Source organism: Serinus canaria, chromosome 3, assembly GCF_022539315.1.
Source record: "Serinus canaria isolate serCan28SL12 chromosome 3, serCan2020, whole genome shotgun sequence".
NCBI classification, from domain to species: Eukaryota; Metazoa; Chordata; class Aves; order Passeriformes; family Fringillidae; genus Serinus; species Serinus canaria.
This window is the reverse complement of record NC_066316.1, coordinates 58236537-58380246: the sequence shown is the minus strand read 5'-3', so window position 1 is coordinate 58380246 and position 143710 is coordinate 58236537. Positions and strand designations below refer to the sequence as shown.

The 143710-nt window shown below is 40.5% G+C and overlaps 5 protein-coding genes and 3 non-coding genes across 14 annotated transcripts; 4 read left to right on the top strand and 4 right to left on the bottom strand.

Annotated features, from left to right (window-relative positions):
- Window positions 1-9722: 9722 nt before the first annotated feature.
- Window positions 9723-10788, bottom strand: TAAR1 (trace amine associated receptor 1). Its single transcript, XM_050972615.1, has one exon. It carries the CDS (start codon window positions 10722-10724, stop codon window positions 9723-9725), a length of 1002 nt encoding a protein of 333 aa, XP_050828572.1. The 5' UTR covers window positions 10725-10788.
- Window positions 10789-23265: 12477 nt separating this feature from the next.
- On the bottom strand, window positions 23266-34242 carry LOC103820609 (pantetheinase-like). 3 transcript variants are annotated; one of them, XM_050972435.1, is made up of 9 exons: window positions 32257-34242; window positions 31918-32135; window positions 29803-30057; window positions 29569-29699; window positions 28347-28539; window positions 27453-27744; window positions 26169-26542; window positions 25839-26009; window positions 23266-24597 (listed from the first exon to the last, which is right to left on the bottom strand). In XM_050972435.1, exons 3-9 carry the CDS (start codon window positions 30013-30015, stop codon window positions 24478-24480), a joined length of 1494 nt encoding a protein of 497 aa, XP_050828392.1. In that variant the 5' UTR covers window positions 30016-30057; window positions 31918-32135; window positions 32257-34242; the 3' UTR covers window positions 23266-24477. The 3 variants fall into 3 exon arrangements, with proteins under 3 accessions (XP_050828392.1, XP_030091862.2, XP_030091863.2); XM_030236002.2 differs by having other exon boundaries at window positions 31918-34242; XM_030236003.2 differs by having other exon boundaries at window positions 26169-26461; window positions 31918-34242.
- Window positions 34243-39219: 4977 nt separating this feature from the next.
- Window positions 39220-50204, bottom strand: LOC103820544 (pantetheinase-like). Of its 3 annotated transcripts, none has more exons than XM_018919896.3 (8): window positions 49721-50204; window positions 47772-48012; window positions 47538-47668; window positions 45596-45788; window positions 43864-44155; window positions 42343-42716; window positions 40064-40234; window positions 39220-39691 (listed from the first exon to the last, which is right to left on the bottom strand). In XM_018919896.3, the coding sequence occupies exons 2-8, from the start codon at window positions 47982-47984 to the stop codon at window positions 39512-39514; spliced, it is 1554 nt and encodes a 517-aa protein (XP_018775441.3). In that variant the 5' UTR covers window positions 47985-48012; window positions 49721-50204; the 3' UTR covers window positions 39220-39511. The 3 variants fall into 3 exon arrangements, with proteins under 3 accessions (XP_018775441.3, XP_030091860.2, XP_050828391.1); XM_030236000.2 differs by having other exon boundaries at window positions 49733-50204; XM_050972434.1 differs by lacking the exon at window positions 49721-50204 and having other exon boundaries at window positions 47772-48098.
- A 2865-nt stretch (window positions 50205-53069) lies between these two features.
- On the bottom strand, window positions 53070-69824 carry SLC18B1 (solute carrier family 18 member B1). The gene is made up of 14 exons (XM_018919901.3): window positions 69715-69824; window positions 69180-69319; window positions 68040-68135; window positions 66302-66375; window positions 65395-65542; window positions 62460-62616; window positions 60842-60978; window positions 59248-59349; window positions 58260-58351; window positions 57017-57112; window positions 56354-56428; window positions 54823-54916; window positions 54678-54724; window positions 53070-53873 (listed from the first exon to the last, which is right to left on the bottom strand). Exons 1-14 carry the CDS (start codon window positions 69749-69751, stop codon window positions 53801-53803), a joined length of 1368 nt encoding a protein of 455 aa, XP_018775446.3. The 5' UTR covers window positions 69752-69824; the 3' UTR covers window positions 53070-53800.
- A 6073-nt stretch (window positions 69825-75897) lies between these two features.
- RPS12 (ribosomal protein S12) lies at window positions 75898-79947 on the top strand. 3 transcript variants are annotated; one of them, XM_009095229.4, is made up of 6 exons: window positions 75898-76009; window positions 76149-76200; window positions 76619-76735; window positions 78443-78545; window positions 79016-79117; window positions 79858-79947. In XM_009095229.4, exons 2-6 carry the CDS (start codon window positions 76187-76189, stop codon window positions 79918-79920), a joined length of 399 nt encoding a protein of 132 aa, XP_009093477.1. In that variant the 5' UTR covers window positions 75898-76009; window positions 76149-76186; the 3' UTR covers window positions 79921-79947. The 3 variants fall into 3 exon arrangements, with proteins under 3 accessions (XP_009093477.1, XP_050828173.1, XP_050828174.1); XM_050972216.1 differs by having other exon boundaries at window positions 79841-79947; XM_050972217.1 differs by lacking the exon at window positions 76149-76200 and having other exon boundaries at window positions 75986-76009; window positions 79841-79947.
- On the top strand, window positions 77459-77533 carry LOC115485021 (small nucleolar RNA SNORD101). Its single transcript, XR_003945766.1, has one exon. It is a non-coding gene; the product is annotated as a small nucleolar RNA SNORD101 (small nucleolar RNA).
- LOC115485030 (small nucleolar RNA SNORD100) lies at window positions 78863-78949 on the top strand. Its single transcript, XR_003945775.1, has one exon. It is a non-coding gene; the product is annotated as a small nucleolar RNA SNORD100 (small nucleolar RNA).
- LOC115485029 (small nucleolar RNA SNORA33) lies at window positions 79397-79531 on the top strand. Its single transcript, XR_003945774.2, has one exon. It is a non-coding gene; the product is annotated as a small nucleolar RNA SNORA33 (small nucleolar RNA).
- Window positions 79948-143710: the final 63763 nt, after the last annotated feature.

Genomic DNA, 143710 nt, shown 5'->3' with positions numbered 1-143710 from the left:
AATGAATGCCTGTAAACCAAAAATTTTAATTTAAATCCTGAAGAATTAGTTCTGAAACTTAATGCTAAAAGAGCAACACAGAGCTTGCCAAAATGAAACCAATCTATTTCTCAAAGTTTTTAGATGGTGTTTTTGCTACTCAAGGATTTAGCTTTTTTTTTTTACCCCTGCCTTCATATAATGTGTTGCTGACGCTTTTTTTTAAAGCTGTTTTTGCCTGTGGACTCCACAAGAGGGTAGGAAATCCTTCCTCAATGTTTAGACTATGACAGAAAAGATTAAAAGAATAAAATAGAGTTTAACTATTCTAACCACAAGCAGGCACTGCAGAAATACCTGCAAGTTCCTGATCTGCAAATCATTTGAGGGTAAAAATATAGCACTTTTCTGAATAAAAATCACTGTCTTTGAAGAGAACTCAGAATGTTGCTGTTTGAGGCATTGCAACAGGGAGGCTGAGTGCAGATTTCCTGGGCAGGATACTTTTAACTACAACTAGCTGTCCTGTATGATCAAACTTGGATATACCAAAAAGAAAAAGACCATGGAAGTGCTCCTAGACTGAGGCCCTCACCTGGATGCCGAAGATTGAGCTTCCTCCTGAAACCAGAATTGTCCTTCCTCTGAGGGCAACATCAACTCTTGATGGAATCAAGACATCCTAACCATTCTGGCTGACTCCCTGAGGAATAAGAACACTGTCTGTATTTGATATAGACCAGAATTCTTGCTAAAACAGTCCACTGTGGTGTAGTGTGGAAAAATAGATTAATGTATGATAATGTTTCTCAGGGGAAAAAAAACCCCAATCCCGCCAAAAAAACCACCAAAACACACCAAAACAAAACAAAAAAAAAATTGACATAGACACTTTTGTTCCCCTGTGTACCAGCATGTCTGCAGGAAAAAAAAAAAAAACAAAACAAACTTTTATTCTGATGTGCTAGGTTTTGTGGCAAGCACTGGAGTATTTTTTAGCAGCTACTTTAGCACCAGCTAAACATTAAGCTTAACAGCAGAGAGAACATGGCATGCCACAAAAGTCACTCAAGAGCCAAATTACACCATCTGACAGATCTGTAAGAGCCCTTGGCCAGAAGAAGTACTAAAGACCTACTGACAGGTTGCAAGTTGTTTAGCAAAGCTAGCTAAGTAGATACTTATTTAACATCCAAAGGCATACACTGAACACACAGAAGACATGACATACTGTAACCTCACAGACAGGTCAATATTATTCCCTGAAGATGGGTTGTCTAGGACAAAAGCTGTCACTGTAGGAAATGTAATGTACAGGGCTGACCCTAAATTATTTATGCTGTATGTTAATGAAGTAATTTTATCATTATTTAAATGTCTCCAATTGCATTGTGTGTCACCAGCTTGACATTTAATACTTACAAGAGCTTTCAGAAATACATAAATATTTCTTTAGAGACTTAGCTAACATTTATGTAGCACATGCAACTAACAGAAGGGATTTAAACTCTGCAAAATAGTTGAGTACTGTGAAAAATACTGCTGGCAGCAAACATTGTGAAGACACTTTAAGAAGATCTGTAGTTGTCTCTGAGACTGGGGTTATAATTTTTTCTGCTTCATCATTTGACTCATGGTCTCACTGCTGGGAGGATATCAGAGACTATGTATAATTTGTAACCTTGCAATAAAAACCTATCACAGACTAGTTTCAACACAAAGACAAATCTGGCATGCAAATTTCTCTGAAGAAGCCAGCCTGAGCTACATTCTGGCAGACAATTCTGGCACAGCTGGCAGCAACACCATCTCTGTTGCAGAGAGTTCACCTCTCCCTGCCATTGCTGACACACTACAGGCCCTATGTATCACCCCCAAACACTGTGTATCTCACATGGCTCAGCCCCAACAGGAGAACTAGAAAGTTCCTGGTGACATCTCAGATGTCACCCTGGCCTCTAAGGTGTTGTGTTAAGGGTGTTGTATGCAAGGTTGCCCTCTGCTTCCCCAGAGAGCTGGCCCCCAGGAATGCACTACAGGAGCAAAAACAGATTAAAATGAGTTTAGAAACACCTGAGGCAACAGCACAGGCTCTGAAAGTCAGGGCTGGGCTGTGTTGGAGATCCATCTTCCAGAACTGAGTCCCTGGCTGCAATCAACCTGCTGCTCAGTCTTCTTGCTCTCCCCAAGCAGCGCTCTGGCTGCCCTTGGGTTTAATCCAGGGTTCTCCCTGGCATGCATGGAGCAATGGTATGGGACAACGCATTATCCACCTCACAGATGCCTGAAGACTTCATTGCATCCATTTATTACTCTGTTCCCTGGTCTGGCTGTTCAGGTAGTGACAACAGTGCACAAAGAAAGAACTTGTGTCAAATTTAAGACCTTGGGATTTATGTTTCTATTGGGAAAGGTGAGAGCCTTAACAACACTTCAGACAAGTCTGTGATCCTTGCTGTCTTAAGTGTTTTAGGGTTGCCATGAAATTTGAATTCTCCAGATCCAAAATAGCGCATGTTCACATTATCACAGTTCCATTAAAAAGTTTTCAGCAAACTAAACAAGCAGCCATCACTGGCATGGCATGCTAGTGCAGATGTGATAAGCCAGCAAGTGGATAAATGTGGATGGTTTTTTAGTCACTCTTTAATAAGGGTAGAGCATACACCATAGGTGTAGTGCAAAAGGTAAGTCAGGGGTACAATTCACAATAAAAACACTGCAGTGACTGCATTCAGTAAAGGCAACTTAATTAAGCTTATTTTAAACAATTAACTGATGTGAATGCTGACAGTGCCTCTTTCTGATTTCAGAGGGAGGTCAGTATGGCAAAGACTCAAGTTAGAGGTTCCAGTTCAGTGTGAAGGTGCGGTGAGCTGTCAGCTAGCATATTTTATAGCATCTGGAGCCTGACATCTAAACAATGACCAGATAAGCACAGAGCTGAGTGGGAACCATGTTCTGGTTCCTGAGTACTCCTTCCCAAGTACAAAGCACGCAGAAAATAAGGGAGAAGTCCTGATTCTATTCTTTTCAGGGGTAAAGACTGACTTCAAGAAAAAATTACACTCCCATTCTATTTGCTTGGGAATAGCAGGAGACTACACATCTGCTAATGCCACCTTCAAAAATTGAGCCTGGGATATGTTCAGTTTAGGGTTATGAAGAGTGAACCCTAAGAAAGACTAGCTGCAGAAATACACAACTAGGTGAAATACTGAGTTTATGGGCTGTATGTAAATAATTTCTGAAATTAAAAAGAATTCTACAGGACTGACTCATAAAATTCCTATTGCACTCATACTGAAAAATGAATATTCAGCAATTGATTGTTTCTTCTTCATTTCTAGACATAGTCTCACTTGTAGAATCTATTACTGTGACTGATCTTCAGACAAAATTTTTATCATATGAAAATGTGGATTAAGTATTTTGCCTTTTAAGATAAATTTAAATGTTTTCTGAAACTACGGATAGTCCCACCAGCGGGTTTAATTTTCACAAGTTTCCAAAATATTGCAAATCCTAACATAAGAATACAAGGTAAAGTAAGTCAAGAGCATGAACTCCATAACTAAAATGCAAATTCAGAGGCAAATTTTCTCTTGTTTTAAATAGGGACCAACTACAACAAATTATTCTTCTGAAATAGCACATGAGATTTAGTAACTGGAAGCTATTTTAAAATTAATTGCAAATAATATGTAAAACAAAGCAGTTGAAAGTTGAAAGACTTAAATTGAAAACTTAATTACCTCTTAAATTAAATAAATTATTCGATAATAGACATTTTATTTTGTGTCTGGAGCATTTTGTAAATTATGGTCCTTGTATTTTATATATATCATAATAATAGTAAATTTAAAGTAGATAGAAGAAAAACAGGCATAGACAAAGAAACCTCTCAAGTCACTTCAGTCCATGCACATTATATAGGATTTGTATGTCTCTTAGAATAACAATATTTTTTCTATGGCAGAAATGTTATGTGAGCTGGTATACCTCAGCTTTCTTGAAGGTTTCAGTTAATGAGCTACTCACCCAGATGCTCATCTTAAAAGTCACAAACCAGTTGCCGAACACCCACTTACCAAATTATTTATGCTGCTAAACTCACCTGCTGTGCATCACAAAGTACCAGCAATGAACGCATCTGATGGAAATTGGTCATAAAATTGTTGTGATAAGCAATATTCTTTCCTTTCCTTACATATGCACCTTTTTTCTATCATTATAATCTCACTGACTAAAAGGGTGTGGAGACAGGTTGAGGTTTATCTCCTATAACAGGCTGTGGTCCAGCCACAGTAGTTATAAATGAATATACTAGTGAAGAGTTTCAAGGGGCAAAAAATTCGTTTCAATTTTCTGGGAAGAACCGGACCCATTCCTTCTACCTCTTTTCCTGATCATTTGTTTTGGACAAAGAGCAGATTTAGAAACAGAAACAGAAAGAGATACTCTTCTCCACAGCAGTTTAACCCACTTAAAATGAACCTGAAAAGCAGCTCAGACCATTGATATTTTTTTCCAATAGGTATCATCCAGGAATGAAGGAAATACAGAAATTTTGTATAAAAAGGTTAAAAACAAGTACGGGCAGCCAGTTTCATAGGCTAATCCTCTGTGCATCTCTTAATAATACCATAAATAAATTCTCTTATTAGGCATTTTTCGGTTTTGCTGTTGTCCTGCAAAACTGCAATGTGGGTAACAGATAGATCCCTTCTGTAACCTGACTCAGATTAATGAAAGATGGGGATTTATTTTTCTTTTATGACACTCATTCCCAATAGACTTTCTGCTAAATATATGTATTCAGTTTAGGGATTTACACCAACAGGAGATAAAGAAAGCCAAGTGTCTGTACTCCCAACACCATTATTTTAGTTTGCTGTATTAATTCCTTTACCCTCATGTTTAGGGGAGCTCTTTTGGTGACTTAAGGTAGACACAAGTCATGTTGTGCCTCATTATTTCCATGTTGGGCTTAAATACTGATGGAAGAGAACTATTTGATTATTTGTTACTAACTGCTTTTATTCCTCTGCGCTAACTTCACTAAAGCAAAAACAGCAAAAGACAAGCTCAAGTTTTCTCGAAGAATTGTTTTCTCTTGTTGGTAACTGAGGAAGTCCAAAGGATATGGGATGCACTCTCTTTTCAGTGTTCCCCAGATAGCTTTTAGTCTGCATGCTAGGTCACCCAGTGTTTAAGGAAATAGACTTTTCCTATACCTATGGGAAATAAGAAGTCAAGACATCTAGGAGCAGACTGTAGAATTTTCCACTGTCTAAGTTGCCTGTGGATTCAGTCTCCTGAGAAATTAATTTGTTTTACAAAGGCTGTTGTGTAATCATTTCACAGAAACACTTTCAATTACCCATGCAGCTAGTTTGATTTGAAGTGGCAGCATGCAAGGGAAAAGATCTTATTAAAAAACCTACAAAGTAGGAAATTAAATGTACCTGGTTATGCAAAACCATGTAACATTGTGCAAGACTCAGTAAATATTATGGGAATTGTATTTCATAGAATCACAGAATTGTTGATGTTGAAAGAGTACATTCTGCCCCATCATCCAGATCATTAATGAAGAAGTTGAACAGGATTGGACCTAGCCTAACCCTTAGGGTAGATCACTAGTTGCTGGCCTTCAACTAGACTTCATGCCAATGATCAGCACCCTCTGGGCCTGGCCACTTTCCAATCTGCTTCACTGTCTTCTCATCCAGCCCATAATTTGTTATTTTCTTTGTGAAAATCTTATGAGAGACAGTGTTGAATGCCCTCCTGAAGTCTAGGCAGATAATAACAACAGCTCTTCCTTTGACCAGGCCAGTCATTTCATCATGGAAGTTAATAGACTTCACTCTTTGTCTAATGAAAACAAAGTAGTCAAAAAGTGCTTACAGGCAGACATGGTCTTTTTCTGAATTAAGTTTTCAAGTGCAATGTGTGGAAGTAGCATAATAGATAATGAAGATGATCAGAAAATCTGCAGAAATAGAATTTTATAGAATATTGTGCCTAATGTTTGACTGCATCCAGTATTTTCTCCCTGGCTGAATTGGTATGAATGCATTGTGGAGGACAGAGAGTGCACAGTGTGCACTGCCTAGATGAGTTAATGATTTAAGAAAAGCCATACATTTTGCAATATTTACACATTTTGACAGCTCATTTTTTCTGTTTGAAGACTACACTAACATATTTTTTATCTAGGAGTTTAAAATACTCCATTTTGAAGTGACTCTTTCCTTTCTGACATTTCTGGAAGGGTCCTTCTTGGACAATTGGTACTTCTCTTTTTCCACCCTCCTTTCCCATCCTCCTGCCTCTGGTATCTGAGGGACCATGAGATTTTGACACAGGAGGCACCACCATGCATGAGGTGCTACATCAAAACATGAGGTGCTAAGGCAGGATACAGGCAGCAGTTCAGGACTCTGAAAGTTGCTGTCAGTTTTGTACAAAGCATGGCATTGCAAATGGTCCTCACTGCTGACAAAAGGAACAGATGTAAGTTTACTGGTGAAACAGAGCCTTTCTGGAATGATTGCTTTGCACAAGTTTTTGCAGAAGTTAAAATATTTGCAATTACCCACAGGGGAATAATTTGTTTTGCAAAAGGTAGCCATCTGGAAAGTGAATAACAAGATAACTAATAAAGGTGTTGATAGGGAATTTGACAATACCCTTTGCACTTCATTTGCACTATGATTCTTTGAGACTGCAGTAAGGTATATTCTGCTCCACCAGACCTAAGCCATAATCTGATTTGGGCAACAGCATCAGGTATTTTTCTTATGCTTTCCTAATTTATTCATGTCTTGGGTTCAAATAGAGTCCCTGTGGCCTCATTAACACATATAATTTGCACATCACCCTCACACTGGGAAACAGCCTTATGCAGTCTGTGACTAGAGCTCATGACAGAAAGTAACCTGGGACTTCATTACAGTCACTGTGCCAGACAAGGCTCTCTGTAAATAGAAGGCAAGGAGGATGTTTGGGAAAGTGCCACCTTTAGGTAATAGGACACCAGAGGAAAAAGGTATTTCTGAAACTTTCTGAGTTGGGCCAGGCACAAAGCTGGCTTATATTTTAGTTTATTAAGAACAAAGAAGACAGCCTTCTTGGGGTAGGTGAAGCACATCAGCAATCTGTATGTGGAAATAACTTCTTCTGCAGAGAATAAATGTTGGTGACACCTTGGCTAGACTGGCTTGCCCAGAGAGTTTTTCATCTGTAGACTGAAAATTTCTTTTACTATTTCCCCTTATATTAAATAGATTACGGTGATCTTATGCAGCCACAATGTTTGGTTGCCCTCTCTACTGGTTTTGGCTGGGAAAGGATAAATTTTCTTCTTAGTAGTTTGTGTGGTGCTGTGGTTTGGATTTGTCATGAAAGCAGTGTTGATAACACACACATAATCCCCATTTCAGCTAAGACTGAGCAGTGCTTACACAATATTAAGGCTTTCTCTTTGAGTAGCCTGGGGGTGCAAAACAGTTTGGGAGGGGACATCTGAACCCAGCTGACCAGAGAGATAGTCCACACCATATGATGTGTTCAGCAATAAAAACGTGGGGGAAGAAGGAGGAACTGGGGTGTTGGGAGTTACAGTGGTTTTTTTTTCCCAAATAACCATTACATGAGGTGGAGCCCTGCTTTCCTCGAAATGGCTGAAGATCTGCTTTGTGGGTGGGAAGTAGTGATAAATTCCTTCATTTGCTTTACTTGCATGCATGGCTTTTGCTCTACCTATTAGACTGTCTTTATCAGCAATTTTTCTCCCTTCAGGAATGTGGCTTTGGTTTCTATGGGTTTACAAGAATTAGCTTTGCAGTAGGGTCCAGGCACTCTCTGCAGGGACATGCTCTATTTGAACTACAGTCTGTCCTGCAAACAAGTTGGGATCCTGCTCATTCATAAACTCCTCCTGCAACCAGAAAACAATGTCTGAGAGATACCACAACAAGTTATGAAAAGAAAATTAACAACTGTGAACTCTGGTATAGCTGGAATTGCCTGGAAACACAGTAATATTTCCAGATTTTCAGGGAGATAGGGTTATAAGGAAGAAAGGGAAAGAAACAGCTTAGTTAACTTCCTGAAGGGACTACATTAACTTGTGCTGATCTTACTAAATACACTTTAAAATGCCTTATATTGCATTTGTCATAGAGGATCTATTTTTCCTTCAACCTAAATTATGACCAGACAAAAGGAGGTATCACCTGGCAGCACTTCTGAAATTGTTACTTCAAGAGAGATCTAAGTGTCCAAGTGAACACACATTTTATTTCAGAAAGTAACACTGTGAGGGTGAGAATGTTAACTACAGCAGGGCCAGACTCACTGGAGATGAAGGAAGAAAATAATTGCCCAGTATTTCTCAGAAAGAGATTTTCAAAAATTTTATCTTGCTTTATTTTTGTGAGATTAAGTATTCAAGTAGTCATACGGTCATTAACAAGGATCCATAGTAGAAGTGCTGATGTGGTGTATATTTCATTGTTCTTTTTTATGTCATTTTTAAGAGGGCAAACTTTACAAGATGGCAATGAAACTGTAATATACACAATTTCAGATCCTTATAATTTGCCCTGCTGAAATGTATCATCGTTCAACTTTTAATCTTTTCAGCATAGAGTGCTTCAGCACTCCATAAAGTACACAAAACAAAGACAAGATGCAGATATGATGCACTTTTACAAGGAACACGAATGGAGGACATACTGCTGAGTACAGCCCTTACTTTGGTACAGAGTCATCAATTTCTCTCCATAGTCTTTTCTCAGCTACTGATCATTTCCTGTCCACTCCCAGTGCTGTTCCTTCATGATTCAGCTGAGTTCAACCACAGGATTTCTTCACAATTCTCTATATGCTTTCTTCGAAAGCTCTTACAGCATTGTCATGAGACAAAATAACAACGTCCAAGATAAAAAAAAGTTCTGTAAGATGCAACTTAGCAAATAATGTTTTACATCTAAACATTCATTAGATAGACATCATTTTCTGGCATTCTTGGGTGCAAAAAAAAAAAAGCAATTTTTTTGCAATTGTTTTTCACTTCAAACTTCCTATTTTTTCTTGTCTTTGATCATGTTAAACATGCTTTGAACTCATTAAGCAGGAAAGCCTTTAAGTGGCAAACTCATAAGTGACAAGTACTAGTTGAAATGGAAACAGAAAGAGCAGCGCAACCTTTCTCTGTCTCACCTTCCCTCCATGGAGTGTGCGGGTAAGGCTGGTATTGGTCTGTTTTGAGCTCTGCACACGTATGGAAGTGGAAGGACAAAACTTGGGTAGCTTTGGGTTATTAGCCAAAGATGCCAAGAAATCCAGAGGAAAAGGTTTCTCTGCTCTTTCAAGAGAAGAACACAAATATTGTAATATAAATATACCTTGTTCAAGAAATTCTTCTGTTGTGTCAGAATATTTTTTTAATTATGAAGATCAGGGATATAAACTGCTAAAAGTTTTTTAAATGGAGCTCTTGGTCTTCTGTGCATTGCAAATAAATAGATATAATCAAAACACCACATACAAAACCCAATCTGTAATAAAAGAATACGTAAAGCACAATGGTTGCTTATCTGCTTGAACTACATTTGGTAAATAGGTAAACAAATTTTGGCAGGAATTTCCTTCCTTCACAGCTCTTACATCTGGGAGTTTCAACCTCCAGGCAAAAGTTCAAAGCCATGAACCCAACCATTTAAAGCGTGTTAGTCTGAGAACAAATGAGTCCTGGAAGAGTCCTGTTGAAAAACTTTCCCTAACAGAATAATCTTCAATGCTCTGCGAAACCACATGTAAAAAAATGCATAAACAATTGGGTTAAGTGTAGAATTTAAATAGCCGAACCAAACCAAAGCATCAATGAGAACAGGAGGTATCACATAATTCAAAAATGGATTGGTAGCTGTAAAGAAGAAGAATGGAGACCAGCAGATGAGAAACACTCCCATTATGAGGCCTAAAGTCTTAGCAGCTTTCCTTTCTCTGCAGAAAAAAATGTGATGCTTCATTTCAAATTGCATTTTTTTTCTGCTAATTGCATTGATGGATCTTGCCTGCTTCTTGGCTACAGAGTATATTTTCCTATAGATGCATAGCATAACAAATCCAGGGATGTAAAAAGACACTATGGAGGCCACAATACCTGAAGTTTCACTAAAAATGAGAAAGCATCCTCCTGCACAGTGGACATGATTATAAATCTTTTCTGCCCCTCTCAAGTTTAGGTCTAGAAAGATCATCCCAAAAGCAAAAGCAGCAGGGACCATCCAGCTTACACATACCATGACCACGACGACAAAAGTATTTATCTTTGATTTGTATCTTAAAGGGTCACACACAGCATAGTAACGGTCGATGGATATGAAGGAAAGATGGAAGATAGAAGCTGTGCTCAGCATAATGTCCATGCTCGAGTGGATCTTGCAGAAGAAGTCCCCAAAATACCAGCAGTGCTCAACAGAGCGCACCATGCTGCAAGGCATGACAAAGAATCCCAGCAGGAAGTCTACCGTAGCCATTGAAAGTATCAGGAAATTTGTAGGCGTGTGGAGCTGCTTGAAATGTGATATTGAGATGATAACTGTCAGATTTCCAACCACTGTGGCCAGAATAATGCAAACCATGAAGATGTACATGGAAATACGGATGCTGTTTGACCAGCTGCTCCTTATGCAAGAGACATTTACGGATTCACAGCACAATTGCATCCTTACTGGGGTCTCAAATCCATGTAGCTATGTAGCACAGGTACTGTTTTTCCCAATTCTATGGTACGTTTACAATTGATTTTCCACTTTCTAGAGGGGAAGAGCTGCAGAGAAGGGAAAAAAAAGGGCATTGTAAACAACTTCATTTGGTTGAATGTGTAGGAAATTCACATTTCATTACTTTTGAAGGATAAAAATATTTTGTAATTACATTTAGCAGAACAACACTTTTATCATCTGACTTCCCTGGAAATGGGAATCTCCTTTGATTAAATAAACTGCATAATGACTTGTCCTCACAGCAGGGCAGCAGTGACTCTGAGAGGCCTGCGCTGGGCAATGCCTTGTCCACTGGGCAGATGAGAAGCCCTTTTCAATATTTCCTGTTTCTGATTTCAGTCCTAGTCTTCTTCATCAATATTAGCTGGAGTACTGTATCTCCACTTTGCTCAGTAATTTTAAATTATGGAGCTCCCTCAACATATTTTTGGATACAGAAGTCTAAAACCTACAAGTCTAAAACAGATGGCTAAAGCTGAGGAAACCATGCATGACCTCTCCTCCAGCCTTGCCCTGATAGTGATGACTGGACAGATCAAGTTTTACTGGAAAATCCTTGCAGGCTCTAGCTGTAAATAGAGATGCAAGGAAAAGATCTAAGAGAAGAAGAAACTTTTCTGCCCTTTTGCTGACAAAATAAAATGGAAGAATCTGACTTATCTAAAACATTATCTGCTGTACAAGCAAATGGTTTTTTTTTCTGTTGAGCTCTAGTTTTTTTCAGTGCTAGGAGTTTAGCATTACTATGAATATTTATTATATTAATCTATTTTTTAGCTAAGGCACAAACATGGATAGAAGCATTTTCAGAACACAGGTATAGTTTGCATCTAAGGACACAAATATCGCTGTCCTCTTCTGTAAGTAGTAGCATGCCCCTTTTGCAAGTTGCTCTTTGTATGGAAACTTTTAATGAAAGTACTTCAGCACTTGACAAGCAATATTTATTTTTGAAAAATCTGTCTTTCTTTTAAATAACAGAAAGATAGTGTTATCGTGAAAAGATAGAGATCATTAGCATGTGTTGTTCAGTGGCACTATTATTATGGTATAAAATGGTTGTCAGAAAAATACTGACGTGGCAATTCAGCCAGTACTGATTTAACCCACTTGCTTTGGGATTTAGTTGCCTCTGCTTATTCTGGATAGAACACAATTTAAAAAATAATTTCTTTCCCATACTAAACCAAATGATATTACAAGCACACCATGGCACTGGAAACTGAATGAACATAGACAAAAAACTATAGCTAGCAAAACCTTGACAGCTACAGCTAGCAAACAGCCTGTGTTATATAGAGGGATTTTGCAAGTAGGGCCAGGAAAGGGTGCCCAAGTGCCAGGGACAAGGTTCAGCCAAAGTCACTCTCAGGAGTGGGGAACATATGGAGTGTGAGTATATTTATGTACTGTTTGGGGTGCTTTTTACTTCCTCTTTTTTATGCTTACTAATATTTAACACCATCTCTGCTCTTTTTCGCCTCATTTTAATTATCACTTCATATACCTTTTCCTTCTATTTTTGTCAGTCTCGTCATGTTTCTTTTCCTGCCTGTTTTCCTTCTTTCAGCACATTTACAGCTGAGGCCAGATGAATATTTATTGACACAAATTTTCAATTTTCACAGTAGAAAGAATTAAACTCCAATTTAACTGTATCTACTGGGCATCATTATAAAGGTTTTAAGCCAAATAAGATTGTAAATGTGTCACATAGATTTTGAACTTTGTTTGTTCTATATAAAAGTATAAATTAAATTAAATGACTGCTGTAAAACACTCTATGAAGCCAGCAAAAATTATTAACATGCTTTCTCTAGTTTTCCTTTAAGATTTACAAGATTGATAACTTCTCTGTGTTTTCTGATAGATAAACATTTTAGCCTAAAGAAATACGATCTGCCCTGAAAACAGGCTTTCTTAAACAAAACAAAAAAAACAGGGATTTTTTTTTTTAATTTCTTTTTTTAATAAAAGAAAGTAGAAACTCCAGCCAAAGGATGAAGAAAACTGAGATCAAGTGTGTGGCTTTGCATTACTTGGAAACTAAAAAAAATTAAAACACATGTGGCAAACTGTTCAAGTGAGCTGAACTCTGAAGAAGTTTTCAAGAAGAAAGCAGAATGCTTTCCTTTCATATATATCACAAAGGTTAAAATGGAATAAAATGGAAATATGAAGAAGTATGGTCTTAGAAACCTCTCCTCTTACCTTTGTCACTTCGTGCTGGGTAGAAGTCTGCTTTGACACTCATTTGTTTTCTGCTGGTTGAGTGGCACTTCTTCCTTTTAAAGACCATCTCAGAAGGCACCTGATCCTCTTCAGCACTATTACAGTTCTGGGTAACACAAATTTGAGAGAACAGGCTTTTAATCCACAGCTGGAGGAGCCTCCAGAAACCCCTGTGTGTTACTGGGGCATGCTGGTGTGATGAGCAGCATTCTGGGCCGTTTGACTCAGTAGCAGCTGTTGATGTAAATAGTAGCTCAAACTGTTTATTTTGTCACCCACATAGAGAACAAAATCATGGCTGTATTTGTTTAATGGGCCTTATTTATAGGTAAATTGAATTGATTTGAAGTTCATTTACTTGTTTGATTAAATGTTACAGTCATATTGTGAGTGGCCCAGTATTATCTTAGCAAAGAACAAAAGACACCATGCAGTCTACCTCCTGTAAGCTTTTAAAATATAACAAAATACATAAGTATATGTTGGTTACAGCAGCGTGTAAGATTTCCTTGAAAAGGTACAAAGTAGACAGTGACATATTGTGTATGTACCAGCCTAGTTATGATTACTGAGCAAACAGGTTTAATCTGTCAGCTCACCAGCTAACAGCTATTTGCAAGATACAACTATTGAAAACGTGTTTTAAGTAAACACCTTCTATTGGCTGTACTAGAGTCACGGATGAGGAGAATAATTTTTTCTCTACAAAGGACCATGCAGCCTTTTAAAACAGTGATACTGCTGAATGTAAAAAAGGGTTATTGTGATGACCATCAGCCAAAGCCCAGCTAAGCTGGGTGCCTTGAGGGCATATGCAACAAGGTGGGTTAAGATACTACTTCTTGCAAATTCTTTTTGATGACCTGGTTTAGCTGCTTTATTATGTTATGTCCACAAAAATCAAAATGGGTGCATACAACTCAGTTTCTTTCTTTCTTTCTTTTTTTTTTTTTTTTTTTTTTTTTTTGAGGCTGATCTCATATACAGACTGAGGTTTTGCACTACACTACAAGGTTCTCTTTGCTATAAAAAGAGAGTTTGACAACTAAAAAAGTGCAGAAACAATGATCAGGCAGAGAGAGAAATCACTGGAGACTGTTGAGAGGATTTGTTGAGGAGAAGAGTCAGGTCCAATTCTTCAGAGCTGGGGAAAAGTGAAAAAGACATATTAGGTCCCAAATACTGGTCTGTGAGAGAGGCTTTCACCCTGCTGGGATGCTGTGTGCTGCTGTGTGTGGAGCCAGGAACTTCTCTTTGAGGACTGAAGGTTTAGGCCCTGGTAACTCCTGTCTTGACACATACGCATTTTATAGGAGGGTAAAATTTAGGGGAACAAACCCATGTTACATGACTCTGTACAACTTGCTGTTATAAAGAAGTCTGGCAGCCAGCTCATTACGGGCACTCACTCCAAGGCCATCCAGGCGTGCACACAGGGCTCTCCCACCACGCTCCACGCTCTCTCCCTTGAGTAACACAGGGCCAAAACTCAAGGGCACTTTCTGGAATGGCAGCTCAGCTTCAAGTGTTTGTTCCAGAGGGACCTTTGGGGGACCCTTGGGGCTGGGGAGCCTTCCCCTGCCCTGAGCAGGCGTGCCCTGCTGCAGAGGGGTAGGCAGCAGCCAGCCGTGGAGGGTGGGTTTTGCTTTGCCTCCTCCTGTGCCCAGTCTGTGTTTCTGGTCAGGGAGCCCTTCCCTCCATCTCCTGGCTTGCAATAAAATTGCACTGCAAGACCCACAGACGTCGGAAAGGAGTGAGCCACAGATCCAGGGGGAGCTGTGAGCATGGGAACGGTGATATTTAACGGTGAGTTGGTTGAAATGAACGTAAAGCAGGAGGTTATGATATATCAAGATAATTAAATAACTAAGCAGGTGAAATTGTCAACTAATTTAGAGTGAGGAGGAACACTGTAGTAACAAGCTTTCACTCTGTTGGTGCAGACGCTTCAAACAGGCATTTTCTTGTGCCTCAATGCTGATGTGAAAAAAATATTCCAAATATTTATGTCAAGAAAATATTCTCAGACTCGCTCCTTAAAATATCAAAGATAAACATGCCATGTTTTTTGTGAATACTCAAAGCACTTACAAATTGCCAGGTTTTAGGAGTATAGTAAAAGAAGTTACATGTGAAAATTCAAAGTAAAACCTCTTCTACAAAATTGTTGCTGTGGCTTTTTTTTTCCTAAAGAAAAGTCATATTTCTGCAATAAGGAGCTTTCAGAATTCTGGAAAACCAAGAAAGAGAGATGTCACAATATATAGAATACTGTGGGTCATCTACTCTCCTTGTTTGTCTTTAAAACATAAAGTAATTAAAATGGAAAACAGCACAGAAGGGAATAGAAATAGCATTTTTTTCAGTCACTAAAACTATTTGAAAAATGTGTTGAAAAGTTATCTTGTCCTTCTTACACAAAACTGTGGAAGGGACACTGGAAGTGAGAAAGAAGAGAAAAGGACTTGGGAATGAGAACTGCTAGTGTGAAAAAAATGTCAGGACAGCACTGGTTTCAGTGCTTGCATTCATTCAGCTTGCATTTCTCTGGGTACTGTTAGGTTAATCAACAGAAAGTTTCTCATTTTCACACTGTTCTGTTCTAAAAACTGTTTCTCTGTTAGGGGAACCATGGAGGCTGCAAGATGACCCTATGTCGAAGAGGAGTTTTGAAAGTGTATAACTCCAGTCATCTTGTATGCATTTCTCAGGGAAAAAAAAAAAAAAACATAGGAGCATAATATTAAAAAAAAAAATCTTCCAAAGTTTCCATTTATATGCTTGAAATCTAGGGGGAAATGCTCAAATTCCCAATAAGCTAGCAGTAAAAAATAATTATTTCTTTATAGGGGTTAGACAAGAAGATCTTGCAACTACTAATCTGCATGCTTCTGAAAACCTGGTGCAGTTCCACTGAAGAGAGTCTGAAATAAGCCCAGATTTGTACCAGAGGAATTTGGACAATAGATGAGATGATTGAGCTGTAAACATTTTCCCATGGTTCCTATTCCTAGTTTTCAGTAGAAAACATCATTTTTCCTTGCCAAGTAAAGCCAGCTGTTTACACAGAGCAATGCAATGTTTGTGCTCTTTCTGCAAGTATAGTGCTTAGGCTAAGGACTATAAATCCAAACTCCAACATAAATGTAAATCTCTGAAATACACAGAGAAGTAAGAGATTTCAGGAAAATAATATTTTAATAGCAAAGCAAAACACATCCATCCAAAGCCAAGAAACTATCTCTGCACAGGTTGAGGGATTCTACATATCTGGTAGTCTCAGTAAGTAATGCCATAACGCAGTCCATTGCCTTCACTTTGCAGCAAAAGCTTCTCTCAGGGCTCTTGAGGGCAGGAGCAGCCCCTTGCCTCTCACTCCAGCAGGGCAAGTGAATCCTTGCAGCTGCTGCACAGAGCTGAAGCCCAGTGGGGCAGGTCCCTTGTGCCTTGCCAGTGCTTCTCTGCACCCATCAATCCAACAGGACTGTAACTGCTTTGCTGGTATTTGCTGGCCTCTGAACACCACCTCCAAGAACAAGGCAAACACAGAGGAGGTAGGCACTGAACAGTGAAAAGGTACAATCCCGTTCTGCATCCTTACAGCCCTCTAATAACTTCACAGAAAGGAAAAAGCCTTACTCTGAATTCATAGCTGTTTGTGAAATGAGCTTTGCCCCCAGCTATGTTTTTCTGTCAGCCATTGGAATGAACGGCTCTTTAAACCATACCTTAAATAATACTTTCTGCTGTTGGTGCTATTGCTGTTCACTAGAGAAAGAACTATGCAGAATAACAACCATTATCTTCAGTGCTAATCGTAGGAGATTCATCTTTGAAAGAAAATTACATCCCGGACTAGCAAATCAGCAGCTCACCGCATTCCGGACTGCATTCCTCGGAGATGATATGGCAGGAATCACTTCCTCATCACCAACCAGCGAGGGCTGCAGATACAGCATGGAACTGACTCATCCCATGCCAATTCTCCCAGCTAACTGGCTGTATGCTTGGTCTGACTGGTCCACAGCCTGCTGGGAAAATCTCATCAACAGGATGACGTAAATCTTAAATATCCAGAAAAGATAAGCATGTAATAGTGGCTTGTGCCACAAGCATATGCAAAGATGAATCAATTTGAAGCTAAAGCCAGGCTTCTTTCATGAAAAGAAGCATGCAAAGTGAAGGAAATGTTTATTGTGGTCAAGGAACAGATGGAGCTAATAGCACTGAATGGTTTTTAAGATTGCCCAATATTTCATTTACTCCTTTCAGTTTCGTGTAATGTTGACAACCTTTAACAATTTCAGTTATCTTTAAAAATTTGATTTACCTACCCCAGAGTGGATATTTCCTGAAAGCTCTAAGCACAATACTTGACAGTGTCTGACAACAAGACTGATTAAAAGATACTGTTTCTTTCTAATGAAAAATTTTGCTAGCTGTTTATTTATGATGCTCAGGTGTTTATATGATATGCTTTGTAGCAGGGACTTAAGAGCTGTTGCTTTCCTATTCATATACTTTTACCATACCAGAATACTATATCTGCAGCTCAGTGACAACATCCCTCATCCTCAAACAGTAGTTTTAGTATTGCTGTGGGACCCAAGAAGGAGCATCCTTCCAGGAAAAAAAGTAACCCCACAGAAAAGAACTGACCCACTTTGGGTCAGTTTGTGTGTGTCAGCTGGTGGGCTGGATTGGTGGAGAGCCAGGCCATTCAGTTCCTGCTCCCCAGAGGATTCTCTGTGCCTGTAGCAGGACCTGTGGGGCTCAGGCTGCAACTTCTCCCCTGGATATTTGGGGTTGGAATAAGCTTGGGACTTAGGGAAGTATGTACTGGCAAGGGGGCACAAAGGACGTAAGGCTGAACAAGGACAACTGATGGTGAAATGAAAGTCTTGAAATGTCACATTCTGGTCTGGAAGTGTGACTACTTTACTGGAAGCCACTGAGAACTAAAATTGCTAACAAAGACTTATATGTCAATAAATGATTGCCTTCTCATGGACTCTTCTCTGTTCCTTTCACAGATGCCGGATTTGACTGCAGTAGACACATGTTATTTTCCCAGAAATATTGCATCTGACTGTTTCTAGTAGTCCAACTCTTTCTTTCCAGTCCAACAGGCTGCAGGTGCCAGTGTTAATGCACTGTGGGCCATTTTTAAGAGGGCCACCTTGTCGCCGACATAGTTTATGAAAAATCCTTTACTTAGGATTTTTCCTCTCCTGAGAACTGAGAGGCCTCGGAACAAACTGTAAACAATTCTTATTTGCTGCTGTGGAATGCAATGGGGAGAAATCTGTGATTGGCCCCATCAGACTGTTTGCAATTAAGAGCCTATCACAATTCACCTGTTCGGCCCGTCTCGGGCTGAGAAGACTTCAGTTTACACATTCTTTTCTATTCTTAGCATAGCCTTGTAGTGAAATCCTTCTCTTTATTCTTTTAGTATAGTTTTTATATCTTATACATCATATCATAATAAATCAAGCCTTCTGATGCATGGAGTCAACTGTCTCATCTCTTCCCTCATCCTGGGACCCCAGAAAACCATGTAACACCACCTTTCCCTTCTGCAGCCATTTCTTGCTGCAGGAAGCAGTGATGCTGTGCATGAACATCAGCGGCATCATGGCACTGCAGAAACAGCAACACAACTAGCTCAGAAATTACCAGTGCCAGAGGCTGTACCCTTTCTTGCCGAACCTTTGCTCAGGAACACATGCCTGGGCAGCCCATTTTTTTCACCAGAAAAGCTTTATTTATCTTGTGCTTTATTTACAGTAGGTACTGTATATCAGTTGAATACCAGGACACTGAAGAAGAGGTAAGGGTGTACTGAAGTCAATTTGAAATTGATTTATGAGTTGTTATTGAGTTCTTACTGACTAGCTAGCTCCTGCCAATACACAAGACACTTCGAGGGAACAGATGGCAACAGGAGGTTCAGCTGTTTAAATGTTCCTCCACCATCTTGCGTACATTTTTTGTTCATGCAAGTGAGGACTGGTGAAGAGAAAGCATCTCTCTCTCTCTTCTCCTCCTCCCTTTTTTACCCTCGGTAGTCCATTTTGTTCTTATCTGCAATTCTTCCCTCTACTTGCAAATGTTTGTAAGTCATGAAGATCTAATGATGAGTCTTGGTAAATCAAGGAAGAATACAAGTCACATCCTTGGCGACAGAAGGGACAATGATCTATAAGAAAAGGCTCAGCATAAAACAACTGGCATTGTAAGACTCCCTTGGCAAAATACAGGAGTGGTTACATTAAGTGTTACACAACCCCAAAGTGCAAGAGGTTTCTGGTTTTGCTTAGTCTAATACTGAGCTTGGACGAATTCCTGCAAACAGAGGTTAATGTTAACATGAATAAACAACTAAAAGGCCTAGTGTAACACTAAAGATAGTCTCATAAACTCTTCAACAAAATAAATGTTTAAGTCTGTTTCTAGGTAATGATGACTGATTAAACTTAAGCTTTCATATATACACAATCCTCATGCATACAGCCATCTGATACTCTTCAGGTCCAGCAAATTTACACTAGTTACGAAAAGACCACACATATTTTTTTACTCACATCTGCCAAAAGATTTGTCTTTCAGCCTAGCTACCAGGAAGTACCTCATTATTTATTAACGGCCATGTTTTTACAGTTTGCTCTTCCCTCCTGTAAATCAGAGTCAGATATATTTGATCTCTTCCTAGACAAGAATAATTCTTTTTTAAAAAAATTTTCCTGTGAATGAATTACAATGGGTTTTCACCATTTGTTTACGCTATTGCAGCCAACTTGGCATAAGAACATTATTGCAGCCAACTTGGCATAAGAACATCTCTGAGAAAATTGGAGAAGACAATGACTTAACAAGATGGGGATGGGAAGAAAATAAAGGTTTGTACTTTTTCTGATCAATTTTTGTACACTTTGTAAGCTGGGAGATAAACTAAGGTACTGGGAATGTCACGGGATCATTGCACCTAACTTTTGTCAGAATGGGCGCTATATCAGTCACTATCTCTGAACTCTTTGGGGCAGAGTTGATGACTTCCAACCACAACTAAAGTCAGCCAAGTTGTGTGAGACCCTCCATGCAGAAGGAACTGAAAAAAACCAGATAATGACTGTTTGAGTTCAAAGCTAAATGTAGAACTGCAGATGCACAATCAGTAGATACAAACTGAATATAACCACCACTGATTTTAGTGGTAGTATAGCAAACTCACTGCCCCCATTTTACTTTATTGGACCTCAATGAAAAGAGCATTAAGTCAAGATTTCTGGCTCCTAGTGGAGACAAAATGAAAGAAGAGCTTTAGTTGTTATATAGCAGCACTTAGCCAGCACAGGAATAAATGCTATATGGAAAACTTAGAAAGGTCTCCAAAAAGCATGGGAGAGTGTATCCTAAAGAGTCTGTAAGTAACATGGCAATGGCATTGGCCTAGACTTCAGTGTTTCTTTGCTCAGCTTAATGGAAACTGTCTGGTAGTACTATATTTTGTCTAAGAATTTCATAAATGTTGCAGAATAAAGGTTAGATTTTTCCAAACTCATCCATAGGTTTGACAAGAAAGTCTTTCCTGAACTGCCCCTCTCTCCCTCCCGCAATGAATTTTCCTTAGAAAGCCCTAAAACTAGAACTGAATAGACATTTTTCAGTTTAAAAAAATCAACCTCAGATGGCTGGAAAACACATCAATGTGAATTGCAAAATAGAAAAATAACCATCTTAGAAAAAACTGACCTTAATGTTTCCATGTATTTGACTTTGGTAAGTTCAAGTGTGTCTAATACGCCTATGTTCATTTAGAAGTAAATTTTCAAAATTGCTGTTACAAAAGTAATTGCTTGATCTTGACTATCTCAAAGGTATTCAAATTATTTCTTTTAGTTTTATGTTATTATGTTTTGCAGTACATAAGCTAGCTGACCAACTGTATGCAAATATTCATTCTCCCATTTTTCTGAAAGGGGATTTCCTAAAGATTGATTATATGTTAAACATTAAAATCTATCCCTGCTTTGTATACTCTTTCTTAATCTTGCATCCTGACACCATTGCACTTCCCAGACTATGAGGTTATCAATTAACTTTAACATTAGAACTAGCAAATGAAGATGGATAGACAAAATTAAAATCATGCAGTTACAATGCATTTCCTATATTGTACATATTTGTAGTAGAAATTCCCTGCTGCCATGAGACTATCAACAGAAAATGGATTATTTCCCTTAAAGCTTTATAGTACTGAGTGGCTACAATAAATATTTTAATACTTTCATAGCTACTAATTTTTTTTTCCAGACTGAAAGAGAAAATAACACAGTGTGGTCAGTATGCAAAGTTTCTTTCACCAATCAGCTGGGTCTGATTCACAGATAGATAACACTTGGAAATGTTGTTATGCTCATCTGTGGCTTCAGTAGGAGCTGGTGTTTGTCTACAGTGTTAAAGGATTAATTTTTGGAAGGTGTTCTATAATTACTTCTCTGTTGGGTCTCCATGACATTTCATGGTCCATCATAAGCCACAGAGAAGCATTCCTGTATTAGCTGTGGTAAACCTTTTAATAACTGCTGCTCTCTTTACTGACCTATGCAAATTATTTCTCTTTTCAAACTTTGTTGTCCTGATAGTGAACATTGGCACTGCAAATACCATCTGGACAAAGTGGAGTTATAATTCAATTGCTGGTAAACTAGAAATTCTGCAGTTCAAATTCAGGTCATTGTCATTCTGTCTGTCACTCACTGTAACTACACTGATTCAATGTACCCAGGAATGGTGTCCTATACTGTCAGTAACTCACCCATGATAATATAAGTTGTTCATAAATGTTTAGCTTTGAATTACTTGGTCTAAAAGTCACACGACCTCTGATTGTACCTCAGTGTACCACATTATTTAATGCATAACTTGAGGTCATCCTGTCTTAAATATATGCGTAAGGACATGGCTGAAGAGTCCCTCTCTCTTTAAAACTCCAGATTATGCAGATTTTGTTTCTCTGTTTTTTCCCAAGGTGTCCTTACTTTAATTCAATATGTAAAATAAAGTACATTAGACTTTACTCAAAGTCTCCCCAAAATTGTTACTAGTTTTACATAAGGTAGCTGTAAGGTTTGGATCATATTTGTTTAAATGGAGTATTTTTCTAACTTCATCTGAAGCCTTGCATCAATAAAATCTATTATGAACTTGTTTTTCTTTCTGTGTGATTAGAAACACTGTGGACAGTTGGGTCTTGTTTGCTTTCGCCAGCGTCAAGGTGTAAGGAAGAAATATTGATATATGATGAGCACGCTTTTCCAGCTCAGAGAGGGATGGGTCTCATTTAGATACTATCTGTAGCAGCTTTTGGGGTCATTGATGTGAATTACTTACACATTAATTTGACTTTTCTACTCTGGCAGATCTGTCCCACAGTCAGCAAATACTGCTGCTGTTAAAGATTAATGTCATTTGTTGCATCGGACATTTATTTCGTCTCTGTTTCTCTGTTCTGAATTTTTCTGTAATTTGCATAATTTGAAATTTCCTTTTATTACAAAACCTCATATTTTGTTAATTGAACTTTGTCAAAGTTCACAAGAACAAAGTTCTTTGTGAACTTTGTCACTTGTGACCACCAGTCACTGAGGTGAAGATCTGGTTGGTTTTTGCAATCCCTTCAGGGAATCCTCCCCCAAAAGCAGGGTTCGTGGTTCTTGTGAATTGAAATGATGGAGGTATTCTGAGGCTGCTGCAACAGTCCATGCAACTTCATCCTCTGCTTGTCCAAATTCTTGCTTTGTCATCAGAAATCAGAAAGAGTTTAATAAACTCCTCAGCAGTTCATTGTATGGTATCCTTGGAACCCTCTCAGGGAGAGAAAAGTTGTGCAGTACACCTGAAAAACTGCATATGAGCCATATTTCAAATTTGCTTTTAGTATAATTTTAAAGGAATCCTGGAATTCTGCACTGCTAATGGATGAGATATGAGAGTCCTTTCCTGATATCCTGTATTTAACTGGCAATATTTACTGTATCCTACCTGTGTCAAGCTCTGACAACCCAAGACAGTCAGCTCTGCATGTACCTGGGAAGTACCCAGAACTTCAGAAATGCCAGCAAGTAATATGTGAGAGATTTTTGTGTTCATTTGTGAGGTGCTGAACAAGGAACCAGCAAGCACAACTTAGAATCCCTGTCCGTTTTGAGTAACTGCTACCAAGTAGTACATTAATCCCATTGAGTCAAGTGTTCAAGTGTTTTATTTCCAGGATTAAAATACTCCTAGAAAAAGCCCCTAAAGTTGCACACTGAGAAGCTGCAGCATGGGGCAAAACAGAAATCATGTAATTTTAACAACTTCTGGATAACATACATAGGTGTGAGTGAGGTGGGAAGTCACAGAGTGTTTCTTACATGCCACCTTTAGCACAGCTCAGTGCTAACCTTGGTGCAGGCTCTAAGAACGGCAGTAGATGTAAAATGCTATGGGATAAGTGTGGAGGCAGAGACAACTCCAAGCATACTGGATGCAAACAAAGCTCATTGGCTCCATAACATGATAGGCAGAAATGAGGCCCAGGGCTGCCAAGTTTGATATCTCATTGCTAGAAATCCAAAATAAGGCCCATTTCTCATGCTACAGGGTGAAATATGTTTCAGGTGCTAAAAGATTGCCTGTTTCATATATCTTAACAGTTTTGAAGAAATTATCCATATACCCAGGAGAAGGTGTTGGAGTACTGTGTTGTACATGGTAAGTTGGATGTGAAGTGCCCTGGACCCAACACCCATCTCCCACGTACAAAGAGGTGCAAGATCAGAGGCACTGCAGAATTGGATGTGCTTTATCTTGTCTTAGCCAGACCCAACACCTGGATGGGTTGCGGAGGACCACTTTCTCTCTTTAAGATTGCACCCAAGAAAATTTCAAATCTGGCATTCTCTTTATTGTACAGTACCTTGGTCAGAAAGGGGCCAGGGCTCATTGAGTGTTAGGAAGGCTATGGTGTTTCGGCTGTAAGGCTGAAAAATGCAGAAACTTAATGATCATACGGTCTGAAAAACAGGAAGGGGCAAAAGGGACAGAGAGGCTTTACTGGAGAGAATTTATTCTCCAACAAAATGGCAAACCACATTTCATAGGTTTTGGTATCAGTCTTCTTTCTACTGTAATCCTAGCAATCTATATGATATTTTGGGGGAAAAAGAATTCTGATGAAAAGGTTCATGTGAAGATCATGCATACTAAAAAATAATTGCACTGGCTCAAGCCCTATTAAAAAGGCATGCACAGCAGGGTGAACACAACACTTTCTCCCAAATAAGCCCAACTGCCACAGCTGCTGAGCAGAAGTGCAATATTGCAGAAAAAGAATCATACAAGATAACTGCTATGGCTCAGGAGGAAACTCCCCTCCTGTCTCTGGTGAGTGTGTAACTCCTAAGGAGACACTTTACAGGGAAATTCGCAGAGGATGTGGCTGGTCCTTCTCATAAAGCCTTCCAAAAAGTGTCGCTGTTATGAGCGGTTTCGACATGCCATTCTTGCTTTTCAAACGCCCGTCACGGAGCACCTGGCAGAAAAGGGAAAGAATGGCACTAATAGTCACCTAACAGAGTAGCAATACTGCATAGTACAGAAAGAATAGACCTTAGATGCTGAATATTTTGATGCAACATTTTAAAAACCGTCTTGAGAGGGAAAGAAAACAAAATTCTCTCTGGGTCTGCCACAGCTTCCCCATTACAGCCGTCCCACACTTCCTTGGACCCAGAAATCCTTAAACCTTCCTCCGTCTTTGGAAATAAAGACCATTTTCTCCACCTCATAAGAAGGTGAGAGTGAGAACAACTAATTTGTTAGATTCTCTTTAGTTACTCATACAAGGCAACAAAGGTTATATGCACATCTAGGACACACTTGAAACATTTTTTGATTTGTAGACTCCATAACAATTTTCAGATGGAAATAGAGAATTTCAGGCTACTGGCTATATGTAGCTTTTCTTAGTTCCTTTTTACATATCAACTTGAAATCACTGTTCACCAACTGTGAACACCTGTAACAACATTTTTTTGCCCCTGTGACAAGAGGTAAGCATGTATTTGTTAAGAAAATACAGTCTATTGTTTTAAAATTAGACCACTATCATATTTTTAGCATACCAATAAATTCTTTGATGTGCCTATTTTTACAGAAGTCTCATTCAAAAACCAGTATGAAAGGTGAACAATGCTTTTCAATTTCCTGCTTTGTAAAAAAATCACCCTTGTTTCCCTTAAAATTTTTCAGGTCTTTCTCACTGTCTTAATTGTCTCTTGTAAGCTGTTAAATACTTCTTCCAAATCAATTATGATTTCATCTAGCCTATTGCATAAAACTAATCTAAGGTTAATGAATGAAAACATCTCTTGGCAAAAATAAAATATGAACTGCCAAATAAAAAAATAAACCCCACAAACCCCTCAAAATCACTTTTAACATTTTTAACTGCAGAGAATCTCTGCTCTTACACATGATCCTTCTAAGTAATTTTTCTTGTTTGGACAATTTCTCAGAGTATATATTTTTTTTCTCCTAAAAGAAACCTGTAGAAAATAGCTCATTGAAAGCTGTGGTTTCTTCATTTATGATCTGAAGTGGGAAGGCAGATTTGCTGGATTGATTCAATCCCCTTATTTAAATTGATCCCCTTGGGTTCCTGTCAGCAGAACTAAAGAAAGCAGTTCTTGGATGGGACTTTGCTGCCAGATCAATTTTCAGCCCCACAGCATGAGAAACCTTGGAACAAACAGCTCCAGGGTGTCCCATTACCTCGAACTCCCCGGGGGCCAGCTGCACCCCACTGTACAGCACTTCTGGGAAGACGTAGCTGGTGCCAAACGTGCCACTGAGGGAGAACATCTCAAACTTGGTCTGAGCCGTCTCCACGGGCTGCCCACATGTGCTCAGGCTTGTGCTGGGGCACTTGAGCAGAGTGCAGATCTGTGGGGAGGAGGAGACAGAAAGGCAAAACGCCACTAAGATTTCAGCAACCACGAGCTGGATTTGGTAGCAAGAAAAGTTCCCAGGATGCAGTAATGGACAAATGTTTTTACGTGGTTGGCATGTGGCTGCACTCACCTCTAATAAACATGCAATTACCTGCCAATGGTATTTTATGAGAGAACCGTGAAGCCCATCAAATGCACCCAGGACATAAATTTCATCTCTCGTCTTGTTTGACATCTGGTAGACCAGATGACAGCAAAGGTCTCCTTGGCAAACAGTGTAATTTCCATCCTTGTGCCTGAGTTCTCTGAAAGTGAATATATCCTTCCGGACAGTTCCTGAGAAAGTGTCGTTTTCTCCAGGAAATTTCTTGATGCTTGTGGCATACAAACTCCAGTTGATGGCAGGGGGGTAGGTGGGGGAAAGACGGGGGTGTGCACTCAATTCTGCAAGCAGGAGACGTCCCTCCTCAGTGTCACTGTCGTAGTGGTAGGCAGCAGGTCCTTCTGGTGTGAACAGCCCACTGCCTGCCAGGGACACCACCAGCCCTCCGTTAGCCAGCACCACACAGCACGGCTTGGCAGGGGCGCCAGTCACCCCCCACACCACACTGGCATGGCTTTTCAGTGATACTGTTTTCATTCAATCTGTTATGGAGAGGCTTTGGAATAATTTTAAAGCAGTGAAAAGCTGAAATACCCATCCTAGTGTTAAAACTTCGGTTCATTTAGAAATAAATCATAGCTCTCAGAGTGGCATATTTGACAAAAGAGGCAATGATAGGGGTAGTCATGTTTCACTGAAGGACACACAGGGCTGTGGCCTAAACTCAGTCTATTTAGGGCAGGCAAAAATGTTCCTTTGTAGTTTTCACTTTGATTCAGGGAAGAGTAACGATGCAGCTACATCCTTTTCTCAGTTAACAGAAAAAAAAATAGTAAATATATTTTCAGAGCAAAGCAAAACATAATATCTGTAAGCCTTCAGCAGCCAAAAGAAAAAAGAGAATGTTTTATTCAGTATACGAGTGGAATTCTCCTTTTGTTTTTACATTACTAGGATCTAATTAAAATATTTTTTCTCCATTTAACTGTTGATTGAATTTTAAACAGAAAATGCTGCCTCTAGATGAGAGACTGAATATTTAAGTGAAATTTTGTGCTATTTTCTGAAATAAAATTTTACTTTTAAGTTATCAAAACTTAATGTCTATTTTTCTATTTTTAGAATTGTCTAATGTCTTAATTTCTATTTTTTTCTATTTTTACCTTTTTCAGAACATTCAACATTCTTTTACCTGAAGTTGCTTGTTGCATTCAGTACCAAATCATAAAGACCTTTAGTCCAATTAAAACACTGTTTTTCAGAGACTTCACTACGTCTAAAACATTTCTGCCTGCTTCTGAATCTGGGAACGATTTCCTGAATGCAACTCACCTGTCATTGCCTTGGTGGTGTTGTGAGTATTTGCTAAAAGTAAATTAACACGCATGCCCATAGCCCAGGCAGAGTGAAACTCAATTGCAGTCAGAAAGGGCAGGACATTCATCCAAGCTGTTGGGAAGAGCACGGTGTCCACCTGCATCTTGCTCACCAGGACCACGGCAGGCTCATAGAAAAGGATGTCAAAGCAAGTGAAGATGCCAAATTTCCCAAAAGGAGTCTCAAAGGTGACAGCTTCTGGCTCTTTTGGATAATCAAACTGAGTTTCACTTCTAAAGAGATTGTACTGCAGGTGAAGAAAATGGCATATTAGAAACTGAAAATAAGGCAAGATTATGAACAAATTTTCCATCTGAGACAGGCTTTAATGCAGAAGTGGGAGTGGAGGTACCTCAGCTGCCTGGCACAGCTGGTTGGTATCCATCCAGCTGACCCTCCCCCCCCAAAATGGGGTGGCTGTGCCCCATCTACCTCCTGACAGCAATGCCCATCCAGTGTTAGCTGCTTAACTCCAAGACCAAGGGCCAAGATACCCCCTGTGAAAGAACTGTCTAGGTTAGCTACAAATGTATCAAGGAAAAGCTAATGTTTACCGAGTATGGAAATTTCTGTCACTGTTTTCTTACCATTTACTGTCATAAATGTAGCTCTCAAGTGTTTGGCAGCTGGCATGAACTCTGCAGCTGCAGTGCTCCTGGGAATAATTTGCCTGACTTGTCAAGCAATTACTTTGTTTTCCTTCTGGTCACAGGATCATCAAATCATCCTGGATTGGTTGTCACTTTATAATAAGGTAAAATTATTGTATAAACCATCTGAAATTGGTGCCAGAGAGCTGAAAAATTCATTGATAATAAATTAGAGGTTGATGCTGAAGCATTTCCTTACCTTATGGTACCGAGCCACCAGTTTCCCCTGTGTGTCAAAGACGACGTCCGTATTGTACTGGTACCGTCCATCCCTGGGGCAGCTGGGATCGCTGGAGTCACACGGCTTCTTGTCCCCGATATTTGCAACCACATAGATGGAGTTATTTCTGGCCATGCAGCTGAGCCGTTCCTGCACTGGTCTTGGACCAAATCTGTTGCATTTTTAGTGGAGGAAAAAAAAAGTCTATTAGAATTTTAAGGGCCCCATGTAAAAGCAATCCATTCAGAATTACTACTCCATTAACTGCACATCCCCAGATGCTGAAAAGCAATAGATCAAATAATAGGTTTTGTTCATTTTTTTCTCTGTTCACAGCATCATTTTAAATTGCCAGTCTCTTTTATCTTTAAAAAATGGCCTCCCTGTGTTCTCCTTTCCTGTATCCTTTACAATGTTATTTTCTGTGTGGATAGAATTTCCAGCATACAAAGATGTGAAGAGCTTCAGAAATCAAAGACAAGAATAAATCAGTATAGAGACATAAATTTTAAATAGCTTAAAAGCAAATTATCAAGCAGCTGCAAGCCCTGAGTCAGAAGAAAATTTTAACCTTTTTTAATAATTGTTGTCCATATGCCTTTAGTAAAAAGCGGATACAGCATTTACAGAGCTGAGGACTCCTGAAATATAGCTTCATAAGGCCTCAGAAGAGAACATAGAAGCTTAGCTTAGACATGAACTCAGTCTTTGTCCCCAGCTGACACACATTGGGACCACCTCTATGTGTAACACAGCAGATATGCAAGTGGCTGGATTTCCAAAAGATATTTCTTTCAGATCTAGATTAATATTTTGTGCAATTTGGTTTAGAAATCACTCAGCCACCTGAGGACTGAATCAGTTTGTCTAATCTAAGCAGTTCCATGATTATAAAATAGTTTCTACTTACAAAAGGTTTTCACAAGTGATCTGAATCAATAAAGTTGTGCATGTTTTTAAAATAATTATTTTGCCTAAAACATCCTCATTTTTGTCCTTTTCCAAGTAAAACTGTCTCAATGCTTTTACCTGACATATTCCCATTACCATTTAATTAAGAACTCTTTTTGATGCATCCAACTTCTACAGTACTTGTGAATTTTTAGAAAGAATTAGAAGTTCTTAGTAATTTAGTGTGAGCTGCTCAAGACTCCATGAGATAAAAGGCTGCAATCACCTAAACCATTGCAGAAGAAATCACCTTGAGGGGTCAGTGCAGGGAATCCAATTCACCACGGGATCAGGGATATCCTCCAGGTAGGGGTAGATGGATTCTCTTGTGAATTGCCAGCCATAGATGCCGTCTTCAGGAGTCACAATGATGTGGGCACCCTGTCACAACAGGCTCCGTGTAAAGGGCACCATCAACAGACAAGCAGGAGGCTCAGCAGGAGCAGAAAACACTGAGGCACAACCCTCACGGTAGCCCTCCTACCTGCTGGGCAGCTTCCTTGATGGCCCCTTCCAAGACATCCATGTTTTTGTTCATCAGGGCCAAAGCATCTCTGGGAGGAACGGGCTCCTGGGTGGCAGGTGGCAGGATGACGGCGTGCTCGTAGACGGCTGCCAGGAAGGTGTCGGAGGCAAGGGCCCGAAGGGCTGTGAGTGCAAACACCACAGCGGGCAGGAGAGCCTGGGAAGGGAGCATGGTGCAGCCTCCCAGCTCCTGGGTCAGAGTGGGGAATATAAACTAGAGAGAAAGAGGAGGAGTAAAGACCAATAGGTTTGCTTTGGCAATAATCTTCTGTTGAGTAATCTGAAAGATTTCTGCAAAAAAGACAAAGAATCTTTTCTGGGAATTTGATTTTGCTTCCAATATAGGAAGGTTGTAAATAAAAGTAGAACAAAAGGCTAAGAGAACTTTCAGAAGCCATGTTACTCTACAAGGGGTTCATCGGAAGGAGCACTTGCACATTTCATTTGCACATCCCTGTCCATGCTTTTGAACCCATCTTGGGGTAATCCTGGACTCCCTTGGTAAGGATACACTACTCCATATCACCTTACTGCACATGGCTGCCATCAGTGAAAACTTCTGCCACGGCTGAAGACAGACCACCTGTGTGGGGTGCAGCCCTCCAGAGGGCAGACAATTCAGTGATGTTTGTGAGACATAGTCTCGCCATACCTCCTGCTTTTGTCCAATGGCTTATTAGAGTTCAAGTGGGTGCCTTGAGAATGGCCTCCCCACCAATGGCCTCCCCACCAAGCTCACACTGCAGTATAAACCCTCCCTTGAATTGTGCTGACCTCTCTGCCTAGAGCTAACAGACTTGCTTGTTTTGTGAGAAAGAATTTGACAATACAATTTTTTCTTTAGTATGGTCTTTTCAAAAGGAAGTTTTTGTACAGTAAGGGACTTGAAATTACTTATGGAAAGCAGCATTTTTTCTCATGGAAATAAATTTCTAGCATAGTATTTTGTAAATAGAATATTGCTACTAGAGTTTTAGATGATCCCTAGAAAAACCTTAGTTAAGACCTGTGGTACTTTAGTGAGGGTAAAGGAGCATAACCTGATTTGTCATTTACCACTTAGAAGAAATGAAAAAAAAATCCTTCTTCTTCCTTGAAAAATCTTTCTCTTCACTTTGTAGTGTCACCCAAAAGAATGATTCTTCTCCATCAGCACCAAGGCCTCCTCAGGAGAAGCCAACACTTCATCAAGTCTATGATTATAAAATGTCATTGTGCTCACAGATGGCTGCAACATCTGTGTTCAGGGTACAGGCCTCCAGAGCAGATAGCACCAAAAGCACAACAGAGGCACAAGTTTTAGGAAGCCCCATGTCTGGAGCCTGGAAGTCACCCAAGAGGATGTGGCAGGCAGGCAAAGGCAGTGGGCTTTATAAAGAGGAAGTCTTGCACAAAAGCTGGGAATTGCCAAGGGTAGCTAAAAGATGACACCCATGTAATCACCCTGCCCGGAAAGACTCAGCATCAAAGGCTAGAGAGCTGCCAGCATTGAGAAATTCTGCCTCACAGCAACGCAATGAAGCCACTGAGAAGTCCCCACCTGTGCTGCAGCTGAAAAAACATGTTACTTACCAGATATACCAAAAAATCAGGCATAGTATTGCTGTAGTAACACAGTTCAAGGCAAGCCTGGGTCCCTGAAGGAAAATAACTTTGGGAAATCTCAGCAGAGACCAGCATGGACACATTCCTGCCCAAACTCAAGGGCATGAGGTACTGGGAGAGGTAGGTCCCAGCACGGGTAATACCTGTGCCACCCCAGCTCAGCACAGCACAGCACAGGTCAGAGTAGCAGGGACTTTGGGGGCTGCCACATATCCTAGGGGGGAGCTGTGGGGAAGGCTGGTTGTCTGAGCAGAACCATCAGCACACCCACTACTCAATAACCAAACCCCAAAGATCTCTGGTGCCCAAAGGTCTCTGTAGGAAGACCGCCGTGAACTGGACACACAATTTCTAGATTTTGCCTACTGCAATGTGCTTTCTTATATCCACAGATCACTCCGGCAGAAATCTTGAAGCTAAAGCTGCATGTGCACAAAAATCACTTGTATCTGGCACCCAAGTTTCTTACCTTCTGTGGTTCTGACTCAGCAGTCAGGTAACGAAAGGGTTTTTTCTGCACTACCCTCAAAGAAGTGTTTATTGTTATTGGTGGTTACACGCAGCCTTGTTTTTATACAGAGTGAGTTGGTATGTGGGTGACGGGTGGACTTCCACAGGATTACTTTCTGTATGCTTGACTCACTTCTCACAATAACACATTTCACAATGATAAGTGTTATGCAATCTCTGTAGCAAAAAAAGAATTCAGTGTCATTATGGCTTCTGCCAGCCTTCTGAACGAAAATACTCAACATACCTTAACCAAACCACAATGGCTTGAACAAAATCCTGGATTCAAGATACTCACCACATTCAGGACTGGGATCCTACACCACCTGCACACACATTCCATTATCCAGAGGACTGGCATCAGCAGTGAACAAACCTGAAGAAGCCACCTCTCAGCTTTGAGACTGCCACACACTCCTGCTGAATCCTTTCTGCAAGGTGAGATCTTCCCAGGTGCCACAACTTCCCTTAAATCCAAATCCTTTCTTTGGGAGAGAGTTGTGATATCACCCACCAGGTTCCCTGGGGACAAGTACAGCGTCTGCACTGAGTTTGTACCCATGGGAAGAGGACCACACTGGATAAACCTTTGCTGGACTGAGATCGGTCTGTGGTCACACAGTAACTGACTCAAACAGTGAACAATGTTTTAAGACAGTGTGGCTTTAGCAGCAATAATGTTTAGCTTCCATGAATCAGAGCACATTGTCTGGGGCTTTTGATAAACATGTCATTATGTGAGACATGTCACTGCTGTGTCACATGCATCTATTTACATTTGGAAACAAAAATGGTCATACAGCGTACAGCAGCAGTAATCAGTGCTGGAGTCTGGAGAATATTTGTACTCCCAGTGTCTCACCAGCTCCAGAACATGGGATTGAGGACCTTGAGAGCATCGTGGTTAAAATCTTGGATGAGTAAAAAAATGACTAGATGACACTAAGTTGGGTGGAAGTATTGATCTGTGTGAGGGTAGGAAGGGTCTACAGAGAGAGCTGGACAGACTGGACCAATGGACTAAGGACAATTGCAGGAGGTTCAAGAAGGGGAGGTGCCAGGTCCTACCCTCGGGTCACAGCAACCCCAGGCAGTGCTACAGGCTGGGGGAGGAGTGGCTCAAGAGCTGTTTGACAGAAATGGACTTGAGAGTGCTGGCTGACAGCTGGCTCAGTATGAGCCAGCAGTGTGCCCAGGTGGCCAAGAAGGTCAATGGCATCTGGGCCTGTATCAAGAACAGTGTGGCCAGCAGGACAAGGGAAGTGCTCATCCACTGTACTTAGCACTGGTGAGGCTGCACTTTGAGTCCTGTGTTTCGTTCTGGAACTCTCGCATTAACAAGGGCATTGATGTGCTGGAGCCTGTCCAGAGAAGAGCAACAAGGCTCCTGAAAGGTCTAGAAAACATGTATTATGGAACAGCTGAGGGAGCTGGAATTGTTTAGCCTGCAGAAGAGGAAGCTCACAGGAGACCTCATCACTCTCTACCTCTCCCTGAAAGGAGTTTGCAGTGAGGTGAGGGCCAGTTTCTCCTGCTGTGCCTGCAATGAAAGCACCAGAGGTAATGGCCTTAAACTGGAACAGAGGAGATTCAGTTTAGATATTAGAAAAAAAAATCACTGTACAGGTGGTCAGGCATTGGAATAGGTTGTGCAGGGAGGTGGTTGAGCCCCAGACTTTTTTAAGAGGGGTCTGGATATGGCACTGCATGATGGTTTAGTGGTTTAGGGGTTACCCTGGCAATGCCAAGTTTACAGCCAGAATGGATGATCTCAAAGGTCTCTTCCAACCCTGAAGATTCTATGATTCTACAGTGAGACCAGCAATGGTAGCAATGTGGGGAAAAGGAAGGAGAAATTACATAAGCAGAGGTCTCTGACCACTGTTAAGGACACAGCTATGGAACATGCACATCTTTATACCCTGATGTGCTGAAAGAAGGTCACTAAGGTCCAGCAGCATCAATAAAACACAGATCACTGGGGAGAAGAGAAAACAAAAATGTGAACAGTGCCATCTCACCAGGACTAGCTGGTCTGAAACAGAATAAATCCCCAAATAAAAATCCCCAAATTCCTACAGAAAATTCATCTGCAGGGCAGCACCACCCAGCATAAACAAGAAGGAGCAAAGGGAAAAGCTTATTTCACATACATTGGTGTTACATGATGTCGTGGTTTGAGAGGAAGTGAGTTTTTTGGGATGCTGTGGTCAAACCAATAGGCGCTCAGATTTGAATATTGGCACCTGGTGTGGCCACTGAGGACATGGATACACCTCTGAGAACACAGGGGGGTTAAAAGGTGAGAACGCGTGAAGGAGAGATCAGCCTCCGCTGGCCGGCTCCGAGCTGGGTGGGGAAGGGGAGGCCACGGGCCTGACTGAGGTAGGCCGGGCCTGGGACAGAGAAGGGAGGTGAGGGCCCCTGCAAGATGGAAGGGTGGAGGAACCCTGAGAGGCTTCGGGCGAGAGAGAGAGACAGAGAGAGAGAGAGAGAGAGAGAGAGAGAGAGAGAGACAGAGCTGGTGTCTGTGCCTGTGCCACCTTGAAATTTGATAGCACGGCCGGTGTGAAGGAAAGGAGGGGGATTGTGGTGAGGTGCCCAGCTGGGCAGCCGTGGGAGTTCTGGACAGGCAGAGCCTGAGATTTTTAACCCTTTTCTTGGATGCTGGAAACCTTGCAAATGCTGATTCCTCCTGGAGTTGAATGAGAAGAGAGACAGAGATGAGATAAGAGAGATGGGCCACGAGAGAAGCTGAAAAGAATCTTAGGTGGGAGGAGGTGATGGAGTGGCATTTGGCTGGACTTGTATGGCCATGGACAGAACCATTTTTTCCCCGTGACACAGAGACTGCATTCTAGGGGGAGGCAATGGCTTGGAGCCAAGAGAGTGCAGTGATGGGATGTGAAGGAGTGCGTGAACAGAGACGATGGGTGAGGAGGGTGGTGGTGGTGCCCTCTCTCTTCAGGAAAGAAAAAGAGGAAGATCATCTCTGTTCTTGAGACCCCTCGGCCCCAGGGGGTGAAATCTCGAGGGGACAGGTGTCCCAAAAGTGAGAGACTGTGCTCTTTTTGGGACTGAGCAAAGCACCCTTTAAAAAGGAAAACCCTAGAAGTAGCTCTGGTCCACGTGCAGTGGTGAGAGCACTGGGCATGGAAGGAAGATGTCACGATGGCAAAATGATCTCCAGGCGGTGCCACGTGTGACATGGAAACACAGGAGGTTTCAGCTGTGTATCCGAGGGAGGCCTGTGGTACAAGAGGGACTCCTCTCTTCTTGAAGAACTGAGAATTCATTATCTGAAGGGTGGTGCTGGACTGAGAATGGGTGATCTGAGGGGTGAATGGATTGGAAATTTGGTGGGGGCAGGAGGAATGTTTTTGGAAGGTTTTCATCCGGAGTTCTGTGTGTTTCTTTTACAGTTGTAGGTTAATAAAGTTTTTCTCTTTTATTCCTAAGCTGGAGCCTGCTTTGCTCTATTTCTGATCACATCTCACAGCAGACACCAGGGAGGAAGGATTTTCATGGGGGCACTGGCATTGCGCCAGGCTCAAACCATGACACATGACCAGAAAGAAATAAAGAAGATGGAAGAAGGAGCTGCTATGAGATACTAGGTCACTCAGTAACTTGCTTACTGGTTGCAGTAAAAATTCTGTCACTGAATAGCATCCAGTGCAGTCAGGAGGTGTCATCAAGCTGTTTTTCAGAACTGACAACCAGAATAATTTGAAGTTTCAATTCCAAGTTTTATTTCAACAGAGGTTTCATATGAATAATGATTCAAATCATGTTCTGACAAAAAGTTGTGGCACATTTTGTTTCAGGAGGAACTCCTTGACTGCAGTCCTCATTCAGCTTCCATGATGCACTCTGTTGCCATTTCCTAAATGACAGGCACCAATGGCATAAAGGATATAAAATGAAAGCAACACAAATAGGGGAAAAAAAATGTCTAATTGTGGTAAAAGAACAGACTGGCATAAGTCAGCACAAGCCATATTCCAGAGACAAAGATATATTGAGCATGCGTATAGGCCTGCCACAAATCACATCTTTCATAGCTTTATTTACTGGTCCCATAATTGCAATGAAAAAATATGCAATGCTGTTTTAATAAGAATGTATAGTCTGGACTACAGTTCAGGCTTTCTGAGGATTAGAAAAACAAAAATCCAACAAACAGAGAAAAACAACTGCTGTTTTGAACTAATAATATATTAGTAATCTTAAGACAGATTCTTCTCAATAAATGGTAGAAATAACACAATATTTCCATGTTATTGCTAAACAAAACACATTGATGACATTTTGCAGCTGGAAATGAGAAACATAACTGGGATGGTTGTTGTAGATGATGCTGTATCCCATTTGGACATAACAGTGTAGAGCTTCAGTTATGGAAGTATCATTGGGAGCATGTTGGTGGTGGGTCTTGTTTCAGATGATCCTTTTCATACAACCATCCAAAAAGCATCACAGTAATGACTGATTTAGTTGGTTTTTTTCTTATTTATCATGCAGCAAGTTTTTTTCTTATTTATCCATCATTCAGGACATGATTGAAAAATGTGAAACAAGGAGTTCATTAGAGGAGTGTTATGGGTGACACTTTCACCCATACAAACACACTAACAGCTCAGAAAAATGTGACAAAACAGGAAGAAGGTACATTACACCATATCTCTCACTGAAACTAATGATTTCATTAAAATGTGTTTAATAGGTCTGATTAATCACTATGAGCAGGTTCACTGTGGCTGCATTGATACAGTTTATTCCATTCCTGTCCTGCAGAGGACTTAGCAGGACACAGCTCCAGGCTGTCTTAAAAACTTCGCTATTCAAGTATCTTCATATTCCTCAATTCCTATGCTATGTCTCCATATGTGCAGCTTGCTTCTGAGTTTCTCTAGACCACAGAAATTGCATTAGCATCTTACTGGACTTAGATGTCATGCACCCAACAGGCCAGCAACAGAACTGTCCCTTGAGTTTATCCCAGGGTGTCTCCCAGTCATTTCTGTTTAGCTGAGCATCACTTTCCAACAGCCTCCCACCAGAAAATATTAATCTGGATAGAATTTCTCATCGGAAATAAGGCATGTAAGTAACTCATTGCCTGTCTGTCACTAGCCTGAAGCAAAAGAGCAGGCTACTTCAGCAGGTGCAGTAGCATGCCTGCTCCTCTGCACATCTTCCTCTGCACAGAAACCTGCTGTGCATTGAGAGGCCTTCACTTTTAATCATCAACCCACTTCAAATCCATTTGTTCCATTGACATTTTCCATTTTTTGACTTTCTAATATTTGCAGTATTCTCATTTGAAAAAGGCTTATATGAGCAGTGAGAATCAGAACAGGCGGTCTAATTTCAGCTACAGCAGACTGTCACTGTAGAGCTGGTTCAGAAAATACAGACAGGCTGATGAATGCAGATACCACAGAGTTATCTCACTGAGGGTTTCAATCATTAGGAACTTTGATATTCATCTGGTGATGTCCATCTCTAAGTACTTCTCTACACACATTCCTATATCCAGCAAGCTCATTCAGGAGCCTGAAATACAAGCCTTTGAAAGGCTCCAGTAGAGATCTCGGTGATACTTCAACTAATGGAGCTTGGAAGTCTCCCTCCCTCTCTGCCTCACTTTTTTACCAAACTAAATATAGGCTGAGTCACATTAAGCACGATCAGACATCAGGGTGAAAGAGGAAGCAGCAAATGCTCCCTTGTTTAGCAACAGCGAGGACATCAGCCAGAAAGGTGACTGCCCTGCCAGGGCTGAGCAGAAATATTTACAAGCGCGGTGCTAGGGGAATGCCCCGCAGAATTGCAGTCCCACTGCCGGCACAAGGTGCAGCGGAGTTACCCCTGTTTGCCTCGGTAGCAGCAGGCACCGCTCCCTATTTCCTGCGGGGCTGGGAGCTCGCCCAGGAGCAAGGAACTGACACCAGGTAAACAAACAAATGCACCCAAGAAACTGAAGAACACTACAGCGATCCGGGCTCTCCGTGGCTCTGCACAATGTAAGGGCAAACTTACCGAGATCTCCGCCTACTTTCCACACCTCTCTCCTCCCAATCCACCCTTGCCACCCCTGCACTGCGCCCGTCCCCATCGCTGCCACCGCCCGATGGTGGGGGCTACCTGAGAATTTACTTTGTGAAGCAGGATGTAATTTGGCTCTAAATCAGCTTAGCTGTAGAGGGACTCTGTCGTCAGACTGTGCTCCGGCTTCTTTTCTTGAGCTTAGCGAGAGGAGAGCGTGAGGAAGACAGCGGCGCATTCCAAGGGTTAACCTTGCCTGGAGGAGGCTGTGCGAAAGGTGACTCGGGCAGCCACGCAATCACTGCCGAGCACTGAGTACACGTGAGCAGGAGTCGGGAAGTCAGAAGGCGCTCACTTCTGCCAACAGCACCAAATTATGTTACTTGTGCCGTAACAGGACAGCTTTGCATAGGGCGCGGGTAGAAATTTAAAGCTACAGTGCTTTTCCTCCCCGAACAGGAGAATGTTTCCCATTACTTCCACTACATGAATTGTAGAGGGTTTTCGTTTGACACTTTCACAGAATACAATCTAATTTTTAAAACATTCCCTTGTTAAAAAACACCAATGTATTTTGCCTCCTACAAGACTCTATTTTTTAAATTATGTTGGTTATATTAAGTGTAAACACTGTTTGGACTTAAAAGCAAACCTGCAGAACCAGCAACAGAACTAGGCACACATAGAAATCCTAGCTGGGAAACACAAAGTAATCCAGTCCACTTGCCTAAGAAACACAGTCTGCAGGGTCCACTAGCATCCTCACACGTGCCAGCATGTCCCACCCGCTCCAGCTGTTTCCTCCCCTTTCCCAACACCTGCCAGCACAGTCCCTGCTCTCCCTTGCACTGGTAGAAGCAACCATTCCATGGGAACACAGACATGCTCCTGAGAAATGGCTTGTTCTGAGCATTTGTGACACTTATCAACAGTTCTGTGCTGGGGAGATTTTCCACATCCAAAAAATGTGGCCAGAAAGATTAAAGCAGACTCCTCTCTCATGAAGTACATATCATGGTGTGATAACACACTGCCGTATGCTGAGCTGAATAAATGTTTTTTGAAGCTACACGGTTTTGAGGCTTTTTTTCCTTTTTAAAGGAAGTTAGAATCTTCAAAGGTTCTGGTAATCACTTGTTTACAAAAGTAGCTGTTCAGAAATGGAGCGGGAACAATGTTGTGGAAATGGCTGCTAATACTCCAACAAACATTTAAAATCATTAAAAACTCTTTTTTATTGAAGCACAACTCACTTAATCCTACACCAGTAAAGTCAGAGGAATTTATTTTCTGTTGTTCCCAATGTTAAGAACAAGCTGATGCCAACCAAATCTATCATATAAATACTCATACACACTGGTCCAGCAGTGTGTTGATTTTTGCTGCAGAATCAAGTCAATAAATCAATGTGTAGTAATTGTGCCATTTGATAAGGCAACTAGAAAAATAGAATGCTATTTTAATTATTATTATTACTATTAATTACCATTATTTGTGAATTATTAGCAGTACAGAAACAAGCAGATCAAAGCTAGAAGAACCTGCAGTGAAATCATGCTGAAGCTTGATATGGAGGGTCCTTTTGATGAAGGGTCCTTTTCATACCACCTCCCAAAGAGTGTTACAGTCAAAACTGGCTCTGATGTAGTATTCCAATTTATCAGACGTCCATCAGCCAGCACCTGGGTATGAAAAAGCAAAATAAGCAGGAGCATCATCAAAGCAGTACTCTTGTATGGCAAACACAAAATCATATATTCAGTAATGTTAATCTAGTCAACAGAGCTCCCCCACTCAATTGCAACTAGCAGAAAGGCTGAGAAAAACTACATTTCTGTCTTTAGGGATATCTGGTTCTAGAGGATTTGGGGGAACAGGGCAGAGGAGAATTGGCAAGGTGGACTTACTGTTTGAATACAACCTGGAATATCAGGCAGAAATAAAGCTGCCTTGAACTCAAGGCCAAGGAGAGAGGACTCTGGTAACAACCAAGTTGCTCTTGTAGTGGCTTTTTGACCACTGCAGTCTGACAAATCACAAAGCTGTCCAGTTACCTCGAACTCCCCGGGGGCCAGCTGCACCCCGCTGTACAGCACTTCTGGGAAGACGTAGCTGGTGCCAAACGTGCCGCTGAGGGAGAACATCTCAAACTTGGTCTGAGCCATCTCCACGGGCTGCCCACATGTGCTCAGGTTTGTGCTGGGGCACTTGAGCAGAGTGCAGATCTGTGGGGAGGAGGAGACAATAATGTACTTCGCAAGACAGTAACACTGGGTGGGAAGCCTTGTGTCATCAAAGCTAATGTGTGCCAGAGCAGGTGATAGTCAGAGGATCTCCTTCATAATTTTTGGGTGACTCCTTTTCAGTTGAAGCTTACATTTTTTATCCCTTCATCTCATAGGGTGTATTCCAGACCTGAATTACCTTAGTCTTATAATTTTATAAATAAATTGTCTTCGACATAAGTGCAGCCAAAGAACCTTGCTTAAACTCTGAAGCCTCAATGTCCCTTGCACAATTCTTTCAATCACCAATTGTGTTAGCTGAAGGTTTCCTTCCCACATGCCTTAGTAAGATGAGTTTGTGAATGGAAATTTTAGGCAATCGAAACAAAGTCTTCCACATAGGTACACTGTACAAGTGCCTATCCAGGTCCTCTTACTGCTAATTGTACATGTTGCTAATGGTACTTAGATGGCCTGGTAGTCCATGGGAAGTCTGAATTTGATGTTCCCTGTCCAAATCCTAGTTGATATAGGCCAAGGAGATAAAGTTAGCATCTTTTGTTACAGTTTTGTTAGTAGTTGCTGCACAGAGAAGGATGTTCTCTGGTTTTGCTGATAGGTGATGAAGTTTTTCTACATGTCCGGTATTGGGGTTAGAAGCATATTTGCAAAAAATCAGAATATGGTTTTGTGTTGAAATGCCAGTAAGCAGAGAAATAAGGAATATGTTCTGAGGAAATGAAAAAAAATATTGAGGGAAAAAGGAAGAGTAGAAATTCCTGTATTCGCCAGAATTTTCAATTCTGGCAGAGACTATCTGGCAACTTCCACAACCACTGAAATAAATTTTACAACCAAGCTCACCAAGAACTGAATTCTTTCAAGTTACCTTCCTAGTATTAAATGAGCTGTTTCCTGGATAACACCTCCCCTCATATCCTGGAATCTGTACCAGCAGGTACAAAATGGTGATGCTGACAGACAGAAGTAACTAAAAAAACTATCATCTGTTGGCACAATAACTTAATCATGAAGGCAAAGGATGTTTTCAAATATGGCATTAAGCAAATTCAAACAGGACGTAACTCACTGTCTTTACAAATATCTGATTAAAAGAGAGGATATTTCCACTAAAAGTCATAGCCATTTAACTGAGCTTTGTTGCTACGATTTGGATAATGACAAAAATTAATATTTCTGTGACCCTAACTTATCAGAGCAGCTCATAAAGATAGCTATGATCAAGTGATTTTTAACAGCAACTCTTTGATGCAAATGCAGTGAGACCACATCCGGAGTACTGTGCCCAGGCTCCTCTTTTTTTCCAGCACAAGAAAGAAAAGGAGCTACTGGAGAGTGTCCAGCTGAGGCCACAAAGACGATTAGGAATGAGAAGCTTCTCTCTGCTGATGAGTGACGGTGAGAGCTGGGCCTGTTTAGTCTAGAGAAGACTGAGAGGTGTCTCATCAATACATACAATATCTCAAAGGTGTGTGCCAAGAAGATGGTGCCAAGCTTTTTCAGTGGTGCCCAGCAGCAGGATGAGGAGCAATGGCCATAAAAACAGAAGAAGTATCACCTCAACATGAGGAAGAACTTTTTTACATTTAGGGTGGCAGAGCATCAGGGCAGGCTGCCCAGGGAGGTCTAGGATGCTCCCCCTCTGGAAACACTCAAAAGCCACCCAGATATGTTTCTGTGTAACCTGCCCTAGGTGACCTTGCCTTGGCAGGGGGATTGGACTAGGTGATCTTCAGATGTCCCTTTCAATACCAACTATTTGTGATTCTGTGGCAAAAAGAAGATTCAGAACACTTACTGCTGATATTCACAGAAGAGAACATAAATTTAGCCAATATTACACACCCCCAAAATGTCAGTGCACTCTGGGCATTTAGAAGAGGTTTAGAGACCTCTCTACTGCATTTGTTGGATTTGAAGGCCAACAGGCTTGGAAGTTTTAGCAGCTTCTTTCCATTACTAACAAAAGGTGCACTAGGACTCCAGCATAGAAGAGAGTCATTGTCTTCTCCTTCTCCACCACAGAGCTGAAGGTTTCTCCCTGTAAAGAAGCTTCCTAAAGTAAATAAACCCCTCCAAAGAATTACCTGCAGATAGTACTGTCCTTCAAAAACATGAAGGCCATCAAAAGCACCCAGCACATAAACTTCATCCTCTCTTTTCTCCGCCATCTTGTAGCTCAAGTGACAGCAGAGCTCTTTTTGGCAGACAGTGAGATTCCCCCCAGGCTTAGTGAGCTCTGTGAAAGTAAAGAGGTCTTCAAAGATGATTCCTGTGAATTCATGGTCATTCTGTGAGAATCTTTCAACACTCAAAGCATACGAGTTCCAGCTGACAGCAGGTGGGGAGGCAGGAGAAAGACGAGGGTGTGCATCTAGTTCAGCAATGAGGAGGTGACCATCTTCAGTTTTCATGTTGTAGGAGTATGTTCTGGCTCCAGCTGGTGCATAAATGCCGCTCCCTGAGGAGAGCACAACAGTCAGTCCAACAAGAATTTAAAACCCACGTTGTCCATTTAATTGTCTCTACTGATAGCTTATCCACTATTCCACACACATTACAGTAATTTTAGTCTTATCAAAGGTGACCATTAGCAACTCAGAACACAGAGCTCATACTTTGGCAAAGAATATATTTATTCCCTTAGATAAGGTCTGCTCAGTGTAGGCAAAGGCAAAGGATATTTGTTTTTTTATCTTATGTTATGATTATATTTATGGCCTCCTCAGTTCTCTTTTCTTCTGTATGCAATAGAGCTGATAATTCCTTTTTTCTCAGCTGCTTGATGTGAAAGGACCAGCTACTGATTGAGACAATCCAAAACACAATACAGGCAAGTATCACAGGCCTGTCCATGAACAGAAGGAGACAGCAACTGTCCAGCCCCCTTTACACTGGCTGTGAACTCCTCTCCACATGAGTGATTCACATCTGACCAGCACCAAGCAACAGAGGGAAATCAAAGGTCTGTCATACCCATCACTGCAGAAGCCTTGCAGGCATTTCTAATGAAAAGCCTCAAAACAATACCATGGTTGCACAGCTCAGTGAAGATACTGGTCTAATTGAAATATACTATTCCAGAAGCTGAGTTCTAAAAAAAATCAATGCTACATTCGAAAATGAAGATGTGGACGTCTTAGCAGTGTTACTACAACAGGCCTGAACATGTGGTTTTTAACACTTTTCTGTAACAGTGTTAAATACAGCTATAGAAATAAATATCTCATTTGGCAGAATAAATGTAGCCACATATATGGTTTACAAGTATAATTACAGTTTGGCATTCAATCATAGTCTTATAAGTGGAGAGGAAAAGAGCCTTAAAAACCACAAAAATTTCTGTTGGGGCTTAAGGGCAGTTTTCTACTACTTATTTAGAGCCATTAAAAGATAATCCTAGGAAGCCGGGGACAAAGGAAACACTACATGTTTTGGTGTGTCTTTATGAAACCAATAGGAACAGGATCCATCAGCTTTAAAATTTGGTGACTCTTCACCTTCCAGAGAAATATGTTATATTCCTCTGCAAAACCACTTTGTGGAACGGGGAATAAGAGATTCATAGAGGTTATAAAGATCCTCGCATAGAGTGAAAATTAAGTTACCTGTCATTTCCATGCTAGTGTTGTGAGTATTGGCAGCTAAGACATTGACACGCATGCCCATAGCCCAGGCAGAGTGAAACTCAATTGCAGTCAGAAAGGGCAGGACATTCATCCAAGCTGTTGGGAAGAGCACGGTGTCCACCTGCATCTTGCTCACCAGGACCACGGCAGGCTCATAGAAAAGGATGTCAAAGCAAGTGAAAATGCCAAACTTCCCAAAAGGAGTCTCAAAGGTGACAGCTTCTGGCTCTTTTGGATAATTAAACTGAGTTTCTCCTAGAAAGAGATTATACTGTATGGGAAGGAAAACAGAGAAACCAGTTAGAGGCACTTAGTAACCATGTGTCTTTTGAGTCATTCCCTGAAAGCCTTCAGAATGACTAGACAAAATTTTTGACCTGTGTTGGAAACCCTCACAGGTAGTAGGAAATCAGGCTAAATGATCACTGTACCCAAAATATGGAACACCTATTACATACTGCCCTGGGATCTAGCTGAGAAAGCAGCCCAGCTGCCTTCAGGTCTGTTGGTGTCATCTGCATAGGAATAATCTCTCCACTTCCTCCACCTAGTTTATATTTCTGGCAACCCAAATGCAACCAGAAGAGAAACTGTAATGTAAGGGAAGCATGGGGGATCTGGTGCCAAGAGACAAAACTGGTGACTTTTGTGTGGAGATGCCCAGAAATACTGGAAGTACACAGGACCAGCATGAAGCACAGGACAGGATTTGGGACACTGCAGAGTAGGAAAAAAAGGCTGTGCTGCTGGGGGAAAGACAGATTATCTCAGTCAACAGAAAAACTGAAGTTTGAGACATTCTCAGCTTTCAAACATTTTCCTTCTTCCTTCATATACATATTTTTTAAGAGTCCTTTATAAATGTCCAGGTGGTCTTAAAGTAAATATGAATGCCATGCCAGAAAAGAAATTCAAGTTTACTTAACTTGCAATTCAGCATGTGGGCCATGGCAGGCTGGGAGACAGATTTGCTTTATCAGTGTTTCACTCACCCAGTTTGCTTCACAAATAGATATCTTGGCATTGTCTCTACACAATCAGATGAAATACTGGGCCCAAAGTGCATTAAATGAACTCACTTCACTCTACCCACACTGGCATGATATCTGGCACACAATTCATAAACAGCTTAGATGGAACTTGCAGGTAGGCACATAAAACTGAAAGAGGACCTTCCATTTGGTACAAATGACCCAAAATCCTTTTTTCTTTTTATACCCCTTGTGCATTTTCACTTGCTTTGCTATGTCCAAATCATTCCCATTGTGCAAAACCTCTGCAAAAACAGCATCAGAAAAAAAGGTCCTGCCTCTCTGAAGCCACACGGCTCATCTACAATGAAATGGACGTGAACATTGAAATCCTGGAACATAAAGTGGTAGTCTGGTGAAAAGCTGGCACTGAAAACTGAGGCTGCTCAAGCAGCAGAATTTACAGTAGTACTGAGTTAATGAACTAAGGAAGTCAACTAAAACCATATGCCACTAAATTGCACCAGAACAATCATTTTTCATTCCAGTCTTTTTTGAGAAACGTGACAGCAAATGCAAATTTGGCATGGATGCTTCATAGCAAGAGAGATATTCTTTAAAATTATAAAGAAAACCAAAACTCTGCCAGTGGACACTGACTGGCATCTAATTCTCTTCCCAAACCTAGACATTTTGGAAGAAGGGGAAAAGTAATTTCTGTCTCTGCAAGGCCACTTTACCTTATGGTACCGAGCCACCAGTTTCCCCTGTGCGTCAAAGACGACGTCCGTATTGTACTGGTACCGACCGTCCCTGGGGCAGCTGGGATCGCTGGAGTCACACGGCTTCTTGTCCCCGATATTTGCAACCACATAGATGGAGTTATTTCTGGCCATGCAGCTGAGCCGTTCCTGCACTGGGGCTGGACCAAATCTAATGTATTTTTGGGAAGAAGAAAAACAAAATTAACAAAACCTGTGCCGTCAGTGGTGTCCATTTCCACAGTACTTGAAGTCACACCAGCAGCATCTCCAACCCTGCAGCCATGGCAGGGTAGGCAGATACACAGAGATGCTGGAGCGCTTCCTCTGATTGCTTCCTGCACCTCGGGGTAGGCCCTGGAGACCTCCCATTGGCCTCTGCAGGGACATGCCTGCCAGTCTCCTTCAGCACCTGGAACATGCTCTGCAGTAAACAGATAATCCTTGGGCTGGGAAAGAGTAAGAGAGCAATCTCTGGGCAGAGGAAGACACTAGCTTGGTGTCACACAAGCAAATATTTCAGCATCAGGCCTACTGACATCTGAGGGCTGCCAGCTCTGGGTCCTTAGCACACTAAGCAAGGTTGAGGTTGGGATAATGCAGATGACATGGTCAAGACAATTCAGCATTCATTTCCTCCCACAGACAGGAGCACACAGGTCCTGTAACCATGGCATGAAGAGCAGTGGGCTATTAATTTTGAGATATGACATTGTCCATGTGGCAGAAACTGGCAGCACCTCTGAAGCATCCATACCAGGCCATAAAGAGAGCAGCCACTCATTCCCCTTTGCAATGGGGCAATGCCTACAGCTTTACAAGGTGTGTGTGGGCCACACAAGGAGGACCTCCGTGCAAGATACACATACAGCACCAGAAATAAGCCATGCCAGACACTGATGGCAAGTGCTATATTCCCAAAAGCTGCTAGTGAAACCCCTGATTTGGAACAGTGAGGCGGCACTCAGATCACCTCTGCTAAACCTGTGTGATGCACTAGAACAAAGCCCTGCTTAGACACACCGCCACCCCACACTGCACCTTCAATGAAAGACTGTATACTTGAGCTACCTATGTCTCAGCAAAAAGTTGCACATCCTCTGCAACTGTGACTCTTCTTCTTGGAAGTACTCAATTATTATGTCCCCACAGATATGATAACCTGCTCCTCATCAAGGAAGTGCAGAAAACCATGGTGAAAGGGCAGGCCATGGCTGTAATTCCATAGCTGAACACGTATTACATGCTGCAAGAGTCTAAAGTCCAGTCCTCAGCTATAGCTTAGTTTCTCACTGCTGAAACATGCTGCTAGAATGACAGATAATGTTCTACAGCAGAGAAACTCTAGAAATTCAGACTTTATCTTATCTTAACTGTGGAAAACCAAGATAAAATATTCCTGGGATTTTATCATTTAGAAGTTTGGACTTCAATTATTGACTTCATCACCTCTTGTGATCTGCTCAGAGATTACTTCTTGGCTGTCCACAAAAATGGTTTGTGTGCTTTTGTTTCAACATGTCATTTGCAGAAACCAAAAATATCAAAGAAATTCTACTATTAATAATCTATAGACAGTTATATTCAATATACTGTGGAAAAATTAAAGGCAGAACAAGAAGCTGAATATTTTGGCATCAAAAACTGAGATTTCCTTAACTTTCAGTAACCCAAATTCTGTATGTTGTTTGAATTTCTCTCTAAATTGTCTAATTAAAAAAAAAATACCAACTTAATGTTGCCCTCATCAGTTAGTCATGGACATAGTATGTATTTCACCATTTAACTACCATCATACTAAATTTTAATTAAAACTTATATTTGTTAAGTTGTTAGCAGTTCTTAGTAATTTAGTGTGAGCTGCTCAAGACTCCATGAGATAAAAGGCTGCAATCACCTAAACCATTGCAGAAGGAATCACCTTGAGGGGTCAGTGCAGGGAATCCAATTCACCACGGGATCAGGGATATCCTCCAGGTAGGGGTAGATGGATTCTCTTGTGAATCGCCAGCCATAGATGCCGTCTTCAGGAGTCACAATGATGTGGGCACCCTGTCACAACAGGCTCCGTGTAAAGGGCACCATCAACAGACAAGCAGGAGGCTCAGCAGGAGCAGAAAACACTGAGGCACAACCCTCACGGTAGCCCTCCTACCTGCTGGGCAGCTTCCTTGATGGCCCCTTCCAAGACATCCATGTTTTTGTTCATCAGGGCCAAAGCATCTCTGGGAGGAACGGGCTCCTGGGTGGCAGGTGGCAGGATGACGGCGTGCTCGTAGACGGCTGCCAGGAAGGTGTCGGAGGCAAGGGCCCGAAGGGCTGTGAGTGCAAACACCACAGCGGGCAGGAGAGCCTGGGAAGGGAGCATGGTGCAGCCTCCCAGATCCCAGAGTGCTCTAGACAAACAGTGCAAAAGGAAAATGAACAGAAAAGAGTAGGGAGATAAAGTTTACTTTGAAAGAGGGAGGAATGAACTGCAGGTCTGTTAAGGATTACCTTGGAATCATGTGTGAGATAAAAGGAAGTATTGCAGTCGACAGTAAGGATGTCACAACTGAGCAAACAAAAAATGCTGGGCAATGCCAAGATTAATCGGTGCCAGTAAAAAAATAAATCATGAAAATCATGTCTTAAAAGAACAGGCCAATTTCTGTTGTTATACTCTAACACTGATACACTTTTTCCTTGTGGGCTCAGCTGATACCCAGGTGGATATTGCCACCAGGGAAGCTAGTCTTCTGTGAATTTTGAGTGGCAAAACCCAGGACAATAAAAACTTCTTTATTCCAGTATTTTCGTATTTCTCAATTCCTATTGTATGTCTCAGGATGTGCAGCTTGCTTCTGAGTTTCTCTAGACCACAGAAATTGCATTAGCATCTTACTGGACTTAGATGTCATGCACCCAACAGGCCAGCAACAGAACTGTCCCTTGAGTTTATCCCAGTGTGTCTCCCAGTCACTTCTGTTTAGCTGAGCAGCCCTTTCCAACAACTTCCCACCAGAAAATATTAATCTGGATAGAATTTCTCATCGGAAATAAGGCATGTAAGTAACTCATTGCCTGTCTCTCACTAGCCTGAAGCGAAAGAACTGGCTACTTCAGCAGGTGCAGTAGCATGCCTGCTCCTCTGCACATCTTCCTCTGCACAGAAACCTGTTGTGCATTGAGAGGCCTTCACTTTTAATCTTCAACCCACTTAAAATCCATTTGTTCCATTGACATTTTCCATTTTTTGACTTTCTAGTATTTGCGCTATTCACATTTGAAAAAGGCTTATCTGAGCAGTGGGAATCAGAACAGGCGGTCTAATTTCAGCTACAGCAGACTGTCACTGTAGAGCTGGTTCAGAAAATACAGACAGGCTGATGAATGCAGATACCACAGAGTTCTCTCACAGAGTGGGCTGATTGAGGGTTTCAATCATTAGGAACTTTGATATTTATCTGGTGATGCCCATTCCTAAGTACTTCTCCACACACATTCATAGATCCAGCATGCTCATTCAGGAGCCTGAAATACAAGCCTTTGAAAGGCTGCAGTAGAGATCTCGGTGATACTTCAACTAATGGAGCTTGGAAGTCTCCCTCCCTCTCTGCCTCACTTTTTTACCAAACTAAATATAGGCTGAGTCACATTAAGCACGATCAGACATCAGGGTGAAAGAGGAAGCAGCAAATGCTCCCTTGTTTAGCAACAGCGAGGACATCAGCCAGAAAGGTGACTGCCCTGCCAGGGCTCAGCAGAAATATTTACAAGCGCGGTGCTAGGGGAATGCCCCGCAGAATTGCAGTCCCACTGCCGGCACAAGGTGCAGCGGAGTTACCCCTGTTTGCCTCGGTAGCAGCAGGCACCGCTCCCTATTTCCTGCGGGGCTGGGAGCTCGCCCAGGAGCAAGGAACTGACACCAGGTAAACAAACAAATGCACCCAAGAAACTGAAGAACACTACAGCGATCCGGACTCTCCGTGGCTGTGCACAATGTAAGGGCAAACTTACCGAGATCTCCGCCTACTTTCCACACCTCTCTCCTCCCAATCCACCCTTGCCACCCCTGCACTGCGCCCGTCCCCATCGCTGCCACCGCCCGATGGTGGGGGCTACCTGAGAATTTACTTTGTGAAGCAGGATGTAATTTGGCTCTAAATCAGCTTAGCTGTAGAGGGACTCTGTCGTCAGACTGTGCTCCGGCTTCTTTTCTTGAGCTTAGCGAGAGGAGAGCGTGAGGAAGACAGCGGCGCATTCCAAGGGTTAACCTTGCCTGGAGGAGGCTGTGCGAAAGGTGACTCGGGCAGCCACGCAATCACTGCCGAGCACTGAGTACACGCGAGCAGGAGTCGGGAAGTCAGAAGGCGCTCACTTCTGCCAACAGCACCAAGTTATGTTACTTGTGCCGTAACAGGACAGCTTTGCATAGGGCGCGGATAGAAATTTAAAGCTACAGTGCTTTTCCTCCCCGAACAGGAGAATGTTTCCCATTACTTCCACTACATGAATTGTAGAGGGTTTTCGTTTGACACTTTCACAGAATACAATCTAATTTTTAAAACATTCCCTTGTTAAAAAACACCAATGTATTTTGCCTCCTACAAGACTCTATTTTTAAATTATGTTGGTTATATTAAGTGTAAACACTGTTTGGACTTAAAAGCAAACCTGCAGAACCAGCAACAGAACTAGGCACACATAGAAATCCTAGCTGGGAAACACAAAGTAATCCAGTCCACTTGCCTAAGAAACACAGTCTGCAGGGCCCACTAGCATCCTCACACGTGCCAGCATGTCCCACCCGCTCCAGCTGTTTCCTCCCCTTTCCCAACACCTGCCAGCACAGTCCCTGCTCTCCCTTGCACTGGTAGGAGCAACCATTCCATGGGAACACAGACATGCTCCTGAGAAATTGCTTGTTCTGAGCATTTGTGACACTTATCAACAGTTCTGTGCTGGGGAGATTTTCCGCATCCAAAAAATGTGGCCAGAAAGATTAAAGCAGACTCCTCTCTCATGAAGTACATATCATGGTGTGATAACACACTGCCGTATGCTGAGCTGAATAACTGTTTTTTGAAGGTACACAGTTTTGAGGCTTTTTTTCCTTTTTAAAGGAAGTTAGAATCTTCAAAGGTTCTGGTAATCTCTTGTTTACAAAAGTGGCTGTTCAGAAATGAAGTGGGAACAATGTTGTGGAAATGGCTGCTAATACTCCAACAAAAATGTAAAACAATTAAAAACTTTTTTATTGGGGCACAACCCACTGAATCCTACACCAGCAGAGTCAGAGGAATTTATTTTCTGTTGTTCCCTATGTTGAGACCAAACCTGTGCCAACCAAATCTATAATTTAAAAATACATACACACTGGTCCAGCAGTGTATTGATTTTTGCTGCAGAATCAAGTCAATAAATCAATGTGCAGTAACTGCGTTGTTAGATAAGGGAAGCTGCTATAATAGAATGCTATTTTAATTATTATTATTGCTATTAATTACCATTATTTGTGATTAATTACTAGTACAGAAATGAGCAGATGAAAGCTTGAAGGACCTGCAGTGAAATCATACTGAAGCTTGATATGTGGATGGAGGGTCCTTTTCATACCACCTCCCAAAGAGTGTTACAGTCAAAACTGGCTTTGATGTAGTAATCCGATTTATCAGACGTCCATCAGCCAGCACCTGGGTATGAAAAAGCAAAATAAGCAGGAGCCTCATCAAAGCAGTACTCTTGTATGGCAAACACAAAATCATATATCCAGTAATGTTGATCTAGTCAAAAGAGCTCCCATCTCAATTGGAGCTAGCAGGACAGCTGAAAAAACTACATTTCTGTCTTGAGGCAGATCTGGTTCTAGAGGATTTGGGGGAACAGAGCAGAGGAGAATTGGCAAGGTGGACTTACTGACTGAATACAACCTGGAATATCAGGCAAAAATAAAGCTGCCTTGAACTCAAGGCTGAGGAGAGAGGACTCTGGTAACAACTAAGTTGCTCTTGTAGTGGCTTTTTGTCCACTGATGTCTGACAAATCACGAGTGTCCCGTTCCATCGAACTCTCAATTCTGCAAATACATGTACACAAAATTGGTGCTTGAGTTCTAGCATCTGCTCAGCAAAAATATGCAGTGAAAGCCAACAAAGAAAATGTGACACTCAAAGTCTCCAACCCAGAACTATTTGCAGAACTCACAAGAACTTTTACCAGAGTTAGGGTTCCATCTAGCGGAGAAAATGAAGTTTGGGTCTTTTACATGGCAAAAATATAAAACACCAGAGCAGAAGATGAATAACACTCATAAACTCCCAGGACTGATTATTTAACAAAGACTAAAGGTGCTGTATCAACTTAAGAATTTCCAAGATCTTACATGGCACATTTTTATTTCCTTTATATCAAGAACTTTACACGTTCTCATGTCCTAGACCTGTTGACATGAGTATGCATCCTTAAAGCTTATGGGAATTTCTGCCCAGGTCAGCTGCACTACACAGATACAGTTGTTGCCCATGAGAATGAGGATCAATTAGAGCACTGTCACATCACCTGTCACATCAAAATGGAGTTGAGTGTATTTGCTGAAAGGAAGTGGACCCCCATTCCCAAGGCTCACACTGAGTGAAACTGGACAGCTGACGTCAGTGGAAGGGTGTTCACCCAAGCAGTTAGGAACAGAATGGTGTCAATCTGCTTGCTAAGACCACAGCTGGGTCAAGGTAGAGTATGTCTGCAGAAGTGAAAATACCAAAATAGCCAATGGGTGTATTGAAAGTCAGAAATCCTGGATCCTCAGGGTAATTAAATGGTTTCTCTGTCACAGAAAGGTTGCACAGCTCATGGAAAAGTAAAAAAAATTGAGAAAATAAATCATTAGAAAATATCTTGCATCCAGCTCTAGTCCTCTCAGTTCCTTCTCACCTGGCTCATCATCAGCACTGGCATGGTCAGCATTTCCTAAAAAGCTGAGGCGTACATTCCTGGCTTCAGTATAGTCTAATGTCTGATACAAAATGGAAAGGAAGCTATTACCAAGATGTTCTATGGGGAAGCCTGCCCTTTGGTACCCTGAAGTTTCACAGCTCATTTGGCTACCACAGTTTTTCTTTCTAGGTCAAAAGAGCTCTGGCAGAGAAAGAAGTATTTCTTATGCAAAATCCAGGAACTATTCACAGAAGAAACCGACTGGAAGGTGCTAGGACAGACCACTTTGCTTATTTAGGGTAAAAAAGCCACAACAGAGAAGCCCTTCTAGAAGCCAGTTATGGGCTCCATGATAAATAAAAGACTTTTGCCACAACCAAGGTCAAGAAGTCTAATGTGAGTTTGTCAGGAGTCTCCTTGTCTCAGTTCCTCTTGAGTATCTTTAGCTGAGCATCTGGAAGAAGTGAGGAAATGTTGGGTTTTCTTCTCCACAGTAGCCCTAGAGTCCTTAGAGATTTGCTATTGCAGAAGCAGTAAGTACAAACATTCTAGCTAACATTTATTAGCAAAATAAATCTCACAATCACCAAGCTGAGTCTTCATATATAATACAAACATGCATTTATCTTTTGTCTATGTATATAAGTGTATACATCAGATGCCAACTCTCCCCCAGGACTGAAGATCAGTTTTTATTGTGTAGATATGGCAAATTTTCATTATTTTTGCATCTTATTTTCAGGCACTCTAAAGATAACACAAGGGCTGGTAGACAAGAAGTATCTTAGACTCTTGTTGTCTAAGAAAATGTACAAAACTTAGGGAAAAAGTTGCTTTATTGAAAACAATATTGTGCTTGGTCCTTTTTAATTTCAAATTCTGTTTTTACAAGATAATGAGTTTCCTTTTAAAAAGTACAGAAAATCATGGTAGCACAATAGTAGCTTTACCCAAGAATAACACACAGTACACACAAGCGTGGAAACCAGACATTTGAGAACACATTTTCACATACAGTGGTGCACTGTACATGGAACACAATTAAATAGGCTGACAGCTGAGTGTTACTCATCATTTAGGAGAACTTCCAAAAGAAAGGCAGTCAGTGTTTAGTGTTTCAAAACAGTAATGCCTGTACAATTAAACCACAACTGGTTGTTCACTAAGGGATCATGTCCCAGCTCCAGAATAATGAAGCACTGTTAAGGCCAGTCACCTCAATACTAGGTTAAACCACAACAGCAAACAGAGAATTGAAAGTATGTCTGGCTATGTTTCATTGCCCATTAGACGAGTCCTTTCTTCATTATCACCAGGAGGATTTTGCAGGCTGGAACTGGAACTGTTCGCATAAGGAAAATAACAGAAGAGGTAACACAGATTTTATATTCTCTAGATACTTCTATGTGATATCAACATAATATGCAAAGAAGCACATTACATGCAAAGAACTACATGGATCACTGGATTTGGTTCCCTACTACTGCACTGTTCTTTCCCATGATCATACAGTGGTTCAGATTGAAAGGGACCTTTAAAGGTCAGCTAGTCCAGATACCCTGCCATGGGTAGCATCTTAAACTAGACCAGGTTTCTCAGAGCCATGTCCACCCTGGGCCTGAATGTTTCCATGGATGACACATCCACTACCTCTCTGGGCAACCTGGTCGAGTGTTTCACTACCCTCATTGTAAAAATTTTTTCCTCCTATCTAGTCTGAATCTACCTTCTTTTAGTTGTTGGTGAGGATACTAAACAGTACTGGTCCCAAGGCAGACCCCAGAGGGACACCACTCGTCACTAGTCTGTGTTCGGACATTGAGCCATTGACCACTGCTCTCTGCATTGTGACCATCCAAACAATCCCAGCTCACAGACACCTTCCTGATGGAGGAACCATCAAAGGGTTTGCTCATTAATGCCATGGTCCTGCTGCTTGTATAGAATAGACACTGCCTGGTTTAGCTGTCTGTTCAGGTCAGTAGGGATTTAGGAAACCATACAGACAAATTATTTAAGCAATGTTTTTATTGCTCATCTTATCATTCATTATCAGTTTGGTAGCAAGGAAAAAATGCAAGCACAGATTTCAAAGGTTTGCCTTATATGATTGCAAGCAAAATAAAGAATAAGTATCTTAGCATACCTTTTCCTTGTTGCCTCAATGATATAAAATATTCCAGTTGCAAGGCCCTTTTGAGGAAACAGACAGTTACAACTGTAGTAATTGTTACAAACTTGTGCAATAGCTCATGACTGCAACAGGTATATAAAAATGTGTAATTACTTACACTTAACAGTGGCCATCCTCCTTGGATGGCTGCGGCCCATTCAAAACCCAGTTCTTCATTTAGAAATCCTCCCAGAATTGGACCTACAAATGCCCTGCATCAAATCAAAATCAGGTATTGGCATCCCAAACATAAAGGATAACACACCATATTCTCAGAGAACTGTTTCATTGGGTTTTGTGGCCTTCCTTCATAGACTCTCTCCTTTGACAATGAAGGGATTTTCTTCCACAGACCTAACTTTCCTAAAATCCACAATAAGTATGAATTTGTTGTTTGCCAAGGCCCCAATAAATCTAATTACCTCCTCATCTGGAAACAGGATCCCCATCAGAAAGCTGAATGCAGTCTTTTTCAGTAGAGAGACCCAATTAAGGAACATGCTCTAAGAAAACATCTACGCTGATCAATTCTATCATAAGAGAAATTCTAAGTCCCATCCCTCAAAACAAAAAGTTTCTAAACTTCAAGACAAAGGTGTGATGAATATAAGCAGGTGGGGAGGCACAGCGTGACAGACACAGTCACTGCAATGTTCAGCTGTGTTTAACTGCTCTACACTTTATGCCTGTCTAAAAATGCAGGTTATAAATGTTGTGCAGCTGCTGTCTCTTTAAAAAGGTCTTATATGACTACATGGTCTCCCACGACAGAAAGAGACAGAACTGTGTAAAACTAGAGACGCTTCCTGGAAGCAAGTTACATTATAAAACCAGGCTTAACAGCAGCATAAACCTGGGTTTTGCTAACTTTATCCTACTTGTGTCTGTACTAAACCCTATACCACATAAACAGGACTGCTAGATCTTAAAAAAAAATGGTGCAAATTTGTGCCACTGAAACATACCTGCAGCCACAGAGGACTGCAAGGACAGATAAAAATATCCTGTAAAGTGACTGCCAAAAGGGGCACTGTGTCACTTCCCTGAGTGACATCTCTGAGGGGCCACTCAGCCAGCAGCACCTTTCACTCACTTCTGGGATGATGACCCTGACCATATAGTTATAGAATTACAGACACACTCTGCTGAGCTATACAAGCATAAATCTTAAAGAATTTCTGTGGCTTAAAAAGAAGATTCTACCTTAAGCTATCAAAGACAAAAGGAGGAAATGTGGAAAAATGGAAAAAGGAAAATAGAATTAGTCAGGAGCAGACATTTAGCTCACTCCACCTGGGTGGACTTAGCTTTGTAAAAAATTAAGGTCCATATCTCTCTCTCCTGAGCATTAGATATTTTAGTGAAAGGAAAAATGACCATACAAAAGTGCAAGCAAACATCCACTTTAATCACTGCAGTTTTTTGATATGCAAAGCAACATGTTTCAAGAAAGAGAAGTTCAGAACATTGTCAAAATAAAAGTTTTACCTTTTGTTAAAGCTTTTTGTAAAAAGCTTTAATGTGCCTACCAGGCACCTGTCAAGCAAGAAGCTTTTGAACCAAGGTCAACACAGCGACAACCAGGTTTCCATGTGGCAGTAGTGTGGAACAGCTGAGCTCTCATAGCTTCCAAAAAGGGGTTCACTTACCCAAGGGACCACATGGCATTGAAGAGCCCAGACACCAGTCCCAGAAGACTCAGACCTTCTTCAAATCCATTCTCACTGCAGAGGGACAGACCAGTTGGGACAGACCAATACATACCGTGTCTCAGTCTGTAGACTGAGACACAAGTAGATTCCCTATAGACTTTTTCCCCTCCTTTTAATTTGCACACCACATAAATAGTTAACAAGCACAAGTGTACAGTACAATTTCTGTTCACCCAGTACTTTCTTCTTTTCTGCCCCTCTGAAGGATTGCAGTGCCATTCCTCATCACTGTTTTCTTCCAAGATCACACCATCACACCAATTCCCCACGTTTCATATGGCAAGTGTGAAACTGTGACAGGTGGCTTTTTAGAAGCAAAGACCTTGTTCCAAAAGGAACATACTAATAAGAATAAATCAAGACCCTTCTAGGTCATTACTGAGGTACACATTCACAAAGTTATAGGGAGAAGGTAATGACTGGGGTATTCAGTCAGAAAAAACTAAGACAATAGAGCAGTGGAAACATTTAAGTGTTACTATCTGCCTTCACCTCAGAAAGGTCACACAAAAAAAGTCACACTTTATATTCACCCCTGAAAAACAGTTGCAGATTCCTAGTGTCAGTAACATGAAAGAAGGGTTGGACTGAGTTACTTACTACGCACATTGCAGGATCTCTGGAAACACTGGGATAGCACTCATGCCAAGGGAAAAGCCAATCAAAACCAAGACTAGCACAAACATCCACAGCTGACTGAAAGAGAGGCATTTACAAGAAGTTAGCTGCTGAAGACTCTTTTCAGTAAGGACTCTATTTGACTGAAGGCTGTTGTATTAGCTCTCCCTGACTGATCAGCAAACTATGTGTCTTGAAGCCAATACTAATACTTGAAAAATCCAGTTCTATGCTTTAAAAAAAAAAAACTTTGTAAAAGAATATGAAAAACTTGTGCTCAAATTATAAATTTTCTTATCAAAAGCAGTTCATTTTATGATGTGCATACAGGGAGGAGTTAAATAGATGAGGTTAACTGAGCAATGACTGTGTGCAAGCATCAGACTTGTTTTGTTGCAGAAGTGAAGGATTTTGAAGTTTAAATTTTGTAGCCTAATATATTACAACCAAATAGACTTAGCTAAAGAATTTTGAAGACTTTACTAATTTATTTTTCACCCCAGCTCAAATCTATGATCTAAATTTGGAACCGCACCAGTTACAAACCTGTGATATTTAAAAATTAGCAACCTAGGAGGAGTTCTATGCATTAACCTATTAAGCCTATTACTTTAACACAGTATCTAACCTGGGACAAAAGGATTGTGTAGTTGTTTTGTCACAGTGTTTTGCTGTGAATTAACTTGAGAAATACGACAGTACAGCATTCAGGTACAACAGACATTGTCTTTGCTAGTGAAAACAAAGCTATAGCCTGTCACTTTTCTCAGCAGGCTATCTACAGAGAGAAGTAAAATCAGTACTGCTGCACAGCCATGCAAATAAACCCTATAGTTTAAAAACACTGATGAAACAGAAAAATTTGGAAAATAAGACAAAATGAGAACTTTGTTTTGCTGAACAGGAAATGCCACAAAACTGTGAGGGAAGGAAAATAAAAAGCAACATTCTTCCTACCATACTGATTAACATGAACACAGTAACACTAAAAAGCAAAAGAAAAGGATATACTTAATGAAGCTCTAAAATCTCTGTTTTCAGATTATTTCACAGCTTTACATTCACAGTCTCATGCTACAACATCAAAAAACAACCATGTTTCATGGTCAAAAGTGGAAATTAAAAATCTGTTTCATGATCAGAGCTGCTAATTACAGACTTACGGACATACATGACTATGGTTGAAAATATCACATAATGGGACAGGTTCGGGTAGAGGCAGTACCTTTCAATGTGCAGTACAGGAGCAGGTCCTAGCATGAAAAGGCACACTGCTGTCATTAAGTCTCCAAATATCAGCAGCCACTTCCTGACGTACTGTGTAAGAAAAGGAAAAGCTATGCAATTTAAAATTGGGAATTTGTCAAGTACACCAAAAACCAACAAATTCTTGTTTCCTCACTCAGGCTGCAATCACTGGCAGCAGTGGCTTAGTACAGAGATTTCAGGATACTGAGCAATGAATGATCCTTCTTGGTTAGCAAAGTATTTTAGGTATTAGGCTTCTTTAATATAAGAAACACCCTGTATCATTTTATGATGATCTTTTAAGTTCCTTCCAACCCAGGCCATTCTGTGATTCTATGTAATTCCCATGTGACACTAGTTTGTGTCAGGAAAAAAGTATCAGAAAATTGTCACTGTTCTTCAGGCATAGTATTCAAAGTGTAGGGTCCCTTGATCAATTAGCACTGGCTGTCAAAAAGGCAGTTTTAGGTGTACCACTGTCAAAGTCTCTTTCTGTGGTGCTGTTAAAGGACCAGGTTAAAGGATAGGCAGCCCACTGTGCTGATCTAATTTGAATATTACACTTTTAAAGAAATAAAGTCAATACAGCTAACCAGAACATCTTTACTCCTCTTCTCAAAAACTAATAAAATTAGATGTGGTTAAAAGCATGGATAACTGGGACATATTTTCCTACTTTCTATTCCATATTGCTTTGAAAAAGATTGTGCTTAGTCCATTAGAAAAGCTCAGCACACTTCAGCTGCTTGTGATTTCCTTTACTGACTTGGACATTCTTAAATTACCCTGGATCTTGCAAAAGAGACCTCCCACATGGCAGTAATGGGTGCATGTGCAAGGTCATGAAAGGCAGACCCCTTTACAAGACCAGGCCTAGATCCTTTGTTTCATCCACTGCTCCCCACGTTTAAGCAAATGCACAGAGTGCTTTAGTCACCCTGCACACACAGCAGGGTAGGACTCACCGGCAGTTTGTCGCTTACGAGTCCAAGGAGGGGAGAAGACAGGGAGTATGAGAGTGCCAAACCAAGGAACACCAAGCCCACATAACCAGCTGGGAGTGTGAACTATGGAAAGGAAGATCAATAAAACAAAAACCATGACAAACCATATATGCTATGTTCATTGAAGGACAATCCAAGAATTACATATTAAGTCAAAATACGAAATGTGCCATTTTAAGTATTTTACTGATACCCTACTGAGGTTTTTCACATATTTGAAATCATCCACAGAGCTTCTGTTTCATTGCTTTCACCAACACTTTTTAAGCATTGAGTGCTGGAGACACCTGATACAACGGTATTCATATAAAGCCTAAATAATGTCAGGAGGAAACATTATGCTATGGCACCTACACCAGCACACTGGATTCTAACATTACAATCTGACACACTTGAAACAGACACTTCAGATACTAAAATGTCAATGATTTAGTCTCTACCTCTTCAATCTTTAGTTTTATTTGCATTAGAAAAAATAAGTACTGTTTTCATCCATTGTTAATCAGCACAGCTTAAAAGTAAGTAGTGCCATAAAACTCAACTCAAACTTTTCAACCATAAGATGATTTTTATGAGAAGGAATAAGATGTTTTTTGCTGACACCCTGAGGCCCACATTTTCCTAATACAGACACATTTTCTGCATTGAAACAAAATGTGTAATGAATCAAAAGCACCTTAGTTTCTCAAATAAGTGCCTTAACTAAGAGTTAGAAGGTATTCCAAGATGTTTCATGTGGTATAGACTACATAAATATTCACTATTTCCTTGTAATATGCAAATCCATGATAATAACTCTAATTTAGTGGTTAGAATACCTGCCAAGAGGGCCACAGCCCTTTCACAATAAGTATCTGTGAGCACAGAGCAGAGAGAAAGCAGAAGAGCCATAGAAACAGACTCTACAGTAGGATAATTTCAGATCCCTCCTGGGAGATGGAAGATGTACATTCACATCTCCACTGATGAAAGAAGTTAGCATCAAGTCCCCTGCACCCTGGAAAAGTGCTCAAAGTACAGACTAGGAAGACAAAAAGTAGCAGAGCCATCTGTGAAACATTACCCCTTGGAAAAACAATTTGTAAATAAAGCCCTCAAAGACCATTGCTTAATTTTACCTAGGAACAGAATCTTAAAAGGGTTCACATCAAGAGATGTAACTCTCCTAGGGAGTCGTGTCAGTGACTGCAGCAGCTTTCAAGAATTTGACTTCAGGAAGGAAGAAAAAAATCCCTTTTTTACAAAAGCAGTTTCTATGCCCTATTCAGAGACAGTACTTTGCAGCTGAAAGACAAATAAGCAGGGAAAGCCCACTTTAAAAGACCTTACACTTCTGCATTCTCAAAGTTATCAAGGCCCATCAGGAAGAGATGGTGCAATAGATACTGACTTATCAGTACTGTGTAAATCAAGTTATTTGGAATTCATACAACTAACAGTTAACTAAAGCCGTGTTAATTAGATGAAGCTCAATTTTGTTAAGGATATTTACATTTATAGCCAGTTACTCACTATTTATTAAGTCAAGACTTCACTGCATGTTAGCAGGACTTACCTTCTTTAAGATAAATAGAGATATTGTGGGATCAAAAAAACCCAAGCATGCACTGAGAGAAAATATAGTGAGACAGAGTATTAGGACTTTTGGCAGAAGAATGAGCTTCCAAAATGATTCCTTCCTAGGAGTTGAATCTGTTTCAATAGAAGAGGGGGGGAAACTGCATTATTTTCAGCAGCATAAGGCTCATGATTGATCTTCTTGCTTTAGAAAAGGAATAGTATTTCTCTTTTTTTAATCTTCTTACTCCTGTTGCACAACAGATGAAAGTCAATAGTTGATTATTACGTGCTATACTATTTTTATAGTAAAAACCAAAATTCAATAGGTGAAGAAGAAAAGCATACAATTTAGATTTCAACACTGCAAATCCCCAACTTGAAAATAACTAAAGCATGTATTACTCCAATTATGTGAAAAAAGTATTTGCTTCTCTGTTAGCAGTTATACAAGGAAATCTTCATGGATATGTCTCAGCTTGATACTTGAACACATATATGAACAACTCATATCTTGTAAAAGAAACATGCTTTGAGAGTATGATTACTATTTATCAATTGAGATCTACCTAAGTTTTTAAACAACTAATTGAACTCCAACATGTTCAATTTGTACTCCAGGAAACTTTTTTCATATGTCATGATTATGTGGGAATTTTAAGTCAGGCCCTCTTCCTGATGGTGTTTCTCCTATAATACCTAAATGTGGTCTCAGAGTATACAAAGAACTGAAAGTTCAGGCATTAGCATCCACCAGCTCAGAGCTAACATTTATGAAACATATTTCCAAACTGGCAGCAATATCATGACAATTTCAGAGCTTGGGAGGTCAGGGGGAAAGTCAGCAGTAGCAACACATGGTTAATCATTTCAAGTTTCTTCTAAAAGCCAATATACTAGAAGTTATTCTCCATGGTTTTTGTATTAAAGGATAAAAAAAATTGAAGAAGTAATTAAAATTTCAAAGTTACAAGCTTTTTTTTCCTCTAAAAAAGAATAACAGAACTGTAACCTTACAGTTGCATGAGGACTTAGATTTAAGCTAGTTTTCTGTCCAAGCAGGATCATCTAAAATTTAATAAATTTATATGACCTCCAGCACTTCATTAAACCCCTCCTTTATTAGCTTTAACATTCTTTCATGTTTATCAGATCCTGCACTGTTCAGTACAAATCAACACTTTTTTTTTCTCCCTATAATTAGTTTACCCCTCCACTGTTAACTCCTCAAACATGTTGAGTTCTCCTGTTTTAGGCAAAATCTGTTTTCAGCTTTTCTTCAACTAGCTGCAATGACAAACCTATAGGAAGAAGACACAACCGATCCTTTACAAGCCCTAAATCTAAGACAAAAGAAAACAAAAATATATCTCAGTTCACTTCCATATAAAGTTTCTACTGTTGGCAGAAATGGGCATAAGGAGTTGTGTTAATTCCAGGCCATCTCATGAATTTAGGTTAGCATTAAACAAGGGCCTGATCAAGATGATAAGCTAATTCAACTGGGGTTTTGCCTTCTGACTTGGATCAGACTCCAGAAGCTGACACTTCTTTAAAGACATGTAAGTACATGAGAAGTTAAGGTGAGTGAAGGAAGCAGGCAGAAGGATGCTTACCATATCTTGGCAATATGCACATATTCACAGGCACCAAAGTCAGCACTATGCATCCCAGCGTGATGAAAGGGACCTCGTAACCAAATGACTGATACAAAAAGCCACCCAAAGGTGGGCCCAGCACCAGTCCAAGTCCTGAAAAAATTTCAAGACTGCCCTAAAGCATGAAAAAGCAAGCAGAAATGAAGTCAGTATGTTGAGAAAATACAATGCAACAATACAAAGCAAGCCATTTGTCTGAGGAGCAGTACAACATATCCAGGGTAGTGAAAAACAAGACTATGCATTGCCAGGACAAGACCTAGTAGTGACCTTTACAGGGTGGGATAGCAAAGGGAATTCCACAGTTATGTGTGTGACAGCCATGACCTCTTTTGCTTCACTACAGGGAACCACCTGTACTGGTTCCTGTACAGCACTCACAACTCTGCTGTCACCTAACAGATCTCAGTCTTGAGGCAAGGCAAATGCTCCAGTAGCAGAAACCATCCACAGGACAGCTCAGGCTGAAGGGATCACCTCTCCCACCTGCCATTACACTCCAGCCTGAGGGAAAGGAGCTAAACAAACCTACTCAGATGGGTCATTATCTCATGGGATGAAGCACATGTGCCAAGTTAAAGTTTTCTTTCCATAAACTGTTTGGACTCACTCCCTTGGGGTAGAAAAAAATAATGAAACTGCAATGGGGACAACCCAGATTGTTTTGGATAGAATTTATTAATGTGGTATGTTTTATAAGATACTAATTTGTAAAAGGACAGTAATACAGATACATCTTGTGCTACAATGTCATAGTCACCACTGTCAACATCTGCCTCTACATTTGATTAATGAATGCTTAGACCACCAGGAAGAGCTGGTGGTAATAACTGCTTACAGATAAAAGTTTTGGTAACTTCCAGAACCCAGGAAGATACTCCAGGGAATAATCCTCATCTTTAATTTTACTGATACAAGTCAGAGTAGTCAAATGTCCTGAAAACAGTCAGAGTCAGCAAAAGCCAAGTTCTTTATGCTAGGTCAGTCTAGGGTTGCAACCTTTTGCTTTTCTAGCAAGGAAAATAACTAGGCATGGCCATTAATATCACTGCATCCAGATGATGCTTTCACTTTTTCACAGCCATAAAAAACACTTGATTTGTGAGACTTTGGTTCAAATAATTTATATGATTTGGGGATGTACATCATTTAGCCCTTCTAAGTTAATGAAGTGGGGAGGGCATGGGGGGGAAGCTGAGACATTGCAGTAGTACAGATCAGAGGATAAGATAAACCTGATACAGTAAGAGAAGTGAGATTGCTTATGAAGTTCACTCCTCCTCCCTCCACAGAGGGATCATGTTGACAGATGCTCAACTTCCCACTCCAACAAGGCTAATGTGCCTATATTTAATAACTTCCCCATATACCCTCTAGGGTACCCAACAAGTAAAAGGAAGGCTGAAAACTTGTACCAAAATGGTAAGGAGATCAAAGGTGCTTTTTAGCATCTAGCACTATCAAGAAGGACAATACAGAGCATGGCTATAAAAGCCTCATCCACTCCTTCAGGCTTCAATTCTACCCTAGGATGCACCTTGCTCAAAAAATCAGCTTTCTTCTGCCTCCTGCCTCAGAGCTCATAGTAAAAAGAATTCTCTACCATGCCCATTTAAGGACACTAAATCTACATGAATAAATATGAAGAGGTTTTATTCTCATGCAGAGCAAGACACTAGAGTACAATATGGTAAAAAGACAAACATGTACAAGTCATCTGTCTTTTTATAGCACCCTTTCTAGATTTTAAACAAAGGTAGGTACCAAGCCACAGCTGTGTAGCATTTCTGTTTCTGGTCTTGAGATGACCTTCACCACCACATATCATTTTCAGCCATGGCTACTCTGCTGACATAAAAGAAATTCTTTTCTTTTTAATTCTGATTATAAAGTAGGTAAACTAAGTCCTTTGAAGTCAACATTACTTTACTTACCTATTTAAATTATGTTTTGAAATTTGCAAACAGGAAACCTTAACCTTATTGACTGAATAAATCCAAAACATGATTACAATATATAAATTGCTCCAATAAAAAGGTCAGCTAATCACTGCTGATACAACCTAGTAGGTTTCTTTCTAGTTATAAAGACATATTCTTATAGATATTTATTTATAGAAGTAATTAAACAGATTACCAAAAATATTAATAAAAGCTGAAATTTTTCTAATTTTATTTAATATACTAAAACAAGTTCTCAGCATTTGCTCACTCATTAATATTTAACCCAGTTATTTCTGACAGAATATATTTGAACTGAAAACCAGAATGTATTGAAGAATAGACAGCGAAAGCAGTATTTTATTAAACACAAAACTTTTATTTAACACCTTAAAACCCCAACTGAAAAAGTGTAATATCTCTGTTTGAAATGAATTGTTGATAATCAGAAATACTGCCTCCAGATTTCAATAAATTCTAGCTCTCATCTTTTCATACATAACTTTTATCAACAGATTAGAAAAATTAAGCCAAAATGGTTTCAGTTTTGCATCTTTCAGTCATTGAAATCAAAACCATTTGAATTAATTTACCATTTTTAAAATCAATTCACATGGATCCTTACCATCCAGGCAGAAGTAGTCACTAAAAGCTGTACTAGCATTTTATTAGTATTTTGTCTTGATTTTCACTGAAGAGATAACTACTGCCACTAATGGTCAGCTGTCTTCAAAGCACAAGCAACTAATATATACTGCCTAATTTATATCTAACCAGAGTTATGCTAAGGAACTTGTACTAGGATTGTGATTCTAGATTACAAACAAAACATTATATGATGATTTCAAATAAGCCTGCATATGAGACAACAAATTTTTTCCTGATTTTAGGCTGCCCACTGGCAATTTGTCATATTTCTGGAACTCAGCTGTAACACTGCTTTCTGAACTTACCAGGACAGTAGCTATATTAGTGGGAAATGCCTTTGCAAGGATTGAGAACGACGCTGTAATTGCTGCTGCAAAGCTTATTGCATCCATTGCTCTTACTAAAAAGCAGAAACCAATGAACATTGGTCCATTTGGCACCTTGTCGAGCATTCTGGAAAAGAAAAATCCCAGCATTAAACTGGATCTCTCTCAGGATGGAAGAAGCCATCTACTGAAGGCCCTAGAGCAGCATTTTTTGCTCATTAAAAGACACACTTACAAGACACTCAACTCCTTTCTATTACCACTTATCTTTGAACCACATCAGTGAAATTATTCAAACTCTACCAAACTATTTCTTGCAGCTTTCTCCTTTTCCCCTTTACTTGCAGTCAATAGAGCATGAAAACCCTAACCTGTGAAAAACTCCAATGTCACCTCTGTTGTATTCCATAGATTTTCCAAGCACCTGTGTAAGAAGTCTGATGCAATGTTTTAGAATTAACTAATAAGATATTCCTTCATTGCTAATAAAAGATTTCTTTTGCAAAAATTAGTGACTTGGCATCTCGACCAGACAGGCAAAGCTTCCCATTTAAACCCAATATTTTTAAGGAAAGAATAATTAAAACACTATGCAGAAATAGTTTTCTTATTGCTGCACCTTTGACAGGCTGTGAACTAATACTTAAATATACAGAACCTACCTCCTCTAACTTCAAAGTATAAACAGACTCTGAAACCTAGTGAAAGGGAGAAGTGTTCATTCTGCTTCACAAGAGGTAATAAAAATTAAAGATGCAAGAAGTTAGATGATCTAACCAACACACAAAAGATGCCCAAGAGTTTCTAATTTTGTCTTCATCTTTTCATATGAATGAAAACAATCAGAAGATAAATGCAACAAAACTGAGCAACAGAAATTACTTACCCAAACAGAATGGTCACACATCCTGAAACAAACATCCCTGACACAAACATGAATTTTGCTCCAATTTGTGAAAGCTGTAAATTAAATACCATTTTTGCATGTTAGTATTTCAAGGAAAGATCAAAAATTTCCAATATAAGTTACTGTTAAGAAATCAAAAAATTATGAGAACTTTATAGCACCTGTAACTAAATTGCACCTGTAACTGCTTCTGCTGGTGTGCCTTCATTCAATAATGAACCTAAAAATACTCTGAATGGTTAAGTGACTTAACCCAGTTTTAGAAAGGTAAGACAATGCTGCAGTTAACTCTTTCACAGCAGCATGCTGCAGCTTCTGCAGAGCAGCAGGTTACAGCAGCACTCCTCGCTAAAAACAAGCAGAAAGTTTGTTTCCAAACCTCCCCTGCAGCACTATCAGTGACTGAGGCAAGGCCAGCAATACCCATTACGTATCTGGCTAGTCAGAGTCAATGCAAGCTGATTTTTAAGCAAATTTATGACAACCCTTAACAGCACAAAGCTTTGGCATGGGAAGTATGGTACTTTCAGGCCTCCCCATTCATCACCAGGGAAGGACCTCACCTTCCTTCTTTTCAGATTATCTCACCAGAGTGAAAGATGACAGGAGGCATGCCATAAAGCAAACTCAATCCCGCAACAAAGTACAGCTGAGCTTCTAATTCCATGCTGCAACTTCCCCTAAGGACAGTAGGTATTTCAGGCCCCTTTTTTGTTCAGACCTGAACAAAGTCCCTGCCTTTCAGTCATTATTACTAAAGCCCATATTTTGCTGAGTCTCACTGAAACCCTCAGGATCTCTGATTGCTGCACTGTCCAGGTCTGTTGATGCTCACTTCAGCTGTCTGCAGTGAGGATGGCACACTCACTCTCTCCCCTGTAAAGTACTTGGTGAGGCTTGTGCCATAGCTGAATATCACCACAGGCACCAAGATTTGGACTTATGTGACACTTTATGAGCCACCTCAGCACCAGAGAAAAGCACTCACCACAGAGTCAACAAGACAGAGACTATTTTGAACTGCTGCTCTGAAGCAGCTCCAGCTTAGGGAATGATCCTGAGCAGCCCCAGCAAATAATGCATAGACAGCAGTACTGCAGCACATAAACAAACAAACATATATATAATTTATTTGTGATTTCTTCAACATGAGAAAAATCCTGAATCTGTGGGAAAGCTGAAGTTAAAAGAACTGGAGACATTTCTCCCATATTACTATCAAATGAAGTTGAAACTGAGTTAAGCAGCAGAAAGTCATAACAGGAGCAAATGCTAAAAAAAAAAAAAAAAAAAAAAAAAAAAAAAGAAGAGATGCAGCTAACTAAAGAAAAAAAACAAAGCAAAACCAAAAGACCTTCATGTCACCAAAGGCAAACTGGATCTATAAGTAAGTGCCACAAATAAAATGGGGGGATAAGAGAAAGTGGGTCATAGAAAGCAGAACGGATCATCAGATTACTCTAAAGCAAACAGAACAGTTAACCGGAGAAACAAAATAGTTACATGTCTGTTGCCCTATGCTACTCTCAGAAACAACAGAAAAGTACTGACAAGACTAAGATCACATTCAGACTGACTGGTCAGACTCCAGTTACTGCAGACAGAAAATTGCAGTAGCACTACTGAAAAGACATCTCTTTTCTTGGGCTTACAGAACTGCCTTCATGTACCAACCTGTGTCACCACAGAAAAAAGTTACAGCTCCAATTATACTTACATAATTTCCCAATATTAAAGAAGACAAGAAATTGAACAAAGCAAAACATCCAAAAATCAGGCCAACAATTGTGTTACTGGCACCTTTTTTTTCTGCCTGCAAAAAAGATCACAACCATTTAAAGACTCAGTCAAATTCTTGAGGTGAACAACATTCATGCCTTACATATTTAAATCTATTTAATTGTCTATTAATGCAGTTAGAAAGCAATTTCTTTTCTCAAAGGCAGTAGGGGCTCATAAGGTAACAACACAACTAGAAGACAGGTTGCACTTCTAATATTTCACAAGGGAAAAGCAATGTTAATTTGTCAGTGAATGAAAGTGTGCTATTTGCTGAACAGTCAGCCAGACTATATAAAGGTGGCTTCAATTGGTGTGCAAGGGCACTAGCTACAAAACTTTGATCCCTTGCACAGTGAGAGGGCAGTAAATGGAGAGATCTGCTATCTTCACTGTGACATGCCACCCCATAACAAGCACCAGACAAATTTTTACTTATTTAGCTGACCAAATACACTCACTTGGGCACAGGCAGTACACAGGGATATTCAGACAAAAATAATATTTCTTTGGAAATACTTGATAACTATTTGGTCATGAGAGAAATGGACTTCTGCTGCAAAAGCACCACGACCATCTTCTTCTTTGTTCTATTCATTCAACATAAGCAGAGATTTTATTTTTTCCCCCCCTTCCTAGGTCAGGAAGTTAGAACACAATGATGGCCCAGAATGAGTTAATAGAGGAAGCTATAAATAAACAGTCATTGAGAAGCTAGGGCACAGAAATGCAAGCAAGGACATTGGCAGAGTTTAATCTCAGCTCTACAAAACTACTATGCAACACTGAGCAAAATATTATTTCACTTCTGCAAGAATCCACTTTGACTTCTATCTCATCTCATCAGTTTGCTGTCTCCTCTGCAGTCATAGGCGAGATTAATCCATGGACAAGATCCAGGTCACCATTTTATGCACTGCAGCTACACCAGCATCACACTATCACTGAATTCCCACAACTGAAAAGTCTTAACTCAGAGATTACAGCCAGCCATAAATGTCCCACAGAGGTCATGATATTTCTAAAAGTTTCAACATGCAAAAAAGTAATGTACAGAGTAGCTAAGTTGTGTATTTACCTCTGAAGGGAAAAAGGGTCCTAGGATTGAGTAGCACATCATTGAACTGAAATTTATAGAAGCTGCTGCCACTATTGTAAAAAGCTGTTCTCTGGTAAGCCGTCTTGATTCCTCACCAACTGCTTCTGACACGCCATCATCTAAAAATACCAAATCAAAATTATAACAAAGTATTATAAGCTGACAGAGGGGAACAATTTACAAATCAGGTTGGAAAATTAAAACCCGCACTAAACTGGTACCCTCCCGGCTCCGAGATCGGAGTTGAGCCGTGCTGCCTTTTACCCCGTGCAGGAGCGCAGACCTGGCCGCGGTGCAGGTGCCGGCAGCCGCCCCTCAGCCCGCCCCGGAGGCGCTGGGCTGCAGCCCGAGCTCCCCGCCGCGCTCCCGGCCCAGCCCCGGCGAGAGACCCGTCCCGCTCCCTGCGCGCCCGGCACGGCCCGGCCCGGCCTGGCCCGGCCGCAGCCCGCGGGGGAGCCGCTTCCCCGGCCCGGGCTATGCCGACGGAGGAACGCGGGGAGCCCCTGCCTCGCACCTGGGGACTGCTCGCCGCCCGCCGCCCGGCTGCCCATGGGGCCGCAGCGGCGCCTCCGCCGCACGTGTGGCAGCGCCCGCGGGCTCAGCGAGCACCGGGGCCAGCTCCAGCCCGGCCGCCAGCACTGAGCATGCCCGGCCGGCGGGAGCGGCCCCCGCGCCCGAGCTGCCGCCCCCGAGCCGCCGCCGGGGCTGCTCGCACGGGCCGGGAGAGCGCCGGGCTTGCCACGGTCCCACGGCAACCTGCCCGCTGCCGGGGTACGCCGCACACCTGGCCCAGGGCACGCACACCTGGCCCAGGCCGTCCACGATACACTGCTAAGATTGGTAGAGCTAGCAAGATCGCCGATTGTTACAGAGCCTACGGCAGGTTGCAGGATTCATTAGAGAAGGGCTTAACGACAGCGTTGCCGCTAGAATTAATTGCTGTAAACTGGCCAGGAGTAAATTCAACCTGGAGATGAGGAAGAGGTGGTATAATCACTGCATTTGGCACAAGGTCCTATCCACAGGGAGGCAAAGTGAGGAAGGAGATGAGGTGTGAGCCGAGGATAACTTCCAAACACAGTAAGAGATGTTCACCTGTTGCTTGGAGAAGAAAACGAGTAATCACCTCTTAAAGTAACTATTTTAACCAAGCTATCAGTATTCCATCTAGTCACCAATTACAATATTAGAAAGGACATTTCAGAACAAATGTTGCCATGTACCTAACTTTAGAATCTCACACTTCACATGACAGGAAAAAGCAGAACTACTTTCTTACCACAAGATTAGAAAACATAAAACTTAAAAGCTATTTAGCAGCCACAAAGAAAACCAGCAACATGTTCCTTTGCTGGAGCTTAGTTTGAGAATATATTTTGTGTGGCATGTATTATGGCTATTGAAAAAGTACCTAAGAACTACCTTGAACCTTCCCTGTCTGCTTCTACGAAAAGACATAACCATAAATCCTTTCCACAGATATTGCCTCTTCAGCAATGAGAAAGCAGCTTAACCCCCACCCCCCCCCAAAAAAAAAAAGAAAAGAAAAAAGGAAGAGGACTCGCAAGTCATCAGGAGTTCACAAAAGCATAATAACAAAAACATTATATATTCAAAGTATGACACACAAGTAGAGTGAATAAGAGAAACTTATAGAGAAAGAATAAAATTGTGGCAAGAGAATAAAGCATTCATTTTTGTGGCTGGAGATGCAGTCAATTATCTTCAGGAGATGAAACAATTCTTACAACAACTACTTGCTCTTTTGAGTCTATACTCTTAACTCCACAGCTTCCAACTATTTTCAAACCCCAATTGTCCTTTCATTACTTTACATGAGTAACCCAAAAAAGCCTATAGAGTCAGAGTTCCACAAAGTCAGTGTGCACAGAAGGCTGAAGTGTGAGAAGTAGCAGTGATATATGATTCCAATAGTGAAACATGGCTATGAAGGTCCTTGCTTATGCACTGCTCATTATTGCCAAAAGAAACTTGTCAATAGATGTTTAATTCTTCACATATTTTCAGTAAGCTTTCATTATGGTTTAACATCAGCCAGCAACTCAGCCCCACACATCCTCTCATTCACTCCCTCCCAGTGGGATCAGGCAAAGAATCAGAAGAGCAAAAGTTAGAAAACCTGTGCATTGAGACAAAGACAGTTTAATTAGTGAAGGAAGAGCCATGCATGAAAGCAAAGCAAAACAAGGAAATTCTTCACCAATTCCCACAGGCAGGCAGGTATTCAGCAATCTCAAGGAAAGCAGGGCTCCATCACATGTAACCATTACTTGGGAAGACAAATACCATCACTCCAAATGTCCCCCACTTTCTTCTTCTTCCCCTAGCTCTGCATATGGTGAGCATGACATCGTTCAGTATGGGATATCCCTGTGTTAGTTGGGGTCAGCACTCCTGGCTGAATCCCCTCCCAGCTCCTTGTGCATCCCCAGCTTCCTCACTGTTGTAGTGAGCTGAGAAGCAGAAAAGGCCTTGGCTCTTTGCAAGCACTGCTCTGCAGAAACTAAAACATCCCAGCGTTATCAACACTGTTTACAGCACAAATTCAAAACACAGCCCGATACTAGCTACTGTGACAACAAGTAACACTACCCCAGCCAAAACCAGTAGAGCTACAAATAGTTGCTACCTTTGAACCAGGACTAGTTACCAGCCTCTTACAACAGTTTATCAAGTCTAATAAAAATAAATATATTTTCAAAGCATACAAGCCCTTCTTGCTTATGTCACATCTGCAACAACTTTAATGACATGTATTTTTTCTTTCAGATCTCAAATTGGATGTAGAATTCAAGGTTTAGAGCACTAGTTCTCTATAAATACTAGACATAGAGTCAAATTCATGGCTTATGTCCACAAGGTAAAAACATATGAAGGACAATTGCAGAAAGAGTAGCTTCCTTCATAGACTTCCAGGACATTGTGAAATGCTCAGCACACGTGGGAATATATATTCCTTATTATTGCTTTGTATAGTTGTAGAGATCTTAGAAAGACTTGCATTGCAATCAAGAAAATCCTTAGTGCATATTTATATCATATGAATTTTTTTTTTTTGTCAGCAGCTGCACAATGCTATTGGGAAATAGTTCAAAATTACTCTAATGTGACCACATCATAACCACATCCTTTCAGCATTTCATGCAAAATCATGTAGAAGGCAACAGAAACCAGCAAACTGTTTTGCTCAGTTATTGTGAATCAAGGCCTTAGTTAATTTCAAATTGGTATTGAAATATCATAGCTTGTCCTCTCTCTGAAACTCCAGAATGACCTCTCCTTAATTTCTCCAAGTACTTGAAACTTGACACAGACATCTCTTGCACGTGGGTGGCTGTTCTTTTCTACATCTGGAGGTACTTGGAAATACACATCTCTCCCTTGGGGCTGGTGAGCAGAACTTCTGTGGATATTGAACAAGAAGGCTTCCAGGTTGATTTTCCACAGGACTGAGAAATAATCTCTGTTTTGCAAGGAAAATGAGATTATTCTATCCAATGACATTTATTTATTGCACATGCACATGCAAATGATTTGTATTTCTAGAGACAGATGTGAGATAAAAGTAAGTTTTTGCAAGGATTGTTTGGAACTGAAATTCACAACTTATTGTTCAGAGTTTAGCAGTGTCATGGACCTCTCTTGGAAGTCTACAATACCTGATACTTTAATCTGCTTATATGGCTGCCTCACCACACTGTGCCACGTCTAAACTGCTCATTACTCAGTTGCTGAGTTCACAATATGGCACTTAAACTATCCCTGTAGTCTGACATTTTGAAGAAGACATGGGTTGTGGTTGCCAGGGGAATACAAGGGGAAGATAAATGTTACCAGAGCAAGAGACAAGGAGAGATAATGGGGAAAAGGAGCAGGAAGAGGATGGCTGAGACAAGAGTGAAACATTATAGTCTCAGTTCTTCTGAAAAAGTCCCCAAGTTCAGTTCCCATTTTGATCAGAGTGGAAAAAGAAAGGAAGGCTGCCAGCCTGGAAAGGGAGACAGTCACGGAGAGTCAAGGAACTGAATGGCAAGCACAAAGGGTAGTAGCTATAACCAAAGGGTTTTTAAATGTATGCAGCAATATGGTGAGTCCAAATGGATCACTCAGAACAGCAGGCTGGAGAGAATCAAAATTCTTGAATGCCTTGTGACAGCAGCTCATCTTCCTCTCCCCAAATCCAAGTTTATAGGTACAATGTTATCCTGTTTGTAATATAACCAAATTTTGAGAGGACCAAGTTCCTCTGCTGGGGCTTGCTGCACAGTGAAGCTGCAGGTCAGCATCTGCACTGACACCACCTCAGCCCTTCAGAACCCTGCATCCGGCAGTTCCTCATTTTCTAGCTCTCACTTTACACCACTCACCCAGCCTCAAGTGCACTGGAAGTACTTTTAGCACAGGACTGCAATCCTTGGTTTAAACGTGTTATTCCTCATGGCTGTGTGCCAGCATTTGAACTGCAGGGTACTCAATGAACATAAGTCCAAGGGAAAATGCAGAGCTTAAGAAACTAGCTACTGCTTCTAGAAATGTGGACAGAAAGGTGGTACAGGTGGAGTAGTACCAACAACCTGCAGAACACCCACATGAATGCTGAGCTCACACTGTGCAATGAAGAGACCTTCCAACAGGATCACATGCTTTATTAGTTATTAAACAAAAATAACAGACTCCTACTAGGCTATACCAACATTTCCACACAGAGTTCAGTGCCAATGAAAACCTCCTCTCTACAAATACCTAACTTTTATCTCAGCACAGTTTTCTTGCAACTGTTCTAGGAAAACTGCTTTTTAGTGTTCAGCTGCGAGAATATTAGACTATACTTGGACTGTTATCATTTTTGCTGTAATACAAAGCTTTCAGATGTGCATACTTCCATCTCCTGGGCTGAACGTATATAGCTCTTCCTGGAGATACTGATGTGTTGTAGGCTGCATACAGACTTCTTATCCTTTGAAGACCTTTAGGGGAGGTAATGGTATATTGTTACACTCAGTACAAAAACTACTCTGTAGATTAGGTACCTTTGATGCTTTTCAAGGGCACAAGAAGATTAAGTGATGGATGGATATAGGGAAAAATATTCTCCCCTGAAGAGATGGGAAAAAAGTGGGCAGTATTATTTGTATGTGATTGCATGTTTTCTGAGCAGTGCAAGGAAATTACATGTTCCTACTTCTTGTGGAAGAAGGAGGGAGGAAGTCAGGACCACATGTCTCACAGGAGCTGCTAAATTAGAATATCTATGTTGGGACTGCAGTGGTTGCAACACACGGGGGTATTGCAACAGGAGTTGCAGTTCAGAATTTCAAGCAATATATGGCAGCATTGAAGGTGCCAAATGCATCTCAGAGGCTGCCGTGTTAGCAGTGGGCAGGGGTGTTCCTACCCACTTTGTCCTTGGTAGCTCAGCTTGCAGGGAGAAGACAGCCCCCATATTGTGCTTCTCTCCATGACTTGCTCAGAGGCTGGCTTCTGCCCTTTCTACATCTCTGTAGTGTAAATGTAGGTGACTGCCTCAGAGTTGACATGGGCTGTGTCTCACAGCTGGAGCCTAGAAGTGCTGCAGCCCCCAGCCAGGCCTTCCCCCAGGCAGGCTCTGAAAAGCTGTGCAGGCTGAGCTGGGCAGCTCCAAGACATCTGAGCAGGTTCTGCTTGTCCTCTCTGTCTTCCTCTGCCCTGACCAGCTCCAATGAGGCGCTTTGTGCACAGTGTCTCTTCCCTAGCTGTATTTAGCCTACATCCTGCTGCTTGGCAACACCAGGAAGACCAAGGAAGAGAACATATTGTGGAAAACGTGGCTGACAACACTGGTGACAAATGTGTTTGATTGCACTAGCCACAAGCCGTGTCTATCAATATTTGTTACCTATTTCTCTTATATTTTATCACATGTAGAATACCCAACAGTCAAGTCATCCATCTGAAGCAGAACACATTGCAGTGCGGTGGCTGTGCCGCACTCGCCATCGCTGAACCACCTGTGCACATGTGACAGGAACAGGGGTGAGCAGTCGCACTTATGAGGCTTCCAATCTACAGCTCAGTGTTGTGACCTGCTGGCAGAGAGGGGAATTAGGGTGTTTTCTCCATGTTGCCCATTTCTTGGCTGCCAGTGACAGAGGGATCGTGCCAGTGATGCCAGATCGTTTCGGCAGCACCGGGTGCACGTCCTGCCCGAGTGAAGCAGCCCAGGTGACCCTTGGCTGGTGATCCAGCCCGAGGTGACTCCTGCCCACTGGCACAGCTGGTGTTCCCCCCAGAGGCTGCTCCTCCAAATCAAATGGATACTTCAAGGACTTAAAAGTTGTTTTTCCATTGAAGAGCAATGCTCCTTCTTATGGAACCTCTTGGGTTATAGTTTTCCTTCGGAGACTTAATTTGCACCATTCTTTCCCTGGAAAACAGCAAACCGAGTTTCTTGTGAGGCTTTATTTAATCCTCATTGAGGAAGGGCCTCTGCTGTGACTGCTGGGTTCAGCCATTGGTAACAGCAGAGGTATCTCCCACAGAGTGTTTGTTTGACAAAGCCAATTTGCAGTTGTTGCTTACAGCTACTCAGTTTCCCACTTTAATTTCTGTTTAAAACCACTTCCCGGCTCTTGGTTTCAAAGCCGCACAAATCATCCTCTGCCGCGGACAGGAGGCGGGCAAGCCGAATATCAGGCACCGCGGCGGGCAGCCCCGGCGCGCGCGCACACAGGCCGGGGTCCTGTGGCGCTATAAGAGCGCGCGGCGGTGGCTACGCCTCCTCTCTGTGCAGCGGCGCGCGGCGGTGCCGGGTGAGTGTCCGCGATGGCTCCGGGGCCCGGTCGGGCGGGATCCCCCCGGCCCTCGGGGCATCGCGGCGGGAGCGGGCCGGGCGGGGGCCCCGGGGCGGCCGGCGCCGCTCACCGGGGCGGCCTGTGTCTGTATTTGCAGTAGGAACCCAGGCGGGGACCGCACCCACCGAGAGCGCCATGGCCGAGGAAGGGTGAGCAGGGCCGGGGCCGTCGAGGGCGGCGGGCGGAGGGGCCGGGTCGCTCCGTTGCGCGTCAGGCTCGGGAGCTCTGGCTGTGCCGTGTGTGCAGACCCCGGCGCGGTGCTGCTGCGTGCTTCCTGCAGGCCGGGAGATGGGCGCGGGGTCCCCCTGGCAGGGCCGCTGTGCGCATGGCGTCCTCTCCTCCCCAAAGGAACGTGGAGGCAGCATGGCCCGGCGGCTCACCAGGAGGATTTAATGCCTTAGCTTCTTTCGAGTTCATCCTTCGTCTGTTTTTCCTTTGGCATAGTGCTTTAACTTGCTTTTTTTTCTGTACTTTTTTAATGGCCTGATGCTTGCAGGTGGACGGGAAGCTTTTGCATTTAGTTAAAAGTTGTTGACACGATCAGAACATTGTGTGTCTTCTCTTTAGCATTACTGCTGGAGGTGTAATGGATGTTAACACCGCTCTGCAAGAAGTGCTGAAGACCGCACTTATCCACGATGGCCTTGCTCGCGGTATCCGTGAAGCAGCCAAAGCCTTGGACAAGTAAGTGTGGTGTGACCAGTTTCTCTGCTGTGAATAGTAAAACTGGGTGAGACCTTGTGATAAGGTGTGCTGAACACCTGCAGTCGCCATTTTATTCAGGTGTTCAGTTTAAAACTTATGCAAGATTGTAGCTGTCTTCCAGTAATTTTTGTCTTTTGTAACTCCTGGTTTGGGGACTTGAAATGGAATCTTAAAATATAGAAGCTAAACTCAAATATTGACAAAAAGCAGAATCTGGTGGTTTAATTTCTGTCATTTTGTGGCCCCAGTGCCACTGAGTGATCATGTGGGCATATGGGTTATGTGAAGAAAATTTAATAATGCTTGCTGTATGTGGCTATGAAACTCTAGGTTTCAAGAACCTTATATTTTAGGAAGTAATAAAGTATTTTCAAAACTTTTAATGATTTTGATGGGGTTAATATGTATTTCAGACTTTTCCTACAAGAGTTCATTTCGTTTTTATGAAAAAAATTCATCGATTTCTTACACTTTTTTTGCTGTCTCTTTTTTTTTTGCCTATTGACACAATAAGTACATTGTCAAGGTGCAATATCAAATTAATATTGAACTTATGTGCCAGTCATTGGGGAATCAGTTATGGTCTTTTCTAGGGCAAAGTATATCTGTATGTACAGGTATACATACACACCTGTGTGTGTGTTTATATGCTAATCCATACATTCCTTGCAAAATAAATCTGCTTAAATGTAAAGCTACAGTGTTTGGGTGATGACTTCTCAGTTAGTCGGATACCCCTTCACTCGTCCTGTGAGTGATAACTACTGTCTGACAAACCTGTATGCAGAAACCTCTGGGACAAGGCACTAAGCAGGGGCAGAGAACTACAGCTTAGGTGACTGACAGTTGCTTTGTGTGAGTTCTTCTGAGTTCAGCTCCTGCTTTAAAATCTGTGTGCTCAGATGATGTGTATGAGGTTTCTACACGTTTGTGTGTGATGGTTCTTGCTTGGAAACGTTTATGGCGTTCTGGTGATGCTCCTGATAAAGAAGGTCTTTTTAGGGAAAACTGACTTTGTTTGCAGAGGTCACATTTCATTAGGTTAAGCATAGAAGACCTACTCAGCTCTCTCTGTTGTCAGGTATCCCTTTGGTATCTTAACATTGTACCACAGTATACAAAGATCCTAATTAGAATTGGGGCCTTGTCATTACAGCTTCTCTGAACGTAAGTAGAAAAGATTGTTCTGAAGAACTTAAAACACCTTGACATGAAAATGCAAGCTTTTAGTAACTAAAATTCTAATGTTAAATTACTGTAATATGGTGGTAAAAAAGAAGTGACTTGTAACTTGGTTGCTTTGTAACTGTGGCAGTTCTGTAGGGAGTGTGGTACTTACCCAGTCATCAGACCTTTGTCCAATGGCTGAGAATTTATTTAGTGATATTTTTAGAAGCTTTCAAAACAGGAATAGACTCTGAGGATAAAGCTAACAATGTATGAATAGCCTGTAATGTATATATAAATAACATTAAAAGTGACTAATCACATCAAGAGTATATCTAGTGTTTCAAAAGCTTATGGTGTCTCATAAACAAAAGTTAAAACTTAAAAAGTGGTTCTCTAGAAATGCATGTGCTGAATGTAATTATTTTTGGTTTTGATTATCAAGAAATTTTAATTAGTGCCTGAAGTAACATCTGTCAGTTTTTTTTTGTTGTTTTTTTTGGTTTTTTTTTTTTTTAGACGCCAAGCCCATCTCTGTGTTCTGGCTTCAAATTGTGATGAACCCACATATGTAAAATTAGTTGAAGCACTCTGTGCAGAACACCAGATCAACTTAATAAAGGTGAGTGAACTTTTAAAACAAAAGTTTGGAACAGTTGTGTTGCTTGTTTCAGCATGTAGAGAGCTGAATCTTTAGAACACTACTGTAATTCTGTGTATGACTTACCTAAGCAGAACTTCCCTTAGCAGCATATTGTTCTGGTTCTATGTGATTGCCATTTTTTCACAATACAAAACCTACGGGTGTAAATGGCAAGGGATGTGGATTGGATATTTTGCACAGTTAAAGTGAATTCTGGTGTCCTGGACAATAAGAAATAAGATTTTTGCTGGGAGGGAGGACGGGAGAAACATTGCTGTGACTCCAGGGAGGCTCAAGCTGTACGATGATGATACTTTGGCTCCCTCTGCTGATGCCTGTGAGGAAAGCAGCCATCCGTTACCCAATGCTTCTGACAGTACAGCAGCTTCCGGGCTGAGCCAGCTCTACTAGAAATGGCAAGTTCTGATGTGATGTGGTGCTCTGCACAGGTTGATGACAACAAGAAGCTGGGCGAATGGGTGGGTCTCTGCAAGATCGACAGAGAAGGAAAACCTCGCAAAGTGGTGGGCTGCAGTTGTGTGGTTGTCAAAGTAAGATTGCTAAATATGTTTTATTTTTTTACTTCTGAAAATAAGTAGTAAACCAAAGGTTGCTTTAGATAAGGAACTGTTAAATACAGCTCCTAAATTTTTTTGTTGATAGTGATGATCAAAAGCTGCTTTCCTGTATCATAGTCCCTGTCATGTTCATTTACTCATGTACATTTTGTGAGGTAATAGTTGTGTCCTCGAAGTATCTATGCCTATCTGTCAGTAATCATTAAAAGGAAGGGCCTACCTAGAAGATAGGAAGCTTTGCTTTACGCAGAAAAGCCAGTTCAGTGTGTCCGCTCAACTTGAAAATGTTTTGCGGAGCTTACTTCACTATAACACTGGCAAAGTAAAGCCGCAGTACGAGCCTTAAAGACTTTGTGGTCTCTGAGGTCCCAAGAGATGGCTACATCTTCACAATGAAGACTGGTGCCTTCTGCATGCATTTTCATAGTCATGCTACTTTTTCACATGCTTTTCTTGAGTTTCCTTAAACAAAAAAGATTTTGTTTGCATTCCTGTCAATGGGTGTTACATTTGAATGAAATAGGACTGGACTTTATTAGAATAGTCTTATTAAAGAATAGGGGAAAAACTGGCAAATTGCTTGAGCTTACTTGTGTGAAATTTAAAAAATTCTTGTGAAAAAGTGTTAGAATCTCATTTGTCCTTATGAAACAGTTTGTTCAATTTAGGATGGGTCTGTGTTTATGTTGATAATAGATTATTTTGTGTTACAGGACTATGGCAAGGAATCTCAGGCCAAAGATGTCATTGAAGAGTACTTCAAGTGCAAGAAATGAATGACAAATAAATTTTGAACCAGTCTAGTGTATGTGTGATTAATGATTTTGTCTATGGAACAGTTCTTTTGAGTTGCAAAGGATAGCATCAGAACATACAAAAAACTTGGCAAATGTTGGTCTAGTTTATTAGTATTTTAACTGTGCCAGTTTACTAAAGAGATCATGGGGATCCCTGCCGCCATTCCTGGTTTAGGGTAATTCTGTTTTCTGTTCCTACCCCAGAAGTTACCAGCTAGGACATAGCAGAGATTCAGGTTGCAATAATGCAGACAGTTAAATACTACCCTTGCTTGGTATTGCTTTTGTCTGCATTTTTAGGATTCTGATTGAAAGTATTGCTCCTTCTGTGCTAAAAATTTGGGTCCTTCTGCCAAAACAAATGAGAAGAACAGCCTTAACTGTTTCCCAGTTCTTCAGAGATGTTGCAGGATTTCTATAAATGCTTTCTTAATTCATCCAGGGAAGTTAATGGACACAATATGTGTTTTACTTGTTCCTCTGCCTCAAATTGTGGGTGATAGCATCTTCTAACTAGTATTGTCATGCCACTTGTAGATTTGATTCTGTAGTTCTTAGTAGGATAGCCAAGTAGTTAAATTCTCACTTGCTCAGATTAGGCAGTGTTAAACTCCTAACTTGCCCAGTGTTTTGGTTTCTGTAGTTGCTCATAATTGATGTTCAGAACTTTAGTCTTTGTCTGTTTTTTGTACGCAAGGGATTCATACTGGTGTGATCGTTACCCTCCTGCAAGTTGTTCCATCTGTCTTAAATTTTCTGCCAAGTAGCTCTTAAATGGAGTGAGTCATAAGGAATTGCTGATTATGCTAATGTGTAAGATACGAATGTGAATATTTCGGACTGAGCACCTGTAGCTGAGGAGATGAGGAATGTTTCTCTGTTTTCAGGGTCTTCAGCTTGAATTTTTACCATGGTTTGTAACCCCTCTTGATACCCCTGGTCATAAGTGTGAGAGTGAAGGCAGGTTTCTTCAGCTGGGCTCAGATGCACTTTTCTGACAGCTCTTCTTCAGGCTCTTCAAGGGTCTCTTTTAGTTTTGGCCCTGTCTACTACTTTGTAGTAGGTAGATCTGGGTGACTTGGGTTGTTAAAAAGGTTTCTCTATAGTAACATTTTCAGGTGTACTCAATATTAAGTCACCTGCTCAAATATGTGAGATCTGTATCCTTTTGCTAAACTAATGCATGTTCTCAGAAAACAGACCTTAAGGTACTTAAGTTTGTTAAAAAGAGGATGGCAAATCTTGTGAAGGATCTGAAACCAGTTAGGAACCAGGTTATTTAGCCTGGAGGAGGTGAGGCTTAGTGGTGGGCTTGGCAGTGTTTGGTTTGTAGTTAAGACTCCATGATTATTTCCAGCATAACTTATTCCATGATTCAGTTAATATGTGTTAAGCCTGCCACCAAGTTGAAAGGAGTCCAGCTCACACAATCTGGGTTTACAAAATACTCATTTAATGTTTTAACTTTGTGTGGGAAAAATAACATCAAAATGGGTTTTTTTGTGATTCATTTATATCAGTGTAATTGCAACATTAGCAGTAGCTGGATTGTTGCATTTCCTCTTAATTACTGTTAAGAGATTCAGGTAAGGGGAGCTGTAGTTTACAAGCAAGTTAGGCAGTGTTTTGCTGCAGTGGAATGGCACCTCAGTAAACATTCAGGAATGTTATATTTTTTATGTGTTCCATACCATTTTACATAGTCATGAATGTTAATATTAGGGAATGGCATCTTTTCATTCCAAGTTCTTTTCATTGGAATAGAATCAACACTTCCCACGTGTTTTTTGAAAGAAGGATTTAGGTTGAAATCTTAAGTTTTCTTATCAAAATGCTTAGGTTTCAATTAGGACTTTTCCAGGAAATGAAATGTTACAAGTGACTTGGAGCTTATGCAGAGTAAGCATTGGGAAACTGATTAAATTTGCTTCATGCTTTTTACTTAAAATTATCCCTAGGGTTTGCTTTATTTTCAAAAATTTCCTGAGATCCAAATATTCCACCCAAGGCTTAAAGATTTATTTTTCTAAATTGGCTGAGGCAAAGTACTCCTTCATAGTGCATCACTTAGTAAATGCTTCTCTGAGGCCTCTGCTTTGTAGACTAGAGAGCCAATATCTTCATGCTTTCTTGATAAAGGGTGTATTTTGTTTAACTGTAGAGGATATACTGATTTTTATATGTCCTGCAGGATTTCAGATAAGATTTTGGAGGAGTAGGCTTTGGGATCCTACTTGAGGTTGCAGCCTCCCTGCACAAAGGGGTACATTACTAGTCTCCAGAATAGGTGTGGTTGAACAGCACTAAACATGGGAATGGAAAATAAAGACTTCAGAGTTCGGGTTCCCTGACTTTTCCTCTGTCATATTTAATGTCACTTTTATGTTTTCCTTTTGAAACTGGAATAACACAGAATGGTTTGCTCAGTGATGTATGATTTGTGGCTTTTTGTTGGCAAAATCCTCAGAATTATTTTTTGTGCTCTGAACTGAAATAGTGGGATTGGGTGGTTTTGTATGGAAGGGTAGGTGTTTACAGGCCTAAAATATGTTTCACCATGAAGTATAAAGCTAATGAAGTCCTTTGAAGAAATTCTGGGAAGTTATTTTGAAGGTGTCAAGAACAGATTCCCAGAGAGCATTGGAGAACATCCTATATGATAAAAGTCTTGAAACCAGTTAAGCTAATTTTCTTTTAGAACCACCTGTGTGTAATCTGGACCACTACTGTTTTCTGTAGGTCACAAAAGCTCGAGTATCTGTGCAGCAGCAGCAGCTCCACATTTGCACAGTTCCTGCTTTGATGGAGTCATGGACCTGACTGCAGCTCCTGTAGGAGAATGGGTTACACCTGACCTCCCCTGTTTCCCATGACAGTGCATATTTCACTGTTGCAGTCCCTTGGAGTCTGGGATAGTGGCACAGCTACTCCACTAAAATGTTGGTTGGTTAGGTAATAATTCCCAGGGTGCTGCCCCACTGGATGCAGCCCAGGGCTTCTTTGCCCCAGTTCTGTTATCTCTAGTCCTTCTGATTGTATAACAGAACATTCTTGTAGTTGGTTCTCTTCATGGAATAAGATTAAATATTTTAGGAACGTGTTTACGGGAGGTTAGCTTATTGTTCCTAAATGTGGAGAAGAGGACAGGAAAATTATTAAGAGCTACAGCCATGAATTAGCAATCTACAAAGCTACAAATATATGAAAAATATAAAAAGCTAAGTGCCTGATCATGTACCTGATCTACTCTAAATTATGATACAATCTTACAGAAGTAAATCACTATACAAATATCTGAACTTTCAGCTGTTTGTTATCATGCTTCCTCCTTTTTTTCTGAAAATGTCCATGTCATATTATACGAACTAATGGAAACTAATCTGAAAATCACTTTGTCTTAAGGAGCTTTTCCCTTCCTCTCCAATTCAAAGTTAGGAGGGATTTTTTTAATAGTTTGTAAGTAAAAGTATTTAAAATATTTTCACTGAGACCTCTGAGCAACACAATATTACATGAAATGAGGATACTTAAAGTAACAAGTATGCTTTTCAAAAAATTTAATTTAAAAAAAATTACAATCCAAACACAATATGGATTGTACCTGATGAGTTTGTTTAAAAAATTCTTTTATGATACCTAATATTTTCTACTGCTGAAAGATTAGGAGGCACAAAACAGACTAATATAAAAATATATCTACAAGGCAGTAAATGTTTAGGTACAAATCAACCTAGCTTGTCCTCTAGCTCAGTCAGTGTCAGGAATCTCTTCATCTTTGCTGTAGTCTGACTAAGGCTTAAGGTAAGGTAAGTTTTGAAGCAGAACAATAGAGTTAGTATGTTGATGTTCTAAAATACTCTAATGTGTAAGCAGACAGAACCTATTTTCCAAAAGTGATGAAAAAGGTATTTATGTCAGTTCTTGGCATGCCAGGTTCCTGCCCTGTAAAATTTACGATCAAGTTTTGAAACTTCAAAAAAAATGTATTTTATGTGGATGTGCAGAAAAATGTTTATTAAATTACCTGTTTCCAAATTTGAAAATAAAAAAAATCCTACTTCCAGTATGCTTTATTTTTCCTTCTCACCTGAGAGGTTCTAAGACATTTTCTGCAGTGAAAGCAGTCAAATCCCTGTTAAAATAACTGGGATTGTGTTTTGAGGGCAGAAAAAAATCCATGACCCCTAAGTAACCTTTTGTATTGATTGTATTGTTAGCAGCCAGTGTGTTGGATAACATAATACAGATGCTTAGGACAGGTTTAGGAAAGCAAATGGGGGAAAAAAACAAAAGATTTCTGGTTTTAAGACTATGTGTTTAAGAAATTGAGGTCATGTTTTGTAGAACACCTCCACAAAAAAAAATGAAACACCCTTAGAGATCCATATATATAAAAGTGTTCATATGTCAATAGAGCTATGGTATATACCCCTTTTCATCCATTTATTTGAATGGACAAAATTCAAGTGGGACCCTTCATCTTTGCTGTTTTCAGAGCAGCAAAATGAATGTTCATCAGCACATGTACAAGAAGTACCTTTACAAGCATGGAACTTAGCAAGCTACTGAACTTGAAAAAATGATGTAAATTCAAATCCTGTTTCTGCCCAGGCTGACTTCCATCCCTCCAAATAAAAATCTCAGCTGGTTCTGACTCTTCGCTCATGGTCATCTACTATTTGTTTTCAGCACAACAGCTTATACAGTTTCTTTTAAAACCAGTGTGTCTTGAGCCTTTTTTGATCATTGTGAACAGCATCATCATTCTATCTGACTCTCAAGACTGTATTCATGCCCTTTTCAGATGAAAGTTATTGGAAATATATGTGCCTCTTTGGACATGTAGTTTTAGTGATTTTTCTTATATTGAGAAGAGGCAGACTAGTCAACATGGTTAGTAGCAGGTGGAGTCCATGAGCCTCGAGGTGACCCTCTCTCTGTCACCCTTGATTTCTTGCCAATAAAAATCCATAAAATGAGAGGCAAAGTATAGGGAGAACAGCTGTCAAGGGTCAGAGGAGTGGAAGAGCAAAGATGCATGCATGCAGACACATGGGTGTGCCATTTTAAAGATAGATTAAAGGCTCAAGATAAAATTAGGTGGGAAAGAAAGGCTGTGTGTGCCATCCTGTTAAAGTCTTTTGTCATGTATGTGTTATTTAAATATTTTTCTACAGTTGCATCAGGAAATTTGAAGGCAAAGCAGCAGACCCTAAGAATGATCCAAGGTTCTACTGGGATGAAATCTGCAGTATATAAAAATAAACCAAACAACAAGACCAAAATGCCACCAAAAAAACCAAACCCCCCTGCTCAAAACCAGCCCCAACAAACCCAAATGAAGACTGGTTTTTATGGTTAAAAATGGTGGTGAATATTTGTGCCACTGAACTCCTGCGTGGGGGTTGGTGAGCCATTTGGAAATGTTCACTGATAGTGTGTTTTCATTCCTTGGATGCACTAACTTGCTAGTGCTTTGTTCTTTAGGAATGAACGATGCTCACACGTATGGACATTTTCTGGTTTTCACTTCTTTCTATGTTTTAAGCATAGAAAGAGAGCAAGCGTGCTTTATTCTGAAAAACAGAGTTTAGAGGAGTCTCAGACTGGGAGGTCTGCGTGGACGGGTGCTTGTAGCTTATGAGTTATAATTTCCCAAATCCCAAAGTGTAGAACGGGGAAGCTGGCCCGTCTGGGATCCCAAACCCCGTTCTGCTAGTCCTGGGTGCCCGTGCCGGGGCTGGCTGGCGTGCGGGGGTCGGGCACATGGCCGGGGCCCGGCGGCGCTTCCCGGGCCGGGCAGGAGGTGGCAGCCGAGCCCCGGGCGGGAGCTCCGCCGGCGGGAGCAGGTGCCGGCCGCGCTCATACCGGCGGGCTGGCCGCGCAGGAAGCGAACGTGCAATGTGAATCTTTAATGCCTTTGAATGCTGCCGGCTTCTATGCCTACTTTTCAGCGTTGCAGCCTTATAAAACCCCAGCACGTCAGGTGTTGGGGCTTTTACGGTGTGTAGAAATGTGTTTGCTAAAACCAAGGACTTTGTTGTACGGCTGCGACACCTTTAATCCGTTTTTGTGGGAGCTGTACCACACAGGGCAAGCACTCTAGTCTGCTTTCCTTCAGAGATACTTGATGAACAAGCTAACAGGTTTGGGGCATGTGGGCGAGGATCCAGTTGTTTGGAAGTTCACTTCATATGTTGTAAGTAGCGCCATCCATCAGACCAAAGAACACCATTGTCAAACACATAAAGGAGCAGCACAGACTTGAGATAAGAGCCAAGATAGGTGAAGACTTTTTTTTCTTTTCCTTCCCTGACTCAAGTGTCTGATGTATTACAGTGTTCAAAGCGTTTCAGTATGCTTATATTGTATTCACACATATGCAATGTATTTGAAACATTCCTACCAAGGAGATTGTGGTAAAAACTGTAATGTGCAGCTTGCTGGGTTTCATTGTAAAGTAATATAATATCCACATGTGCGAAGGCCAATGCAATATTTTATTTTTTGCTTACCCCAGGGAATATGATATTAAATTTATCAGCTGAAGTATTTGAATGAGAACTCATAAATATTTTCTGAGGTGCATCAGTGGCACACATAGGGAGGGAGAAGACATGCAGCACTGGGTGAAGAGGAAGTTGTTCATACTTTCCATCCTCCACTATCACATAACAGCTATGCCTTGCCCTTCAGATGGGATACTGGTAAGGTTTCTTGGTGACTGAAAACAAGTCTTAAATTGTGGAGAATTTGCCAGTCTGTGATTTTTTTTTCTTGTAATTATTAACTCTGTTGTACATGGAGTGCAGATGTTGTTCACATTGGATACAGAGCCTGGGGAGAGAGGAGAAGGCTCCCCAAAAGACTGGTACTGTTCTGAAAACATTTCAAATGATAAAGAGGCCTGCCTGCTTTACCTGATGTGCTGTGACTGTAGGCATCCCAGATGGACAAGCTGCTACCAAATCTAGGAAGAGTTTGCAACTGCCCTTGTGTAGCTGTAAATCTTTCAGGGCTTAAGCAAGCATCTCTGCATGGCATAATCCTGTCTGGCTGTGTGATCTAACCTCTTGTTTGGAGTTAATTTAAGCATCTCCAAAACAATTCTGTGGTGCTTTAGAACAGTCCAAGCCATGCTGAATTCTCTGTTGGCATTGTCTAAGTGTGTACCTGCAGCTAAATTTGTCCATGTCAGGAATGGTACTGAGAACAAGACCAAAGAGTACATTTTGCCAATGTAGAAAATATTTGTGCCTCCACACCTTGAGTATCACCTGCAATTAATCTCTGCATCTCAAGAAGGGCATATTTTTTTATCAAAAAAAAAAAAAAAAAAAAAGAAAAAAAAAGAAAAGAAAAAAAGGAAAAGGGCATCTAAATTTGCGGCAAAAAAAAGTAAAAGAAGGCTTATGGTTTCACTTCAGTTTGGAGAGAAAGCTGAAGAGGGAAGCTGATTTATAGCATCAAGAAAGCAGTGCAGAAGATGAGTGCTAAATTTGTTTACCAAATCCTACAGTACTGGATCAGGGAACATGTATTGAAACTGATCAGATGTAATTTAAAACAGGTTTTTAAAAGTGCTGTTCTTCAAAGCCTGTAATAAACTTCTAAATCTGGCTGCTGCAAGAAAGTGTGAAGTCAGAACACATCAGGAGTTTCAAAACAGATTAGACAAATTAATGGATAAAAGGTGCAAACCAGATCCTATTGGGAAGGCAGTGATATTCCCTCTAACACCTGAAATCTAACAGCAGGATGCAGAAGGAGCATGAGGATTAGATTTCAGATAGTGGCTTTTTTCATGTGCTCTTCTTAAGCCACCTCTGCAACAGCCACTGTGGGAGACAGAGGCCTGGGTGATGGACATTGGTCTCACCACATGGGGCATTTCTGATAAAAAAAGATCAGATGGGCATGCCCTTGGAGTGCTAAAAGAGCTCAGATTGCTGCCTAAAGCCTCTTTTTTCAAAGCCACAGACTTAAAAAGGTACAAAAGAAATCAGTACTTCCAGAGAAAGCAAGTCAAGAGGAGGTAGCTGCTACAATCCTTTTGGAAGTCAGGAAACAAGACTTTTAGGGATCTGTTTGATTAGCAGACAGCTTAAAGGTGAAGTCTAGCAGACTGAGGGTGGCTCAGAAGTGAAAGTAAAAAATCTTTTTTTGGTAACATCTAAGTTGAAAAGATGAGAACCATTAATATGCCTATCCAGTTATCTTTCTATCTTTACTTGTGGGAAATGGTATTAGAATGTTCTTGAGCTTCTTTCTTTCTGAGCTTGCTCTGGTTTTGCAGTGGATGCACCTTCTGTGACAATGTCATCCTGAGAACTTCATCGCTCTTGGATCTTCTTATCTTCTACTGGCTGAAGCTGGCATGTGATCTCTATTGCCCTCCAAGTATGTCACCTTTGTGCACCAGGATGGGCTATTTCCAAAAGGAGTTGAAAGTTGTATTTGTCCAGCCCAAAATGTTTTTAGTCACCCAGCTCTGCTCTTATTAGATACATTGTCTCTCCATAATATTTAATCTATTAGAAAAGATGAGCTGGCATTTTTATTTGGTATAATAGCAAGGAAGATCTTGGCACTTCAGAAGGCATTTCTCCCTTTGATCTAAAATAGCCTGTGTGCACTGACTTCTCTGGCACACTGCAATGTTCACCAGTTCTCTTAAGTTTTCCTGAGAGGAACAGAATTGTGAAGGTGGTGAAAGGGTGAACGGGGCAAGAATTTATTTGGTTTTTTTCTTTCAGCTGTTGTTGGCCTGACATCTGAGGAATGAAGCTAAATTTGTAAGGACCATATTTTTAAATATTTGCCAGTTGTTCCAGATAATAAAATAGGGATTTTTGTCCAGAGGAGAAGAAATGAAAATAAATAAACATGGGTCTTTTTCACCTAATTTATGACCTGCAAATAAGATTCCTCCGCAACCTGCATGATTAAATCTCTCCAGTCAAAAGGGACCATTTTGATTACGTCTTCTATCAATAAAAAGTCATGAAAACTTTCTTTTTTTAATATGAGAAAAGAAATCCAACAATATCAGGTGGCTGTGGTTTAGATTGTTTTGCCATTTCTACCAGGAATTTGACCCTGTTACAGGCAATATATAAATTATAGTTCCTCACCTTTAACATCGCTGTCAAATCTAGTTTAATGGACATCGCCTTTACTCATACCAATTTTACCCATGGTAGAGATGGAAAGTTTTTTGGAATAGGTGTGATATTACTTGTTCTTATGGATGCTGGTTATGGCACAGCTTTGGTTTTTGACCTTGTAGATGTGTCAAGAGGGATTAGAAAGTTTTGTTTAAAATATTGCATTTGATTAACATTTTTGAAGCCCAGTCTTCTTTTACAAATACTTTGTGGCATAAGTGCTTTTGGAGGACAGTTGATTCCCAAAGAAAAAGGTGCAGCAGTTCTGTGTTAAGATCACTGTTCAGACTTATTATGCCAGCCTCAGAAATATGTTTTCACTAACCTAAGTGTGTGATAAGCTGAAGGAGAAGGTGCACAGCTTAGGCATTTGGCAGCGCTTCCACTGGAGCTGCTGTACAGGGATAGTGATGGAGGATCATGAAGTGAGGTGTTCTTTCAAGTCTTATCATGTCTCAGCTACTTTACAGTCTCTGGAGGGTCCCAGGCAGAGTTTCTACAAGCTGCGCCTTAGTGTTCACCAAATTGTACATGTGCTGCAGATGTCTCAGGCTATCACCTGAAGTTTGTGATAACTACAACACATGCTGTTTTGGATGATCTCAATAGGGCATCTAGTATCTTATTTCTGAGGCATTTTTGCTGCAAGAAGCAATAAATTCAATTCTGTCATCATTAGGCAGGTGTTTATAAGTACAGCAAGGCTTTAGTCTCTCTCCAGGGAGAAAAATACTTCAGGGGCCCATTCCACAACTTGGCATTTGCTTTGCGTCTCTGGCATGTTCCTGTTTCTATGTCAGGAGAGCAAGTGTGGGTTTATGGCTAGGACACAGGTCTTGAATCGTTTCCCAGCTTTGCCAGGGACTGCTATGAAGTGTAGAGCAAATCAGTCCCTCAGATCGCCAGCTCCAAAGAGTGAGGGTAGTGTGGCTTTTTCTATATAGCTTTAGGACACAGACCACGTTGTGTTAAACCTGTGTATCACAGATCCAAAATTTGTACACAAAGTCACCATCTACTGCTAATAATAGAGCAGAAGCTTGATTTAATTTAATCAGAATACTTGATAAATTGACCTCCAAACAACTTTGCCATCATCCTGGACTTTGATAGTCATATGATGTGCCAGCAAGAGATTCATGGTTGTGATGTGACTACTGCAGTGTCTGGATTTGGGAGAGTGTCAACATGTACCAACTCTGGTTTCCTTAAACAGGTTTATGTAGATGATGAGCTAATTTATAACTGGATTATGAATTAATTTTCTTCAGACCTACAAAAGTTTATCCAAGCAATGTCTCCCTGGTCTCTGTAGGAAGACCTGTGGTCTCTCACGGCCTCCATCTCCAAGGAGACAGTTTTTTCTGGCTGCAATGGTTCCTGGATCTGAAGGCAGTTTGCACCATCTGAAAGGCCTGGAAAACCTAAAGTCCACTCACTGATAGTTGTTGAGCAGTCACTAGTGAAACTTTGTGCTGAAACTTTTTGAAAATCATTTGGGTAGCTAAGAGAAAACTCACAAAACAAAGAACACAGGGAAAGAAAATGCTTTGAAGAAGCTTTGACTAGATTGCATAGAAGGCCAGTAGCTTTGATTGCTCTCATTTCTTACCTCAGGGGAGAAAAGAACATAGTTTTTTAAGTTTTGGGCCCTGGGAGAAAAGTAATAAAGAAATTCAACAAGTTCTCTCAAGAAAATTTTGATGTGCCACATTGGCCTTGGAACAGCCCACCCATAAAGGCAATGTTAAAACAATTATCTCAAGAAATTGTGGTGAACTGAAAAAAATATATAGACATTTCAGAGTAAACTTCCCATATTTAGGCGAATATGATAGAATAACATTAAGGCAATCAGGAAGACTATGAGAAACACAAACAAGTCCTTAAATCTTTAAATATGAGCTTATTTGATGTATGCATAAAGTAATGACAACTGCTGCCATTTGCACCAAGCAGTTAATATTTCCTTTTAGCTGTAGTTTAATTTTTTTTCCAATTAATTAAGATAATATTCTTTGTTTTGCTCATTAAAACATTTGCAAATTCATTGTATTACAAACTATAGTCTAAAGTTAGCTTTTAGAAATCTGTGCTGATGCAAAGAAGAAATTTCTCCATTTTTATTTTACAGCTTTTAATTTGTTTTTTTCAAGAAAAATACACCATAATCTATTTTTATTTTTTTCTGGCGAGACAAAAAAATTAAATTGTTTCCTTTCCTAACTCCCCCACTGCATGTTTTGCACACATATAAGAGCAGATGTGCATACATGTTTCCTTCGCACAAGAAGGTAATGTACTTGCAAACATTCATGTTATCTCTACTCACTTCTTTCTTGACTTTCTTGACGTCAGAGTTTCACACTCCCTTGTGCTTAAAAATATAAAATCCTAATGTACTTTAAAATGTGTAGTACAGTACCTTAATTTGATATATTTTTATTCCAGCAAATAAATAGCCATTCTATTATTTTTTCCTGTGTTATAAAGTTTCTGTAATGGTGGTTTTAACTGCTTTATCTTCTGAACGAATCCAGCCTTTTCTATCCATCTGTGTAGGCTGTGTCTCCTCAGTCCTGCTGAAGCTGGACCTGTGCAGTGTAAAGGTTGAAATCTTGAAGCAAGAAGGAGGGGTGGCTCAGAGACCTGTAGTTTGGTGTATGCAATCCTAGACTGGGAATGGGGAGAAGGAAGTTTGGTCCTTTACGTCCAAGTAATTTCTTGAGTCTTTTTTTGCATTTTCTTTTCAATAACTCTCTAAAGTAAAATGCAGAAGCAGTCCAAGGCTATTGAGTTTCTTCTGGTAAGGTCCCTCATCTCTCCCTTGGTCTCTCTGTTTATGACTTCAAGACTGGTTTACCAAACATGGACCCTCATGGTACTGTGAACAAAGACACCTCAGGCCAGTGTTAAGTCAGAGCACCCCAGTTAAGTAGGCCTGACTTAATATCATACAGGAAAAGCCTGATTTGAATAACCTTTTGTTCCTTGCTCCATGGTTATGTCTGCTGGAATCTGAGTAGCAGCCACTACTATTTATCTGTTATCCAAATTTGGTAAGAATAGGGAGACTCTCCCTTCCAAAAAAACCCCAAAAAACCCAACAAACCAGCAGCAAAACCTCAGGAATCACCACACAGAAAGAAGTGGATTGTGCTTGGTTAGTGAGCTGTATGTGAGGGAAGGCATTGGAAGGAAATCAAAGGCAAGGTCAGTGCTTAAAAAAAGTGTGTACACAGTACCAAATGTGCCCTGAGCACAGCCACCTAAAAACTGTCCAAAGCTGCAGTTCTGCTCTCAGTGTGCAAGCTGAATATATCCCAAAGCTCAAATTGCAGTCCATGACAGTGCAAATCCACATGGCCAGTTGGTTATGCTGAAAGTCAGTTTAATGAATGTCAGTAAATGTGAACACACTGTGACTGCCCCTACTTTTGAAGGAAGAATTAGCAAATACACACTTAGGCCCTTTGTTCTTACTGGCTTCAGTGGAAGGTGATGTGGAAACTGTTAAATCAGGTCTGGAGATTATGAAGTCCTCAAAATAAAATCATTTGGAGTAGAAACATCTAACACAAGAGAAAATCCTTGCCATCTTCTCCACAGCACGTCAATTCAGAATAGTATATTTTAAAAAGTTATTTTTAAGGTATTTCCTTCCCTCTAAATGACTCTGAAAGACATAGAGACATGTATTTCTTCCCTCCATAATAAGGAATCAGAATCACATACCCATCCCTTGTACAAACCAGCTGCTGGGACTTGGCATTTTATCTAGCCATAGCAATATACAGTATGGGCAAAACCACAAAAGTGCATTTATAATAAGGATGACTTCATTATTTCACTGACAGTATTATTAATGATGTGCAAGAGGGGATGGATTCAGACTGGCCCTTCAAGCCTTCCTCCCTTTCTATCATGCCCTCACAGGAATTGTTGTAATTGTAGACTGTTAACAGAGGAAAAATCTGTATTGTTTGGCCAAAGGTGGAAATATATCTGGACAAGAAAGACAGAGCCTGGTGGGAAGGAACGATAATCTTTTCTGATCATTGTTGTATTTTAAGACTAATGAGAATTTAGTACACATGTTGAGAGAAAGGATTTAGACATCTTAAATCACTGCAAAACTGGATTCATTTGTGATTGCCTTCTGTTTCCTTCTGTTTCCTTCTGTTTCCTTCCACCTTATCTCCAGAGAATTTCTGTAGGAGCAACCTGCAAGCCTAAATCCCACCCCAGAGTTTGTTGCTGTTGGGTGTGTGTGGCCCAGGATCCAGGAGAAGGCTGCTTCAGCACATGTCACAGCTCTATTGCTTCAGCCCCCTCCACTCCCCCATCAATGCTGGAACTGTTTGCTGGACAATGTGAAAATCTGTAAATGTGTGGCTTCCCCAGAAGTAGATTTGTCTGCATTCAAACATTTTGCATATACAGCCTTGTCAGCTAAGGGTGTCAGCAGAGAAGAAAGGGAACATGCCACTAGTTAAACCATCAGTTCTAGTCTGTGTTTTTATAGAAGCAAAAAGCTCTGTTGAGAGGTTTACCTTCTGTCGTGTGGGTAGCTGGTTTAAACACTGCTAGCAAGCATCTCTTGCCAGTATGCACTGCATCTCAACAGAGTTTGTTGTGGAAGCTATGTCTGCAAAGATTTTGTACTATGGAGAGGGTTCTAGCCACAGGGTGGAAGTGCCATTATGTTGAAAGTGAAACTTCAGTTTTCCTAGTCTGTAGTGGAGTCTGAAACTGCATGAAATGGGGATAAACAGGCAAATGTACCCCAGTATCTCCTAACACTTTAAATGGTAGCTTGGCCTTTAGAGCAGATGCTTTGTAAATACTTCGTCTGCCTGGAAGCTTCTCATCACATGCAGAGCCTCCAGACAATGATCCAGTGTGCAGGCTTCAGCATAATTATTCAGAATAATTCCCACTGACTCTTTGGGCAGTTTTATCCCCTAGTTTCTTTCCTTAATTTTGCTGACTGGAGATGGTGTGTGTGTGTGTGTGTGTGTGTGTATCTACTCTACTGCAGTGTTCAAGAGTTCCTGTGTGTGAACAGAGTGGATGTCTGGGACCAGCAGCAATCAATACACTTGAGGCTGATGTGTGGGTGGTGAGTAAGCAGCAGCTCAGTAAAGCCAGCAGTAAGAAGGGGAAGAATTATAGAATAGTTTGTGTTGGAAGGGACTTTTAAAGTTCATCTAGTCCAATAAATGCAGCTGCTTTCTGTCCCGTGTGCCCTGTCTCTGTGACCCAGCCCTGAGATTTTTCTGCTGGTGGTCCTTGGTGCAAAAAGGGAAATCAGAACATCTAGTGCAGGGGATATTATATTATTATATTCCAGATAATAACCTTTCCACAGAGAACAATGGATAGCAGCAGCGGGACATCAGATGTGACAGTGCATCCAGACATCTATCAGGCAGTGTTGTCCATTACAGTGGTTTTTATAAGCAGAAGAGTTCATATCAGAAATATTTCCTTTTAATCCAGCCTAGAGCATCTAGGCTTTGCTAAAGTCATTAAGTGCAGTTGTTTCATTGCGAGCTAAATGCCTTTTAGAAGAGTGAAGCCATGCTAGAAGCAGGCTGCATGACTGAAATTTTTAAAACCCATGGATCCAGACAGACTGGGAGTAAAGTGCAGAAGAATGAAAGCTCTTTTTCACACAGATTTTAATGCATTTACTTGAGGACAAGAGGGAAATGTGTCCTAACATAAGCTAAATTTCAGAGAAATGCATACATGGATCGGCTGATCTATTAATTACAATAGAATTGAAGGAAAGTGTTACTTTTCGTAGGGTTTTTAAACTACCCTTAGCACTGCCACTGCTATCACTGCTAGTGACTGGGAATTACAGGAAAAAATGTAAACCTGCAGTTTTTCCTATTTGTATCTGTTTGACTTGGTTTAGACTATGAAATTACTAGACTTGTCTGGTTCACTTTTCTTCATGGGCAATGCAATGTTCTGGCTTTCATATCCTATAAAAGTAGTGATGCCACAAAATTGCAAGGGAAATGCTTTGGTCCCACAGCATAGATAGAATTAAATCCAACTAAAGTATTTTCATTGCCTGAGAGGAGGAATCTTAAAAAAATCTAGACCAGCAATTCAGGTAATAACATAAATATAATTTTTAATACCATATTATCAGACTGTTGATAAGAATTTTCAATGGAATTTTAAAATACTTTCTTTAATGAAACATACAATCATTATCATATGGTATAATGCCTATAGCCAGCTATACCTAACAGGATTGTAATCCTGTTGAGCTGCTGTAATGGCATGAACCACAAAAGCAAAACCCAAGCGGTTTATCAATGTCAACAAACTCCCAGATGGAATTACAGTCTTATACGCACCATTTAGCTGTATGCTATTCATTACAACATATGACAAAAATTATGCTTCTATTAAAAATGCACAGATGAGAATATGTGTTGTTGAAGAGGGATTGTTTAAAGAGCAGAAGGCATCTTTTGCTGCAATGCAGTCTCATTTTCTCTGCCTTTTCAGGCGTATTTGCAGAATGATGGGGGAATTAGGATCAAGTCCTGAAAGAAATGCTGTACCTTAGGCTCAGTAGAATATTTCTGGTTTTGTCTTTTCATATGAACTTTCCTTGTGCTGTCCATGTGTGGTGAAATCTGGCCACCCTCAGAGAAAGCACGAGTTGGAGTATGGCAATGAGAATCTTTGAGAAATAAACCACGAGGTGCTGGCCTTGGAAGTCGTCTGGAACCCACTGGGACTTTGTAACAGAGTGGAGACAGCCCTTGGATGTTGTAAGGATCATTATTTTGTAAAATTTCAAAACTAGTCAAACAGTATGGATTCCAAAGTTCAATGTGCGGTTTGTGCAGTCATGTTTGTCATTTTTTTAGAAAAGTCCCAGTGTAAAAAAAATAAATTTCCCAGCTTAAAATGAAATTGCAGTGGAAAGCAGTGCCATGAGACCAACATGAAACTAAATTGTACCAAGTAAAAGTGTTTTCTGAAGCTATCTTGGGAACCCCCAAAGCATTTGAAGAGATCATCAGTGCTTCAAGCAGTGGTCATCTATTATTGAAGTAGATGGACTCTCCAATACTTACCACTATGATGGCTGCATGAGTAAAGAGAAGAGGTAAAAACAGAAAAGGTTGAATGGGGGAAGTGGTTTGCTATGCCCTAGAATCCTCCAGAGAGATGCCAATTCTGTGGATGACCAGTCCACCAAGAGGGACGGCAGCTCTGGGGCCGACTGGGACAGTTCAGCAGGTCACTCCAGGGAGGCAGTAAGGGCAGGCTCTGTGAGAACAATGTGTTCCTGTAGGTTTAATTCCCTGCTGCAATATCAGAAATAGGTGAATAGCACTGTAGGATAGTGCTTTCAGTAGCTCTGGGTTTTTTAATTCGCCCATCCTAGAGAACCGAGACATACCTGCCTGGAGCTGGCTACTCCGGGTGTGCTTTATGCAGGAACAACAACAGTGGGAACAAACAGAATACATGTACAAGATGAAGAAGGAGAACACTCCTTTAAATTCTGTGCCTCAGCTAGCAGTTGCTTGGTGCAGATTTCTGCAGCATGCTCAGTGTGGAAGATGTGTCTGGGGACATAAATCCTGTCCCCATGGCCCATGTGATATATGCATGTTGTGGTTTAGACATCACTCAGCTGCTCACTCAGTCCCCCACTAGCAGAATGGGGGAGAGTAAAGGTGAGAAAACTTTTGGGTTGAGATAAAGACATTTTAATAAGAGAAAGAAGGAAGAAAATTATAACAAAAAAATATAGAAAGCAAGTGATGCACAGCACAGTTTCTTACCACACACCAATAGATGCCCAGCTAGACCCTGGGCAGAGGCCCTACCCAGCTTTTCTCCCAGTTTATGTACCAAGCACGAGGCCATATAGTATGGGGTACCCCTTTGGACAGTTGTGGTTAGCTGTTCTATCTTGTGCCACCTCTTGTGCCACCTTCTTGTGCCCCTCCAACATTTTTACTGGCAGAGCATAGGAAGCTGGAAAGCCCTTGACTTAGTGGAAACAGTACTTAGAAACAAATAAAAATAAAAGTGTATTATCAACATTATTCTCATGCTAAATCCATAACACATCACTGTACCAGCTACAAAAATTTAAATCTAAACAAAATTAATTTTTAATTTTAAATGCTAATTCTATCCCAGCCAAAACCAGGATAATGCACATCCCCAGCTGGCCACAAATATATGTCCACAAATGCAGCGTGCTGCCATCATTGGCGGGGCAGCTCATGTGAACTGTTGACAGAGCATCAGTCTCACAATTTACTTTTCTTCCGAGCTGGGCATACGTGGAGATTTCTTTCAAACACAATGAACCTAGCTTAGCAGAGAGAAAGCAGGGAGTGCCTTGGGTTGTCACTGATGGGTGACAATAGCTGGACAGCATCAACCTCACAGAAGGACAAGCTCCTGTTGCCTATAAATGGACAGGGTAGAAATTAAGTTAATTTGCAAGACAGCAAGAGATTTTAGGGCAGAGACTAGGAAAATAGATTGAGCTGGGCAGACATGTTTTCTTTAGGTTAATCTTGGACTTTCTTTGTTTTAGTAAAGCAGATTTCATTCCAGTGTCTTCTCAAGCCTAGACCCCTCTATCTTTCATGTTTTCCTCTTGTACCAATCCAAATTCAAAGCTTTGTTTTGAGAAAAAAAAATTAGAAAAGAGAAAGTTTTCCTGGAAGGTTTATGTTTTGTATTTTTCACTGCTGTTTGTATTCTGTAATTCCATGAGATGTCAGTAGTAACATGTTTCAAGACAGTAGAAATACCACCATAATATGTAATTGTTGGAATATTTCACACTGTTTTTATAATAGAAAGACCCTGCTTTTTACAGGATCAAGCATGAAAATATAGAACCACAAATGAAATTAAAAATGTCTCAATTTTCTGAACAACATTATCTCTTTTTCAAGACAAATGCCAGAAAAGCAGAGCATTTTTACAAAATTGTTGTTATTAAATTCAAAAACCAATTGGTTGAAAAAGAGAACCTTAAAATCTTTGTGCAAACTTCATTTTGCTATCCTCAACAACTTTCACAAGGAGACTAAAAGCAAGAAAAACCAGAAATGACATTACCCCCAAGAGATATGGCCCCTTCCCATATCTCTTGCTGCTGCTCCTCTCTGAAATTGGTTGGTGGGGATTCCTGAGTGAGCTAGAAGTAGCAGGTGAGAGGGTTAAATAAGCTCCTTAAACTATTTCCATCCTGCCAGTGCTCTGTCTTAAAATCCCTGAATTACTCACCAGCACAACTGTTTATTTCATTATTAAAATTAGGCTACAGGGCTCTCCCTTCTCCCACCCACATATGATGTTCACGGAAGGAGAACTACTCCCACACGATTACAAGGTCTACTATTAAGTGTGAACTTCATATTTAATTGTAATTGCTAGAAAAATATAATTTAGCAGTGAAGTATGCTGAATTTGTAACAAAGTACCCCTTTTATTTGAGCAGGAATATGGATGCTGCCCAAATGTGTCCGCATGGTTCCAATTAAGTTGAGGAATGTTTAATGTAAAACTCAACTTGATGAAAATAACTAAAGTTTCTGACAAACCAATAAATTTGAGTCTAGAAAGCTCTGCATATACAGTACAGTCAGGGAGGGGCAACACCCACTGGGTCATCAATTTTGGTGTAGTCTTCCTGTTCGTTTATGCTAAAATAATACTATGTAGTTAATTCAATTTCTTCCCAACTGTAAACACAGAGAGGAATGCTAGATGCAGATCTTGCTGAGGATGGAAGGGGGGCCTGGGCTGATTCATTAGCCTCTGTGCAATTTCCAGGCTGAAATGCTAAGATATGTAAACACAGCATTGCTTTCCTTCTTTGCCTTCCTTTCCTTCTTTTCCTTCTTGTTTTTCCCTCCTTTTCCTTCTTGTTTTTCCCTCCTTTTTTCCTTCTTCTTCTTCTTCTTCTTCTTCTTCTCTCTTCTTCTTCTTCTTCTTCTTCTTGCTTCTTCTTCTTCTTCTTCTTCTTCTTCTTCTTCTCTTCTTCTTCTTCTTCTTCTTCTTCTTCTTCTTCTTCTTCTTCTTCTTCTTCCTTCTTCTCTCTTCTTCTTCTTTCTTCTTCCTCTTCTTCCTCTTCTTCCTCTTCTTCCTCTTCTTCTTCCTCTTCTTTATTTTTTGGTGGCTAGCACCAAGAGTTCAGAAAATCTGAGTGTTTGTTGATGGAGACCTGAACATGTGGTGACCTGTAGGAGCTACCAAGGATGCTGCCTATGCTGCAGGGAGATTATCAGCAGATCTCTCAGTGGGTTCTATTCTTCTCAGCCTTCTTGTTACTGGCAGGTCCCACCTCAAGGTTTTGTTGAAGCTCGTGGTAATGTTGGGATCTTGGTTTGACCTTGGACACACCTATGTAAAACCAGCTGAGTTCAAAGTGTGATCTTCTACTTAATATAGGTTTTTGGTTGGGTTAGTATTTTGGTTTTTTTTCAGTAGAATTTCTGAATGATAAAAATAAAACTGTTGTGGTTAATGGTTAATGAGCTTGCTTGCTTGCTGTTTTATCAATGTTGATGCTGTGCAGTTCTTGGGAGTCCTGCCTTCTAAAAGAGGAGAGCTCCAGGGCTGTACAAGCAGCAAAAATCCCCAGAGAACTGGAGTCAAGGGATGCTGGTTATAATCCTGCAATGAGAGCTGCTGTGTGTGGTAAACAAAATAATCATCACCTTTTTGGCTATCACATAGAAATCTTCCTCAAGAACCAGGGAAGATCATTTAGCTGGGGTGAGTTCAAAAAGAAGGCAATAGGTAAGAAATGTTTAGCTTTTCACTGCTGCTGTTACCAGGCTGTACCTCACTTTCCTCCACAGGGACATCTGCAGACAGCCCAGGCTCAGGTTTTCAGTGGCAGCTGCATGCCCGAGGGGTTTCACCAGTGACTAGAACAGGGTCTGTAGAAGGGGCCAGCTCTAGGCTACCCTGAGTGACCCCATTGTCCCCAAACAGTGCAAGAGGAGAGCATGCTGAGAAACCACCTGTGTTGGTGGGGGATTCCTCATCATCCTCTGAACCACCAATCTCTGTTCTACTTAATACTCTATTTCTCATTGCAAAATTCATCTTACATACTCATTTCCTTCCTCACACGCTTTCTGCTGAAACTCTGACCTCCTCAGCAGTGGTTCCCATGCCTACCAGGATAATGTCTGTTCCATGTTTTAATCTAGGCCATGACATGCTCCTCTGAAATATATTAAAAATTATCTCAGTTAACATAAATTGCTCTCTAATTCTGCTCAGTGCTTGTGTGCAGACTACATCTCTGAATTCATCTGGCATTTTTTCTTATTCAGGTATATTCCTAAAGGATCTTATGGTTTTATTTCTCCAGATCTTTCCTCCTCCTCACCAACTTTCTAAACAAAAGAAAAGCTGGCTCATTAATTTTTGCTTTCCTCTCTACCTACTGAGAGATCTGTTTACACTTTTTATGGGGTGGGCCAAGTTTCTCTTGCCCTCCCAAGGCCACAATAAGAACAGACTTTAAAAGAAGACTTTGTAAGTACCTGTGTTTGCTAGAAATGTTTAGCTTCTGAATCTTGTGACCAAAGCAAATGGTTCATTTGAGCAGAATACAATGGACTTTTATTTCCCATTATGGGAAATACAATCTCTGAGATCCTGAGAGCATCATTTGGTAGCTGAGGCTTGAGGGTCAGTTCAAAGTTATTGCTAGCTGTCTCCTGCTCCTGCTTTCCCTGTTCTGCCTGGTCTGATGAGAGACTGCTTCAGTCAGCATTTAAGTAACCTTTTAAAGGCTAAGAAAGTTATTTTTGCCAATTTTTCTCTTAACTTCACAAATTCAGAATGCTTCCTTTAAGGTAATTTTAAAATACAGTGACAGAAATATGGGCTAAATAATCAGAAGAGACTCAGAGGATCTAATATGTATTTAAAACTATCAAGATATATTGTTCTATTTTCCCAGAAGTGTAATAATGAATAACCATAAACCTGGCATGCCTATATTAATCTCTATAGGATTTTGCAGTTTGCACTCAAGACCTGAAGTGTTTTTTCTGTGACAGCATTAGTTGGTTTGCATCTTTTCCATTTTTTCTATGCTAGACAGGTCTATGCATAAGCCATGTGCTATTTTCTTATTGTACAAATACAGTAACTGCATAATAATGCAGAGAGAGAAAAAACCCACATTTTTAATTTCTACTTTTCAAATACTATCAACAAATTCAATTTGCATAAGATATCTCTACACTTTGGAAGATACTTTTTGTTGATATGGCAGAAATTGGTACTTAAGGAATAGCTTGATATTTTTGTCTGTCTTTATCTCAGAATATAAACTTGCTGATGACACTGGGCAAAGAGGAGTTTGGTAACCAGTAGCAACTTCCCACTTCAACATCTGTGCTTAGACACACCTAATAAAGATACTGAAGGGAATGGGTGTGCTTGGGACTTCTGTGTCTTTAAGTTGTGGGACAGGGACTTTAACTCCCTGTGGGTGTCCTTCATTGTGGGTACCTGATCCAGGTTATGACAATATCACTTATGTGTCTGTGACAAGCAGGCTGTGTTTTGTTCTCTACAGGGTTTCCAAATGTCTGGAATATTGGAGAAGGAGAAACCATATCTTTCTAGAGCTTATTTTTATTGAATGTATTATGAAAAGGAATACTTAGGAAATGGCAAGTCACCAGTATGCTTATTAAAATGACCTTAGGGTCAGATTCTGCCACTGTTAATCAGAAGAGTTGTACCTTACTCCTTGAGGTTTCCTATTGGATTCTGTGGGATTACTTAAGGAATTCAGGTACTACCTGATGGGACCAAAGTGGCAGGGAGGCTGGCTCATAATAAGCAAGCAGCTGTAGTTCAGCATGTCTTCATTTTTACTTTCTAGTTCAGCTCAGTAAAAAATATTTCAAATACAAGTTATTTTCTTTTGAAAATCCCTACTTCACAGAGATGAAATTTTATGTAGCAATTATTTATATATTTTTGATCAATATTTTAATAGGTTTATTTTTGTAATGTGAAGTCATCTTTGTTGAAAATTTACTTCTAGATTAGAAGCTTTCCAGTTTCTTATTTTCAAAAATTCTGTCATAGAAACAAAATAATTTTATTGTGATGTGTCCTTAAAATCTTGCAAGTTTCGCAGAGGTATTTTCCAGGGTTTGTTTGTTTCTTTTTTATTTTAATTTTATCAGGCAAAATGGTTTGATTTTTAGAAGAACTGAGCAGTACTTCATGGTCTTTCTGAGCTGACAATTAGTGAACAATGACCTGATTCAATATTAATATTGTAATAGCTGCATGAAACAGAATGGAGCCATGTTGTGGTTTGGGCATGGTACTCCCAGTTTAGTGCTCCCACTGATTGTCACCAAACCATGTGCTCCCTCCTTCCCTCGCAGCAGGATGGAGAGAAGAATTGGAGGTACAAAACCTGAATATCACTGGCTGAGATAAGAATAATTTACTGGAAACAGCAATGAGATAAGAAAAGGACCAGTAACAGCTACAATACTAAAGACAGAGGGTACAAGAAAGAGAAGAATGATTCACACAGGAAACCCCCAACAATACCTGGCTGCTCCCTCCACCATGCTATGCCAGCTCGGAAGAGAGCCCTTCCCCCACCCCCAAAAAATGACATGAAGTAGTAAAGAATAACTTCTGAGACCCAGCCATGTCCCCTCCTGCCTACTCCCCTCCCCTACTCTGTTCTGGCATGAACCTGGACAGGTTTCTATACAATTCTGAACATAAATGGCAAACTCACCCAAGAAGAATTATTTGTACTTCTGCAAAATAAAGAGATGAGAACTTATTTACATACTTTTATACACTGGGAAAAAGGAATGCCAGAATTAATTTTTTCTTGTCCTTGCTGGAGAAGAAAACAAATCTGGCTAAGGTTTCACTCTAATAAATAGGTTCTTTTCAGCCAGACACAAACCTCTTTGGGCATTTGCAAGAACATTCTTTGCTTTGAGTGTTAGTTCAGGTTGTTGGACTTGAACTCAAGGACTTGAGCACTGCAAGAAGGTATTTTACCAGTAAAAGCTTTAATTTTTTCCAAAGTAATAAAGGGTTGTTGTTTGAGGGGCTTTGGGGGGTTTTTGTTGTGGTTTTTTTCTTGTCTTCTTTTTAATAAACCAGCAAATTTAAAAATACTCAGATACAAGGAAATTCTGTGAAAAGCTGTGATACACAGCTTGCAGAGGAGATGTATAGTCCTTTCAGAGTATTTCAGAGCCTGGAAAGGATTTATGCCCTGTGCTAGTCCTGTGCTCACAGGCAAGCTTAATGCTGTCTAGTCTAATGGTGAAATTTTTCACACAAAACACCAAAACTAGATTTTAAAAAGAGCTTAATAATGACTTAACTGCTTTGAGATGTGCACTATGCAAATGTAATTCAGAGGAATCAGAAGTCAGTATTCAAGTCAGAAAATACATGATTCAATGTATTTCCCTGTGCCCTGTTTTCTGTGATCTGCTGTGACTGCAGTTATTGAGATGTTTCTTTTTAACTTCTCTGTGATGAAAACAGTCATGATTATGGAAAACAAAACTTGGAACTTAAAAGAAATGTAGGTCTGAATGATGTCCTAAGAAAAGACAGACCTTTTGCTCCTTTCCTTGGGCCAAATTATGCCTTAAGAGTATGAATGTAAATGTTAGTGATTTTCTCAAGTTTCCTGGATATAATGATAAAAAATCTGGTGGACTGTTTAGGTAACCACGAATAATTATTTCTTATTAAAGAACAAATATTATGTGGGTTTTTTTGCCTAAATGCAAAATAGTTTCCTCAAATAAAGTAGTGACAAAGAAATTTCTTTTTTCATAATCAATGCGAGTGATTAACATGGCAACTTAAATGCTGAAAATATATCTGGACTCTTTAAACAATATTTCTGAATAATTAGTACATTCAAAGGAGGGTGAGGTTCATATCATGTTATATGTAAAAGGAACAAAATGTAGCAGTTTATATTTAAGAAATCCTGAGGAGGAAAATTCTGCCTCACTTTTTTTTTTTTTTTGACAGTACAAATTGTTATTGTGTATGTAGAAATAATTTTGTCCAATGAAAGTTGAACATAGTAGTGAAGGCAAAATTATTTCTATAGAAAATAATTTTTACAGTAACATCTCAGCCTCTTGAGGTGCATTTTTTCTCCAATTTTACCTCTTGGTGTTTCACTCTCTGATCCACTGGTATAATGTTGTGTATCTTCAATGTAATTTCTTTCTTTTGCAGGCATGGCAGATCTTTTAAATGCTCTTAATTTATGTTTTCCTCTGAAATAGCCAGTATTTGAGTTATACTGATTTTGTTCTTTATGTTCCTTGGCTAAACATGGTGATAACAATGTTTCAGAGTTTACTTTCCAATCTTGAGACAGCATCTGGAGACCGTGGTCCCAGGTTGTGCTCCTGAAGCACGGGTGAGATGCCAGCATAAACCAAGGTCTGTGGAGACTTTGCAGACAGAGCACAAAATGGTGAGACAGGTGGGTGCTAATGGAGGGAGCATCACAAGAGCAGGAGGAATACTGAGCAGCTCTCAGGGCTCAGGAAAGGCCCTCCTGGGTCAAGGGTTGAGCAGCAGTTTTCTGGGTTGTCTGAGGGAGTGCTTTTCTTCACTTGGTCATCTGTGATGGGCTTCTGAGCAAGGGTCCAGAGAATGATTGCTTTGAACCAATAGCAAAAAGCTTTTCCTGGTGTAAGGGGTTGAGCCTCAAGATATTCCCCAGAATGGAGAAATCTCTTACCTTCCATTTTGTCTAAGTGTTTATAACCTCCTTTTCCTCAGGCAGACTTTCCCTGAGTTTCTCTTTTCATAGTTTGTGTTGGCTGGAAGCAAGAGGAGTCTGTTATAGTTAAATTTATTTACATTATACTCATGACTATTATATCTCTCAATTTTTAAAATATCATGAACATTTCCAGTGCTGAGGACCCATGAGCACATAAGCCCACACTAGCCTATTGTCCTGGTGAGACATGATCAATGTTTGGGACTGTCTTCTGCTCCCTCTTCCCTTGTAGCTCTTGCCTTGGTGGCTCACTAACACTCTCATTTGCTTTTTCAATTGCCATCATGGTGCTTCACCCCCATATTCACCCCTTTTGCTATAAAATCACCCTGAGCCCTCATGCTGTGTCTCCAAGGGCCCCTCAGAGTTGTGTTCAGACTTAAAATTGCATTGGAAAGAATAACATCTTTTTTAAATACAGAAGAAAATTATTTATTTTACTTATTTAGCACTTTTTTTTTGGCATATTCGAAGCTCTGTCATCTCATTCTACATTATGTTTGCTTTTGTGCTTATTATGATTTTTGGGTTTTTTTGGTTTTGTTTTTGGTTTTGTTTTTTTATTGCTAGCCAAATCAGGTGAACATTTTTGGCTTTATCACTTTTCTGCACTTCACAGTGTATAATGCTTCTTGTATCTCTGTCTTGGGCTTGTTGCTTGTGACTCTGCTTGTGACTTCTCTGTTTTTCCTCTTTGCTATGAAGTCAAAAATACATTTGCAGCCTTGTTGTTGTCATCCTTGGTTGTACAATAGTGTCTTGAGCCTTTTTCTTATAATATAATAAATTATTTACAAGAAGCACTTCCAGGTTTTATGGTCTAACTTTTTCCTCACGATTTTTCTTACAGCATTCCTTACTTGTGAAACTATTTTTTTATGATTGATCAGCCCTATTTGTGAAATGAAAGCTTATTTTAAGACAACTTCTGGGTTTTAGTTTGGTAACCAATTTATTCACCAGAACACAACTTAAAATTGAGGTTTACACCATCGCTGAACTTTAAGGCTGTAAAGAAACTTTTAAATAACCCTACTGCTTCACAGAAAAATTTTCTTACATGGGAAAGAAAGAAAAATTTTGCACTTTGGGATTCCAGAACTATTTAAATAGATACCGATTTTCCTTTTTAGGTCTGCTAGCTGATGCAATGGTTCTTTCTCTTCACCAACCAAGAAAGTGATGCTTCTGGAGAGGAATTCAAGCCCCTAATTCACTGACATTTAGCAGGCTTTGCTGTGGGTTTGGATGAGTCCGTATTTCAAGGAATGTGTATGAAGTTTGATGGGCACATCATCTGTCACTGAGATCCATTGTTTTGCTCACATTTCTTCTACCCATTGCTGAAAGAATGAAGACAGGGGTGATGTTATGCTCATGTCAAATCCCAACTGCAGATATCATGCCTTTGGCTTCTACTCTCCTAACATTTGATACCAATCAAATATGGGGTTTTTTAGGATATGATTATTTGTACAGTATTGAACAATATGGCACTGTGATGATTATAACTTTAATAAACTAGGAACAGAAGAGCTTATGAATTTGTTTTTCTGTCTGGTAACTGGGTGCTTAAGCTCAAATTCAGAAAAGAATTTCTATGGAAAAGCAAGCTTACAGCATGCTTAATGTCAGTCACAGGTCTGCACCACATTAAGGCACATTTCAAAGAAAAAAATTGCACATGACCATAGGTGTTTTTAAAAATGAGAACTTCAAACATTAATATGAGAGGGAGTTTTTGCAAGAAATCCAGAAAAAAATCTGTGTGATGGTGTAGGAGTGTACCCAGGATATGTCCATGGTGAAGGGCAGTTCCCTTGTTTTCCCAGGATTTTCACTGTGCAGTCCCATAGATACCACTCAGGCAGCATCATCATGAGAAAGTCAAGTAAGTAGGAATGTGGCAAGCAAAAGGGAAGAAATATAAAGCAAAAATTTTTCTTACCAGTCAGCTTTTCAAGGAATAAACTTGACAGAAAGTAACACAGTTGTTCGGCTAACTGGGCAGTCAAGTTAGAGGTGCAGTCTGTGATACTTTGTTTTCTAACAAGCATTTTCACTTTTTTTCTTTTTTTTAGTTTGAGTTGCCATTGAGAACATTTTGATTAGTTTGTCATCAAACTTATTTACAGTATTCTATGTCTGTAGTTAATTTATGAGTAGTTCTTGGCACACTTCAAACAGATGTAATGGCTTTGCAATGCATATAGGGTATTTCTGTTTCCTGACTGAATGAGAGGAATGAGATTTCCACTGCAAATATTTTTTGTAGGGCTTCAAAATTTGCTTTTCCTGAGTATCTAAAAATATTTTTAATACTGTTTCCATGAGCATTCCTGTTTCTGTGAACACAAAGTCAACATGGTTGAAATGAAGAGTTTAAAATTTTAAAGGAAAAATAAAGCGCTTCTTTTTTAGTGCAATCATCCAGCTTGACCTGAAAGTCACTTTAATCCTAGTTCTAAGGTTTCATAGGGAAGTACACAGCCACAGGCACGTTCACACATTACTTGTGTTCATGGAAGCATTAAGTGAATTTCCAAAGTCCTGTCTCAGCACATGCTACATGCAGTGGGAAAAATTCTTTAAAAGTCTCACTCACTGTTGGATCTCTGGTCCTTGTGGCTTCAAGACTCATGCAGGAAAAGGGAGTACCTAAATTTCAGGTGGATAAGCAGCAGCAATGACACTGTGGTGCAAGAATATTTCATCAGACTAGAGGAAACAAAGCAGTGTTGGGGCTGACTACAAAATTGCAGTTTTTCAATTTGTGGGAAGAAGAACTATGTAGCAGCAGTCAAATATCTTGAAGTGGAAACACCTTTCCTAAACCATAAATAACGCTACCAGCAAGAGCTAGCTCCTAACATTTCTGAATGACATAAAAACAGGACCAGCAACTTCACCTTTGTCCTCAGGAATCTCTTAAAAATATGTAGGAAAACACCACCCTACAGCTCTTTCATGAGAGATAGTTTTTCTAAAATGCCACTGACACAGATATCCCCACCCAGGTAAACCCCAACTGCCCCTGCAGCAGAGCAGGGTGGATATGCCGGATGGAGAGCAGATTAGATCAACTCTCTGTCATGCTCCTGTCAGTCACTGTGTGTCCTGAATCCAAAAGAAACCTGCAGCAGGTGAGTCCAGCACTTCAGTGAACTAAACCAGCATCTCCCCTGGCTGCTTGCTAGCAGTGGTCCAGATTGCCTTTCTCTTGGGCCAGTTTATTTGGATCTTGGCATCTGTGTGGCTCTGTAAGTGATGAACTAGGCCAAAAGGATCTAAAGTGCAGGCCCAGCTTGGCTAGATTTCTAGGGATTTTACAACTGAATTTTTTTGTTTTACTTGTGCAACATTTCCAAGAAATACTTTACTATGTATATATATATTTATATACATATATATATATATATATATATATATATATATATACTATATATATATATATATATTATATATATTTAGCATAGCTGTCTGTCAATTTTCATGGAGAAAAAGTATTTGGAAACTGTAGAATAATAATAGTAGAGCTGTTTTTAAAGGAATCACCCTACACCATTCTAGGCCAAACCCCTTTATTAAAGTTTTATGAAAATCCTCCCTGTTTTTTACATTCCAGTTGAGTCTATTGGCTTTTCAGGTTTTGATGATCTAGCAGGTATGAGCACTTCTCACATTAAATGCAGTGTTGACAAAGGATATTCACTAGCAAAGGTTTCATTAACTGGGGATTATACTGAAACCTTTTCCCAGAATTGCCAATAAATGGAGTCCTAATCAAAATTTTGGCTTTAAATTCAAGTGCAACTAATATAATTTTGTGTTTGGTTTAAAACTACCTGTGGTTATTTTCTCATTTTTGCAATATTCAGCATTATGCCATCTGAACTCTCAAGTAGCATTGTTCCTATGGAGAAAAAGCAAACTTAAATCTCATGTATGAAGGAAGCTTGAGTTTAACTTCTGCTTCCAATGAGTTCTGTGGAAAAAGAGCCCATTCCTGCAAAGATGGAGAATTAACAAGTTCCCTCAAATGGTGTTGTAGGTATTGGACACGCTTCTCAGCCAGGGCTTGTTCCTGGAGTGAAGGTCTGACTTGGCACATCTACAGTGGGGTCAGCCCAGCTCAGGGGTGAGGAGGTGCCTTCCCTGGGCTGGTCAGAGTTTAGGGTGGGTCACAGCCCCGAGGGTGCCTTTGGTGCCTGGGGGTTTGCAGCTCCCCACAGCACTCAGATATGCTGGCCCGGGATAATCCAGCACCTTGGCAGGCAATAGGAGTTTTGTCATTGATGTAAGCAGTTTGGCAGTCTTGTTGACCTCAGCATAAAATAATGTGATACCCTCTCCTGGGTCTCTCTTCCAGAACTGAAGATATCTGGAAAAATCTCCTGTTTTTCACTCTCCAGGTATGTAAAGAGACTACAGCATCTTCTGGCTTCATCCATCCAGAAAATCTACAGACTCTTTAGGTAGGTGCTGGAGTCTTTCTAAGTTTGCTTGTGCACTACAGTGACCGGTTTCAGTTTCTTTCCAGGAAGAAAAAGTTCCAGTGACCAATTAGGGGATTGAAGGGGGGCATTAGGGCCCTGTCACAGTGCAGCAGACCCTGATGCCTGCCCAAGGAGGAGAACCATGTTCTGGAAAGGCAATAAGAGCATGATCTAACTCTCCTAAACTCAGTGGGAATCTCTCCAAGGATCTAAGAGGTTTAGAGTTTACAACATGGTCTTTTAAGATGAAGTTTTGAAACTACCTGAGGGAGCTGAACATAGTATTTTACTCAAATTAATAGAAACTGGATATTTAAATTCCTCAGATATCTTTGAAAGCCTTACCTCTAAGTAGCACATAAAGATCTACTGTAACTTCCATTGTACCTAATTTACAATTTATAGTTAAGATGATGTAAACTCTAGAGTTTGTTTCAAAATGCATTTCTTTTATTTACAGCTCCCTAAGCTAAGCCACTGTTTAGTATTCTATGAGAAGAAACCAAATATTTTGTAGTAGTCACGATTGGTGTTTAATCCGAGTTAAGAAGAATATCATGTCTCATGGGGAGAACTGAGACAGAATCATAAATCTAAAGTTGTTTCGGTTTTGTTTTTGAAAAAGAGTTTGAACTCATATCACCCTAGCCTCCTTAATGGTTTTACATAAACAATGAAGTGCCTCAAGAAAATCACCAGTGGCTCTTCTGTCAACAGAGAGCTTCATTTTCTCTCCCAGATTAGGGTGGTCTGAAGCTATCAGCAGCTGATCTGACAGAGTAAATCTGAAACAAATTGCTGTTGCTATAATCTTTCCTTGACATGAGGTGCTGCAGAGGAGAGAAACCAAGTATTGTTGCATGACTGAACTGGCTTGGCCGGTGATTCATTATAGTGTACTGAAAAGCGTTAGGATCTCTGCCATTCCTATCTTATCTATCTATCTATCTATCTATCTATCTATCTATCTATCTATCTATCTATCTATCTATCTATCCATCTATCTATCTATCTAAAAATTTGGCTGGGGTATATTTCTTCAGCCCCAGAATAATGTAAGAGAAACCATCTAAGCGCCTTCTGATTTTAAAAATGTGTAAAAGGTGTAAAATAAAATCATCTGAAGAATATGTTTTTGTTTAGGTTTGAGAAATGTGACAAACTTTGTGAGGTTTGTTGGTTGGTTGGGTTTTATTCCTTTAGGGTTACTACTTTGATAGAGCTTAAAACACTGTTGGAAAATACTGTTAGTCATACTGCAGCCTAGTAGCACGGTAAAGGTGGTACTCAAATGCTTGAAGTCCTGTAGCAGAGGTGACTGGCAGAGAATTGCCAATTTCCTTGGTACTGGTGGAGATTCCAGTTTGGTAAGCAGGCAGCAGCTCTATGTTACTCCTAGACTTCACTGGAGAGTTATGGTTCAGATGCTGTGGCTGTTTATTGCCATATCTGGGACTGGATGCTGAAGATTTATTGGTTCCAGCTCAGGAAATCCCCAAACACTGCTGGGTTTCATTTTTCTTTTCTTAAGGAAAGATAGTTGTTTCTCTCAGTTGGAAGAAAACATCACTTTGTCCTAAATTTAGGCTGCTGAGGGAATGGCCACCAAGGCAGGTCTCAGCACCCCAAGGCAGCATCATGCTCTGGCTGAGGGCAGAAGAAGGAGTGGTGGATTTCTGATATCATCCTTGAGTGCTTTTCTCCTCATCTTGGTACGTGTCCTCTTCTCTTTGTGTGCACATTTACCTCTGTGCCTGACAAGCTAGTTGAACTGGTTTGGATTTTTTCATTCTGTTGGAAGAAATGGCACCAGTGGGAGAGAGGGTTCCCCTCTTACAGCTTGTGTGATATCAAAAGAAACTGCATGAATTTGATTGTTGTTTTTCTACTAGCAAAACAAAAGAGTTGAAAGAGTTAAAGCCTAATTGCATGAAAGGATAAAAATTTAAAGGAATTACAGGAATTCAGGTTGCTGAAAAAGTCAGGTCCAATTGAGATGCAAGTAAGTTTTATATTAAAATTTGAGCAACCAGCCAGTATAATATTTCCCGAAGTTTCACCTATCATGCTACTTGTTTCTGCAGGGAGAGAAACATAACTTTCCCTTGCTATGTCTCAGGAAAAGTAAATAGTATTGTTAAGAAACTTGTCATATCACAAGTTCCTAATTAGAGAGGCTTGGAAGGTGGCAGGTTTTCAGACTTCATTAAACATGTTGCAATGCCCCAAGAAAGAAAAATCTTGAGGGAAATCTGCAAATTATATAGATGCAGACTGTCCTGCATCCTTGGACCACTGGACTGTAGAATGGTATCTCAAGGTGGGCAGAGAAGCTGCATGGACCAAGACCCAGAGCTCTCAGGCTGAAGAAGCTGCAGCATGGTACTCTTGGTTCACTCTCTTGCTTGCAGAAGGTTGTGGAAAACAGGAGAATTGTTTGTCAGTAGATAAACCGGCTGGATCTGGCAAAACAAATTGATGGTGTGTGGTGAGAGCAGCCTCACTGCACAGTGTGTGGGGCTGGGGCTCCACCAGGAGAGAATGAGTGAAATGTGTTCTTTCTGAAGAGACTTTGCCCTTCAAGGGCTTTTGTCCCCTCTGCTGTGTGTGGATCATACATCTGCCTCTGCTCCTGGCTTAAGGGTATCAGCTGGTCACTGGGATGTCATGACAGCAAAGGCAAGGAAAGTCCCCTCCATCCTAGCCCTCAGCTGGCAGAGGAGTACATGTACACATGAATTTCCCTTCACCTTGACAAATTCTCCAAATTCTAAACTTCAATGGCATTTTGACTGGGATCTCTTTCAATTGCTCCCATTGAAGCAGTTGTGTTTGTAATGCAATAATTACACCACTAATGATGGTGATCATCAGTCACATCAAGTCACTAGAGGTCTCCCCTTTCCTGTTTGTCCCAACTTCTGACCTTGAAGCTAGGGCTCTACTGGCCCCTTTTTATAATGGTCAATTAATTACTTTGTGCAATGAAAATGTCAACTACAGCTTGAGGAGGGCAGACAGGAAGGATCATAACCCTGGATAATGTAGAGTCTGGTAGAAACAGAGCTAAAACAACTTTCTCATACCACACACTTTTTAACCAGAAGTGATGAGAGGGGAGGCAGCAGCTGCAGCAGGTTTTCTGTGCTGTGCAGGGACTAACTCGAGGTGTGCTCTGAGACCTTCTAGTTGGTCAGATGCTGTAGAGTGGGCCAGCCAGGGATTAGTCATGTTCAGGAGTGAAGCTACCCAGATTTAGATAGGGGCTGAATATAATTTTGACTATAACAGGAGAATACAGAAGTCTGGCTATTAGTTAGACAAACTATTGCATTATATTAATTTTATTTTGTTTAAGTACTAGAAAGAACTTGATTTTCAGTTGAAAAACATGACCTGAAACTGAGCTAATCCAGTTAACACCTATTTCACAGAAATGCCACCCACCAAGAGTTTTACTGAACAAGATCAAGAATCAATTTTTCAGTGCACACATTAACTATAATGGCAGGTTCTTAGCAATTTTATTCTCTTTCAGTGATTGCTTAACTTTGATCCCATACTGAATGCCCTGAAAATCTCAGATGTGGCTCAACCATCTGGCATTATATTATACATTTTAAAAGGTGTATTTAAGACCTTCTGTGGCTGGAATAACACTTCTGTGGAGCTGTTGCTCTCATCTGTGTTCCAAATCTATCACATTATTTTCTTATGAGGCCAGAGCTACCATCACTAATTAGGCCTTTTATTTTGTTTTACTAGATTATCTGGTTTTTAACTTTAAGATCTCCTTGGCCAAGAAACAACTTGGATGAAGTTATCTGAGTAAATCCATGCCAGCTCTCAGACAAAACTAGCAGAGTTGATTTAATATTACCACCTTTCCAAAATGTCACAAGCAAAGTTTTCCTTCTTTCCCAAGAGCCATGAACACCGGTTTAAATGCTGAAAACCAGACCTCATCATAGCTGTGTTTTGCTCTTTCACCATTTTTTTTGTGTGTTACTGTAAAAGGAAACTCTTACATGACGAATGTTTGATTACATGAAATTTCCAGACTTTGACATTGTGTTAGGATGATGTGATCTCGCAGGAAGCACAAGGAGAACACAATGTTCAGTTTCCTCCTTTTGTATATGAGTGGAAAGGTAGGTATTAGTCTGAATCAATGCTTTTGCATTCTCATATCCTTACATTTTAGAGAAATATATCTGTTTCTTTGCAAATGAGAATACAAATGTGAATGTGAAAACAATGTATTATACTAATACATATACTGGAGGAAGATAATAGGGTAAAAATAAGTACATAAGGAGTTACAATACATTTTTTTTTCTATCCTGGATGTTATTAACAGCAGAAGGTGAAATTCAACAGTTTGGGAATTGCATTTGGCTCAGCTGGCTCTGACTTCCCTCCAATCTCCTTAAAACAATGAAGAGAATCTTTCTGTTGGGTTGCTTGTAAAATTTCTTCATCACTGTCTCCTTAGGTCTGAATTGACAGTGACCCCATGCTTCCTCCTGGGTTTAGAATCTCTCCACCAGAATTTAATTTCATACTTTCACACCAGAGAGTATGAAAGTTTCTTTGAAGAGATAGCTCAAATACTAGAATATAAACATTAGAGTTTTTGTGTCACAGCTACATATTTGCTGATATTCTCGCCATTATCACATTGGTGCTGCCTTCTGGAGGTCACTTCCACCCTTCTGGTGGAATATCTACTGTACCTGTGGTGGGGAAGATCAGGCACCCATCGAGCTTGCCTTTTGCTCTGTCTTGGATCCTTTTTGCTTTGAAACTCTTCTGGAGGTAACAGAAGGTACAGATCTAGTTCTTCTCTCTGAGTGTCCTGGTTTTGAGAACCCTTTTTTTTTGCCAGTGGTTATCTTGGACTGATATTCCCCACTGATGCTGAGCACTGACTGGAACCTAAGGGTGCTTTGAAATGACAGTTTCTACAATATTTTAAAATTCTAGGGACGGATTAGCACTGTTAACATTTTTCTTTTGTGATTTTGAACAAAAGAAAGAATTCTTGCTTTGCTTTGTACAGTGCTTCTTTCTGTTCAAGTGCATGAGCTTTGCCCAAGACCACCCACCAAGTAGTCAGGATAAGCCTAAGTTGAGATCCCAACTCAGACTCAAGCAGTGATGTTGCTTGCACAGAAGCCAAGCTTTCTGTGCTGTCCATTGAAAAGGGCTTTTGTGCATACCTGGGACCTTGATTGTAGCCACCAGAAACTGTGCTCCAAAATGAGCTACATTTTCTGAGTGTTGGTACCACCTGTCTTAGAGGGCTGTTGAAGCCTATTAAACCATTCCCTCAGATTTTGCAAGGACTAAAAGTTTTGGACCTGATCTGCACACTGTAGTAAACAATCTGAATCCTTTTCACACTTTCCTCAAACTCTAGCTTGTGAATTTACAAATTTGTGCATGGCAGAGAAATAAAAATAAATTATTTGGAAGTTTTTTTTCCATGTGCAGTGTAGCTGAACTGTATCATGAACCACAGCTCAACCACCACATTTCCAAAACAATGGTATCACTCATTTTCCTTTACAGCAATGGTTTGGCCTTCAAATTTTGGATGACCTCTGGGATATGATTGAAATCTCCCATTTTTTACTACTGGAGCAAACAGGAGAGAAGGCAGGTCTGTGAACACTACTAGCTCTGTGCTGAGATAAAAATACTACTCTTGACAATATGTTAACTGTATTTTTTTCCTTCATCAGATGCATGTTTTGTTTTGCTTGAAGCAGCATGGGGTTAAATGCTGCTTTTTTATAGAACAAAAATTCTCTTTTTCTTACAGAATAGGGTACCTCCTAGTAAATAATGCACTTGCCACTCTAGTTCAGCATTTGATATTTATCCTCTTAAATAAAAACCTGACTGTGATTGAACTTGTAAATATCCTTAAAAGAGAAAAAAATTTGCATTTCTGAATCACATTTGCTTCAGCTTGCAAAAGTACCCTAGAGAAAGACCATTGATGTTAAAATGGTACAAAGAAAGAAAGGAGACCTCTGCTAAATACTTCTCTATCAAGCTTCCAAAAGAAAGAAAGAGAGAGGTCAGGATGTTGCACTTGCCCCAGTAAGAAAGCTGAAATCCAAACAAACCTGCAATTATGGCACAGTTTTCAGCAACAAAGATTCCTTGTATGAAGTATGGCAAGATTACTTTTCCACATAAACCTGTCCAGGTCTGAACCAGCTCTATTGATTTCAGTAGTTTCCACAGACCTGTATCAGTTCTTTGTCCCATGGGAGCTACAGGTACTGGACATATTAATAGTATGTCAATGCAAAAGGTTAGAAAAGGACTAAATTGTAATGGCTAAATGCACTCCCATTAAAGTGAAGCTGGTAACTGCAAGAAGATTCATGCTGTGAGAAAGGTCTGCTATCACATGGCCATGGAAGGCCTAGCTTTTAACATATTCAATAATTTGCATATCTTGGTTCTTGATTTTAAGGTCTTTGGAGCCCAACAGACCAGGCCTGAGGAGCTCTTAGAAGAAGAGTGCCAGAAAGGGCCCCTCTCACACAGGTACTTTGAGTTCTTTTCCAGGTGTAGAGGATGAGCTACCTGGGAGCTGAGGCCCCAGGGGACTGAGCTGGTCTTGCTTCTCCATTTCTAATGTCAGGCAGAAATTGGTAGCAGAAGGATGGTGCCATAAGATTCCACTCCCAATTGCCTCTGAAGCTGATGGGCACTTTGGATGCAAATCTCAAGGAAAATCATTTTGGAACTATATGGATTTATGGTTTATGTCATAGGTAATTTATATATATTCTTTAACATTTGTGCAAGATGTGTGTAATTTGCTAAGCTAAAAATATGACAAAAATTTTAAACAAGTCTTTAAAACTTTCCCAATCTTTTTTTCCCCCCAACATTCTACCAGAGATCAATAAATAAGCAGAGTACTTTAAAAATGAAACAAAATCCATACCCAGACCTTAAGGACTACAAAACACAGAATTAAAACTGCGTAGCAAATTATAAACATAAAGCTGTGCCAAATGCAAAGTAAAAACCTCTTTAAAAATGCCTCTGTCACAGAAGACTGTGGTGTTTTAAACAAGGTTCCTTTCCTGTCAAATTTTGCAATTGTAATATTCTTAAGGTTTTATGTTAAGGTTCATTTGGTTCTATTTCTTTAATTAGCCAAAGCATCTACTAAAGATACAGATGCAAAAAATTTCAATTGGGAAATTTAAATCACCATATCTTGTTGCTTAAACTTCTTTGTTATTTTAATATGCAGTTAAGAAAACATAGTAGGTCTTTTTTTCTAAAGAATATTATATTGCATTACAGCAGGCATCATTTCCACTATTTTGGGAGTAAAATGGCCGTGAATATATTTGTTCTTCAAAGCAAAATCTATGAAATATGTTTTGTTTATCCTTTTAAGCATGTCTGCCTGTACATATGTGCTCCTACTGACTATTTTGGGGGAACCTCCACAGCTGCTTTGAGTTGCCATAGTTACCTGAAATATTTTCGTCAATGTTTTCACCTAAATTATTAATCACAACAAAATATTTATATTTTTTAATATAAATAGGGCACAAAGGGGACATGCCAGCCAGCTACTCCTCTAAGTAGTTGCATTAAGCAGCTAGGAAAAATGAAGCAGAAGTTGTATGAGGACTGAACCAGTAGTGGCACTGATTACTGAATCTAAAGCACTGAATACAAGAACTTTCTTGTGTCACATTGTCCCAACACTTGACAATATTGGAGATGCTGGATATTTTTCCCACTGACTTTTACTTTAGATGGTACAAGTGTACTTACAGAAGCAACTCATGGAAGACATTTGAAGCACTGAGGTCAGGCTTGTTATCCTGACTTGTGTTAGAGTCTCAACTTCATACTTTTACATTTATAACATCTATTTCAACAATAAAGGGGGGGATATATTTAATGTGGGTTGGGAGAGCCATAAAGTGTGGAATTATGGGAGTGGCATCCACTGACTGCAGAAAGTTTGGAAAGAAGAATATGGGGAGATCACTCTTCACAAAACATCACTGAGGATAGAGGCTTCTAGGTAAGACAAGCCCAGCAGGCCTAAACTGGAAAATATCATTAAGCTAATGACCTGCATTTATTAACTTCTATCTGAAAATCTTGGGAGTCCTGTTTACCTGTTTTTATCTCTTTTATGGTTTTGGTTTTTGGGCTTTTTTTCCATGCAAGGAACATTCTGAAAAGCTGAGAAAGAGGCAACTGCAGCATTATGGAAACAGTCTTATGGAAGAAGGTTATCACAGATTGACATGCAGTGATCTTTGTCTTATGCCCTTTTTCCCCACTTCCTTTTCTTTCCTCAGATGAGGAATTGAATCAAGCTATTGCCTGACTATCATGGAAGGAGGTAGATTTGAAATTAATGAATAAACCCCTTCATCCTTAAATAGGGTTATTATGCACTAACTTTGAGATTTTGACACTCAATAATCAGACTTCAGTCCTCACCAACACACACCATTTCATGCTCATGGAATAGCAATCTAAGAGTCTTGCTTCAGAAAAGAGAGAGAGAACTCTACTCACGCAGCTAAAAATACTGTGCTGCCACATGACATTTTTTGGCAGGGAGCTGGAAAATATTATTTTGCAAGGCAAGCTGGTGGCATTGTATTTGCATGGCTCAAAACCACTTTGCAGAGACCACCCTTTCTTTCTCTCCACAGACTCCCTCTCTACACCAGCCTTTGCCAAGGAATCTGAATTTCTTCCCTAGAGAGTCTTTGAGCAGAGATTTCTTCTAGTGGCACCACTGGCCCTTCCCATAAGGATAAGTTGGCTGAATTTTTCCTCAAAGGGTGGCTTCCAATGGAGGAAGCCTTTCCAAGAACAGTAAACACACTGAGTTCTTGCTCATGGCATCAAGAATCCTGTTTCAGGAAACACTGGGGTAGTAAGGCTGATTTCAGTGTGTCACATGTGATTGCACAACATAACACAGGGCAAAAATGTGAGACAACTAGAAAACAAAATGCTGGCTCTGAATCAAACATATAAAGCACCTATTTTCAGCTCCACCATCTGCTATTGGTTTGTGGAGTGTCTTTCCCAGCTGAAAACACAAGGCTGTTTGGCACAAAAGGAGAATTCCTCTGGCTGGTTACACACTAAAAGATACATTTTTTTTCCTCTTGTGACTAGCCCATGTATCTTTTTTTTTTTTTCCTTTTTTTTTTTTTTCAATAATGAAATAGGCTGGTTTTTTCAAATAAATAATTATAAGCTACAAACCAATCTTCTCGGAAAAAATATTCTCTAGCATCCTAGCAGGCAAAATAATGGTATTGCACTCTCTCCTTCAAAATAAGCAGTCAAAAATTAGCAACTGAATTACAGAGATTAGCTGAAACTTTTCTGCTGAAAATTTTTCAGTGGTGACCTTTTTTCAATTGCTTGAAATTAATAATCCCTGAGATCATTAATTCTACTGTCATAAACTGATAAATGTCAGAATAAGTAAGACATTCTTTTTAGCTGGCAAATAATGAAAAAATAGTCACTTTGGGGTTTTTAATGCAGAAAACAGCAAAGGAAACCAAACCAATATAATCCTAAAGTTTTTTTTCTGTGGAGGCCATGTGCCCCCAAACCATTTGCTATTTGAGATTCATATCACTCTTTAGAATAAACTGATTATTCCTTTAGAGCCCTGATTTGGAGAAAGGGAACTAGTCTGAAATTCTTTCCTTTTTAATAAAGATCAAAGCCCCTTGGACATGTATTTGCTGCTTTCTTCCCTGAATAAGATGTTTTTGAGTTAAAGTCTTGTGTCTCTTGACTTCACCGGGACCATGATTTCACCCCAGCAATTATTCTAAACGCATTACTCATTTAATAAGCATACCACACCAACCCTCTGCTGTTTCCCTATGAGCATCTCCCAATGCCAATGTAAACCCACTGCACAAAGCTACATTAAAGCAATATTTATGGTTGAGATCTTAACACAAAAGTCAGGAAACTCAGAGTTATGGTTCCCCCAGCCAACCATAACCAGAGGTACCTTTAGTGTTTTGCACTGCTGTGTCTGTACCCTGCAATGTTCGTCCAAATACCGTGACTGAGTTATAGCTGCTGTGGGAACTATAGCTTTGGATTTCAGTATATTCTTTGCATTTAAATTCTTAACCCAGGTTATGAACAATTGTGAAAATTATGGCTGCAGCATAGGCTAGTGTCTCCAGTTTGCTGTTCTTGGTTACTGCTGAGGCTGCCATGGGAGAATGGTAAGCTCTCCTGTGGTGTGGATGATGGGAAGCCTGGAGGTCTCTTTTACTTTGACAAACAAAATACTTTGGCTTCACTCATAAGGTATATAGGGATTAGCTTTTCTGCAAGCTTTGTATCATTCAGCAGATACTCTGGAAGAGAGCAAGGGAGCTAATAGGATTTGACAGAGATTACTTAACATGATTCTAATGCTAATATCCAATTAACTTGGTCAGAGACAGGGAATAATAAGCTGCTTTTCTGTACATTTTATACTGTGTTAGGAAAATGCTGTATCATCACTTCAAGGGAAATGGGACTCTTTTCACCAAGTGTCCTCAGCAGCAAACATCCTGAGATGTGAAAAAGAGAAAGTTTGTACAGCAGGCAGCCCTAACCAAAATTACTCACAGTGGTGTGAGATACTCTGTCCCATGCAACAAAACCTCTCTCGCTCACATCTGCTGCTGTTCTTGGGCAACTTTCCCTGTAACGTACTGCACAGTCAGTGTGCAGTACATTTAAATCATTCCTTTGGACATAACTATTCTGCAGTAAGGACTAAAAATAGATTTAATAGGTTGACAATAATTGGAATTTGATGGAGAGGTTTGCAGTAAATTGCAGATAATTTTTATAATGTTTCTCAAAGATCATGGTATTGAACTCTGAGTTTAGAAATCTAGCTGACTCAGGAGTGGGTCATGGCTTGAATGCCAAGGAGGAGCAGAGGAGGCCAGAAGCCCCTCAGACTGTGCCAGTGATGGGCTGGAGCTCACTAGTCCAGACACACAGAGAACCAAACAGCTGAAAGCTGCTGGCATTTGTCTATCATAAACCCTGGAGGAAAAGAAATTACTTAGGCATGTGTTTTGTCAGGTGAGAAGTCCACAAACAGAACCACGCTAGGCTGTATTTCTTGGGGTGTCGTAGCCTCATCTACATTTGGACTCTGACCACATTTGTAACTCTTAGTGAACACGACCACTTTTCTAAGGCAAGTTATAATCTTGTCTGCTGGGAAACATCCAACCAAAGCAGAGCATGATAAGTGGAAAGAGAACTGCGTGCCTACTAGCAGCCACTCCACATCATCACCTTTGTTTGCTTTCAGATGTTATCAGCATCCAACTGCAAGGATGAATGAAGTGATACATCTGGCTCACTGACCAAAACATGAGGAGTGTTTTCCCGTGCTCTTAACAGATGCCAGCAGCAGCACACAGCTGAACTGGCCCTTCCATAACCTAATCCCTTTCGAACATGGCTGCTGATATGTTCATACCTCATGGTTATATGTCTTGGCTTTTCATTTTATGTATTGAATTGTTTGGATAAGGTCAATATATACAGCAGTAACATTCCCTCTGACTGCACAAGCCCAGCTGCTCCTGCCCCATATTTCAACCAGCTTCCCACTCCATCTATATATAACAGTGATATAATTGGATTGCACAGGAGAAAAACTGATCGTTTTGAGGTCAGAGAATAGACATAATTTGCTTTGTGAATGCATATTTCTTCAGTGTATTTTGCAGCAATTCTAAGCAGGTTTCAGGCCAAGTCTCTTCACAGAGGGCTTTTGCACACCCAGAAGAGCAGTGCATTACTGCAGACGAGTTTACCTTTGTTTTTCCCCTGCACACCTCAGTGCGGTGTGTGTGCAGAGCAATGTCTCAATGGGCATGCATGGGGACAAATCTTTTGTTTGCATGTAGTCAACAGCTTGGGAAAAAAACCAGCAAAACTTATTAAAAACCTGGAGAAATGAAAAGAAAAAAACCCAAGCAAGCCATTGCTAGCTCTGTATAAGCAACATTTTAATTGTTCTAAAAAAATACTTATTGGAAAGAGCTTGAAATATAAATATATGGACACTATAGTATTTTGCAAAAGGTCTGCCTGTGCTCTGCTGACCTGAGGGATAAGCTGGGAAAGAATAATTTTATACTTTTAAGAATAATGAAAATGAATTAAAATTGCCTACAAAGCTATAAATTATTGCAGGGGTACAGCATTACCTCTGCATTAAGATTACAAGCTCTTGCAAGCTGCTTGTTATCTCATTCTCACCAGTTCACAAGTATGCTGGTCAGCAAAGCCAAAATTCTAGTATGTATCACAGAACTTTTAAAGCAAGTTGGAATTATGTATAAAGAGACTTCTCAGTGTTCTGTTGCTCAAGAGATGGTTTTTGTTGCTATGGGAGCATGTTTTTGGGCTTTGGGGTGAAATTGAGTTATCTAGCACACTGCTTATTTAGTTTTTAAGAAATTTCCTGCAGATCCTTTGAATTCTGGATATTTCCTGATGCTTGTTTATGTGAACCACTGATTTTGGTTTTGGATTTTCAAGAAAAAGGCACTGGCTTTGGTCATATGGATCATGAAATGGGGTTCTGTGATGGGGACTAAAATCAAGACTAAGAAAGGCATGGATGAGCTAGTACATAATGCTTAGCTTGGTGTAACTAAGAGCAAGATGCAAGCCTCTGCCCCATCATTTTCCATGATTTTCATTTACATGTATGGAGTGTTTGTGACCTCTCAATTAACGTTATTTATATCTCAGTAAACTACCATGCTACTATTCCAGATGTCCTGATCCTTTATGTAAATGCACTTATTAAACCCAGCCACCAGGCTCAGTGAAACCTGCCAAATCCACTGTGTCTGGACTCACACACTCCATAGACTAAGCTTTATTTGCGTAAACTTGCTCTGTAAGTGTAATCTTACTTATCATCTGAAGAGTTAAAGTTTCACTAATGTAAATCCCTGACAAATCAAGCACAGATGTAGCTGTTTGCCCTCAGGCTCAGCCTGTCGATTCACTGCCACCCTTGTATCTTTTCCCTGCTCCTTCTTCCAACCCTCGACCATCCTCCCCACCCTGCAAGTGGTTTTTTTAGCACTAGTAGTCATTTAGAACTGTTTATGTAGATACATTGCAGGTACTAAACAGGACACTGGAAATTAGTCATTTGGGCTTTTCCCTTTAGATGAAACTGTCTCACAAAAAAGTGTTGGCCTGTAATTCTGGGTGTCTGTTTTTAACACCTGGAAAAATTTGCTCTGTCAATCCCCAGGTGCCAGACAGATTGTTGCAGTTTGCCAGGCAATGTTCCAGATAAGGAGCCGAGCTCCATAAATGCTCAGTGTAAGCTGGCAAATTCCACAAAGCATCCAAGGAAAATTCAGACAGCAGCAGGGAGGTGGTGGTGGGGTAACTCCCAAAAAACACCCTATGGAAGTAGACAATGGGGTGAGGAGATGATTCTTCATATTCCTTTGTCTGTGAGAAATGAAAGTTCCCTTCCAGTCATAAAAACAGGAGATTGAAAACAAAATAAAACCTGCCAGGCTTCAAACCTTTAATGAAAATGAGGAAAATGTTATTTTTGAATTCAGAGGGTGTTGGCATACACTGGGTTTGTTTCTGATTACTTTAAGTTCTAAATATGTTTCCTTTGCTGGTACCCAGTTGCTATTTATTTGGCTTTAGTCTTTGATCTCCCTTATGCTGGCACATCATAAAAAACATATTCCTGTTTGAATTCTATATTATGCAGTTAGTCTTTGCTCGTTATGTTTGCCAGGCTGGTTGTACATATAGAATAAGACTCTCTTTGTTTTTGATAGACTCCAGGTGTTTATCACTCTAACTTACTAATGGATTTGACCACAGAATATGCATGCAAGAAGAAAACTGAAGAATTAATGGCAAAATTGCTGGTTTGATAATTCAATGGCCTCCTATACCATAACCACAGGAGCCACACACATGCATGCGTGCATGCACACAGGGTGAGTTTTGTAAAAGCAAGGATCCTTTGCTTATTCCGTTTTCTTGAGGTGAATTTTTCATTCTGAAAATTAAGTTTAGTTTCACATTTATTCACCACTCTGAGTTTTCTTTGAAAGGTTTTTGAATTTAGGCCCTGTTTTTTCAATTCCACATGACAGTGCATTTGAGGAGTGTCCTGTAACATCTAGCTGAGGTGATGCAACTCCTACATCTTTCCTACTCCTCCCTTGTAATTCCAAGGAAAGGGAGCATTCCTATCAGCCTGTCAGGCACTGACAGCTCCAGCTAACATGTTTAATCTGCATTGCAATAGCTTGGGAACTGCCGATATTAATTTAGTATCTCAGGTGAGGAGACAAAGTTTTTTATCACTTATTTACCACACTGCTTTACAGTAGCCAAAAATGAGTCTCCACCCACCCATTTCTGGTTAATCCAATTTTTGTAGTGGGAATTTATAAGAATTCCAATTAAAAACAAAGTCCTTATTCCTGTACATACCACCAAATGATAATTACCTGTTTAAGTGCAAGGGCCTGTGAAGGAACTTGGCTTTCACCCTTACCTGAGGTCTGTTAGAACTGCTGCAAAACACACTGCAATGAAAGGTGATTTGTATTTATCCTTCAAAGAGGTTGCACACAAATCATATCCCTTTAGTGCTCAGAATCTTTCCCTTTGTATGAATTATTTGATTATTTGAAATTTCTAAAGTAAATCTGAAATTACCTCAGAGTCCCTTAAGACCTGTAAACTTTATCTTTGTTTCACTTAAATACAGATAGCTCAGAAAAGTGAAGCTGCCTATATATATTCTGTACGTGCCTATACACACAGGTGGAATCACATACATATGAACCTTGTTTTAGCTAAAAATACAGGTGGATCATATCCATAGTAAGTGATTTCACTGTGATCTAAGAGGTAACCCAAGCATTCCTCATGGTTGAATTTTCCTATTTTGTTATATTGTTCGTTGATTTCTGTACTTTAAAAAGTAGGGATGCCTTTTCAGTCTAAATGTGATGCTGCAGTTACCAGTTTCATAAAAAAAATATTAAACTTTCAATTCCAGTACATACCTAAGTACTTTGAATGTTGCATTGAGCTTAATATAGTTTCCTAAGAGCCATAGCAGCGCTGAAGTTTAAAAGAGTAATCCAGGGACAGATTTATTGCAATGAGGTTCAGAATTGCCCCATTTACACCTGCTAAGTATTAAACACTGATATTTTGTTAATTTCACCTTTGGCTGCAGGAGAGGTGTCTCTCAGAGGTCAAACATGCTTGGTGTGTTGGTCGCTCGCTCTGTCGCCATGCTAATGCAGGGGTTTAGCTAACATCCATGGGCTTTTTCCACTGGGAGAGGGAACTGATGCGGCAATTCAGCATATTAACCAGGAATGCATGCAAGCCCTGCTTTCAGGAGGGTAAAGAAAATAAACGACAACAGTTTTCTTGCAAATAGTTTGTCGGACTCTTTCCACTGGATCCCAAGTGTTTGACTGTCACAAATTCTCTTCTGCCTCCCAAAACAACCATTTCGCTGCAAAATAGACTCCTGGTTCCCAAATTATGATCTGATTCCAAGTCTGAGCCCAAGTTTGAGTCCAAGTCCCAGGCCCCTCCTGGGGTAGTGCTTTGGTTTTGGACAAGTCCTGGTGATCTTCTCTCAAACAGTGACTGCCATTATTTCCCGCAACTCATATAGAAAATGAGTTTAATTCCCTGGACATGGAAGAAGTCAGATTACCTTCTGGCTCTTCTGCTATCTGTGGATCAGGTACAGCTGAAGGCAACCATTGTCATATGCAAAAGAGTGGAAAAAGGAGAGATAAGAACCAGGGAAGTGAAGGAAAAGGCCACAAGAAGATACAGCAGCTGAGGGAATGGAGCAGCCACTACAGAACTTAGGTTCCATGTGATCCAGAACCAAATAATGCATAGAAGAAGGCAGAGTTATGAGGCATAAATGGAAAACAAAAAATGACTTACCTGTCTGGTTTTGCATTGCTTCAAAATACCTTTTTTGTCGCTCTTGGGAAGGTAAAGTTCTACCCAGAAATGAAAAAGCAACAATAGCAGTTGCTTTTATACAATACACTACAGAGCACTATCAATTCCTGCTTATTTTCCTCCCTACCATGACAGTTTAATTTAAAGGGGAAAATCTAATTTCCTGTGCCGATTATATATCCAGTTAATTCCAAATTCTCATGTAACGGTTAAAATTCCTGGCAATTAATGGAGGAGGCACAGCTCTGCTGACATAACTTAGACACATTCTCATTGAGTCTCTGAATAATTTATGTTGGAAGGGACCTCTAGAGATCTTCCAGTCCAGATCCCCATCTCAAAGCAAGGCTAACTTAGATTGTGTTGCTCAGAACTTCATCCCGTCAAGCTTTGGTATCTCCAGGATCAAAAATCCTGTACTTCCTATGGGCCTCTGTTTCAGTGTTTAATCACCCTCATGGCAAAACTATTTTCCTAATATCTAATCAGAATTCTTTTCATATTATGACAAGTGCTGTTTGTCCCCTGCCTTACTGATGAGCACCAGCTCTGGGGATAGCCTGGCTCTGTCCTCTCTACCCCCTCCCATTAGGTGGCTGCAGCAGTAAATGCCCCATCTCCAGACTGAACAAGCCCAGCTCCCTGATCTTCCTCTCACTCCTGGAGCTCCAGCCTGGACCATCCCACCATCTCTTCACTGGCCTTACTGCAGTACATCCATATCTTTCTTGTACTTGGGAGCCCAGAGCGGGACACAGGAGTCCACTGTAGGTGATAATGGTGTGAGTTTTTCAGTGGAAGGACTATTGCTGATATCTAAATTTCCTCACTCAGAGGTGGGGTGTGAACACTCTGCTGTGTCCCTATAGAGGACATAAAGTACATACACTTCATGCATCAATTTCCTCCAATTTCTAGGAAGGAAACTCAGGCTTATAGGTTTTATGGATGTGTGGATCATTTCTGTAGGTATTTCATCTGCTGGTGTTTAAATTGGACACTGCTTCCTCATATCAGAGTGGGCCAGCAAAGAAGCCAGTCTCCTTATGGGTATGCATTTTATAAACATCAGTGTGGACAGTTTTTGAAAATGCACTGCTAAATCTCATTAAAATAGGCATAATCTAGTCTGCTAAAGACTTAATAGGTATTCCCTTGAAAAAATTCTCGTTTTAAGTTCTTTTTTAGTTGCTCTGCTTTCTTCCCTATGAGTGTGGTGAGTAATTGGAACAGGCTGCCCAAAGAAGCAGTGGTTCCACGTTCTTGGAGGTGTTCAAGGCCAGGCTGGAGGGCTTTGAACAACCTGGTCTAGTAGGGTGTCCCTACCCATGGTAGGGAAGTTGGAATTAGATAGATGGTTTTTAGGCCCTTTCCAACCCAAATGATTCTATGGTTCTTTAGAGGTAGCTCAGAGAAAGCATCAGCTCTAAGTATTATTGCAATAACTATTTAAATTTTAAAATAGCCTTCTGCTTAGTTTGAAAGGAAGAAAAAAATTCTGGATATATCCAGTTTTAAATACAACAGGCACCATTTACAAGGGAGCTAACATTTATTGCTAGCTATCACATGCACTTAGTTACTTCTCTAAAGCTGTGAGACCCTGGCTGTATTTACACTGTTAAGTGGTATGTGCCCTGTGTGATCTGATATGGACTGGGGTTTCCAACAGTGTCAGGTGCTTATCCTTCTTGCTCCTCCTGTCATTTGGAGAGGTGATTATGGAGAACCTGGAGGCAAATTAGAAAACAGCAGATTAACACTCACATCAGTGATGCAATCTAAATGAATGATTTATCTGTCCCGAACAAGTAGAACCCACCCAACTCTATACACAGCACTGATAGAAAAATGTATTTTAGTTATGAACTCTAGTTATCCAAAACAGTTTTTTGGATAGACTTTTCAAGAGCAAAGTCTCAGGAGCACAAGAAGTCTCAGGAGCTCAAAACTGTGTCAAAAGCCATATGGTCAAGCATGTATTGTTGCTTTTTAAATTCCAGTGGTTGTGCAGCTTTGCCCCTTGCCTGTCTTCAGAGTCACTGTTTTTAGGTATCGTTGGAATGGGACTTCAGAGAAGGAGGTCCTTACAATAAAATTTGAGCTGCAAGACCTCACAGAGTAGAAATCCCAACCTGTGAATAAAAGTATGGCCTTTATAAACTCCATTGGCCTATTTTGACTAAACACTGATTTTTGGTTACCGTTTGGTTTTAACTTCTGACTCTGGGAATGCACCCCTTGCACCCCCATTGCTGGTGGGTAGTTCAGGAGCTGAACGTGGATTGACAATAGGCAGGCTCTGCTAACATCTCATGCAGAGGTCACCCACAGTTTGGTTTGATGTTTACTGTTTCTGTAATTAGCCTTTACACTTCAAAGCTCTTCTAAGACTGATAATTAAATGGACACATGAGCAAATCAGTTCTTGGGCTGAAAATGGCATCTTGGTATGGATGGCAATTGTGATATGCCAACCTGAAATACCTCAAGAAGCATAAAAGTCAAAGGAATAGTTTTGATGATTGTTACTAGCAGACTGGCTGCTGTTCTTGCTTGCTGAGCTAGACAAAAGGGTGTGAAGTCCTTATTTCACAGAACTAGAAGTTTGTGTGGTCATGGAAAGTAAACAGAAGAAAACCAAGATATTTTTAAGGGGGGCAGGAAGCTCATTAGCTAGTTGTGAGCCTAACCCTGGTGACCCAGACTGCCTATCCACAGCCTGGTGGCTGTCAGTCCTGTCTGTCTCACCCCTTCCCAGCAGAAACTGCTACCAGCAGCATCAAAGCATCCTTGGAATTGCTGTCCTTCCCTGCTGCCCACTGCTCCTCTTATTGGTGGTCAGAAGAGTGCTCAAGAGAGCTCTGGGGTCTCTGGTCCCAGGAGACCCTGCCCCTAAGGGTGGCCCTTGGGACTGGGGGTCCCTATCCTGCCAGGTATGCCAGTTTCAAGCACATTTCAGCCTTCTGTAGATTCTCCTCTGAAAAAAATAAAAAGACTCTGCTGTGCTTGCTGTCAAATATCTGCAAAGTATGCTGGCCTCTTCTGTAGGGTCTTCTGAGCAGCAAGGGAGGAGCAGTGAGAGGATGTTTGTTTTGAAAAGGGAAGGGGAAGCAGTATTTGGCTGTGAGCGTAACTGGGGGTGGGCAGACTGGTAAAGCATGCAGGTTGTATTTCTCAGGGTTGAATGGTAACAAGACAGCAGTAGAAACAAAGCATTCTTTAAGGAAATAAAGAGTAAAACTGAAGGGGTCCTTAGTGTAGCCTTTTGAGTTTATGAGGCATTTCCTCTTGCTGATGAATATGGATAGTTTAACTTTTCTGCACATTGTTGTTAAAAATGACTGGAGTACAACTACAAATAGATGTCTGTTCTCCTGTCTCCAGATTCTAAACACAAAAATGCAAAGTTTAGCATTGGTTTCAGTGTCAGATCCCCTGTGAAGCCAATGGAAATGGTATAGTTTACATGGACATAAAATTTTACCCACAGTCTGGGTTGCTAAACCACTAGGATAAGTGGTGAGAAAACTTATTTATAGACGTTTCAAGGACATCTAGAAACCTTTTCCTGTGGCTGCATTTCCAAGCATCTTCATTTGCTTTCTGTGCACTTTTTTTGCAAAAGTAAGTTGTAGTGGCACAAATCTCGTGGAAGGTTGTACAAGAGTTGCAAATCAGTTTCTTTTGCAAAGCAACATATATTTGTCACCTAAATGAAAATATTTAACAGAAAAAAAGAACGGTTAAGTCACCTAATCCAAGAACTGGGGCAGCACAGTGTAACTGGAGTGACCAGTTCTCCTGAAATCCCATGTTCATGATCACTGAATAAATCTTTGAATGTATGCCAAGAATAAATATTATCAAATTTTTTGGCCAAGCTGTTCAATACCAATCACCCAAACAAACTTGGAAATAGTAACATTTGATCTACAAAAAGTCAGGATTAATTTGAGAGGTATTTTGGTTAAGGAGAATTATCACCGAAAAATCAAGGAATATTCTAAATTGGAAGGGACCCACAAGGATCCTGGGGTCTAATTCCTGAGTGAAGGGCTTGTATAGGGGGTTGAAACCAACAACCTTGGCATTATTAGCACCATGCCCTCCCTAACCAACTGATCTCATCATAGGGTTGCCAGGCAAGGTCATCTAAAAATCTATTCTGTCTTCAATCCACACCAGTGCATCAGCTTGCAAGACTCACCCTTAATATTCTTTTTGATGACAATAGAATCTGTTCTTTGTATATCTGATTTTAAAGCATATATTTTAGCCCTTCTGTTATTTATACATCTCCTTTTCTAAATTTTTTAGGAGAGGCAGATAACAGAATGAGGTGCAGGGACTGCTTCAGTGCTGCCTCAGAGGATGTGGGGGACCAAGCTGCCAGGATGGGCTCTTTCTAACCCCTGTTAGGCTCTGGTGGGTTTAAGCAGGTATTGAAGCAGAAAAAGCCCATGAGCATTCCATGCTTGGAGAGCTCACCAGGCAGACTTGCCTACTTTTTGAACAGGCCCCAGTTTAGGATCAGCCATTCAGATCTTCTTCAGCTCAGGGAAAAATACTTTTTTAAACTTAAAATCGATTTTGAAATATGAACATGTGTTCAGAAAGCCAAGGGAGCAAAGGCAAGACTGGGCTAACACAAGCTGGAAATATCAAACAGAGTTTGCATTAGCCTGCATTGTTGGATCACTTGGCTATTTAATCCTGTTATGGGGCAAGAAATCCCTACACAACATGCAGGAGGGTTTGACAGGAAGTGAGACAGGAGAAAATGAATTGTTGTGTCTTGTGATAGGCTGTATGCAAAAGTGAGCCAGGGGTGAAAGGGTATGATGACAAAGCTGTTGGCAATTTAAATCTTGGCTCAGGCATAAAATAAATACATTATTCCTGATGGTGAAATTAGATGGTGCTGTCATGGATTCATTTTGTCTTCCTGGTGTTTTTCTAGCCCCTTCTCTCTCATCTGACCTATGGCATTCATATCTGCACACCAATGTGTCAAAACACTCTGAATGTGTCAGGTTTCAGTGCACTTTAATTGCAATTCAGGCTGCATGCATTTTTCTGAACTCCACATCCAGATACCATTTAAATCTATGCATTTTGGAGGGTTGTACCAGGCCTTCTAAAGATGGCATTGACTGGGGCAGTTCTGCTTTGGGGCATGGTACCACTGCTGCCCAGCTTTTACTCTGCCTTTGAGTGTGCAGGGCTGACCAGCCCTGCCAGGAGGGTGGTACAGGATTTTCATACAGCCAGGAACAGGGTTCCTAAACTTCACAAGGGGCAGCATGAGCTCATAGAGTTAAAGCTAAACCAAACCAAGGCAAACCAGAAATATTGTGGCAGTAACTGGGTGTGTTGGGAACATTAACTTTCCGTTTCTGACCCCTGTATTTTTTCACTTTCATGTTTTGTTTTTTTTTTTCATGTGGTTTGCTTTTTCTTTCCCTTATGGTTTTTACACCTTCTGAAAACGACACCTTTTGCCATGCTGTAGATATTAGTGCAGGGGGTCTCTGACTGCTGGCCTGGCTGCTGCTGCAATGATGGAGATGGGGATTTCCTCTGGGATAACCTGTGTTTGCCTGTGACTGACTGCTTGCTCCTAGCAACATCCCTGCTTTTTGCAAGATGTTTCCTTTTCAGTTTACACCAGAGGATGGGGATAGAATAAAAGGAGCAGGTCGATACTTTTGTTTGGATAACTTTCTCCTGCCACCCCCATTTACTTGTCTAAAGCTTATCTGAATCTTTATGGGCTGGAAAGTCACAAAATCAGATGTTCTTGGGAGTGCTTTACGGCTTTCTAGGCATGGTGTGGGTGGACATACCACAGGCACAGCTTGTCACGCAGTGTTTTGGTAGCTCTAGCTCCTTACAGCTGCCTAGAGCCCGGCTACATATGAAAAATTAAAGAAATGAAATATTGGTGGAATTTGGTAAGCACTCTGGAGCACAGCCTGCAGCTCTGTGCTTGGCTTACTGCTTCTTTTCCAGGGGAAGGGAAGCCATCTCTTTCCAGTGACCTGAGCCCTCACAGCTGCTCCCAGGACCTGTTCTCTGAACCCACCGTTTTGAAGCCCAAGTGTAACACAATTTCCACCCCACGCCTTATTTGTGTTTGAATTCCTTATAGAATATTCGCTGCCAAGATTGTGGCTGTGTCTTGGTTTTCTATGGAACTTAATGGAGAGAAAAAAACTCTTTCAGCCATTTAACTAAAAATATGTGAAATAGGATTAGCCTGTACCTTGTAAAATTTTATTTTAAGCAACTAAGGCCCTGATCCAATCACAATGAGGTCAGTGGGACACTTTCCACTGATTCAGTGGGGCTTGGATATGGTCCTAAGACATTATTTTCAGAAACAAGGACTGTGAGAAATGTATCTAATATTAGAAATTTATTGTTTATATTCTTTCTATAATTAAAATGGCCAGCTGCTGTTAAAAGGTTTCTTCTGAGCTGAACGTCTGCATATTAAATTTGAGTCTGAAGCAAAATGAGAGATGTTGGCTCTTGACAACAAAGGCTTTCTGCACAGGGATCCAAGTGGGCTGGTGTCTCAGTTATCCTGTTCCACAAGGCACTGATGCAGGACATTTTTTCAAGTTCTCTGGCTTCCTCCACAAACATGACAGAAGTCTGCAGTCAGTGAGCAGATTTGGGAAAGTTGTTTACATATGACACCACCGCTACAGGAATGCATGTAGCTGATCGGATCCACACCTCATTTGTGCTGTTCTTGGACAGACACTACTGAGCCTGCCCTGGAAGCAGTTTCTGCATCTTTGGAGTCCTTAATGGCTTGAAATCTTGAAAGACTGAGACACTTGCTGTGGACACTAGGTGTACGGACAGCCCAGACCTCCAGATGGATGGGGTCTTGCTGGATGGGGAAGCAGCTCTTTGCCAATATCTTTAGTAAATAAAAGGAACTGCACAGGTAAACTGGGGACATTTGTGTCCAGGCAATAGGCTGAGGTACTTTTTCCTTTTACAGCTGCTAAATAATGGGGCAAAATTACCATCTGTGTCCACCATCTGTTCCACCCATGCATGGGTGGATGGTGCCTCTGGGCAAAAAGTGCAGCTTTTGGGACTGAAGTGCAAGATCCAAACTGGAAGGTCTAGAAGAAATGGAAAAGTGTGGAAAAAAGGAACTGATGAGGGATGACCTTTCTTTTGGGATGTGAAGATTGTCTGCAAGTGCTCAGGGTCACCCATTCCTCTACAGGGAGCCAAAGCACATTAAGGGAAGCTAGAGACAGTCAACATGGCTGAGCATCCAAAGACACCCAAATGCTGAGCACTGGTGATAAGAAGGGACAGCTGGGCCACCTCAGAGCTGTTTGGGCAGGGCATGGCCCCATTTTTCATGCAGGCTGACGGGTACTGTCCTGAGAGGCTGAGTGAGGTTTCCTTTCCTGGCCATGGCCACCCAACACTGCCTTTGTCTGGGACACCAACAGGGACAAGAAGAGGCTGTGAGGATGACCTGACCAGCCAGCCATGGGAACACTGCCTCAGGAGGTGCTGATCTCCTCTCTTATGGAGAGTTTGCCCCTTCCAAACTGCTATTTAATTGTGCCCCCGCCTCCCTTTTCTATCCTGTGGAATCATGTCTGTGTAGACCCCTTTGTTTAAATCTTTTCCTGGTGAGGTTACATGTTCTTGAGTGCTCCTGGAGAGTTATGTACATTCCTGAGTTCCTGCATGGGAGGCTACAGCGTGTGCCCCTTAAGCAATTTGCACAAGAATGCTGGGAAGCTGAATCAGTGCTTCTTGCTGTGCAAGAGAGAAGAAAGACTTCAAACACCAATCTTTTTTAAAAATTACATTTCTTCCCATCTCAGAGCAGTCTGGCTGATGCTGGGCAGGAATCAGATGGGCTTTATTTCCTTTATTCCTTGTATCCAACTGCAAGCTACAGTCAATACTTCTGTTACCACTTCTGCTAACATACTGGCTGCAGCCAAAATTTGATCTCATTCCAGCTTCACACCTGAATGACTGAAACTGATGCAGTTTTATTGAAAGGTATGGATCTGCTGGACACACATTGGTATCAGTGAGCAGTCACTCATGCATAACCAGTCCTTCTGGAGCTAGTAATGGCTCACAGATTTGAATGGACTTCAGCATTTGGCCATTAAGCATGGCTTTAATCTCTTTACCTTTTGAACTTACATCAATTACATAATGCTTTGTATATTCTAAAGATCTGGCCTTGGTTTTAACAGATTTTCATATAAAATGGGCCATCTCCTAGATTTGCTTGCTTTGGGTAATATTTTATAATAAATACTTGATATTTAAAGGTTTTTTTAAAACTGAATTATTATTACTGTGGTGGCATCCAATGCTTTCTCAGTGCTCCACCACGACATCAAAAACCACAATTATAGTGAAGTAGACTGCCTGATAATTATGTGTATTTTACTCATATAAAATGAACAAATGCAAAAATTTACACTAAAAAAGGGAAAATTTAATTTGATATCACCAATTGGTCTTTCCCAATAGATATGCTAAGCCCTGTTGCATGCAACCGATCCAGCAACACATACAACAATAAATAGGAATCTCTTTCCACTTAAGTTTCCCCTTATTTATAATGCATTAGTGTGTGTGGTTGACACTTGAGATGTAGAAATGGAATATTTAAATGTAATTTTTTTATTTTATAAAGGACCTTGTTTAAATGCAATGAAGACTTGCAGAGTGTTTAAACACCACTCATCTAAGAACAGTTCTTGAATGAGGCTGATGCTGGCCTACTATCTTTAGATCTAGGCCAAAGTTGTATGGTTGCTTCAGCAAGGGTTGTGTAGGGGGCTGTGAGGAAAATGCCAGCTCCTTCTCTCTGTTCATCTGGTCACATATCCACATCTTTTCCATGTGCTCACATTACTGCTCATCCAACAGTGCTGGAGGAGCAAGGCACAATGGAGGGCTGGGTGAGGGAAAACTGATTTTCAGCTGGAGCCATTCCCTGGTCCAGCTCCCTGCAGAACCCAGCAAATTACTCGCAGCTGCAAGGGCACAAGTAGCTTTGGGTAGATGAAAAAGGGGCAAGGAACCACTCCACCCACCCCCTTTCAACACAGCTCTGACTGGAATAAAAAATCATGGAACTTCAGCTGCAGTCAAACAAGCAGAATTACCTGCTGAAGCTTGGTTTGTGTGGGAACAGAAACAATAAAAGTTGAAAGGAAGCTATAGGGTTTGATGAGGTTTGTCTATGTTTGGCAAAGACTTTTTCCTTTCTTAGGGGTTCTTGGAAATGTCTTCAAAACATTCCAGGATTGGTTTTCCTCCTTAAATACTCTTCAGTGTTTTATTTTAACAGTGAAGAGCCAAGTTCTCCCCTCAGATATGCATGCAAACACTCCCACATTAATCAGAAGAATTGTCTGTGCATACCCTAAGTGCCGGAGTTTTCTCATTTGGTATGTGCTTTGCTTCTTAAGGAGAAGCCAACTCTGAGCACAGACTTTCTCCTATTCACAAAAATTCACAAAAATTTTGAGTCTTTCCAGCATGGCTTGGGGATGAGTTGCTCTCACCCTAGAGGGAACACTAACATATTTCACGAGAAGACTCAGTGGCTACAGAAAGATTGCCCACTCAGCACAGGGTGTATCAGGACAGCTAAAATGGGGAATCTGATCCTCTGATTAATGAGAAATGATGAAGAAGTAGGAAGAGCTGCACAAAAGAACGGGATAAGACATTAATTAATGGAAAAGAAATTGGTGCATGATATTTGGTTTAAAATACAAGGACTGAAACAGTAATGTAGGTCTTTATACTCCTTGATAAAACACTAGTGGACTTAAAAATAGGTTTTAAAAACTGAGCTGCTGTTTTGATTTGTAAAACAAGTTAAACCAAACTTGACAATAAGGCATGTGCTTTAGATTTCCCTGGTTTGAGGCACTGTTTACTCTGGCAGATGTATCCTTAAGTGAAGCTTTTTTTCCCCCCTCAAAGCTGTTACATGGTAGACTGATGTTGGCTGACCCTGAAGCAAAAATTTGAAAACAGCACATTTATTTTCCTGCTAATGCTAAACACACATGCCATGCAGCATTTTTTTGGTCTAGATGGAAAATCTTCAAATCTGGACTATTTGTCCCTTTTACCCTGACTTTAATGTTTTCATGAACACAAAAATAACATAACAAACTCGGGGGATGGGAGTGTGTGTGTTTTGCAGTGGGAGAGCAGCCTGTAATTTGCAGGCTGCAGGCTGGAATGGGCAGATGGGAAGAGCCAAAGGGTCAGCCTGGTCCTATGCTGTGTCAATGGCAATGGGCTTTCCCACATGCCTCAGCACCCAGTAAAGCTCACAGAGTGCTGCTGCCCAACCAGGCAAAATATTATCAGACCTATACATTCCCTTCTCTTACTTTCCTTGCAACACAAGCAAAACACCAGGCTGACAGTCATCTTTGCTACTATTTGAACAATTCATTGGGAAAAAAAACAACTAAAAAAATCCTGCAATTTGCTGATATTTGCAATTTGCTGCAAATTGTTGATATTTGCAGAAAGCTCAGAAGAAAGATGACTTTTTGGAATAGTGGTATTGCTGTGATGTGTAGGACCCATGTGATTGCCTCTGTTTTAACAGCTTTCACGTAGGTATAAATAAAGCCAGCAAACCTGTAGTGCCACAGTCAATCTCCAAGACACTGAGTTTTGTCTCACTGGAAACCAACTCAAATGACCCCCTAAGCTGTGCTGGAGTCAGCTGAGGGTGTCAGGGCATGTTACCAAAAAACCAAAAGCAGCATGAGCTCGCTGACTGAAGTTGCTAATGGAGCAGTGGTTTGGGTGAAACACTGAGGGTCTGTTCCATGCAATTCTTGAATGGATTTGACTGGAATGGACTTCAGCTAAATGGATTAAATTGTTAAACCAATTTAAGGAAGTCCATGTTCAGAGATGAAAGAAGTTGCTTAAATTGGTGCCAATCCTCACATCAGTTAAGAGGGGAAAAAAGATTTAAGAAAGAAGGACTTACAAGAGATCATTCCTCTTGATGAAATATCTAAATCTTTGCCAATGCTAACTGAAAGGAATGAAAAAAAGCACTCTGGAGAGCTTTTAGCAATTAGTTCCTGTTTGCAAAGAATTTGGGTCTGTGTTGCTCTAGGGCGCTCAGCCCAACAATTTTAAATGTTTTTTTTACAAACTGGACTGCACCTCATTAGAGATGCCCAGCTGTATTTTTCTCCCTTTCACAGCCATACACATCACTTTTCATCCTGTCCTTTTCATCACCTACTGCTTCTTTAGCAAGTTAAGCAAGTGAAAATAAAGTACAAAGAAATCTCATATGCATTTATCAGTTTTTTCCTGCTGTTTAGCAGCTGGAAACACAGACTTATAGCAGCACCCTGAGACACAATGCTGTGGCCATCACCCTTGCAGATATTCTGCAGCCATCAGTGGGTGAGAGACCACAGATCCAGGAGTTCTGTTACAAGGTACCCAGGGATCTGGTACACACAATATATTATTTTATTGTATAGGGCCAGGCTGACTTTGCCTCCCTCTGAGCTGGAGAATAAGCTACCTCCAGCCTACAAATTTTATGGCTGTCTCATTGCAAGCAGCAAAATTAAAGTGAATCACACACTACCATCCTACAGATTCTAGATTAAATTGGTGCTACTGTGTCAGAGTGGGTTCTGCTAATCCTCATTTATGCAGACAGATTTCCTGTAGGTCATGGGCAAAACCTGGAAGAGCCCTATAGATTGTTGTGGCTCTGAATGATGTAGACACTAAGAGCTATAGGACTGGCCTCATAACCATTGTATAGGAACTGTAGCTGAGCTTTATTCTAAAAACCACAGATATCTCAAGTTTTTCTCCTTGCTGGCTGGCTAACAGAGATGCTAATAGGGTAGAAGTGCCCTTCTGGCTCCCCTCAAAAGTGGCAGCAGGAGTTAAAGCTACAGTCCACTGGGTCAACCATTCCCCAGGAGTGAAGCTTTGCAGAAATGCTCAATGGAAATGAAAAGAGTAGGACCAGTGTGGCAGAACCAAGGTATCAGCCTGTGTGGAATAAAAAAAAATGGTAAAAGACACTTCTGTTTTTCTACTGTTGCATTTTGGAATGATAAAATGAGGTTATAGTCAATATAAAGTATAGATTGTGGAAAAAATTCATCTTCTTCTGTCTTTTAATAAAGAAAGTCCCACTACTTGACTAGAATTTCAAGAGCTTCAGCAAAAGACTTGTTCTCAAAAGTAACAACTGAACCAATATGAGCTGGTCTCCTTGAATGCAGAGGTGTGGCCTCTAAAAACAAGATGTACATAACAGTACCCTTCTGTTATGTAGCTTAGTAACTTGGTATTTAAATCAATACTCTTCAAAAGAAGATTTCCCATTTTACTTGGCAAGAAGGGAGATCCATATTAGAAAGTAGATTTTGTATTCAAAGCTGACCAAAGTGTAAATGCAAATACATTTGTATTAAAGTGCATTTGTTAAGGTTCAGTAAGCATTTTCCTCAATTTTTAAGTATTTCTGCAGTCATGTCTGTCTATCTATCTATCTATCTATCTATCTATCTATCTATCTATCTATCTATCTATCTATCTATCTATCTATGTCTATATATGTATGTAATGTATATATACATCCTTTGGATGTGTGTTGTGTGTATATGTCTGTACATATAAAAGATACATTGCTAAAACTCCTTTTATATTTTTCTGTATTGTGGGAAGTATTTCTACACCAATTTTAATTCCTGTCCAAATAAAATGAGTTGATTAATTTTAGTATTGAGTTTAGTTTTTTTTTCATCTCGCTACATTTGCAAATCAAATGTGGCATACTGAAGATATTTAACATCCACATAATCAAAAAGGAGCCACCATTTCATTTGAAGCCAACCTAAAATGAGCTATCTTTACTGTCTAGTTGATTGACCTCTACACAACACCAGCAACAATTCTACTGGCTGGTGTTCTTAAGAAGTCCTCCAGTGAGAGCTAATCAAAGAACAAATTTAAGTTTCTTTCCTGCTGTATCACCATGATGCCTGGAAACAAGCACAGAAATAAAATCTCACACTCAATGCTGGCCTTTTAAAATACTTTTCTCGTGTCACACTAACCTTGTGAGAGGGGCAGAGGAGATGGAAAAGAGGGGAAGCCTGGGGAGAATAGGCTGCTCAGACAAAGCACTGAGGAGAGTGCAGGTGCACCAACCTACTGCCAGGTGAGACACACTGTGCTTGCCTCTGCAGCTGCCTCCAAAAATTATTCCTTGGGCCTTCTGGGATGCACTAAACGTACTGGAGTTAGTATCATTTGCAACAAATTTGTAACAAATACAGCTCAGATAATGGTTTGTACTTGGTGCCCACCCTGAAGAGACCATCTCACAACACCTGTGGAGATGCTGCCATCTTGGGCAGGGTCTCCTTTTGTCAGCAATAAACCAGAAAATGGTGTTTCAGTCACTCTGCTGCAATTAATCTGAGCTTGCTAAACAGCTTTATTCAAATCGTTTCTTTGGTATCCAGCTTCATGGTACCAATGTTTGGAAAGGTGGTGATTTTTAGAGCAGTTCTACATAGTTATGGAGAGTTCTACAACACTGTGCCTATACATATCAGGAAAATTCTGATGTTCCCATTCCTTCAATGAAGGGCAGGAATTGAGTCTGAGATGCTCACAGTGAGCACCCCCCTTTTCTTCCCCTTGGGATGCCAATCTCACCCATAAATTTTCCTGATATAATTCAGTATGCATGCTGCTCCCTTAATTGCTATGGAACTTAGAAAAAAAAGTTATGTTTATTCATGGTGCAAAAGCATTGTCTTTTATTTCAAATGCCCTGTTCAAAAGACCTAAACTGTAATGGAAAATATTTTCAGTTTAGCAGGAATCACCTAAAAATCTATTTCATTTGGGGCAAAATATTGTCCTTTCTCACTCCCCTCCCCTTTTCGGCAGTGCTTTATTTAGGAGCTCAGACAAACAAAAATTCACTTATTCGCTCAGCTCTGTGAAATAGCAGGAGACCTCTTCCACCAAGCAGCACAGCTCTCTGTCAGTCCTTTGGCTGGTTAAATAAGGTAAGTGTCACTGTATTACCAGTACTTCATATTTAGTGCTGGCATTGCTGTTTCTATTCCAAGGATTTTCTTTTCCAAAGTAAATGACCAAATTTAGCTATACCAAAAATTTTGTGTTAAAAATTTTTAGTTATCCTAAAAATCAGCACTCAGGCTGGCTCTGAGGTGGAGCCTGGTGTGCACATGTGCCCATGTGTGCATGACGCACTAACACCAGTTTTTCCCTTCATATCTGGGACTGTGTTTGACAGTGATGATTCCCCCTTAGCCACTCCACCTTTTCAGGCAGCTTATGGATTTGGGAGGACGTTAGTCGCATCTTTCCTGCCTTTGTTATTAACAGTGGAACAAGGTAAAACAGCTGCTTTCATGCTCCCTTTCTACACAGGGAGGAGTGATCCAGCCTTGCACTCCTTAGAAAGGAGTGCATTTGCAGGGGACTGGGCCATTCCTTTCCCTGCTTGAGAGTGGTTCACTTATTTATTGTGTTTTTTATAATGTGTTCCTGGCTTCTACCTTCCTCCTTCTCTAAAAATGCCTTCAGAACACTGTGCTGAAACCTTGCACATCATACATCTTAGCAAGCCACAATCACATCTGGTTTAGAGCCATGGCTGGCGTCAGCTATTCTTCTTACTGACTTTAGAAGCTAAATATTCAGCAGGGATTAAGACCCTGTGAAGGGGGAACCAGCAGCTCTCCAGAACCTGGAAATTTCTAGGCACCCTCCTGACACAGGTGCATTAAGGTTTGGTACACACTTGTATCTTGGCTGCTTTACACTGGAAAGCCCTGACAGGAGTCATTGCATCTCCTTCAAGTGTAAGGTGGGGGACATCTAAGGACACAACTTTATGATGACTGATTTCGTCTTCTCTTGGTAATATGAAATACAAGCTACTTGAATTGGAGAATAATATTCTCACTTTTCAGGAGAGTAATGTCTCATCCAATGATGTTAGAATGTATGTCCATTGTAAAGTAGAACAATGTGGTGGATGATATTCTCTGACTTGTTTATAAGAGTCAGCCTTTCATCAAGGTGTAGTTATAAAACATTACTTTTGATTGTTAAAGTGTATTTTGCTGGAATGGATAGGAAAAAATTAGGATCTTTCAAAATTACTTAGCAGTCTGAGCCACAATCTTCATCCATATCCAAGCTTTCCAAGCAGATCTACTTCAGTGACTTTGATTCAGTCAAGGGGACAGACAGAAGTTCAGACTTCAGTTTCCTAACAGCCAAGAGAAGGAGAAATAGATCAGGTTTTGAATCCAGCTCACTTCTAATATTAATCTGCAGAAGACAAATGTTAACAAAGTGGAAATTTTGCATGCAGCTTCTCTGGAGTGAAGCTAAGTTTGAAGATTATTGTTTGGAGGCTATCAGAGGTTCTGACAGACAGCAGATCAATCTTTCCTTGGCCTGCTAATGAAACTTTTGTGGAGCCATACTGGAATTTAGATTGTCTCTGTGATCTAGGTTAATACCATGAAAAAATCCAAGGGAGAGAATTACTTGCTATTATTGCTGTCCCAAGTTTTTACGTGGCTGGTCAAGTCACTTTTGAACAGTAAGACCTCAAGAGAACCACTTGCCATTTCCAGCTGTGTTTTGTGCTGTAACCAAAAAACTGCCTTGGATTTTATGCCCTCTCAGTATCTTCAGTCACAGCAGGTTAAGATCCTATCAGAAGTCTGTTTGCAGTAGACAAATCTTTGGTCTCCTTCATGCAAAATAAAATCCATCTAGGAGCAAAACTAACTGGATTCTCTAAAGAGAAATTAACAGGACAATATTTCTCTATTGTTTATCTACAGTTTCTATTAGCCTCTTCTGAAAACAAGACAGCAGTTTAATGCTTCCTGTCTGAAAACTTCAGTGCTAGAGATTGCCTTTGTCTATTCCACAGGTTGTGTCAGATAAAAATCTAGTGAAAAGTGTCATACCGACAGTGAGACTGACAGAGGTAATTCTGGCAGTGCCTTTACTTACACTTGACTTTCTCTAAGCCTGTTATGAATTGTGACAGCTGGAGAAGGATAATAAAATAAAAATAAAACAAGAAACAACAACAAATAAGTACCTCAGAGACTGAAAGCCTCTCAGTTCTGATTTCATTGGGAAAGCAGACCTGCCAGCAATGTCTTATTTTTATCCGCATGTTAATTTACCTTTTGCTTTTTCGACTGAATAAAGACCACAGAAATGCTGTTTATATATTCTTGGTGTGAATGTTTGATTATTGGTATTGATTTTACCTTGCTTTACATAAGATATTTTCCTAAGATACATACGATCATAATGATCAATCTCTTTCCTGTGGTACTGGCTACTGTGACAGCAATCTTAGATACACATAGATTGTGGATAAATTTTATCCATTGACTTTACAGCCACAATCTATTTATGACTGAAAATAACTGAGTGCAGTGGACTTAAATAAAAACTCCTCACGAGCACACAATTTGCAGCATTGGATACGATGGAAAAGATTTTCAAAAGCACTTCTGAAAGTCTGATTTTTCCCATGCTGAACCCATTACCCTTCTGCCCATCAAGCCCTCCCAAATCCTCCCTTTCTGTGTTGTCTCTATTGCTTTGGTCATGATCCCGAGGCTGCTGTTGGAGGAACAGAGACAGAAGAAGCACGTAACCGTAATCCCAGGCTAGCGTGCCGCGCAAGAGATGCCCACAGCAGCGTGGCCCATCGGCTCTTCAGCAGCGTGCCCTGGACAAAGCCTGCCAGCTATTTCCCCCACAAACCAGCCTGCATGGATGTGGCTGTGCCCCTGAGAGCCGAAGGGCCGGGTGGAATGCGTGTGAGAGGCGTGCGGTCGCGCTTTGTTGGAGGTTCTGACAAATCCCAGCTGCACGGCCGGCTGGGGGCTTGCCGAAGGTGGAGGCTTCCCTCGTCTCTGGCTTTGCACGGCTGCTGGGGAGGGCTGCGGTAACATAACTCTGCTTCGCTCCATATTTTTCCCATATTTAAAAGAAAATAAACCATATGAAAAAAGTGCTCTTCCCGCATGCATAAGGACTTCTGAACTCCTCCTGTGCTCTGGATAATTGTTCTCAACTTGCATTTAATTTTAAAGCTTGCTGCTTCTATTTCAGACCAAAGAGGGACTTAGCCATTTCCAATTACAGCAGTTTGCCTAAGGAAAGACATATTTCGACTTGCAAACCTCCTACTGCCTGTGTGTCTCTACCCATCCAAATACACCTAGGGCTGAGGACAAGCAGAAAATGACATTGTAGGGTTATAAAAAAATAACATTAGGAGAGCCTCCTGTGATAGGATAAGAGAAAATGGTTTTAAAGGAATTCTTTTAAAGTAAGAGAAGGTAGGAACATGAGGGGATTTTTAAGGAAGGTGGAGATTGACTGCTGAAAGAGGCTATTAAGGGAAGGAAGAGTTTGCTGTCTTGCCAACTTCACATTAAGCATAGATTTTGTTTTTTAGATTTTTTTTTTTCTGGAAGATGTCTAATAGTCATATTCATTTTACTGACTTCAAGTCAGATTAGGCAGTCAAATTTTCAGGTCTTCTATAGTCAAGAAGTCAAGTAGACATCTAATCATCCCTTTTAATTCAAGAGATCAATGAAGAAACATCAAAGTGCTTTGAATGAAACTGCAAAAGTTTCACTATGTGAGAGAACTAAGACATTAAGAAGGAGGCCCTGATCCTACACCAGTTTATGAACATGAGCATCCATTTCCAGAATTCATGTTGTTCTCTGCAGTGGATGTAGAATCTCTGCTTAACTCAAGGAGTCACAAAGAGAAATGATCAGAGGATCAGCTGTTTTGCTATAAAGAACCAATTTGAATAAAGGCCTGCTCTTTTTCATGGGATCTTTGAAAAATTGACAGTATGTTTCCATGCATAAGACTCTTTAATTCTTATAATCCTTCTGGCCACTACTGGGACATTTTTTTCCCTCAGTGAGCTTCAGTTTTGCATTTGTCACTAACTCATGGTTCCAAGATGTGAGGGACTACCAGTGGGGAAG

Coding starts and splice junctions, on each gene's coding strand:
- RPS12 (XM_050972216.1), top strand. Junction 76,736..78,442: donor GCAGCCAAAGCCTTGGACAA/GTAAGTGTGGTG, acceptor TTTTTTTTTTAG/ACGCCAAGCCCATCTCTGTG. Junction 79,118..79,840: donor GCAGTTGTGTGGTTGTCAAA/GTAAGATTGCTA, acceptor TGTTGATAATAG/ATTATTTTGTGTTACAGGAC.
- TAAR1 (XM_050972615.1), bottom strand. CDS start 10,724: ATGCAATTGTGCTGTGAATCCGTAAATGTCTCTTGCATAAGGAGCAGC.
- LOC103820544 (XM_018919896.3), bottom strand. CDS start 47,984: ATGCTCCCTTCCCAGGCTCTCCTGCCCGCTGTGGTGTTTGCACTCACA. Junction 45,789..47,537: donor CCCTGCACTGACCCCTCAAG/GTGATTCCTTCT, acceptor AAAATACATTAG/ATTTGGTCCAGCCCCAGTGC. Junction 44,156..45,595: donor TGGTGGCTCGGTACCATAAG/GTAAAGTGGCCT, acceptor CTTCCCATACAG/TATAATCTCTTTCTAGGAGA.
- LOC103820609 (XM_030236002.2), bottom strand. CDS start 30,015: ATGCTCCCTTCCCAGGCTCTCCTGCCCGCTGTGGTGTTTGCACTCACA. Junction 26,543..27,452: donor CACCACCAAGGCAATGACAG/GTGAGTTGCATT, acceptor TGTCCCTGGCAG/GCAGTGGGCTGTTCACACCA. Junction 24,598..25,838: donor TGGCCCCCGGGGAGTTCGAG/GTAATGGGACAC, acceptor CTTTTCTGCCAG/GTGCTCCGTGACGGGCGTTT.
- SLC18B1 (XM_018919901.3), bottom strand. CDS start 69,751: ATGGGCAGCCGGGCGGCGGGCGGCGAGCAGTCCCCAG. Junction 66,376..68,039: donor CTTTAATATTGGGAAATTAT/GTAAGTATAATT, acceptor TTTAATTTACAG/CTTTCACAAATTGGAGCAAA. Junction 62,617..65,394: donor CTAATATAGCTACTGTCCTG/GTAAGTTCAGAA, acceptor TTCATGCTTTAG/GGCAGTCTTGAAATTTTTTC.